At 43.3% G+C, this 144,179-nt stretch overlaps 1 protein-coding gene and 1 pseudogene across 2 annotated transcripts; both read right to left on the bottom strand.

The window, feature by feature from the left end:
• Positions 1–61,521: 61,521 nt before the first annotated feature.
• Positions 61,522–124,965, bottom strand: LOC144505254 (fibroblast growth factor 18-like). Of its 2 annotated transcripts, none has more exons than XM_078231292.1 (5): positions 124,187–124,965; positions 123,972–124,008; positions 120,471–120,648; positions 71,286–71,392; positions 61,522–62,428 (listed from the first exon to the last, which is right to left on the bottom strand). In XM_078231292.1, the coding sequence occupies exons 1-5, from the start codon at positions 124,216–124,218 to the stop codon at positions 62,162–62,164; spliced, it is 621 nt and encodes a 206-aa protein (XP_078087418.1). In that variant the 5' UTR covers positions 124,219–124,965; the 3' UTR covers positions 61,522–62,161. The 2 variants fall into 2 exon arrangements, with proteins under 2 accessions (XP_078087418.1, XP_078087419.1); XM_078231293.1 differs by having other exon boundaries at positions 124,642–124,929.
• Positions 83,329–84,053, bottom strand: LOC144505532 (small nuclear ribonucleoprotein-associated protein N pseudogene; annotated as a pseudogene).
• Positions 124,966–144,179: the final 19,214 nt, after the last annotated feature.

Raw genomic sequence — 144,179 nt, 5'->3', positions numbered from 1 at the left:
TAATGATTTGGATGAGAATATAGGAGGCATGGTTAGTAAGTTTGCAGATGACACCAAGATTGGTGGCATAGTGAACAGTGAAGAAGGTTATCTCGGATTGCAACAGGATCTTGATCAATTGGGCCAGTGGGCTGACCGAATGGCAGATGGAGTTTAATTTAGATAAATGCGAGGTGATGCATTTTGGTAGAATGAACAAGGGCAGGACTTATTCAGTTAATGTAGGGCATTGGGGAGAGTTACAGAACAAAGAGATGTAGGGGTACAGGTTCATAGCTCCTTGAAAGTGGAGTCACAGGTGGACAGAGCGGTGAAGAAGGCATTCGGCATGCTTGGTTTCATTGGTCAGAACATTGAATACGGGAGTTGGGACGTCTTGTTGAAGTTGTACAAGACATTGGTAAGGCCATGCTTGGAATACTGTGTGCAGTTCTGGTCACCCTATATAGAAATTATATTATTAAACTAGAAAGAGTGCAGAAGAGATTTACTAGGGTGCTACCAGGACTTGATGGTTTGAGTTATAAGGTGAGGCTGGATAGACTGGGACTTTTTTCTCTGGAGCATAGAAGGCTGAAGGGTGATCTTATAGAGGTCTCTAAAATAATGAGGGGCATAGACAAGGTAGATAGTCAATATCTTTTCCCAAAGGTAGGGGAGTCTAAAACTAGAGGGCATAGGTTTAAGGCGAGAAGGGAGAGATACAGAAAGGTCCAGAGGGGCAATTGTTTCACACAGAGGGTGCTGAGTGTCTGGAACAAGCTGCCAGAGGTAGTAGTAGAGGCAGGTACAACTTTGTCTTTTAAAAAGCATTTAGACAGTTACATGGGTAAGATGGGCATAGAAGGATATGGGCCAAATGCGGGCAATTGGGACTAGCTTAGGGGTTTTTAAAAAAAGTGGCATGGACAATTTGGACTGAAGGGCCTGTCTCCATGCTGTAAACCTCTATGACTCTATCCTCAATGATGGAGGAGCCAAGAACATCAGCGCAAAAGATAAGGCTGAATTATTCGCAACAATCTTCAGCCAGAAGTGCCGAGTGGATGATACATCTCAGCCTCCTCTGGAGGTCCCCACCATCACAGTCTTCAGCCAATTCAATTCACTCCACGTGATATCAAGAAATGGCTGAAGGCACTGGATACTGCAAAGGCTATGGACCCTGACAATATTCCGGTGATAATACTGAAGACTTGTGCTCCAGAATTTGCCGTGCCCCTAGCCAAACTCTTCCAGTACAGGTTCAACACTGGCATCTATCTGACAATGTGGAAAATTGCCCAGGTATGTCCCATACACAAGAAACAGAATAGATCCAACCCAGCCAATTGCCATGGATGGAAGGGGTCAACAATAGTGTTGTGTGGTGGGATGAAAATGTTGACAATGGATTGGAACACTATGGTTATAAGAGCAAGTCAGAGGCAGAGAGTAACTCATCTACTGACTTCCCTAAGTCTCACCACCATCTACAAGACAAAGTCAGGAATACCCTCCACTTGCCTGGATGAGTGCAGCTCCAACAACACTCAAGAAGCTCAGCACTATCCAGGACAAAGCAGTCCGCTTGATTGGCATCCCTTCTACAAAAATTCACTCTCTCTACCAGTAACACACAGTGGCAGTCGTGCACCATCTACAAGATTACTTCAGCAATTTCTCAAGTCACCATTGACATTACCTTTCAAACCCCTGACCTCTACCACCTAGAAAGATAAGATCAGCAGATACCCGGGAACACCACCACCTGGAAGTTCTCCGTCAAGTCACACCATCCTGATTTGAAATATATTCCTATTCCTTCACTGTCGCTGAGTCAAAATCCTGGAATTCCATTCCTATCAGCACTGTGGGTATACCTACACCACATGGAATGCAGCAGTTCAAGAAGGTGACGCATCACCAACTTCTCAAGGGCAATGAGGAATGGACAATAAATACTGGTCGAGGCAGAGGCATGGGATGTATTTATTGCATGAATGACTAAATAAACTACACATGTCCAGGCACTGGTGAGGGTCTTTGACTATCATCCCCTCCTCCCCAGCGTAGCTGACATAATAATTACCGGTCCCCCAGCTACTCGGTCTGAGGTCAGCTAACTTAGCCGAAGTCAGAAATTGAACCTGGGGCAAGATAGTCAGTGTAGATCAAATGTAAACTTACCCCATTAAGAGCTAAAATGTGAGCCAACTCCTGCTTCTGTGTACGATACAAATCACTAAAAAAATTGAGCAGGAGTCACCTAAGGAAAGAGTAACTGGAGATATCCCTGGGAAACTGTTTCCCACTTGACCTGAACAGAGTTGTTTTCAAGACTTGGATCAAACGAAGCTTGTGGCTTTTTATTTACATATCTCTGCAGGATTTTGTTTGCTGAAATAACTGACAAAACCATGTAATTCCAACCCCCCTCCTTCTAAAAAACACTCTGATCTTTTCCTTTGGCTACTTATAGAGTTTGTGCAATCCAATCCTCAGTGCAATGTTTACACTGTGTGGGTAATGGATCCAGCCTCAGTGGTTAACAGTCCAGAATTCTTCTGTGTCTGCCTTTTTGCAGACTGTTTTTCAAAAATGCTAATATTTTACTTTGACTGTTTCTTGAGGCTGGAATTCTGAGAAATATGAGCTTGATTTGCTCTGATGTGTCACCCCATTCAATTTGTATAATGCTTGGTGAGAAAGGTGATTTCTGATGGAAAGATGAGTATAACTATGATGGGTATAACTATGATGGATATAACTATGATGAGTGTCACTACGATGAGTGTCACTTTGATGAGTATAAATATGATGGGTATAATTTTGATGAGTGTCACTATGATGGGCATAACTATTATGAGCATAACTATGATGAGTATAACTATGATGGGCGTGTCTATGAGTGTCACTATGATGGATATAGCTACCATGCACGTAACTATGATGAGTGTCACTATGATGAGTGTCAATATGATGAGTGTCACTATGATGGGCATAACTATGATGGATATAACTATTATGAGTATAACTATCATGGGTATAACTATCATGGGTATAACTATCATGGGTATAACTATGATGGCGAAAACTATGATGGGTCTCACTGTAATGGGTAGAAGTATGATGAGTATAACTACAATGAGTATAACTGCGATGGATATAACTATGATTGGTAAAACTACGAGGACTGCTACTATGATGAGTATAACTGTGATGGGTATAAATCTGATGGGTACAACTATGAAGAGTGTCACTAACATGAGTATAATGATGATGAGTATAAGAATAATGAGTATAACTATGATGGGTATAACTATGATGGGTAGAATTATGATGAGTATAACTACGATGGGTAGAATTATGATGAGTATATCTACGATGGGTAGAATTATGATGAGTATAACTACGATGGGTAGAATTATGATGAGTATAACTATGATGAGTATAACTGTGATGGATATAACTATGATTGGTAAAACTACAAGGAGTGCCACTATTATGAGTATAACTGTAATGGGTATAAATATGATGGGTACAACTATGAAGAATGTCACTAACATGAGTATAATGATAATGAGTATAAGAATGATAAGTATAACAATGATGGGTGTAACAATGATGAATGTCACTGATGAATATAATTATAATGAGTATATTGGAGGGTGGCTCATGTTGTTCCGTTGTTTAAAAAAGGTTCGAAAAGAAATCCGGGTAATTATAGGCCAGTAAGTTTGACGTCGGTGGTGGGCAAATTATTGGAAGGTGTGATAAGGGATAGGATCTACAAATATTTGGATAGACAGGGACTTATTAGGGAGAGTCAACATGGCTTTGTGCGTGGTAGGTCATGTTTGACCAATCTATTAGAGTTTTTCGAGGAGGTTACCAGGAAAGTGGATGAAGGGAAGGCGGTGGATGTTGTCTACCTGGATTTCAGCAAGGCCTTTGACAAGGTCCCTCATGGGAGGTTAGTTAGGAAGGTTCAGTCGCTGGGTATATATGGGGAGGTAGTAAATTGGATAAGACACTGGCTCAATGGAAGAAGCCAGAGTGTGGTTGTGGAGAATTGCTTCTCTGAGTGGAGGCCTGTGACTAGTGGTGTGCCGCAGGGATCGGTGTTGGGTCCATTGTTGTTTGTCATCTATATCAATGATCTGGATGATAATGTGGTCAATTGGATCAGCAAGTTTGCTGATGATACAAAGATTGGAGGTGTAGTGGACAGTGGGGAAGGTTTTCAAAGCTTGCAGAGGGATTTGGACCAACTAGAAAAATGGGCTGAAAAATGGCAAATGGAATTTAACACAGACAAGTGTGAGATATTGCACTTTGGAAGGACAAACCAAAGTAGAACGTACAGGGTAAATGGTAGGACTCTGAAGAGTGCAGTTGAACAGAGGGATCTGGGAATACAGATACAGAATTCCCTAAAAGTGACGTCACGGGTGGATAGGGTCGTAAAGAGTGCCTTTGGTACATCGGCCTTTATAAATCGGAGTATCGAGTATAAAAGTTGGAGTGTTATGGTAAGGTTATATAAGGCATTGGTGAGGCCGAATTTGGAGTATTGTGTACAGTTTTGGTCACCTAGTTACAGGAAGGATGTTAATAAGGTTGAAAGAGTGCAGAGAAGGTTCACAAGGATGTTGCCGGGACTTGAGAAGCTGAGTTACAGAGAGAGATTGAATAGGTTGGGACTTTATTCCCTGGAGCGTAGAAGATTGAGGGGAGATTTGATAGAGGTGTATAAGATTTTGATGGGTATAGATAGAGTGAATGCAAGCAGGCTTTTTCCGCTGAGGATAGGGGAGAAAAAAACCAGAGGGCATGGGTTAAGGGTGAAAGGAGAAAAGTTTAAAGGGAATATTAGGGGGGGCTTCTTCACGCAGAGAGTGGTGGGAGTGTGGAATGAGCTGCCGGATAAAGTGGTAAATGCGGGGTCACTTTTAACATTTAAGAAAAACTTGGACGGGTTCATGGATGATAGGGGTGTGGAGGGATATGGTCCAAGTGCAGGTCAGTGGGACTAGGCAAAAAATGGTTCGGCACAGACAAGAGGGGCCAAAGGGCCTGTTTCTGAGCTGTAATTTTCTATGGTTCTATGGTTCTAACTATGATGAGTGTTACAATGATGGGTATAACTACGATGAATGTCACTATGATGAATGTCACTATGATGAATATAACTATGATGGGTATAACTACAATGGGTACTACTATGATCAGTTGTCACTATGATGAGTATAATTATGATGAGTATAACTGTGATGGATATATCTATGATGGTTATAACTATTATGAGTATAACTATGATGAGTGTCACTATGATGAATATCACTTTGATGGGTATAACTATCATGGGTAGAACTATGAGGAGTTTAACTATGATGAGTATAACTATGATGGGTATATCTATGATGGGTATAAATATAATGGGTATAACAATGAGTGTCACTATGATGGGTATTACTATGATGAGTATAAGTATGATGAGTATTACTGCGATGTGTATAACTATGAATGTCACTATGATAGGTATATATATATATCTGATGAGTATCACTATGATGAGTGTAACTTGATGGGCATACGTATCATGAGTATAACCATGATATTTCTAACAATATCAGTATAACTATGATGAGTGTCACGAAGATGAATGTAACTATGTTGAATATAACTATGATGAATATAAATATGATGGATATAACAATGATGAGTGTCACTATGATGAGTGTCACTATGATGGGTATATCTATGATGAGTATAACTATAATGAATATAACTGTGAAGGGTATATCTATGATGGATATAACTATGATGGGTATAACTATAATGGGTATAACTATGAAGAGTAGAATAATTATGAGTATAACTATGGTGAGTATAACTATGATGGCGATAACTATGATGGGTCTCACTAAAATGGGTAGAACAATTATGAATATAACTATGATGAGTATAACTATGATGGGTACAACTATGAAGTAATGATGATGAGTACATGAATGATGATGAGTTCAAGAATGCTGAGTATAATTATGATGGGTATGACTATGTATGATGAATGTCACTATGATGGGTATAACTATGATGGGTATAAATATGATGAGTGTCACTATGATGGATATAGCTATGGTGAGTACAAATATGATGGCTATAGCTATGATGAGTGTAACTATGATCATTGTCACTATGATGAGTATAATTATGATGAGTATAATTATGATGGGTATAACTATGATGAGTGTCACTATGATGAGTGTCACTATGATGGGCATAAATATGATGGGCGTAACTATTATGTTTGTCACTATGGTGGTATAACTATGATGGATATAGCTATGTTGGATGTTATTCTGATGGGTATAACTATGATGAGTGTCACTATGATGGGTATAAATATGATGGGTGTAACTATCATGTGTGTCATTATGATGGGTATAACTATGATGGATATAGCTATGATGGGTGTTATTCTGATGGGTATAACTATAATGGGTATAACTATGAATGTCACTATGATGGGTATATATATATATGTATGATGAGTGTCACTATGATGAGTGTATCTTGATGAGTGTCACTATGATGGGTCTATCTATGATGAATGTCACTATGATGAGTATCATGATGATGAGTATAACAACGATGAGTATAACTATGATGGGTATAATTATGAGTGCCACTATGATGATTATAACTATGATGAGAATAACGATGATGATTATAACTATGATGAGCATAACAATGATGAGTATAACGATGATGAGTATAACTATGATGAATATAACTATGATGACTGACACTATGATCTGTGTCACTATGATGGGTATAATTATGATGAGTGTCACTATGATGGGTTTAACTATGATGGGTGTCACTATGATGAGTGACACACTAGCGGCACGGTACTATGATAATGACACACTAGGGCGGCACGGTAGCGCAGTGGTTAGCACTGCTGCTTCACAGCTCCAGGGTCCCGGGTTCGATTCCCGGCTCGCATCACTGTCTGTGTGGAGTTTGCACGTTCTCCTCGTGTCTGCGTGGGTTTCCTCCGGGTGCTCTGGTTTCCTCCCACAGTCCAAAGATGTGCGGGTTAGGTTGATTGGCCAGGTTAAAAATTGCCCCTTAGAATCCTAAAATGCGTAGGTTAGAGGGATTAGCGGGTAAAATATGTGGGGGTAGGGCCTGGGTGGGATTGTGGTCGGTGCAGACTCGATGGGCCGAATGGCCTCCTTCTGCACTGGAGGGATTCTATGATTCTATGATTCTATGATGAGTGGCACTATGACAGGTATAACTATTATGAGTTTCACTATGTTGAGTGTCGCCACGATGGTTTTAAATAAAATGAGTGTTACTATGATGGGTATAACTCTGATGAGTGTCATTATGATGAGTGTCACTCTGATGGGTTTAACTGTGATGGGTGTCACTATGCTGAGTGTCACTATGACAGGTATAACTATTATGAGTGTCACTATGTTGAGTGTCGGTATGATGGTTTTAAATAAAATGAGTGTTACTATGATGGCTATAACTCTGATGAGTGTCATTATGATGAGTGTCACTATGATGGGTATAAATATGATGGGTATAACTATGATGGAAAAAACTATGATGAGTGTCACTCTGATGTGTATAACTATGATGGGTATATGATGGATATATCTATGATGGGTATGACTGTGATGAGTGTAACTTTGATGATTTTAGCTATGATGAGCATAACTACGATGGATATAACTATGATGAGTGTCACTATGATGAGTGACACTATCATGAGTGTCACAATGATAGGTATAACTGTGATGAGTGTCACTATGGTGAATGTCACTATAATGGATATAACTATTATGAATATAACTATGATGAGTGTTACTATGATGAGTATAATTATGATGAGTGTCATTATGATGAGCATTACTATGATCAATGTCAGTTTGATGAGTATAATTATGATGGGTATAACTATTTTGGGTATAACTGTGATGGCTATAACTATGATGGGTACAACTATGAAGTAATGATGATGAGTACATGAATGATGGTGAGTATAAGAATGATGAGTATAACTATGATGGATATGACTATGATGAATGTCACTATGATGGATATAATTATGATGAGTATAAAAATGATGGCTATAGCTATGATGAGTATAATTATGATCATTGTCATTATGATGAGTATAATTATGATGAGTGTAACAATGATGAGTGTCACAATGGTCAGTATAACTATGATGATTGTCACAATGATGTGTATAACTATGACGAGTGTCACTATGATGAGTGTCACTATGATGGGTATAAATATGATGTATAACTATTTTGAGTGTCACTATGATGGGTATAACTATGATGGTTATAACTATGATGGGTGTTATTATGATGGATATAACTATGAATGTCACTATGATGGGTATATATATATATGTATGATGAGTGTCACTATGATGACTGTACCTTGATGAGTGTCACTATGATGGGTCTATCTATGATGAATGTCACTATGATGAGTATAACTATGATGTATAACTATGATGTGTATAACTATGATGAGTATAACTATGATGTATAACTGTGATGGGTATACCTATGATGGGTATAACTATGATGAGTATAACTATGAGAGTGTCACTATGATAGGCATAACTATGATGAGTTTAACTATGATGGATATAACTATAGGGGTCTAACTATGGTGAGTATAATGATGATGGGTCTAACTATGATGAGGGTAACTATGATGAGTGTCATGATGGTCAGTATAACTATGATGATTGTCACTATGATGAGTATAATCATGATGGGTATATGGGTATAACTATGATGAGTGTCACTATGATGGGTATAAATATGCTGGGTGTAACTATCATGTGTGTCATTATGATGGGTGTAACTATGATGGTTATAGCTATGATGGGTGTTATTATGATGGATTTAACTATGATGGGTATAACTATGAGTGTCACTATGATGGGTATATATATATATATGTATGATGAGTGTCACTATGGTGAGTGTACCTTGATGCGTGTCACTATGATGGGTCTATCTATGATGAATGTTACTATGATGAGTATAAGAACATAAGAACATAAGAAATAGGAGCAGGAGTAGGCCATCTAGCCCCTCGAGCCTGTCCCGCCATTCAATAAGATCATGGCTGATCTGACGTGGATCAGTACCACTTACCCGCCTGATCCCCATAACCCTTAATTCCCTTACCGATCAGGAATCCATCCATCCGCGCTTTAAACATATTCAGCGAGGTAGCCTCCACCACCTCAGTGGGCAGAGAATTCCAGAGATTCACCACCCTCTGGGAGAAGAAGTTCCTCCTCAACTCTGTCTTAAACCGACCCCCCTTTATTTTGAGGCTGTGTCCTCTAGTTTTAACTTCCTTACTAAGTGGAAAGAATCTCTCCGCCTCCACCCTATCCAGCCACCGCATTATCTTATAAGTCTCCATAAGATCCCCCTATAACTATGATGTATAACTGTGAAGGGTATATCTATGATGGGTATAACTATGAGAGTGTCACCATGATGGGTATAACTATGATGAGTATAACTATGATGAGTATAACGATGATGAGTATAACTATGGTCAGTATAACTATGTTGACTGACACTATGTTCAGTGTCACTATGATGGGTATAATTATGATGAGTGCCACTATGTTGAGTGTCACAATGATGATTTTAAATAAAATGAGTATTACTATGATGGATATAACTCTGATGAGTGTCATTATGATGGGTATAAATATGATGGGTATAACTATGATGGAAAAAACTATGATGAGTGTCACTCTGATGGGTATAACTATGATGGGTATATGATGGATATTTCTATGATGGGTATGACCGTGATGACTATAACTATAATGAGTGTAACTATGATGGGTATTCTACGATGAGTGTCACTATGATGAGTGTAACTATGATGGATATAACTGATGAGTGAAACTATGATGAGTGACACTATGATGAGTGTCACTATGATGGGCATATCTATGGTGACTGTCACTATGATGAGTGTTACTATAAAGGATATAACTATTATGAATATAACTGTGATGAGTGTCACTATGATGAGTGAAGCTATGATGATTCTAACTATCATGGATATAACTATGATGAGTGTCACTACGAGTGTCACTATGATGGGCAAAACAATGCTATGGTGAGTGTCACTGTAATGGATTAAACTACTATGAGTATAACTATGATGAGTGTCACTATGATGAGTATAATTATGATGAATGTCATTATGATGGGCATAATTATGATGAATGTCAGTTTGATGAGTATAATTATGACAGGTATAACTATGATGGGTAGCACTATGATGAGTATAACTATGATGAGTACAACTATGATGAGTATAATGATGATGTATATAACTATGATGAATGCCATTATGATGAGTAAAACTATGATGAGTATAACTATGATGAATGTAACTAGCATAGGTATAACTACGATGAATGCCATTATTATGAGTAAAACTATGATGAGTATAACTATGATTGGTACAACTATGAGGAGTGTAACTATGATGGGTATAATTATGAGTGCCATTATGATGAGTATAACGATGATGGATTTAACTATGATGAGTATAACGATGATGGGTTTAACTATGATGTGTCTAACTATGATGAGTGTCGCTATGATGGTTATAAATAAGTTGTGTTACTATGATGGGTATTCTATGATGAGTGTCACTATGAAGAGTGTCACTATGATGGTTAAAAATAAGACGAGTGTCACTATGATGGTATAATTATGATGAGTGTAACGATGATGAGAATAACAATGATGAGTGTCACTATGATGAGTATGATATGATGGATATAACTATCATAGGTATAACTATGATGAGTATAACTATGATGGGTATATCTATGATGGGTATAACTATGATGAGTATAACTATGATGAGTATAACTGTGATGGGTATATCTATGATGGGTATAACTATGATGAGTATAACTATGATGAGCATAACCGTGATGGGTATAACTATGATGAGTGTCACTATGATGAGTATCACGATGATGAGTATAACAACGATGAGTATAACTATGATGGGTATAATTATGAGTGCCACTATGATGATTATAACTATGATGAGAATAACGATGATGATTATAACTATGATGAGCATAACAACGATGAGTATAACTATGGTGAGTATAACTATGATGAGAGTCACTATGATGAGTGTCTCTATGATGGGTTTAACTATGATGAGTGACCCTATGATGAGTGTTACTCTGATGGGTATATCTATGATGGGTAGAAGTACGATGAGAATAACTATGATGAGTATAACTGTGATGGGTATATCTATGATAGGTATAACTATGACGGGTATAACTACGATGAGTATAAATATGATGGATATAATTATGATGAACAAAGAACAAAGAAAATTACAGCACAGGAACAGGCCCTTCGACCCTCCAAGCCTGCACCGACCATGCTGCCCGACTGAACTAAAATCCCCTACTCTTCCGGGGACCATATCCCTCCATTCCCATCCTATTCATGTATTGTCAAGTCGCTATCGTATCTGCTTCCACTATCTTCCCCAGCAGCGGTTTCCAGGCACCCACCACCCTCTGGGTAAAAAACTTGCCTCATACATCTCCTTTAAATCTTGCCCCTCACACCGTAAACCTATGCCCCTGAGTACTTGACTCTTCCACCCTGGGAAAAAGCTTCTGACTATCTACTCTGTACATGCCCCTCATAATCTTGTAGACTTCTATCAGGTCGCCCCTCAACCTCCATCCTTCCAGTGAGAACAAACCAAGTTTCTCCAACCTCTCCTCATAGCTAATGCCCTCCATACCAGGCAACATCCTGGTAAATCTTTTCTGTACCCTCTCCAAAGTATGCACATCCTTCTGGTAGTGTGGCGACCAGAACTGAATACCATATTCCAAGTGCGGCCTAACTAAGGTTCTATAAAGCTGCAACATGACTTGCCAATTTTTAAACTCAATGCCCCGGGCAATGAAGGCAAGCATGCCGTATGCCTTCTTTAAGATACAAACTTATCTTAAAGACTTGATTAGCTGTAAGTATTCGCATTCCAACCATTATTCATGTAAATTGAGTCTGTGTCTTTATATGCCCTGTTTGTGAACAGAATTCCCACTCACCTGAAGAAGGGGCTTGGAGCTTCGAAAGCTTGTGTGGCTTTTGCTACTAAATAAACCTGTTGGACTTTAACCTGGTGTTGTTAAACTTCTTACTGTGTTTACCCCAGTCCAACGCCGGCATCTCCACTTCTATGACCGAGCCAGTTCTGTATCCACCTTACCAGCTCACCTCTGATCCCATGTGACTTCACTTTCTGCACCAGTCTGCCATGAGGGACCTTGTCAAAGGCCTTACTGAAGTTCATGTAGACAACATCCACTGCCCGACCCTCATCAATCATCTTCATCACTTCCTCGAAAAACTCGATCAAGGTAGTTAGACACGAATTCCCCTTCACAAAACCATTAGTATAACCATGATGATTGTCACTATGATGGGTAGATGAGTATAACAGTGATGAGTATCACTATGATGAATATTACTATGATGCGTATAATGATGATGAGTATGACGATGATGAGTATAATGATGATGAGTTTAACTATGGTGAGTATAAATATGATGGGTATAACTGTGATGGATATATCTATGATGGTTTTGACTGTGATGAGTATAACTATGATGAGTGTCACTACGTTTAGTGTCACTATGATGAGTGTCAGGATGATGGGTATAAGTATGATGAGTGACACTATGATGAGTATCACTATGATGGGCACATCTATGATGAGTGTCACTATGATTAGTGTCTCTATAATGGATATAACTATTATGAATATAACTATGATGAGTGTCACTCTGATGGGCATAACTATGATGAGTGTAACTATGATGAATGTCACTATGATGGGTATAACTATGATGAGTATAACTATGATGAATATAACTATGATACGCATAACTAATTGTGTATAACTATGATGAGTGACACTATGATGGGTATAACTATGATGGGTGTCACTATGATGAGTGTCGCTATGTTGAGTGTCACTATGATGGGTTTAACTAGGTATAACAATGATGAGTGTCATGATGATGAGTGTCGCTCTGATGGTTATAAATAAGTGTCACTATGATGGGTGAAACTATGATGAGCATTACTGTGATGAGTGTCACTATGATGATTGTCACTATGATGAGTGTCACTATGATAGGTATAAATATGATGGGTATAATTATGATGAGTGTCACTGTGATGGATATATCCATGATGGGTATAACGATGATGGGTATAACGATGAGGACTGCAAATATGATGAGTGTCACTATGACAAGTGTCACTATGATGGGTGAAACTATGATGAGCATTACTGTGATGAGTGTCACTATGATGATTGTCACTATGATGAGTGTCACTATGATGGGTATAAATATGATGGGTATAATTATGATGAGTGTCACTGTGATGGATATATCCATGATGGGTATAACGATGATGGGTATAACGATGAGGACTGCAAATATGATGAGTGTCACTATGACAAGTGTCACTATGATGGATATAATTATTATGAGTATAGCTGTGATGAGTATAACTATGGGTATAACTATGATGGGTATAACTTTGATGAGCAAAACTATGATGAGTGTCACTATGATGAGTATAACTATGATGAGTGTCACTACGGTGAGTATAACTTCGATGAGTGTAAATATGATGGGTATAATTATGATGGGTATAATTGTGATGTGTATAACTTCGATGAGTGTAACTATGGTGAGTATAACTATGATGAGTATAACAATGATGAGTATAACTATGATGAGTGTCACTATGATGAGTGTAACTATGATGAGTGTTACTAAAATGAGTATAACGATGATGAGTATAACTATGGTGAGTATAAACTATGATGGGTATATCTAAGATGAGTGTCACTATGATGAGCATAACTATGATGAGTGTTAATATGATGAGTATAACAACGATGATTATAACTATGGTGAGTATAACTATGATGGGTATAACAATAATGAGTATAACAATGATGAGTATAACTCTGAAGAGTGTCACTATGAAGAGTGTAACTACGATGAGTATCACTATGATGGGCATAACTTTGATAAGTATAACTATGGTGAGTGTAACTATGATGAGTGTCACTGTGATCAGTGTAACTCTGATGACTACAACTCTGAAGAGTGTCACTATGAAGAGTGTAACTACGATGAGTATCACTATGATGGGTATAACTATGATGGGTATAACTATGGTGAGTGTAACTATGATGAGTGTCACTATGATGGTGAGAACTATAATATAACTATGATGACTATGACAATGATGAGTATAACTATGATGATTGTCACTATGATGAGTGTTAATATGATGAGTATAACAACAATGAGTTTAACAATGAGTATAACTATGATTAGTGTCACTAAAATGAGTGTTACTATGATGAGTACAATGGTGATACAACTATGATGAGTGTCACTGTGATGAGTATAACTATTATGAGTATAACAACGATGAGTATAATATGCTGAATATAACTATGATGGGTACAACTGTGGTGAGTATAACTATGATGGGTGTAAATATGATGAGTATAACAATGATGGGTATAACTATGATGAGTATAACTGTGATGAGCATAACTTTGATGAGTGTAACTATGAGTATAACCATGATGGGTATAACTATGATAAGTATAACTATTATGGGTATAACTAGGATGAGTGTCACTATGAGGAGTGTCACTATGACTAGTGTAACTATGATGAGTGTAACATTAATGGATATAACTATTTTGGGTATAACTATTTTGGGTATAACTGTGATGTGTGTAACTATGATGAGAACAACTATGATGAGCATAACTATGATGAGTGTTAATATGATGAGTATAACAATGGTGAGTATAACTATGGTGAGTATAACTATGATGAGTGTCACTATGATGAGTGTAAATATGATGAGTGTTGCTATGATGAGTGTAACTGTGATGAGTATAACTATGATGAGTATGATTATGATGGGTATAACTATGAGTGTAACTATGATGTGTATAACTATGATGAGTATAACTATACTGAATATAACTATGATGAGCATAACTATAATGAGTGTCACTTTGATGAGTATAACTATGGTGAGTATAACTATTATGGGTATAACTATGATGAGTATTACTGTGATCAGTGTAACTATGATGAGTGATAATATGATGAGGATAACAATGTGAGTATAACCATGGTGAGTATAACTATGATGAGTGTCACTATGATGAGTGTAAATATGATGTGTGTTACTATAATGAGTATAACTATGATCAGCATAACTATGATGAGTATAACTACGATGAATGTAAATATGATGGATATAACTATGATGAGTATAACTGTGATGTGTGTCACTTTGATGAGTGTAACTATGATGAATATAACTATGCTCAATATAACTATGATGAGTATAACTATGATGAGTGTCACTATGACTAGTGTAACTATGATGAGTGTAACTATGATGGATAAAGCTATGTTGGGTATAACTATGATGGGTATAACTATGATGGGTATAACTGTGATGCGTGTACCAATGATGAGCATAACTATGATGGGTGTTAATATGATGAGTATAACAACAATGAGTATAACTCAACTATGATGAGTTATTATACTTTGATGAGTATAACTATGATGAGTGTAACTATGATGAGTGATAATATGATGAGTATAACAACGGTGAGTATAACCATGGTGAGTATAACTATGATGAGTGTCACTATGATGAGTGTAAATATGATGAGTGTTACTATGATGAGTTTAACAAGCTGATTGTTACTATGGTGAGTATAACTATTATGCGTATAACTATGATGAGTATACCAACAGTGAATATAACTATGGTGAGTATAACTATGATGCATGTCACTATAATGAGTGTAAATATGATAAGTGTTACTATGATGAGTATAATTGTGATGAGTATAACTATGATGAGTATAACTATGATAAGTATAACTGTGATGAGTTTAACATGATGAGTGTATTTACGATGTTTGTCACTATGATGAGTATAACTATGATAGGTATAATTATGATGGGTATAATTATGATGGGTATAACTATGATGAGTGTAACTATGATGAGTGTAACTATGATGAGTGTAACTATGATTAGTATAACTATGATGAGTGATAATATGATGAGTATAACAACATGAGTATAACTATGGTGAATATAACTATGATGAGTGTCACTATGATGAGTGTAAGTATGATGAGTATATGATGTATACTCATGGGGGATGGCTGGTGGAAAGGAAATTCCTCTTATTGGGAGAGCCTGACTGCAATGGAAGGGGTTTTGGAGAGTTTTGCTATGGCATTGGTGTGGACAGGGCCCTCAAGTTTTCAGGATCGTTTGCGTAGCCTTGTGTCGTTTTAATTGGGGTCGGGTGGCTAAGGGGCTGTTTGGTTGTTGTGTGTAAGATTCCATGGGGTATGCCTGTTGGGAGAGCTAGATCGGGGAAGGGGCTGGGGGGCGAGGGGTCTTTTGGCAATGATGTTGATGGATGGGCCGGGGTTTGGAGGGGTTCTTTTTAAGAGGTAGTGGGTTGGGTTCGGGTCCATGAAGTGTTTTAAGGGGCTGGTCATGGGGAGGGCTTTGTATGTCCATCCGTGTTGGCTTATTTTGAGCTCTGAGGGATGGGAAAACACTTTTATCTTGTGGTGTTAAGGGGGGGTTTGGACCCCCACTGTGGGGTCAGTGGTTTAATGTGTAGATCATATTTCGTTTGTTTTGCTTTGGATTCTTTTCCTTGTTTTGTCAGCATTCTTGTCATTTTCATTTTGGTTTTGGACTGTTGAGGGCTGTTTAGATATGTCCTCGATCTAGGGTTTGATAGAGAGGGTATGTGTCCCGCTTTCCTCTTGCTCCACCGTTTCTCCTTTTGGTTCTTATTCAGTTCCCTTTGCTCTTTATGGTCCCTTGCCATCAGTTTAGTGACTGCTGTACTCTCCTCATGTCAAATCAAATCAAATCAAATGATCATCATAACTATGATGGGTATAACTATAATGAGTATAAATAAAAGTAAAGTTAAAATAAAGTTGATTTATTAGTCACAAGTAAGGCTTACATTAACACTGCAATTAAGTTACTGTGAAATTCCCCCAGTCGCCACACTCCGGCACCTGTTCGGGTCAATGCACCTAACCAACACGTCTTTCAGACTGTGGGAGGAAACTGGAGGACACCCACGTAGATAGGGGGAGAAAGTGCAAACTCCACACAGACAGTGACCCAAGCCGGGAATCAAACCCGGGTCCCTGGCGCTGTGAGGCAGCAGTGCTAACCACTGTGCCAACGTGCCGCCCTATGATGGGCATAACTATGATGAGTATAACTATGAAGAGTATTGCCGACCTCCATATTGCTGGCCAGCAATCAGGAAGCTGGCAGTGCAGGGTCACTGCACATGCACTGATCTCCACGCTGATAGATCGGTGCATGTGCAGTGGCCCACTCATCGCTATGCTGCCAGCTTCTTCAGAAATAGGCCCCACCCACGGATTTCCAGACGGAATCACGCTGAAGCACTCTGCAGTGCTCAGATTGTCGGGGCAGTTTAGCATGGCTAATTAACCTAACCTGCACATCTTTGGACCGTGAGAGGAAACTGGAGCATCCGGAGGAAACCCACACAGACACAGGGAGAACATGTAAACTCCACACAGACAGCAACCAAGGCTGGAATTGACAGATCGGCTCTGAAAATCATGCGGAAAAAACCAGCGGGAGTTACTCCCGTTTTCACGCGAATTGGGAACTTAGAATTTTTTTGGGAGAATCCCGGTCCTGGAATTTCAGACCGAACTCTCACTGTTGTTTGCCTCTCTTTGCTTATTTAATGTGCTCCTTAAACCCAACGAGTTTGATTAGCACATTTCTCTTCACCCGACTTGGGTTCAAAGCTGGTTGACAATGCTGCTGTGAAACACCTTATTAACTTTGTTAAAGACCCTATACAAATGAAGCTTTTGTTGTATTGCATCAATTGAAATGATACTGGACAGTATGTTAACGAAGGCCAGTTGTAGTACTGCACCAATGGCACCAGGGCTGGTGTTTGGAGAATGGGGTTTTCACAAGGGAACTGTGAAAGACCAAGAGAGAAAGAAAGTCCAGGGACAAGAGAAACTACAATTAGACAATATATACCATTTCCTGAATATCATCATGATGGATATAGTGTTGTATAGCAAAATACTTTCACTTTCAAGAATACACAAAGCTCCTCATCCAGGCAAAGCATTAGGGAGTGGCACAGTGGTTAGCACAGTTGCCTCGCAGCGCCAGGGACCTGGGTTCAATTCCAGCCTTGGGTGCTGTCTGGGTGGAGTTTGCATGTTCTCCCTTTGTCTGCATGGGTTTCCTCCGGGTGCTCCGGTTTCCTCCCACTGTCCAAAGATGTGCAGGTTAGGTTGGTTAGTCATGCTAAACTGCCCCTTAGTGTCCCAAGATATATAGGTCAGGGGGATTAGTGGGGTAGATACATGGGGTTCGGGGTAAATGGGGTATGAGTCGGTGCATACTCAATGGGTCGAATGGCTTCCTTCTGCACAGGAGAGATTGTATGAAACATTTAGTCCACACCACTCCCAGAGCAGCTACAGCACAGGGTTAGATGTAACCCTGTTACACCTACACTGTCCCCATCAAACACTCCCAGGGCAAGTACAGCAGGGGGTTAGATACAGAGTAAAGCTCCCTCTGCACTGCCCCCATCAAACACTCCCAGGCATACAGCACAGGGTTAGATTCAGAGTAAATCTCCCTCTACACTGTCCCCATCAAACACAGTAAGAGTTTTAACAACACCAGGTTAAAGTCCAACAGGTTTATTTGGTAGCAAATACCATAAGCTTTCGGAGCGCTGCTCCTTCGTCACGGTATTTGCTACCAAATAAACCTGTTGGACTTTAACCTGGTGTTGTTAAAACTCTTACTGTGTTCACCCTAGTCCAACGCCGGCATCTCCACATCATGCCCATCAAACACTGCCAGGCCTGGTTCAATGTAGGTTAGATGTAGAGCAATGCTTTTTCCAAATTATCCATAAAATATTCAAGGGGAAGTATGAATTAGATATACTGCTTCTTCAGATATTCTATGACTAGGTATAGCATGGTTATGGTACAGAGCAAAGCTCCCTCTAGAGTTTTACAACAAATACTCCAAGGACCAGTACAGCACAGTTTGGAGAGGGAGAGGAACCTCACTATGCACTGTCACATAAAGCACTCTCAGGCCAAGTGCATTCTACGAATTGATACTGGACAAAGTTCTCTCTATACCATTATGTTTAAACTTCTGGTGAGTATGGCAGAGTTAGATAGAGTGAAGTTCTTTCTACACATTTGCACCAAGCACTCCCAGGTCTGCTGCAGCATTCTTTAGATACTGCAAATGCTTCCTCTGCACTTTTAACAACACTCCCGGGACAGGTAAAGTATAGCTAAGGTACAGAATAAATCTCCCTCTACACTGTCCCCATCAAACACTCCCAGGAATGATACAGCACAGGGATAGATACAAAGTAAAACTCCCTGTAAACTGCGTCTTCATCACTTTCAGGAGAATCCTGTCCATATAGTAAATTTGCCTCTATACTGACACTTCAACCTCCAGGCAGAGCAGTTCATACCTCAATTGCACCTCTACTCTGTCCCCTTTCTATAGCACCTTTCCATGCGAGCACAGGAAATGTAACACCTGCCTTTTTGCCTCCTCTTTTCTCACTGTCCAGGGCCCCAGACTCTCCTACCAGTTTGTATTCCTTTCAACTTAGTCCATTGTATTCGCTGTTCACTATGTAGCTTTTACATTGTGAAGGTCATTAGCAGATTGAGTGACGACTTTACAGAACACTTCCATTCGGTCTGCAAGATTGACCCCCAATCTTCTAATGTCCTGTCATTTCAATCCACCACCAGCTCTCACACTGACATCGCCGTCCTTGGCCTGTCCAGTGTTCCAGTGAAGCTCTTAATATATTTTATGTTTAATGGGGACTGCTTTAAGATGCAGTGTTTTGTTACAAGCAGTTGGTTTGACTGGTAGGGATACAGAAAGGACCCCTGCAGTGTTTTCTTTAAATTAAAGTAATGGAAGGTGAGTTAGGTATACAGGATTGTGTGATCATGTGATACTAGAAGTGGGAGGAGCTAGGTTTGTAACAACGAGAAAAACAGCTTGCTGTTTAGTTGCTGACTGGAACTGTATAAAGAAGAGTTCTGCTCTCTTTCTCCACAGTTTCTCCCTCTGCAAAACCTCTCTGAAGGCTTCAAGACTGTTCATCAATTTAAAGCAAGTATACCTGGGTTTGCTGACTGTATTTAAAGTGTGCTTTAAGTATATTATGGAAATATTGCTTAATTGGAATTGAAATAATGATAAGTTAGAAATTGGAGTTAGAATCATAGAATCCCTAAAGTGCAGAAGGAGATCATTTGTCCCATTGAGTCTGCACTGACAACAATCTCACCCAGACCCTATCACCGTAACACCACACATTTACCCTGCGAATCCCCCTGCTAAGGGTCAATTTAGCATGGCCAATCCACCTAACGCGCACATCTTTGGACTGTGGGAGGAAACCGCAGCACCGGAGGAAACCCACGCAGACACGGGGAGAATATGCAAACTCCACACAGACAGTCACCTGAGGCCAGAGTCGAATCCAGGTCCCTGTTGTTATAAAGCAGCAGTGCTAACACTGTGCCACCTGCCACTCTAGTTGCTTCTTTTCATGTTTAAATATTGTTCAACTGTTAAAAGTTAAACTGCTTCATTTTGTTTGGATTATACTTAAACTGTGTTATGAATAAAGCTTGCTTTGATAAAAGATCCTTAATTTGTGAGTGGAATGAAGCATTCTTTCATCACACTTATGCCAAAATAAAAAAAATTGTTGGGGTCTCGTCTGGCTTCACAATATACCTGGAGTTCTGATCTGGCACCCCTACAACCACCAGCTGTGTCAAAGGTGATGAAGTCTTTTTTTGTTATTTTTAAACAGTGACCCTCGTTCTAGATTCTCCCACAAGAGGAAGTATTTCTCCACATCCAAGCTGCCAAAACCCCTCAGGGATCTTATATGTTTCAATCAAGTCGCCTCTTAATTTTTAAATCTCCAACAGATACAGCCTAACCTGTCCAACCATTCCTCATAAGGCAACTTGCCCATTCCTGGTATTAATCCAGTAAATCTTCTCTGAACGGATTCCAACACATTTACATCCTTCCTTAAATAAAGAAGCCAATATTGTACACAGTGGTCCATATGGTTTCGGTGTTGGGACCCCTGTTGTTTGTGTTATATATTAACCATTTGGACATGAACATGGGGGGCATGATTGGAAAATTTGCAGATGACACAAAGATTGGCAGAGTAGCGGACAGTGTAGAGGATAACGATAATCGACAAAATAATATTGATGGGTTGGTGGAATGGTCGGTAAAGTGGCCGATGGAGTTTAACATAGAGAAGTGTGAGCTAATGCATTTAGGGAGGGCAAACAGTTGTAGGGAATACATAATAAATGAGAATATACTGAGTGATAGATGAAGTGAGAGATCTTGGTGTACAAGTACACAGGTCCATAAAGGTTGCAAAGAGTACACAAGGTTGCAAAGAAGGCATATGGAATGCTCTCCTTCATTGGCAGAGGTATAGGATATAAAAGTAAGGATATAATGTTGTGATTGTATCAAACATTGATGGGGCCACAACTAGAGTATCGTGTGTAGTTCTGGTCACCATGTTACAGGAAGGACGTAATTGCTCTGGACAGAGTGCAGAAGAAGTTTACAAGAACATTGCCAGGGCTAGAAAAGTATAGTTACGAGGTAAGTTTGGGTAGATTGGTGATATTTTCCTTGGAAAAAGAAGGCTGAGGGGTGAATTGATTGAGGTGCTCAGAATTCTGAGGGGAAAAGATACAGTGGACAGAATAAAATTGTTTCCCTTGACATAAAATCTCCTTAAATGTGTCACTGCAACTCTGTTTAACCTGTTTCCCAGCTCACCTTAGCCAGCTCTGCCTTCATACCCTCATAAATTTAAACCACTAGTCATTTCTTCCTTTCAAACTGAAAATGAAATTCTATCATGTTATGGTCACTATTACCTAGAGGCTCTTTTACCAAGAAGTTATCGGTTAATCCTGTCTCATTGCACAATACCAGATCTAGTATGACATGTTCCCTGGTAGCTCTAGAATGCACTGCTCTAGTAAATTATCCCAAAAACACTACAAACTCATCACTCAGGCTACATCTGTCAATTGGATTTTCCCAATCTACAGGTAGATTAGAGTCATCCATGATTATTGTGGTACCTTTCTTTTATGCTCCGTTTATTTCCTCCTGTATTCTCTGTCTTTCAGTGTTACTATAGTTAGAGGGCCTATAAAGTACTCCATATGTGACTTCTTACATTTACAATTTCTTATTTCCATCCAAGCTGATTCTACACCTTGGGCTTTCAAGCTAAGGTTAGCTCTCAGCACTTAATTAATGCCATCCTCAATTAGCAGAGCCACCCCACCATCTTTTCCTAGCTTCCTGTCACTCTGATATATCAATCACCCTTCAACATTCAGTTCCCAGCCTGGTCACCTTTCAACCTTGTCTCTGTAATGCCTAATACCAGTTAAGGGCAGCAGGGTGGCACAGTGGTTAGCACTGCTGCCTCACAGCACCAGGGACCCGGGTTCAACTCTGGCCTTGGGTGAGTGTGCAGAGTCTGCACGTTCTTCACATGTCTGCGTGGGTTTCCTCCGGGTGCTTTGGTTTCCTCCCACGGTCCAAAGGTATGCGGGTTAGGTTAATTGGCCATGCTAAATTTCCCCTTAGTATCAGGGAGATTAGCAGAGTAAGAGGGGTTATGGGGATCGAGCCTGGGTGGGATTGTTGTCGGTGCAGGCTCGATGGGTTGAATGACCTCCTTCTGCACAGTAGGGATTTTGTGATTCTATGATGATATTTATTTCTATCTGTTTTAGTAATTCATCCATTTTGTTACAAATACTGTGTGCATTCAGATTATTGGGCCTTAAACTCTGTTTTTTCACAATGCTTGCAATCTCCATCGTCATCTGCTGCTGCACTCTTATATTTGTCTGTTTTGTGCTTTCCTGTTACTCTGTTAATCTTGACCTAAATTGCTGTACTGCTCTATAAATTTGTTACTTCCCTTTCTATTATTGTATTTCCTCTCACGTGGTCCCTTCCCCCTGCTATTTTGTTTAAAGTGCTCTTTGATGCACTACAGGAACTCAGCAAGGTTCCTTAGACAACACTTTCCAAACCCCGACCACTACCATCTGAAAAGACAAGAGCAGCAGGTACCTGGGACACATTACTACCTGGATGTTCCCCTCCAAGCCATTCAATATCCTGACTTGGAAATATATCACCATTCCTTCACTGTCACTGGGTCAAAATCCTGGAACTTCCTTCCTATCAGCACTGTGGGTGTACCTACACCACAGGGAATGAAGAAGTTTGAGAAGGCAACTCACCACCACCAAGGGCAATTTGGGATGGGCAATAGATGCTGGTCTTGCCCATGAAACCCATGATTGAATTTCTAAGAAAAACAGAATTATACAGAAAATACCACACAGAAACAGGCTATTCAGCCTGACAGATCTGTGCCTGTGTTTATAGCCCACACAAGCCTCCTCTCACCTCACTTCACCTGTGTGAATGTCCTGGAATCCCTTTATCACTCATGTACCTGTCTCGATTTACCCTTAAATTCAAAGAACAAAAAACAAAGAACAATACAGCCCAGGAACAGGCCCTTCGGCCCTCCAAGCCTGCACCAATCATGTGCCCAACTAGACCATTCGTTTGTATCCCTCTATTCCCAGTCTGTTCATGTGGCTATCTAGATCAGTCTTAAACGATCCCAGCGTGTCCGCCTCAATCACCTTGCTTGGCAGTGCATTCCAGGCCCCCACCACCCTCTGTGTAAAATACGTCCCCCTGACATCTGTGTTGAACCTTGCCCCCCTCACCTTGAACCTGTGACCCCTTGTGTTCATCACCTCCGACCTGGGAAAAAGCTTCCCACTGTTCACCCTATCTATGCCCTTCATAATTTTATACACCTCTATTAGGTCGCCCCTCATCCTCCGTCTTTCCAGGGAGAACAACCCTAGTTTACCCAATCTCTCCTCATAGCTAAGACCCTCCATACCAGGCAACATCCTGGTAAACCTTTTCTGTACTCTCTCCAAAGCCTCCACGTCCTTCTGGTAGTGTGGTGACCAGAACTGGACGCAGTATTCCAAATGTGGCCTAACCAACGTTCTATACAGCCGCAACATCATATGCCAACTTTTATATTCTATGCCCCGTCCAATAAAGGCAAGCATGCCATATGCCTTCTTGACTACCCTCTCCACCTGTGCTGCCACCTTTAAGGATCTGTGGACTTGTACATCCAGGTCCCTCTGTGTGTCTATACTCCTGATGGTTCTGCCATTTATTGTATAGCTCCCCCTTACATTAGATCTACCGAAATGCATCACTTCGCATTTATCTGGATTAAATTCCATCTGCCATTTCTCCGCCCAATGTTCCAGCCTATCTATATCCTGCTGTATTCTCTGACAATATTCATCACTTTCCGCAACTCCAGCAATCTTCGTGTCATCCGCAAACTTACTGATCACACCAGCTACATCTTCCTCCAAATCATTTATATATATCATAAACAGCAGAGGTCCCAGTACAGAGCCCTGCGGAACACCACTAGTCACAGACCTCCAACCGGAAAAAGACCCCTCCACTGCTACCCTCTGTCTTCTATGGCTAAGCTAGTTCTCCACCCATCTAGCTAGCTCACCTTTTATCCCGTGAGATTTAACTTTTTGCACCAGCCTGCCATGAGGGACCTTGTCAAACGCTTTACTAAAATCCATATAGATGACATCCATGGCCCTTCCCTCATCAATCGTTTTTGTCACCTCCTCAAAAAACTCAACCAAATTTGTGACGCATGACCTCTCTCGTACAAAACCATGCTGTCTATCGCTAATGAGATTATTCAGTTCTAAATGCGCATATATTCTATCTCTAAGAATCTTCTCCAACAATTTCCCTACCATGGATGTCAAGCTCACCGGCCTATAATTACCCGGGTTATCCTTGTTACCCTTCTTAAATAACGGGACCACATTTGCTATCCTCCAATCCTCTGGGACCTCACCTGTGTCCAGTGAAGAGTCAAAGATTTCTGTTAGAGGCACAGCAATTTCATCTCTTGCCTCCCTGAGGAGTCTAGGATAGATGCCATCCGGCCCTGGGGATTTGTCTGTCTTAATCTTTCCTAAAAAACCTAACACTTCCTCCCTTGTTATTGAGATTTTTTCTAACGGGTCAACACATCTCTCTGAGACACTACCAGTCAACATGTCCCTCTACTTTGTGAATACTGATGCAAAGTATTCGTTTAGGATCTCACCTACTTCCTTTGGTTCTAAGCATAATTCCCCTCCTTTGTCCCTGAGAAGTCCGATTCTTTCCCTAACAACCCTCTTGTTCCTAACGTATGTATAAAATGCCTTAGGATTCTCCTTAATCCTGTCTGCCAAGGACATTTCGTGACCCCTTTTTGCCCTTCTAACTCCCTGTTTGAGTTCTTTTCTACTTTCTCTGTATTCCTCCAGTGCTCCATCTGTTTTTAGCTGCCTGGACCTCATGTATGCCTTTTTTTTCTTTTTGATTAGACCCACTGGTTATCCACGGCTCTCGAATCCTACCTTTCCTATCCTTCCTCTTTACAGGCACATGCCTGTCCTGCAGTCCTATCAACTGCTCCTTAAAAGACTCCCAGATGTGCCAGATGCCAGATGTGGATTTACCCTCGAACAGCCTCTCCCAATCAACAGCCACCAAATTCATTGATTCTATTTGCCTCAACCACTCTGTTCCACTTTTTAAAATCATTTTGGATAAATAAGTTTCTCCTTAATTCCTCATTAGACTTATTCGTGACTATTTCATATTTATCGCTTTGGTCTTCACCATGAGTGGAAGCATCTTCTTTACAAATATTTATTTTGATTTTATTTGATTTGATTTATTATTGTCACATGTATTAGTATACAATGGAAAGTATTGTTTCTTGTACACTTTACAGACAAAGCATACAGTTCATAGAGAAGGAAAGGAGAGAGTGCAGAATGTAGTGTTACAGTCATAGCTAGGGTGTAGAGAAAGATCAACTTAATGCGAGATAGGTCCATTCAAAAGTCTGGTGGCAGCAGGGATGAAGCTGTTCTTGAGTCGGTTGGTATGTGACCTCAAACAATTAGTTCATAATGTTCCAATACGCTGGACAGAGTTGCTGCAGAATCTACACTCCTGTGACCAGTTTTGTTGTAGAGGTTTATGCATGAGGTATTACAAAATTTTAGAGGTCTTGGGGGCAATGGGCCTACATGAACTGAATGGAATGGTGTCCGTGATATTCCCTGCTCTTCAAACAGTGCCATTAGCTTGTTAGCACCTCATGTGAAAGATGACAATTCCTCTCAACCACACGGACGTTTACCCACTGAGGTCCTTGAGTGGGTCTTGAACCCACAACCCTTGACTCAGAGGCAAAAGCGCTGCCAAAAGAGCTAAGTCAATGTAGAGCTAAGTCAATGTCTTCAAGTGGAGAATTCAGCAACAAAAATAGATTCTGGATGACTCAACGTATGAATGCACTCAGCCAGGATGAAACAGAACCGGATAATCCCAGGTTCCATTCCTGTCTGTGTGGTTTCGTCTTTTGCTCTAGTCTGGCGCTAACATTCCCCAAATGGTTAAATGAATCAGATTTGTCATCCTTATGAATTTAAATCAAACATCATCTTAATGTCTGGATGAACAGCTGCTCTGCTGTCAAACATTGCAGAAAGGGGTCTAGTTGAAAAGTATTACATACATTTGATCTCAAATAGAGCTGACAGCTCTGAACTGCTGCCAAGGGAGGTCAAAGAAAGGGGTTCTGTCTTCTGTGAATGGGCTTTTCCACCTCACTTGGCTATTGGGCTAAGGCCTCCCTCTGCTTCGAAGCAAGAATTCAGTCTGTCCTCCACCCAATGTAAAGAGCAGCCAACACAAAGAAGAATTTCCCTGGAATTATGCAGTTCCTCTAACAGATGCACTGAGGAGCTGATTGGTACTTTGTGCAAGAAATGTACAGGATGAGAATTCCCACCTCAGCTGCCCTAAGAATAAAATTCTATCAAAGGACATTCAGCACATTCTTGCCACCGGCCAGGAATTTACTCCATTATGGACTCTATCCTGATCAAGTTCCAAAGAAAAATTCCACATTTTTCCTCTTCTGAAAATAAGACAGGGAAACTAAGTCTACAGCTTTGAGCTACCACCTTTGACCGGCTCACCTTCTTTGATATCACAATCTTAGGGGCCCCAAAGCTCTGTGATGATCACATTCCATACAACCTCCCAATCAGTTCAAATCCCTATAAATTCACCCATCTCCTGAAGGCATGAAGTATTGACAGTTCTTCTCAAATTCTGTTCCACACATTTGTTAAGGGTGAAAATTCTTCCCAATATCAACTCCTGGGAATAGGAACAAAGAACAATACAGCACAGGAACAGGCCCTTCGGCCCTCCAAGCCCGCGCCGCTCCCGGTCCAAACTAGACCATTCTTTTGTATCCCTCCATTCCCACTCCGTTCATATGGCTATCGAGATAAGTTTTAAACGTTCCCAGTGTCTCCGCCTCCACCACCTTGCCCGGCAGCGCATTCCAGGCCCCCACCACCCTCTGTGTAAAATACGTCCTTCTGATATCCGTGTTAAACCTCCCCCCCCCTCACCTTGAACCTATGACCCCTCGTGAACGTCACCACCGATCTGGGAAAAAGCTTCCCACCGTTCACCCTATCTATGCCTTCCATAATTTTATACACCTCTATTAGGTCACCCCTCATCCTCCATCTTTCCAGTGAGAACAACCCCAGTTTACCCAATCTCTCCTCATAACTAAGCCCTTCCATACCAGGCAACATCCTGGTAAACCTCCTCTGCACTCTCTCTAAAGCCTCCACGTCCTTCCGGTACTGTGGCGACCAGAACTGGGCGCAGTATTCCAAATGCGGCCGAACCAACGTTCTATACAACTGCAACATCAGACCCCAACTTTTATACTCTATGCCCCGTCCTATAAAGGCAAGTATGCCATATGCCTTATTCACTACCTTCTCCACCTGTGACGTCACCTTCAAGGATCTGGGACTTGCACACCCAGGTCCCTCTGCATCTCTACACCCTTTATGGTTCTGCCATTTATCATATAGCTCCCCCTGACATTAGTTCTACCAAAATGCATCACTTTGCATTAATCTGGATTGAACTCCATCTGCCATTTCTTTGCCCAAATTTCCAGCCTATCTATATCCTTCTGTAGCCTCTGACAATGTTCCTCACTATCTGCAAGTCCAGCCATTTTCGTGTCGTCCGCAAACTTACTGATCACCCCAGTTACACCTTCTTCCAGATCATTTATATAAATCACAAACAGCAGAGGTCCCAATACAGAGCCCTGCGGAACACCGCTAGTCACAGGCATCCAGCCGGAAAAAGACCCTTCCACTACCACCCTCTGTCTTCTGTGACAAGCCAGTTCTCCACCCATCTAGCCACCTCCCCCTTTATCCCATGAGATCCAACCTTTTGCACCAACCTACCATGAGGGACTTTGTCAAACACTTTACTAAAGTCCATCTAGACGACATCCACGGCCCTTCCCTCGTCAACCATTCTAGTCACGTCTTCGAAAAACTCCACCAGGTTAGTGAGGCATGACCTCCCTCTCACAAAACCATGCTGGAGGCCATTTAGCCCCTCGAGTCTGTTCCCCTATTCAATGAGTTGACCTGTATCTTAAATTGGTTCCATAACTTTTTAAATCTACCAATCACAGTTTTAGTTTTCAGTTGACCCTAAATCTCAAAGCCCTGAGTTTTGGTGTAGTGAGTTCCAGAATCCAGATGTGTGAAGGTGTGCTTCCAGACGTCACCCCAAATGCTTCAGCTCAAACCTTAAACTTAGGTCGCCATTGTTCTTGACTCCCCACTTGAGGGAATTGTTTCTCCTCATTAACCCAATCAGAACTTTAAATCATTTTAAAAAGGTCACCTCTTAATCTACTATATTCAAAGCAAGATAAGCCTCACCAACGCAACCTGCATTAGTGGTTTGGTTAATTTATACTTCTTTCCTTTGATAGTGAGCCCACTACCAATGAGGGAAGGGGTATGATTGGTGATTCTATCCAAATAGCTTTTGGAACCTCCAAAACCAATGGGATTGGAGGATGAGCTGGGGTGGTGGTTCTGTGTGGATGATTAGCCAGAAGCTTTATGATTGCATTGTACCATCTATTAAGTTCCAACATGCTACTAGCGAGACCCTTAGAATTAGCTCTTTCCTATAAACTATCTTTACTGTAAGCCTCTTTACTGTGTGCAGTGCCGGACTTACAACAAGGTGTTGAAGCATGAGAAAACCCCAGAAAAGACTTACCAAGACTTTATTACAATTGAGGATATATAACAATCAGGAATGATTGATGGGGCAGGGGATCTTTCCAAGAACAATCCCAAAGAGGAGACTCGATAGATGCCTTCAAATTTATGAATGGTTTTGATGGGATGGAGGTGGAGAAACTCTACCTGTCTCAGAGGCTTGGTGAGGTGAGAAATGTGACTTGGACTTTGAAGGTCAAATTATGAATAAATTAAGCTTAAACCTGATTAATATTCCCTTGAATGGAAGAAGAGGCTCAAGGAGCTGAATGGTCTATTGCTGTTCATAAAATGTATAAATTTCTGCATTCTTCAGTTCATAAGCAGAGAATACTTGAGTGGTGTATCGGAGGAGGTGGCTGGGCACTGGTTATGGCTTACAAGAGAAGGAAGGACAAAAGGAAGGAGGGACAACGCGAGAGGACTGACACAAGATGTAAATATCCATCACCTATTGTATAGCCATCCCCTATATCAAACATCCTGCTTTAAATCTACACAATAATACAGCAGGTAAGGTTTAAAAAAACACAAGGTCTATAGAATAACAGGTACCTGGTGATACGCTATAAATAGTTTGGATGAAAAATGTCCACAGGGAGTCTGAAAGGTCTCAGCTGTAGCCTGTCATCTCTGTGGTAAGGTGGTGATGGCTGAGTGGCTAATGTTGTCATGGCAACACCTGCTCCCAAGTGGTGAGGCTGCAGCTGGGCCTAGTCTGAATTGGAAGCCTGTGCTTATATTTTGGGCAATGTTTGGGCATGAAAGATAGCAGTTGCCAGGTGAAAAATAAAACAGAACATTTCGGCTTCTTACTGCTTATTGAACTGTCCTAGCTTGTAGGCGACAGCCAGAGGGCAGACATGTAGACTTATTGAAAAGGGGACTAGCATCACCAAGCAAAAGAACAAGGGTTCTTCCACAAGCAATATAAAACAGTCACACATTGCCTCTATATTTTGTCACAGATTTGTAAAAACTATATTGGTAAACTTATGAACTTCTTCACAAAGCAATGAATAGATTCCATTCAAATTGCAAACAATAAAACCTGTGTTTCTATGTCAGGCCCTTGTCAGACCCCTCGAGAACCTCACTTCATACATAGCAGGTTAGTTTGAAGTGCAGTGGAAATAGATTCAATGATCATTTTCAAATTAGAATTGAATAATTAATTGAAGGAGAAATATCTGCAGGACCACAAGGAGGGAGCAATAGACTGGAAGGAATGCCCTTTCAAAAAAGGCATGGTGGGCCGAATGCTTCCTTTGTATAGTACAGTACCATGATTCTATCTCATGATTCTATAAGAACATATTATTGTTATAGAAAAGACACGGTGGCACAATGTTAGCATTGCTGCCTCTCAGCGCCAGGGGCCCAGGTTTGATTCCGGCTTGGGTCACTGTCTGCGCGGAGTCTGCACATTCCCCCTGTGCCTGCGTAGGTTTCCTCCGGTTTCCTCCCACAGTCCGAAAGACGTGCTGGTTAGGTCATGCTAATTGGCCATGCTAAATTCTTCTTCAGTGTACCCGAACAGGTACCAGAGTGTGGCGAGTAGAGGATTTTCACAATAACTTCATTGCAGTGTTAATGTAAGCCTACTTGTGATACTAATAAATCAATCATGATGTTTAATCATATTTCAGGACTGACAGGATGGTAAGAAATTGTTCTTGCTTCCCTCTTACTGCTCACAATATCTGAACCCTTTATAATCATCCTAGATGGTCCATTATGCTCCCAGTTTATGAGCTTTTTGTGAAAGTGGTCATGTTTCCCCCCACACCAATCAGAACAAAAATACTTCTCTGGGCCTCTCCAAAAAGCTGACACGAGGTGCAAAAAGTTTTCCAAATAGGAATGAAAGCACTAGTAACAGAAGTTATCCAAGGTAATGGAATTAGCAGCAGTATTAGGAGAGAAATATGTGATTGAAAAGGGTACCTTACATCTGAAAGACTTCACTTACCATGCCAATGATCCCAGAGTGTAAGTGCATGATGTGTGAATGCCAGTTACAGGTCAACTGTTAAATCAAATCTTCAGGGAGTCCAACACTAGGGGGCCATCAACATAAGACAATCACTAAAAAATCCAACGAGAAATCCAGAAAAAACTTCTTCATTCAGCGAGGGAAGAATGTGGAGCATGCAATCACAAGGCATGGTTGAGGTTTATCATATAGATACATTTAAGGGGAGAGGCCGGTATGGAGTTGAATAACCTGGTTCCATGACGTCAATTCAACGTAAAGTGGTAATAAATCTGGGAGTGGGCTAAATCTGGTTGAAACCTGTCCTCCTTTCTCAAGTGGATGTTGAAGATATGGAACAGTTAGAGTTTGGCCCGATGTCCTGATCTAATTTTATCCCCAGATCAACATGGCTGCTATATTACAGAAAGTACTTAACTAGCTGTGAAATACTTTGGAACACCCTGAGTTTGTGAAATTCTAGTTAGATATTCTATCTGGCTGGAATAACATGTGTACATCATTGTCCTGCACATCACCTTCTTTCCCAGATGACCATTCAGGATCAGGGATACTGCTGGATGTGCTGTGACCTCTCAGCATCACTGAGGCCAGTTGATAGCATCACAATTCTGTACGCAGCACAGACTGAGAGTCAAACCTGGGGCCTGCTCCGCTAGAGAGGAGTCTGCATTGATCTAATACCTCTTCAGGGGTGCCCCCAAATTCCTCTGCAGTGTAGTCACTGTGAGAATGCAATGTAGATCCTGCAGCTAATGTGTCTACAGCAAGATTCCATAAGGCATGTTGAGTTGAGTAAGCGATTGGTTTTGATGGTGTTGGATGAGGGATAAATGTTGGCCACTGAGAAGATAGGTATAATTTTGATGTGCATAATTTGGATGGGATCTTTTACATCCAACGCATCTCATTTCAAAGATCTGACTGCCCAGCCCTTCCTTAGCGCTGTACAGAAGTGTCAGCTTAGGTAAGGTGTTCTAACCTGGAGTGGAGCTTCTGACTCAGAGTGCCAGGGACCCGGGTTCAATTCTGGCCTCGGGTCAGTGTCTGTGTGTGTTTGCACATTCTCCCTGTATCGGTGTGCGTTCCCTCCGGGTGCTCCAGTTTCCTCCTACAGTCTGAAGATATGCAGGTTAGGTGAATTGGCCATACTAAATTGCCCCCTAGCGTCAGGGGAATTAGCAGGGTAAATATGTGGGATAGGAACTGGATGGGATTGTTGTCGATGTAGACTCGATGTGCCGAGTGGCCTCTTTCTGCACTATAAGGATTCTATGATTGTGTGATAAACCGCCAGTCAAGAAGTCTGCTACTACACCAGGCTAAAGGGTAAAAGGGTCCTCATAATAAAGACCAAGTGAATGAAGAATGGACTTGTGTAAACATATCCCGAAGGAGGATTCAGCTTGATAAGTGGGATTGATGGAAGGGAATCCCACAGTCTTCTGGACAACCTTTTTTGGGCCATTGAGAAATCCAACGATTGCTTCACCACATAGAAAGATCCCAGGTAATTAGCGGTGTCGACCATCTCGAAATTGATGATCAGTCTGACAGGCATTATTGTAGAGTCCTGGTAGAAAAATCATCGGGTCATTAGAAAGCATTGTGTTAGCTCCTTATTTTCCCGAAACACATTTGTTCATTACCTTAGGAAGGATGTCAAGGCCTTAGTGAGGGTGCACAGATTTGCGAGAAGAGTACCAGAGGAGTGATATTTCAGTGATGTGGAGAGATTGGAGAAGCTGAGTTCATTCTCCTTAGAGCACTGAAAGGTTAAGAGGAAATTCAATCAATGTTCAAAAACCCAAAAGGGTTCTGATAGAGTAAATAAGGAGAAATAAGGGCGGCATGGTAGCACAGTGGTTAGCACTGCTGCTTCACAGCCCCAGGGACCTGGGTTCGATTCCCAGCTCGGGTCACTGTCTGTGTGGAGTTTGCACATTCTCCTCGTGTCTGCGTGGGTTTCCTCCGGGTGCTCCGGTTTCCTCCCACAGCCCAAAGATGTGCGGGTTAGGTTGATTGGCCATGCTAAAATTGCCCCTTAGTGTCCTGAGATGTGTAGGTTCGAGGGATTAGCGGGTAAAATGTGTAGGGATATGGGGGTCGGGCCTGGGTGGGATTGTGGTCGGTGCAGACTCGATGGGCCGAATGGCCTCTTCCTGCACTGTAGGGTTTCTATGATTCTAAACTGTTTCAAGGTCAGAAGAGTCAGTAACCAGAGGACATGGATTGTTAAAAGAACCAGAGGACAGAATCAGGAGAATTGATTTTATTGAGTGAGTTGGTGTGATGAGGACTGCACTGTCTGAGAAGCTGCTGGAAGTAATTTCTGGAAATGTTTTGTAGAGTTGGAGGCTGGTCCACTGAATTAAAGGTCAAGAGTAAATCCCAATTGGCCAGTCTGGAAGCTTATAACCATAGAAACATAGAAACCCTACAGTACAGAAAGAAGCCATTCGGCCCATCGAGTCTGCACCGACCACAACCCCACCCAGGCCCTACCCCCATATCCCTACAGATTTAACAGTCTTTAGGAAGTTAATTATCTAAGGTCGGGGTGTCTGCACCATGAAGCAAGATTCCCGCCTCCAAGAGGTGCCAGTCAATTAGATGACCATCGGCTCTCCAGTCGCAGCACTGCCGCTGAGAGTGGTGGCCACTGCTGGAACTGCAGGTAACCCACTAATGAGGAACTGCAATAGAGGCTGGATAATGAAGCCACAGGGCTTACATCGCCGGGGCCAGTCGGGCAGGCTCCACTGAGGGGGTTTTGGCAATTAAGAAGCCAGGGGAGGGGTTAAGAGGTGGGGTGGGGGGGAATTGTCATTTCTGTTGTGGGGGGGGGGGGGGGTGGAGGTGGGGGGGTGCCTCCAATGGACACACAGCCTTTCCAGCTGTCATGGGCACTCCCTTTGCTAGTAAAACCTCAGCAGTGGCAGGAAGAGGTCCTTAAGTGGCCATAAAATGGACATTTAAGAGCATCAATTGGCCTGAGGATGGGCAAGTTGCCTGCCATTGGTACAAAATAGAGGCTGGTAGGTGGCGGGTATGGTGTCCTCCCCTGTCATCCGCCTACCCTCCAGCTCCTTGTGGGCCAATTTCCGGCCAATTGAAACTTTCAAATAGGAATTGGATAAATTCTTGGACGGAGAAGTTTGCAGGGCTTTAGAGAAAGGGCAGAAAACCCATAGGGATAATTGGATAATTGAGCTGACATGGGCATAATGGGGCAAAAGGCTCCTTTCTGTATTGTTTCTTTATTCTATTAGACATAAGAATATTGGAAACGGAACAAGAGACTATTTGAATGGACTATTTGAATGAGGTGAGAGGTCATATGACAAAATCTCCAGGAATACCTCTAATTGGAGTTGGTAACCTCAGTGATAATCAAATGGATAATTGCATTACTTGGCATGGGAAGAACTAATACAGTAAGAAGTTTAACAACACCAGGTTAAAGTCCAACAGGTTTATTTGGTAGCAAAAGCCACACAAGCTTTCGGAGCCCCAAGCCCCTTCTCAGGTGAGTGGGAATTCTGTTCACAAACAGGGCATATAAAGACACAAACTCAATTTACATGAATAATGGTTGCAATGCGAATACTTACAGCTAATCAAGTCTTTAAGATATAAACAAGCTCCGAAAGCTTGTGTGGCTTTTGCTACCAAAGAAACGTGTTGGACTTTACCCTGGTGTTGTTAAACTTCTTACTGTGTTTACCCCAGTCCAACGCTGGCACCTCCACATCAAGAACTAATACAAGCAGTTTATGAGGTCAGTAGTTGGAAAAGCAGTTATCAATACTAACAGCGTTTAATTTGCAACCCCTTTTTGGACTTGGAATTATTTGGGTTATAATGAACTGGGTGATTTATCACATGATCAGAAATCAAGAGCCATCATTCACAACCTTTCCTTGTGAGAGTTTTCGAGAACCTGTGATGAGATTCTCCAACTGACATTTCAGTTATATTTCTCAGCTAGTAACAAGTTGTTGCAATGGCCATTCACCTCTGGAATTTGGGTTCAGACAAGGTCTCTACAGCATTGATGGCTGTATGTTGTTTCCAGACTTCACTACTTTCTCAGGAGGCTAAGAAAATTCAGCATGTCCACAACGACTTTCATCAATTTTTACAGATGCACTGGATGTATCACAGCTTGGTACGGCACCTGCTCTGACCAAGACCACAAGAAACTTCAAAGGGTTGTGAACAAAGCCCAGTCCACCATACAAACCAGCCTCCTATCCATTGATTCCTTCTACATTTCCCGCTGCCTTGGAAAAGCAGCCATCATAATCAAGGACCCCACGCACCCCAGACATACTCTATTCCGCCTTCTTCCATCAGGATAAAGATACAGAAGTCTTGAGATCACGTACCAACTGACATCCGAAAGACATACTGGTTAGGTGCATTGGCCATGCTAAATTCTCCCTCAGTGTACCGAACAGGCGCCAGAGTGTGGCAACTAGGGGATTTTCTCAGTAACTTCACTGCAGTGTTAATGTACGCCTGCTTGTGATACTAATAAATAAACTTAAACTTAAAAACAGCTTCTTCCCTGCTGCCATCAGACTTTTGAACGGACATACCTTATATTCTCTACAACCTAGCTATGACTGTAACACTATATTGTGCATCCTTTCCTTTCCTTCTCCCCTATGTACTCTATGAACGGTATGTTTTGTCTGTATAGCATGCAAGAAATAATACTTTTCACAGTATCCTGATATATGTGACATTAATAAATCAAATCAAATCAACTCTTGGATTTTTTCTTGACCAGTTTTCCATCTTCTACTCTCTCGAAGCTAAAACTCTGCTCCCCAATATCCTAACTTGCACTAAATCTCATTCAACCATTACTCCTGTGGTCACTGGCCCTCATCAGCATCCAGTCCAATGCCTCAAATTCAACATTCTCAGCCTTGTGTGTGCATACCTCTCCCTGGCCTTGCCTCTCCCTATCTCTCTGGGTTTCTGCCTTCCTCTGATTCTGGCCTCTTGCATAGCCGAATTTCCCCTTGCACTTCATGGCCTGTGCTGCTGAGGCCCTTAGCTTTGCAATTCCCTCCCCAAACCTCTTCTCTTCATTCCTTCATTCCTGCTCTCCTCTTCATTCCTTTAAGAAACTCCTTAAGGATGTCTCTTTGACCAAGCTTTTGGTCACCTGCCCTAATATTGCCTATGTAATTCATTTCAGATGTTGTCTGATAATGCTCCTTGGGATGTTATGCTGTGCTAAACGTTCATTGGGAGATGGTGGCCTAGTGGTAATGTCACTAGCGTAATCGACAGGCCCAGCTAGCACTCTGGGGACACGGGTTCAAATCCCACCATGGCAACTGTGGAATTTCTATTCAATTAATAAATCTGGAATTAAAAGCTAGTCTCAGTGGTGGTGACCATGAAACTATCATTGATTATTGTAAAAGCCCATCTGGTTCAGCAATTTCCTTTAAGGAAGGAAATCTGCCATCCTTACCTGGTTTGTCCTATATGTTACCCCAGGCTCACAGTGATGTGGTTGACTCTGAAATGGTTGAGCAAGCCATTCGGTTCAAGGACAATTAAGGATAGGCAACAAATGCTGGTCTTGCCAGCAATGCTCACATCCCATGAAGAAATAAAGAAAAATATATAATGCAAGTTGTTGGGCTTTGAATGGCTTCTCTCTCAATTTAGCTGGGCAGCTAAGATGCTGTATATGAAATGTATTTGGACAGGTTTCATCCTGTTAGAGTTACCTAGCTGAGTTGGCACGAGGGGAGCAGGTGAGTCACTTTGAGCAGACAATCCTGAGATGTGTTCTCCAAAGTGACGGCTGAAGGCAGCACCCTCAATGTTTGTTTGTGTTTCGAGTCAGCTTGTTCCGAGGAAGAGGTCTGACTTTCCCGGTTTTCAAACCGTTCCCCCGCCGAACTGCGCCCAAACAGGAGCTAGTATTCCGGCGTCTACCCACATCCCGGTGTTTGCTGAAGAAGGTCAGTGCAGAGCTGCAGGTCAGGTGTCAGTGATGGTTCAATGGCACCACTGTTGCCTCTGAGTCAGAGAGTTATGAGTTCAATTCCCACTCCAGAGACTGGAGCCTGTAGTCCAGGCTGGCTCGTCAGTGCAGTATTGAAGGGCTTCATTGTCAGGGAGGGCTTTTGGGTGAGACATTAAATGAGGGCTCTCTCAAACAGATGTAAAAGGTTCCATGGTAACTATACAATAATAGAGGGAAGTTCTCCCAGTGTTGTGACAATATTTATCCTCAATGAATAGGCAAATATTCATTCTCTACATGAACACTTTCCACCCCAATTTGTTACAGCCTATTAAGATAACCTGCTGATTTATTCACCTTCATTTATTTGTCCAGCTTCCCCTAAATGCTCGTACTCCAACATCTCCATCTTTAGTGAGTTTCACATCCTCCCATTCTCAACAACACAACATGTACCTTTAACAGTAAGATAAAAGCAAAATACTGTGGGTGCTGGAATCTGAAGCAAAACAGAAAATGCTGGAAAACCTCAGCAGGTCTGACAGCATCTGTGGAGAGGGAAGAGAGTTAACGGGGGGAATTTTATCATTTTGAGTCTAAGTGCCGGATCTGGGCGTCAAATAGATCCGCGCCTGGAATCCTCTTTCCAGCGTGCCCGTACGCGTTTTGCCGGCTCCGGCCCGATCCGCGCTGTGGGCGGGGCTTAGCGCTGGCGGACCGATCGAGCTCTGAACTGCGCATGCGCAGTTCGAAAAAATCTGATAGCGCGCCCGGGTGCGAAAAAAAAGCAGAAAGTGCAGAGGGCGGCTCTCTGACGTTCATCCTCTCGGGGGTGGGGGGCGGCGGGGGGGGGGGGGGGGGGAGGGAAGGGAGGGGGTGTGACGTCTCATCCCCTGGGGAGGGGTGGGAGTGAAGGGGGTGTGACTGATCATCCCCTGGTGGGGTGGGAGGGGAGGGGGTGTGACGTCTCATCCTCTGGGGGGGGGGGGGGGGTGTGACGTCTCATCCTCTGGTCGGGGGGGGTTCCGCTGCCTGTCTGTGGCCGATCCCTCTGGCACCATCACTGGGGACACTACCAGCCACAGATTACTCTTCCCTGCAGGTGCGAGAGAGTGGGAGGGATGGCTGTGGCTGGTAGTGTCCCAGTGATGGTGCCAGGAGGGATCAGCCACAGACAGGCAGCAGAACCCCCCCGACCAGAGGATGAGACGTCACACCCCCCCCCCCCCCACCAGAGGATGACCGGTCACACCCCCTCTCCTCCCCCCCTCCCCCCCCCACCCCCCCCCCACCCCCCCCCCCAGAGGATGATCGGTCACACCCCCTCCCCTCCCAAACCCCCCAGAGGATGAGACATCACACCCCCACTCCTCCCCCCCCCGCCCCCCCAGGGGATGATCGGTCACACCCCCTCCCCTCCCACCCCACCCCCAGGGGATGATACGTCACACCCCCTCCCCTCCCCCCCCCTCCCCAAGGGGATGATATGTCACACGCCCTCTCCCGCCCCCCCCCCCCCCCCCTCCAGGGGATGAGACGTCATACCCCCTCTCCTCCTCCCACCCCCTTCCCGCCCCGACCACAGGATGACCTGGGTCAGTGAGCCGTTGCAGTCTCTGACCCCGCTCTTCGGAGGCTGCAGCGGCGACTTCAGACTTTTATTTTGCAGGTCGGTAACAGCGCGGATGCGGACGGGCCAGAAGACGGTAAAGTGGGATTTGGTGGTCGAGTTGGGCTCATTAAGTCAATTTAAATGCATGCAAATGCATTTAAATTGTCGGGCCGCCCAATTCGGGCGCGCGCCGGAACCGCGCCCGAATCTGGTGTCGGTAAAGGCGCGATCTGCTTGGATTCGGGTGCAGATCGCGTTAAAGGCCCGACGCCCAACTTGACCAAGATTTCGTGCCCGAAAACGGGCGCGAAGATTTGGTAAAATAAGGTCCCAATGTTTCGAGCCTGGATGACTCTTCTTCAGAGCTGAAGCCAATTGGGCAGGGAGTGAGGTGTTGGGTGTGATGGAGGAGTGGACCAGGATATCCCGGAGAGAACAGTCCCTGCAGATTGCTGATGGGGAGTGAGGGGAAGATGTGTTTGGTAGTGGCATCATGCTGGAGTTGGCGGAAATGGTGGAGGATGATCCTTTGAGTGCAGAGGCTGGTGGGATGAAAAGTGAGGATAAGGGGAACAGTTTTTATTGGAAGGGCGGCACGGTAGCACAGTGGTTAGCACTGCTGCTTCACAGCTTCAGGGACCTGGGTTCGATTCCCGGCTTGGGTCACTGTCTGTGTGGAGTTTGCACGTTCTTCTCGTGTCTGCGTGGGTTTCCTCCGGGTGCTCCGATTTCCTCACACAGTTCAAAGATGTGCGGGTTAGGTTGATTGGCCATGCTAAAAATTGCCCTTAGTGTCCTGGGATGCGTAGGTTAGAGGGATTAGTCGGTAAATATGTAGGGGTATGGGGGTAGGGCCTGGGTGGGAATGTGGTCGGTGCAGACTCGATGGGCCGAATGGCCTCTTTCTGTGCTGTAGGGTTTCTAAGATTCTAAGATATCCTGGTTCTGGAAGAGGGTCAAGAAGGGGTGAGAGCAATGTCGTGGGACATGGGTTGGACACAGTGAGAACCCTGTCAACCACGGTGGATGGGATGAAGGAAGAAGGAAGACATTTCAGCAGTATCATTTTGGAAAGTGGCATCATGGGAACAGATGTGAAGGAGGTAAAGGAACTGAGGGAATAAGATGGAGCCCTTACAGGATGTGGGGTATGAAGAGCTGTAGTCAAGCTGGCTGTGGGAGTCAGTGGCTTGTAATGGTTACCTGTGGACAACACCAGAAATGGAGACAGAGAGGTCAAGGAATGGAAATGTCGGAGATGGATCATGTGAAGGTGATAGAGGGGTGGAAATTGTAAGTGAAATTGATACATTTTTCCGGCTCCAAATGAGAACATGAAGCGGCACTGAAATAGTTGTCAATGTTGCGGAGGGGGCCGGAATAGGAATGGAACAAGGGACATTCCACATAACCCATAAAGAGACAGATATAACTAGGACCTGTGTAGGTACCCATAGCCACAGCTTTTATTTGAAGGAAGTGAGACGCGTTAAAGGGGAAATTGTTGAGTGAGAGAACAAGTTCAGCCAGTTGGAGGAGAATGGTGGTGGATGGGGATTGTTCAGGCCTGAGAGCTCTCCGCTTCTTCCTCAACTATGTTCAACCCATCTCCCGCGCCATTGTTCTCACCCCTTCTTCCCAGAACCATGATAGGGTCCCCCTTGTCTTCACCCCCTTCCCACGGCACTTTCCCATGCAATCGCAGAAGGTGCAACACCTGCCCCTTTACCTCCTCCCTGCTCACCATCCCAGGGTCCAAACACATTTTTCAGGTCTTTAATCTGGTCTATTGTGTTCGCTGCTCCCAATGCCGTCTACTCTACATCAGAGAGACTAAATGCAGACTGGGTGACCACTTTGCAGAACACCTTTGGTCTGTCCGCAAGCATGACCCAGACCTATTTTCAGAATACTTTAGCTGCCATCTTCATACTCAATCTTTCATTTGCCCTATATGAACATTTTTTAAATTGATTATATTTCAAAGCTTGGCCTTTTCCATTTGAGTGTCTGTGAAGATCCTTGACTACTTGGGCAGCCTGATGCCATCAGTCCAGCTCCACCCTGGGAATCCCCAGTAAAGAACATTGTAATCAGTGAGAGAGGAGACATTACTGCATCTCTCAGCGAGACTTACTTCAGACTCAGGGGAAAGCTTTTTCACCTCAGCACTGACCAAAAACTCAAGGACATTGTGTTTTGGCATGGTGTCACTGAGGAGCAGTATGTAGATGAGAAATGGCGGGGGGGAGGGGAGGGGGGGGGTTCAAGGGTATCACCAGAGGTCACGGTGTTGGAATAGGAAGCCTAGTCATTTATTCTCTGAGTAAGGATGGTTCTCTTGAATTCTTTATTGGGTTTATTAATGACTATCTTATATTATGGCCTCATTGTGATCGCACTTGACAGTGGAAACATACACCGGAGTTCTCTGGCCTCCCTGTGGCGTTTTTCTCAACTGTGGGAGGTGGGGCACCATTGACTGGTGGCAAGATCTTCTGGTCCTGCCGCTGTTAATGGGACTTCCCATTGATTCCACATCATAGTGCCGGGAAACCCGCGGCAGAAGTGCACCATTGGCAGGAACAGAAGATCCCGCTGGCTTCCTACAACTTCAAGTGTTTTACAGCCAATTAGATTTTATTTTAAGCAGTCGATCGATATACAGAAAGGTCCAATAAACAGCTATGAGAAAATGACCAGCTTGTTTCTCAGTGATGTTCGTTTGTAGGTTAAATATTGGCTGGGGCACTCCCTGTTTTCTCCCACAGGAACTCCCTGTTTTCATTCTAATACCGCCATGATATCTTTTACATCCACCCTAGGGGGCCAGCTGGGTCTTAGTTTATTATCCAACCTGGAAGCTGTAACTCTGACAATGCAATGCTCCCTCAGTACTGCACTGGACTGTCAGCCAGGTTATGTGCTCAAGTCTCTGGAGTGGGACTGAAAACACAGGCATCTGACTCAGATGCGAAATCGCTACCGCTGAGCCAAGGGTGACACCTGTGTGTACCACAAGGTCAAGGGGAAAAAGCGTGACCTGTGACTCAGTCTACTCTTGAATCAAAGCCAACACCATTCCTGTCCTCCTCCGCAAAACTAAATAAGATGTTGGGAAGACACGAGAGTAAATAGATTCTCTCTTTTAGCTCATGCTCATGGCTCACACGTGTGGTCAAAGAGGAGTTAGTCAGAATTTCTTTTTAAAATATTTGTTCTTGGGATGTGGGCATCCGAAAGGTTTATTTACAACACCCACTCAACTGGTAGCTTCATGGTTCTGGAACTGACTGAGCAACCTAGAGATTGTGAGATCAAACAACTTAAATTCAATGAAACTGCTTCTCTGAAGATTGGCTGTGTAAAATGACCAATGTAGTTACATTTTAAAAATCAACCAAGTTCACTAATGTCCATCGGGAGAGAAGCTGCCATCTCGAACCATCTTTTCACACATGTGATGTTTCTCAGATTGTCATGTTTTGGGACTGTCTCTTCAATTTAGGATCAAATGAAAAGGTCATATGACCTGTTCTGATGTCTGTCTGGCAACAAGTCTGGGTGACATGGCTGTTAAAGACGAAAGAGAGGCCAGGCTTGTTTTACTGGAAAGAAGGTGCAAGCTGAAGACAACGGCAGCCATATCTAGGTTTACAATGGATAAACTTAGTCTCCAAAACACCAGGAAAGTGGTGAGAATGTTGAGTTGTAAAGAATGATGCTTTAAACTTACCATTTACTTCCAAGATCATAAAATCATCGAATCCCTACAGTACAGAAGGAGGCCATTTGGTCCATCGAACCTGCACTGACAACAATCCCACCCAGGTCCTATCCCCGGATGTTCACATATTTACCTTACTAACCCCCCTGACACTAAGAGTCAATTTAGCATGGCCTAATCAACATAAACCGCACATCTTGTGACTGCAGGAGGAAACTGAAACGGCTTGGTTGACTGTCTGTGTGGAGTTTGCACATTCTCCCCGTGTCTGTGTGGGTTTCCTCCGGGTGCTCCAGTTTCCTCCCACAATCCGAAAGATGTGCGGGTTAGGTGGATTGGTCATGCTAAATTGTCCCTTAGTGTCAGGAGAACTAGCTAGGATAAATGCATGGGGTTATAGGGACAGGGCCTGGGTGGGATTGTGGTCGGTGCAGACTTAATGGGCTGAATGGCCTCCTTCTGCACTGTAGGATTCTATGATTCTATGAAGCACCCGGAGGAAACAGAGGGAGACAGTCACCCAAGACTGGAATTGAACCCCAGTCCCTAGCACTGTGAGGCAGCAGTGCTAACCATTGTGCCACTCTGCCTCCCATAATGAAATGGGATGAAAGGGAGTTGAGTTCTAAAGGATAGTTGATCAGTATTTCTACCTGAATGCAAGGCCCATGTGATTCACATTGCCATAGAGATGGACTTTCAGAAGGGAAAGGCTTTTAAGATATCTCTGAAAACTTAGAGGCACAAGCAGTCTGCCTGTATCTGGGGGAGAGAGAGCACACTTAGAGGCTCCTAGTCCCTACGGTTCTCCACAAAAATATGCCGAGCGAAGCTTACTCTTGATTGAAAAGACAAAATTTATGAGGATATGAAATGCAACTGAAATATTCACTTAGTTTGCGCTAGGGGGAGAATCACCAGGAAAAAAATCTCATCATGAAAGCCAGTTCTGGGTTGGAAGTTACCAAGCTGGGGAAGAAAAAGCATGGAATTAAACCCTTGGAACCTAAAATCACATTAGACTGGGCCTGGTGAAATTGAATGAGTATTTGAGGGATAGTGTAGAGTCTACCTGTGAAAAGGACTGTTCAGCGGTGTTAAAAGTAAAAGGAAAATATTTGATCTGTTTTTTTACAAAATCAGTTACCTACAACAATAATGTTTCGTCAAAAGTACTTTTAATCTGTTACAGTAAAAATCTTAAAATGTGAAATATTGTCATTTCATTCGTTCATCTATCAACTTGAAGTTTGAATTGCTCTTTTTAAAGCTATCAGTGTCAAACAAGATCATAACAGTCTGATCTATATTTGGGTCCGGTCCCAAGCTACGCAATTGACTCTTGATGTGACTCCTAATAAACTAGGGATGGCCAATAACTTACCTTGTCACATCTATAAACCATTTAAAAATTAAAATGGTCACAGCCTTGGCTATTCATTTTAGTCATAGACACTGAGTGGGCCAATGTCGCAGGGCTGTTGTATTATAGGATTGATCTCTTGAGATTCCAAGGGATCTTGGAGCATAAAACCCTGTTTGTTCCTGTGTGCAATATTTAAAATAGAGATGCTGATTTATTCAATTGGATCTTATGGAATGCTGCATTGCTCGGAGAGATTGTATCAACATCCAACTGAACTGGAGAGATTTGTGTGCAAGCTGTTTTGCATATCACGTCCAGAGTCTCCTTCCTAGAACATGATGACATATTTTCGAAGTCACCTTTGTAAACTTGATGCATGCAGGAAAATATAGTGACATATTCAGTGATGGAGCCACTTCTTCCAGTTATTTCGATATAAAATACTGCAGCATGGGGTGACAGGATCTTGGTTTGCATCTGCGCATTTACCATTGTCACCCTCCTCTCAGCTCTGTGACGAGGAAGGTGTGTCAAATGTGAGGTAGACAATTCCCTACATCATGGAAATACATTTAGAAGAGTTGCTCCTTCTATTGACTGGTTACTCGGCAACAGAGGGAGACGTCCAAAAGGAGGTCAACTCATAAGTGCCTGCAATGGGTTTGATGCATTGGGGAGGGAAACCACAGAGAAACTAAATTCTGAACATAAGCAAGTATGGAATGAAGCAGGTCTGTTGATCCAGCAAGCCTATTCTTTTCAAAGGGTAAAGCTGCTCTCAATAGATTCAACACTATCCAAATAGAACCTATTGAATTAATACTTTGCCAACACTTCTTGCTCCAAGACTAAATCAAGCGAAACTCCAGAAAGCTAATTTAACGTACCTAGCCAGATGCTAGTGAGAGTAGAAACAGAAAGATTAGGCAGATGAATGTGTGGCTTGAGAGCTAGTGCAGGGAGCAGGGATTTAGATTTGTGGATCATTGGGATCTCTCTGGGGCAGGGGTGACATGTTCAAAAGGGACGGGTTACATCTGAACTGGAAGGGGACTAATATCACGGTGTGGAGATTTGCTAGAGCCACTTCCTTATTTCCTAAGAGGTCAAGTTTTGCCCCTTCTCTAGTCGGGCAGTAGGAAGACAGAAGAGAAGGTCGAGGACAGCACAGAAGTTAAAGAGGACATGTTAAATAGTAAAGACAGTGTCAGTAATCCTAGTACGTGACAGGTCAGGCAAAAGCAGGACAGAGAGCAAGGGAAGTCTAGATTAAACTGCATTTATTTCAATGCAACAGGCCTGACGGGCAAGGCAGATGAACTCAGGGCATGGATGGTTATGTGGGACTGGGATATTGCAGCTATTACTGAAACATGGCTAAGGGAGGGACAGGACTGGCAGCTCAAAGTTCCAGGGTACAGATGCTACAGGAAAGATAGAACAGGAAGTAAGAGAGGAGGGGGATTGCATTTTTGACTGGGGAGTACATCAGGGCAGTGCTGAGAGGGGATATTTCTGAGGGATCACCCACTCAGTCTATATGGGTAGAACTGAGAAATAAGAAGGGGAGATCACTTTGATAGGATTGTACTATAGGCCCCCAAATAGTCAAATAGGGAAATTGAGGAGCAAATATGTAAGGAGATTACAGATAGCTCCAAGAAAAATAGGGCGGTAATAGTAGGGGACTTTAACTTTCCCAACATTGACTGGGACAGCCATAGTATTAGGGGATTGGATGGAGAGAAATTTGTTGAGTGTGTTCAGGAAGAATTTCTCATTCAGTATGTGGATGGCCCGACTGGAGAGGGGACAAAACTTGACCTCTTAGGAAATAAGGAAGGGCTGGTGACAGAAGTATTAGTGAGGGATCACTTTAGGATCAATGACCATAATTCCGTTAGTTTTATATAGCTATGGAGAATGATAGGTCTGGCCCAAAGTTAAAATTCTAAATTGGGGCAAGGCCAATTTTAATGGTATTTGACAGGAACTTTCAAAAGTTGATTCGGGGAAAAGGATATCTGGTAAGTGGGAGGCAAAAGGATATCTGGTAAGTGGGAGGCTTTCAAAAGTGTGTTAATCAGGGTTCAGGGTAAGTGCATTCATTTTAGAGTGAAGTGCAAGGCTGGTAGAAATAGGGAACTTGGATGACTCGGGATATTGAGGCCCTGGTCAAGAAGAAGAAGGAGGCATATGACATGCATGGGCAGCTGGGATCAAGTGGATCCCTTGAAGAGTACAGAGAGTGTCAGAGTAGAGTTAATAGAGAAATCAGGAGGGCAAAAAAGGGACACAAGAAAAAGGGTAGTTTAAGGATCCACAAGGTCACTTATGTGCAGATCCACTAGAGAGGGTGAGATCCTAAATGAATATTTCTCATCAGTATTTACTGTTGAGAAAGGCATGGATGTTAGGGAACTTGGTGAAATAAATAGTGATGTCTTGAGGAGTATACATATTACAGAGAAGGAGATGCTGGAAGTCTTAAAACACATCAAGGTAGATAAATCCCCGGGACCTGATGAAGTGTATCCCAGGACTTGTGGAAGGCTAGGGAGGAAATTGTGGGTCCACTAGCAGAGATATTTGAATCATCAACAACCACAGGTGAGGTGCCTGAAGATTGGAGGGTGGCAAATGTTGCGCCTTTGTTTAAGAAGCGCTGCAGGGAAAAGCCTGTGAACTACAGGCCGGTGAGCCTAACATCTGTGGTGGGTAAGTTATTAGAAGGTATTCTGAGAGACAGGATCTACAGACATTTAGAGAGGCAAGGGCTGATTAGGGACAGTCAGGATGGCTTTGTGAGTGGAAAATCATGTCTCACAAATTTGATTGAGTTTTTTGAAGGGGTAACCAAGAAGGTAGATGAGGGCAGTGCCGTTGCTGTTGTCTACATGGACTTTAGCATGGCCTTTGACAAGGTACCACATGGTAGGTTGTTGCATAAGGTTAAATCTCACGGGATCCAGGGTGAGGTAGCCAACTGGGTACAAAATTGGCTTGATGAGAGAATGATGTGGAGATGCCGGCGTTGGACTGGGGTAAACACAGTAAGAAGTTTAACAACACCAGGTTAAAGTCCAACAGGTTTATTGGGTAGCAAAAGCCACACAAGCTTTCGGAGCTCTAAGCCCCTTCTTCAGGTGAGTGGGAATTCTGTTCACAAACAGAGCTTATAAAGACACAGACTCAATTTACATGAATAATGGTTGGAATGCGAATACTTACAACTAATCAAGTCTTTAAGAAACAAAACAATGTGAGTGGAGAGAGCATCAAGACAGGCTAAAAAGATGTGTATTGTCTCCAGACAAGACAGCCAGTGAAACTCTGCAGGTCCATGCAACTGTGGGAGTTACAAATAGTGTGACATGAACCCAATATCCCGGTTGAGGCCGTCCTCGTCTGTGCGGTTTCCGCACACACGAGGACGGCCTCAACCGGGATATTGGGTTCATGTCACACTATTTGTAACTCCCACAGTTGCATGGACCTGCAGAGTTTCACTGGCTGTCTTGTCTGGAGACAATACACATCTTTTTAGCCTGTCTTGATGCTCTCTCCACTCACATTGTTTTGTTTCTTAAAGACTTGATTAGTTGTAAGTATTCGCATTCCAACCATTATTCATGTAAATTGAGTTTGTGTCTTTATATGCTCTGTTTGTGAACAGAATTCCCACTCACCTGAAGAAGGGGCTTAGAGCTCCGAAAGCTTGTGTGGCTTTTGCTACCAAATAAACCTGTTGGACTTTAACCTGGTGTTGTTAAACTTCTTACTTTGATGAGAGAAGACAGAGGGTGGTTGCAGAGGGTTGTTTTTCAAACTGGGGGCCTGTGACCAGTGGTGTGCCTCAGGGATCAGTGCTGGATCCACTGTTATTTGTCATTTATATTAATAATTTGGTTGAGAATTTAGGAGACATGGTTATTAAGTTTGCAGATGATACCGAGAAGAGTGGCATAGTGGACAGTGAAGAATGGTATCTAGGATTGCAACAGGATCTTGATCAATTGGACTAGTGGGCTGATGAATGGCAGGTGGAGTTTAATTTAGATACATGCGAAGTGATGCATTTTGGGAGATCAAACCAGGGCAGGACTTACTCAGTTAATAGTAGGGCATTGGGGAGAGTTATAGAGCAAAGAGATCTAGTGGTATAGGTTCATAGTGCCTTGAAAGTGGAGTCACAGGTGGACAGAGTGGTGAAGAAGGCATTCAGCACGCTTGGTTTCATTTGTCAGAACATCAAATACAGGAGTTAGGACGCCTTGTTGAAATTGTACAAGACATTGGTAAGGCCACACTTGGAATACTGTGTACAGTTCTGGTCACCCTACTATGAAAAGAATATTATTAAACTAGAATGAGTGCAGAAAAGATTTACTAGGATACTACTGGGACTTGATGGTTTGTGTTATAAGGAGAGGCTGGATAGACTGGGATTTTTTTTCCTGCAGCGTAGGAGGCTGATGGGTGATCTTATAGCGATCTATAAAATAATGAGGGGCATAGATGAGGTAGATAGTCAACATGCTTTCCCAAAAGTAGGGGAGTCTAAAACTAGAGGGCATTGGTTTAAGGTGAGAGGGGAGAAATATAAAAGGATCCAGAGGGGCAATATTTTCACACAGAGGGTGGTGAGTGTCAGGGACGAACTGCCAGAGGCAATAGTAGAGGCAGATACAATTTTGTCTTTTAAAAAGCATTTTGACAGTTACATGGTTAAGATTGGTATAGTGAGATATGGGCCAAATGCGGGCAATTGGGACTAGCTTAATGGTAAAAACTGGGCGGCATGGACAAGTTGGGCTGAAGGGCCTGTTTCCATGCTGTAAACTTCTATGACTCTATGACTCTCAGATTACACCTAGCACTTCAAACCAGCTCCTTCCATTTGCACGAACTTTGATTCACTCTCAGCAGGCTCAGGACAATCAAGTTCCACTTGCTACTTGATCATCAGGTCTTGGGGATTTTGCACTCACTTTGGACGGAAGATTTACTTCTCTAAAGGGCATTAGTGAACCAGACGGGTTTTCACAACAATCCAGTGGCTTCCCACTCAGTATCATATAAACTAGATAGCTTTTTATTGATGAATTGAATTCAAATTCCATCAGCTGACATGGTGGGATTTGAACTCATTGCTCCAGATCATTAGTCCTGGTCTGGATTACTAGTGCAATAACACTACCACAATGTTACTGTCCCACAGTGGGGGAACTCAACAATGGCAATGGGGCGATGGTTAAATTCCCTCTTGTTGGATATAGTAATCGCCTGGTATTTGTGTGTATTGCCACATTTCAGCCCAAACGGGAATGTTTTCTTGCTGCATGTGGGTACAGACTGCTTTAGTAACTGTTTCTATCTTGCCCCATGAGTGGTGTGATATTAAGCAGCCCCAATCACAGTGCAGGCTGCTTTCATTCACCTTTAACCAACAAGATATGTTTACTCGAATCCCTCTTCACCTCCTGTCCCTATCTTCCACATTTCCTTCTTTATCCTACTTCCCTTAAATACAGCATTCCTGACCTCCTCCACCATTCCGTACAGGAATAAGATCCACATTCCAACACTCTGATCTGATGGTTATCTATGGTAATGTCCTCTCCAGTAAAACATTCCGGCCTTCTCAATCATAGGATCCTACAGTGCAGAAGGAGACCATTTGGTCCATCGAGTCTGCACAAACCACAATCCCACCCGAGCTCTATCCCCATAACCCCATGCATTTACCCTAGCTGGTCCCCCTGACACTAAGGGGCAATTTAGCATGGCCCATCCACCTAACCCGCACATTTTGGACTGTGGGAGGAAACCGGAGCATCCAGAGGAAACCCACGCAGACACTGGGAGAACATGCAAACTCCGCACAGACAGTGATCCAAGCCGGGAATCGAACCTGGGTCCCCAGTGCTGTGAGGCAGCAGTGCTAACCTCCGTGTCACTGTGCCTCATGAGCCCTTCTCTGTGCTCTTCCTTGCTCAGCCATTGTGATTTATGCATTACCTACCTCAAACTGATTATGGAACTCTCAGAGGAATGGGTGACCGCCTCTGCCACCACCCCCCCCCCCCCCCCCCACCACCCCACCCCCTCCCCCCACCCCATTCCACCATCCCTCCCAATGCTGCTGAGCGGTTTTGGATCTGTGGCTTGTTCCTTTGAGAAACAGAGAGGGGATAAATACTTTTGAAAAGACCTGGATAAAGGTTTTTAAATTTATGAAGGGATTCAGTGCAATCATGTAGGGACGATGGAGATCATTTTCCAGCCGTGTGCATCCCAAGACTGGAAATTCCTGCCCAATGTCAATGGACCTTTAAATGGTCCGCCGAATTTTCTGTCCTGCCCGTTACAATTCCCGTGGCATATGGGACCAGAAAATCGTGCCCCAAAACTCAAGGCCATGGATAAGGAGAGTCTTCTTTCCCAAAGATTGGTAGGAATGTGGGATTTGCATCCACATTTCTGGGTGTATTGATAGGGAAGCTCGATTGCTGGACAAGATTTGCTGGATATGTGGAAGGAGGTTCCTGAGGGATATAAGCACTAGTATAAAACATTTGAGCCAAATGGCCTGTTTCTGTGCAGTACATACTATGTAAAACACAAGATGCACATAAACTGGACTGATGACTTTCCCAACTACAAGCTCACAGCAAGCATCAGTCTATTCCATGCCTCCAGCAGAATGCCCCCTGTGCAATTTGAGTAAACATTACTCTGTCTCCTCTCTCGATGTACAAATTAAAACAGTATTGATTTGCTGACTCTTTTCAGGCACCAGGACTGACTGGGATCTCTCCTGACCAGATCACAGCTGCCGAGTTTTATAGAGCACACGCCATGTAGCAGTTAACTCGTTTCTCTTTCTATCCCAAATTATATATATCCTTCTGGGAGAATATGGGAAGGAAGTCAAGCTGAAAGTGTGGATTAAAATATTGTAATAAAACAAAAATAACAATCTGCACGGGCTCTCCTGTTAAAGAATGTTGATGTCCCGTCTGGGGAGGAGCTGGAAAGACAATCACTCTTTAGTTTCCACAACGGTTTATACTGCATATTAATCCTCCAACTTCTTTTATTATTGGGTTGTGTCTGTCACAACTGAATTACATCATCTTGTTGAAGAATCTCCAAACTGAACTACTGAAAAATTCTCACACAGAGATTGTGTTTGTCTTCCCATTTTGAGGTGCAGGAGTGGACTGGTTCCCCTGTAAGGGCATAGGATTCTCATTGGGATATGAATGGCATCAATAACACAACATTATTGAATCATCCACACAAGATCTCTGTAAATCTCCCAATTACCCATTTATCTGTCATCTCTGTGCTCACTAAACTACATTGGCTCCCAGTCGCCAGTGTTTCTAATTTAAAGTTCTCTTACTTGTGGTGAGATTTTAAGGAGTATTGTAAAGGAAGAGAACTTTATGCAGAAGTAGAGAGGTTTACTAAGAGAATTGCAGAGTTTAGGACATAGACAGCTGAAGGTACAGCCACCAGTGGTGGAAATCATGGATATGCAAGGGGCTAGCATTCGAGCAGTGCCGAGATCCCAGATCATAGGGATGGAGATACAGAGGTGTTTGAAACTTGTTATGATGGTGGAGAAAAAACTCTAGAATTATGCACAGAAATATTGGGCTTTAAAAAAGACCTGATTTTATATTTTAAAATGGACACCGACCCGAAGATGGCGCGAGCCATTGACAGGATTGACTGCAGGGTGTTTCTCTAAGAGACAATGGAATCCCTCCCTGTGTTTCCAGACAAGGTAATTCTAAAATCATCCAAAAACAGGTTACCATCTCTGGTTAAAAACAAAGGTAGTCATGATGTGGAGATGCCGGCGTTGGACTGGGGTGAACACATTAAGAGTTTTAACAACACCAGGTTAAAGTCCAACAGGTTTATTTGGTAGCAAATACCATTAGCTTTCGGAGCGCTGCTCCTTTGTCAGATGGAGTGGAAATCTGCTCTCAAACAGGGCACAGAGACACAAAATCAAGTTACAGAATACTGATTAGAATGCGAATCTCTACAGCCAACCAGGTCTTAAAGATACAGACAATGTGAGTGGAGGGAGCATTAAGCACAGGTTAAAGAGATGTGTATTGTCTCCAGACAGGACAGCCAGTGAGATTCTGCAAGTCCAGAAGGCAAGCTGTGGGGGTTACTGATAGTGTGACATAAACCCAACATCCCGGTTTAGGCCATCCTCATGTGTGCGGAACCTGGCTATCAGTTTCTGCTCAGCGACTCTGCACTGTCGTGTGTCGTGAAGGCCGTTAGGCGGCCGTTAGGTATATATATATATATATACATATCATACGCATAGAAAGAGGCCATTTGGTCTTTAGTTCCTTTGCTTGCTCTTTTTATCCTAATCCTACTTTTTAACCAATGGCTCTTTAAACTTTCCCCTTCAAAAATGCAACAATTTTTGCAAGTTACTCTTAAATCAGCTTTGATTGTCCTTTCAGGCAATGCATTCCAAGTGCTAACAGCTGGCTGTGTAAAACAAAATCTTCTCACCTCTGGTCCTTTTCTCCAGTAAGTGTAACTCAATGGCTGGGATTCTCCTGGCCTGCTCGAGCAGCAAAGCAGGCCAGGAGAAACGAATTACAAGTCTCCCAAGCTCTTTTTTTAGCGCAATCAGCAATTGTCACATGGAAATGGCATTGAAATTGAGATTTCCATATGATTGGCAGACCCGGGACAGTATTCTCCGGGGCCACTAGCATCTCCCCCCTTTCCTGGGAGTGGTTCTCACCAGCAGGGTTTACAACTGCTCTCCATTAATGGGGAACAGGTGTCCTCACCTGCTGGTGAGGACAGAGCCATTGAGGCCTCCCCAGGAGGTTAGGGGCAAGGGGGGTGCCTCTTGGGCAGTGCCATGTTGGCACCTTGGCACTGCCCACTGGGCACTGGGTAATGCCAAGGGTGGGGAAGACTGGGGGGGCAGGGCCTTTTGGGGGGGGGGCAATTGGTGGAGTGGACCCACTGCCACTCTGCACTAGGATTGGGTTGGGAGAAGGAGGGAAGAGCACAATCGGGTCTGGCCATGGGGGTGGGAGGGAGGATGTGTTGGTGCTGGCCACTGGGGGAGTGGGGGCTGGTTCAGGGCAGACCCAGTGGGGGTGCTGTAGGCCAGTAATCGGGGGGGGGGGGTCGAGAAAGCCAGCAATGAGGGGGGGTTGTCAGGAGGCCAGTGATCAGGGGGGTCAGTGATGGGTGGGCTAGTGCGCATGTGCCGATCTCCGCACTGACAGATCAGTGCATGTGCAGTGACCCGCTCAGCACTATGTTGCCAGCGGGATGAGGTCCCGCCCCCTCCCCACTTTTCAGAGTGAATCTCAATGAGGCACTCTGCTTTGCTCAGAGTGTAGGAGATTCGTAAGTACGCCCAAAAAACGGGCAGGAACTACTCCCGTTTTCCCACCTGTTGGGCATTTAGTTTTGTTTTGGGAAAATCTTGGATATGTCTTCTGTTTACTGTTACTCTGACCCTGGAAACAGTTCTCATTATTTATTCCATTAAAACCCTTCATGATTTAAGGAGAACAGGCCCAGCTTCTCCAGTCTCTGCACTTCACTGAAATCTCTCATTCATGTTACAATTCTAGTCAATCTTATCTGGGGGCTCTGAGACCTTTATATCATTAAGGTGATGCCCAGAATTGGACACATTAATGCAGCTGGGATTATCCAGTGATTTATAACGTTTTAACACACATTGCTTGCTTTTGTACTCCATGACTTTGTTTCTATTGCCAAAGATCCCATGTGTTATTTCTTAACAGACTTCTCAATTTTATCCCACCTCCTTCAAAGAATTATGTAGGTGCAGCCTCAAAGCTCTCTGTTCTTGCAACTCCTTTCAAACTTCACTCTCAGTTCATATGTCCCTCTGGACACTGGAAATAACACAGTGTATCTCCCTCTCTTCTGGGAATAACACTACATGCTGCCCTCTATTCTGGGAATAGCATTGTATACTCCCCTCTATTTTGAGAATGTCACTGTATACCCTCCTCTGGACACTGTGAACACATCATGACTACCATCGACGCCACAAACTGCCGGCTCCAAGTGGAGAGGATCTCCAAGAGGTGTCTGTGCCCTGTTTGAGAACAGAGACCACTCCATCTGACGAAGGAGCATTGCTCCGAAAGCTTATGGTATTTGCTACCAAATAAACCTGTTGGACTTTAACCTGGTGTTGTGAGACTTCTTACTGCACTGTGAATAACACAGTGTACTTCCCTCTCTCCTGGGAATAACACTGCATGCATACCCAACTCCGGCCACTAGGAATGAAACTGTATTCCTCCCTCTCCTGTGGGAATGACACTGTATAAGTTCCTCTATTTTGTGGGGGAAGGGGGTGAGGTGGGGGGGGGGGGGGGGGGGGAATGCTGGTTACTTAACGGAAAATCCTACAAGTCATTGCAGTCTATCCTCATGGATTGATTTCACCCACACACCCTCCAGCCCCAGCACCTGCTTGCCAATGGTTAAATTCTGACAGGTTCAAAACATTCCAGGATTACTGGAGGTTTGTTCACAAAAACTCCACACACCTCAAAGAGCACGCAACTGCCAAAGGATTTGCTGGATGTGAATGAGATCAAATAAATGGGAGGTTTAAACAGATTGACCAATATAAACCAAGGTTTCTGACTCGGTTCCAGGGTCTTTGGCATTCAGGCCCAGGCTGCTAAACAGGTGCCAGGGGAATTCGTAAACATCCCTTTCCAGGATCCGGCAGGATTGGAAAGACAGCCAGGTCCTGAGGCAGGCGAAGTAACCCATTTCTGAAGGTGATGCAGGATGACTTGTGAGGAGGTACAGGGGGTTTTTTGGGGGGGTGGAATTAGAGGAATGTCCAGGGAATCACTCCAATCCTGACCAAAAAAAGGTAAGTTCCCCCAAAATGCCAGACACCAGCTTCCCTGTCAGGATTCGAACAAGGGCAGTTTTGCACCCACTGTGTGCAATGTGTTGCAAATTGGTTTATCCAGGAGATAAGGAGAAATTTAACATTATTTCAATAAAAAGTACAGATTATTCTTTCTAGTTCAGCTATTTTCCATATTGTCTGGTTCTAGATAGTTGGTAGCACAGAAAGTGGTTGCATCATCTGGTGGCTTTGAGAAAGTAGTCAAACAGGTGAAAGAGAGCAGGGTCTGATGGGGTAAACACAGTAAGAAGTCTCACAACACCAGTCCAACCCCAGTCCAACGCCCGCATCTCCACATCATGACTACCATCTGATGGGGTAACCAGGGGTGACAACATGCGTGGGGGGAATAGTAATACCTCTCACAGCAATTACCACGTTATTTAAACTTGTAAACAAAATACAATGTGCAACCTTTTTCCTCTCCGAAGAAACAACTCAGTCCTAGATCAGCACTCTGGCAATGTCCCCAAAGGAGATTAGGACAAACTCTTGTCTGTAAATGTAAGGAAGTGAGAGGTCAAGGCCCCAACTCAATTAAATGGCTGACCAACTACCCCAAGGAGCTGATACTGAGCAATAGAGCTCGGCAAAAACTGAGACAAGTGGGGAGAATCTATCCTCGAGTTGAACTCTTGGGGTTTGGAACTGAACATGAAACCTCAGGCTGCTGGCTATACACTCTTTAAATATCCATAACACCCAGAGGCTCAGAACTGCAAGCGAGGGCCCTGTCCATACACAGCTGAATGCTTTGAAATACGAGACCAAATTCATTTTTTTATTTTATTCTTCATTCACAGGATGTGGGTATCACTGGCTAGTCAGAATCTATTGCCCTATGCTAATTGCCCTTGAGAAGATGGTAATAGAGTCATAGAGGTTTACAGTATGGAAACAGGCCCTTCAGCCCAACTTGTCCATGCAGCCCAGTTTTTGCCACTAAGCTAGTCCCAATTGCCCGCATTTGGCCCATATCCCCCTATACCCATCTTACCCATGTAACTGTCTAAATGCTTTTTAAAAGACAAAGTTGTACCCGCCTCTACTACTGCCTCTGGCAGCTTGTTCCAGGCACTCACCACCCTGAGTGAAAAAAATTGCCCCTCTGGACTCTTCTGTATCTCTCCCCTCTCACCTTAAACCTATTCCCTCTAGTTTTAGACTCCCCTACCTTTGGGAAAAGATGTTGACTATCTACCTTATCTATGGTGCTGAGTTGCCGCCACACCCACAGTGCTGCTATGGAGGGAGTTCCAAGATTTTGATCCAGCAACAGTGAAGGAACGGCAACATAATTCCAAGTCAGGATGGCGTGCAGCTTGGAGGGAAAGTTTCTCATGTACCTGCTGCTTGTGTCCTTCTAGACGGTAAAGATCGTGGGTTTGGAAGGTGCTACCTAAAGAGCCTTGGTGAGTCCTTGCAGTATATCTTGTAGATGGCAAACATGGTTGCTACTGTTCATCGGTGATGGAGGGAGTGAATATTTTTGCAAGGGGTACCAATCAAGTGGGTTGATTTTCCCGAATGGTGTTGAGCTTCCTGAGCACTGTTGGAGCCACACCTATCCAGGCAAGTGGAGAACATTCCATTACACTCCTGACTTGTGCCTTGTAAATGGTGGACGGGTTTTGGGGGACCAGGAGGTGAGTTACTCGCTGCAAGATTCTGAACCTTTGACCTGCTGTTGTAGCCACAGTATTTATATGGCTAGTCCAGTTCAGTTTCTGGTCAATGATAACCCCAGGATGTTGATAGTGAAAGATTCAGCAATGGTAAAGCCATTGGATATCCAGGGGAGATGGTTAGATTCCCTCTTATTGGAGATGGCCATTGCCTGCACTTCTATGGAATGAATGTTACTTGCCATTTATCAGCCCAAACCTGGATATTGTCCAAGTCTTGCTGCATATGGACATTAACTGCTTCAGCATCTGAGGAGTCCTGAATGGTTCCGAATATTGTGCAATCATGGCACGGCGTGGTGTGACGTACCCAATCTTTATGTCCTCTGCTATTATAGAAGGAATGCACAGGAGATGGAGTGCCACCATGCAGCTCGCTCTAGGTTGTGGTGAAACAGGGTCTGGAATGAAAGCTGGTGGGTGAGTTGTCTGTGGTCTCTATGGGTTTCTCTCAGGGTGCTCAGAATGAGGGCACTAGCTCCTCCCAGTGGCCGTTGCATCTGACGACAACGCAATGACTGAGGAGTGCCCAGCCAAGGGATGTATCGTCCAACTTTCACCAACTACAGGACTACTGCCAAGGTCATTATGGCCACCAGGATAGTGGGGTCAGCAGCTGCCTCCAGTGTCGCTGGCAATCAGGGTGAGGTGGATGTGGTTGCAGGGTACACACCAAGTCACAGCACCAGCAAGGCAAGTTGAAGGCACCTTAAGCACAACAGGGACGTGTCATGGGTGATATTATTACATTATTTGTGTTCATTATGTTGAAATTGGTGTTTCATTTGGTAACACTGTATATTCTTTGTTGGTTCATTTACAATAACATAAACATTGACTTTGCATCAATGGGCTGTGTTGGTTTGATGGTTGCAATAATCCAGATGCAGCACAAACTGTATTGTGGTGTATTGTGGTGTTTTGGGTTGGCTTAGCATATCCAAATAGTTTGTAAAGGAGACAGTGCCGTTGTCTCAAGCGAGCATTAATGTATTGGATTCCTAGGTGAATGTTGTGCAGGATCAAAGCTTCCCTGGTATCTCTGCCTCCCTCAGTGTTCCTGTTGTCTGCCTTCATGTTCTCACCTTGCTCTTCCTAAGGCCCATCACTGAAGTCATCACCCTGGCCTGTGGAGCTGCCACACTTTCCTTGTCTTCCATTGGGTCCTCCCTGGCCAGAGCCAGGTTATGCAGGGTGCAGAATGCCATGACTATGAGGGAGATATAGTCCAGAGGTATTGCAATGCTTTCCCAGATCGATCCAGGCATCTGATGGTCCTCTCCACAATAGCTTTGTGGAGATATGACCCTTGTTATACCCCTCTTCCACCTGTGCTCTTGGGTGCCAGGGTGGGGTCATGAGACACCTTTTGACGGATTGCACTTGTCACCCAGGAGCCATCCATCCAATCATGCAGGAGCGAGGAACAGCCTTGGTATCTGTGAGTGCCGCAAGATTTAAATACCATGTGAGCTGCCAGGGTAATGGGCACAGTGCGGGAGAATCTATGTCCTGCGGTTGCAGACGATCTGCACATTCACTGAGTGGAAACCCTGTCAGCTCATAAAGGATCTCAGCTCACCTGTTGGTGCCTTGATACCACGAGTGCAATCTGTTCCACCCTGGATTCAGGGGAACCCAGCCATCACCATGAACCTCATGCTCTCTCTGCCTGGCTGGCCCTGTCTGATAATGGATAAATGTGCAGACATGTTCTGGAAGATTGTGTCAGTGATAAGCTTGACACAACTGTGTGCAGCTGATTGAGGCACCCTGCACAGATCCCCCACTGAGTCCTAGTAAGAACTAGTGGAGTAGAAGCTGAGAACCGCTGTGACTTTTAAAGCCATTGCGGTGACTGCCTACACAGTTGGAAATGCTTTTTGACCCAATCATCTGGCATATTGCTTTCACTGTGTCCCTGAACAGGTGGAGCCTCCTTCAACATTGGATCTTGAACATTTGGAGATAGTTGGAGCGTTGCCTGGAGAGTCTAGCTGCAGGGTATCTTCTGTCAATGAACCTACTTTGATCTCCCAGCTGGCTTTGCACCAAGTGAACCTCTGCCTCTCCTCTCAAGGTCTCTCCCTGGGATGCTTCCCTCACTCACCTCAGCTCCTCTCCCTCTTGCACCTCTCTACCTCTTCAGAGGAGTCCCTAGCAGCTGAGTATACTAGCCCCATTAGATGAGATGTAGAAGGACCTGTGCCTTGCAAATAAAGATGCACTGTGCTACAATCCTCAAGCAAAGCTTCCAGGGAAGATAAGATCCTCACATACAGCTAGGCAGGCTTGAAACGCTACAGAAATCAATGAAAATCTGGCATAACTCTGCATTTACACAGCAACAAAATCATAATGAGACTGAATGTGCTTCCAAGGCGGGGCCTTATATTCTGCCTTTGGATGAGAAGTTGATTAAAATGCATTGGCCACTCTCTCATTTTGCCTGTGCAATGGGCAAAGAATCGCTTGGGCAATGTAAAGTCATCTTCTATTAGCTCCTCACTGACCTTAATTGGACCTTTAATTGCCAGCAAGGTAGGTGTCCATCTCAGTAATAGTGACCATGAAACTACATCGATGAAAACACATCTGGTTCCCTTTAGGGAAGGAAATCTGCCATCCTTACCTGGTCTGGCCTATATACTACTCCTGATCAGAACAGGGTTGACTCTTAGATGACCTCTGAAATGACCTAGTAAACCATTCAGTTCAAGGGCAATTCAGAATGTCTACATCCCATGAGAGAATTTAAAAAATCTCGAGATTTTCACTCGGGAGAGGGATGGCATCTGTAACTAGGGAATTGAGTTTGGAGCAGAGAACATAAACAATCAGTTCTCCCAGTAAAAAAATGGAAGAAAATTTGTGTCCAGTTGGTATTGGATGTCGGGTAAGCAGTGTGATAATTTAGCAACTGTAGGAGTTGAGATGTGGTGGTGCTATAGAACCAGGTGTGAAAACTAACACTGATTTTTCAGATGTCGTTATGGGGCAGCATGTAATTTTCATTTGCCAGTCATACTGGGTGTTTTGATTAGGATGGTTTGTGAGTTGGAAGGGAACTTGGAGGTGATAGTGTTCCCGTGCCTGCTGCTGTTGTGCTTTGAAGGTTATGGATTTGGGAGGTGTTGTCGAAGGAGTCTTGGAGGCTTGTTGCAATGCAGCGTGTAGATGGTACACTCTGCTGCCACTGTGTGCCAGTGATGGAGGGAATGGATATGTCAAGTGACAGATGGACAACCAATCAAATTGGCTGCTTTGTCAATGGCTGTGTTTATTGGCTTACCACATGATCATTTCTGTTTCACTGAGGTTATTCTGCACTATACAATCTTTGATTCATTTATTGCTAATTTAAGTTTATGACTTCTGGACCTAGTTTTATAATTGAATTTAAAGTTTCTATTTTAATTTGTAGTTTTAATCCAGTGCGGTTCCTCCATTCCAGAACGTGTAATTTGAACTCCTGCAGTCATACCTTTATGTGCTTTCCTTTGTCCGTTAGTTGGAGTATAGTTCGGGTGCAATTCTCTTCATTCACTTCCTTCGACTGCTGACTCAGAAAGTTGTGCAACTGCTCTCGAGACTTGAACACGCAATCTAGACTGACACTCCAATGAGGTGTTGCTGAATCCACAAGTTCTTCAGTCTGAGATTATACATCTCTGAATGCTCAGAATGTTAAAATTGGGCAAAATTTAGAGGACAAAACACTTCCTCACTAAAGGATTTTGGAACTCTGTAACTGTTTCTGATGGGCCAGTATTTTCAGGACATTAAAGAAACCTTTCTAAATCTGAATCATCCCACTGAATTTCAATGACAGGAAGTAGGATCATTAAGGTTCAAAGTGCTGACATGTTCAATTTTAACCAAACAAGCTACTTAAAATAGAAAGGCTAGGAAAATAAGAGGCATTTTTACAGCATCTATCACAACTCCAGGATGTTCTAAACAGCTTCACAGCCAAGGCGGCATAGTGATATTGTCACAGGACTTGTAATCCAGATACCCAAGGCAATGGTCTGGGAACCCAGGTTTGAATCCCTCACTAAAATTTGAATTCAATGAATATCTGGAATTAAAAGTCTAATGATGACCATGATACCATTGTTGATTGTCGTAAAACCCATCTGGTTCATTAATGTCCTTTAGGGAAGGAAATCTGATTTTAAATGGGCCAGCATGGGCAATTAGGGATGGGCAATAAGATAGGGCAGTGTAATCTGTTTAACTGATGTGTTTTGAGGGACAAATGCTGGTCAGGATACTGGGGAGAACTCCAAAGCAACAACAAGCCAAGAATCTGAAGATTATCTTGCAGTTTAAGAGGACACATTTAAGAAAATGTCACCACTCCACCATTTTCTGAAATCCAAGAGACAACTCCATCGCGGTTCATATTAAAGATAAAACAAAGCAGAATATTTGGAAGACTCAGAGCAATGTTTTCAATATGCTCTTGCATTTAATCACTGAGGCAGTATAGTTTGCTTCAAGGGATCTGTATTATACATAGAGATGAAATAAATATTTGCTCATAACATAGCTTTAACTGAAAAAGAATGTCTCTCTTTGATGTGTAGCAGCAATCTGTAGCACTGTCCAGAACAGTGGACAGTCATATTTTGGAAAAAATAATAGTTTAGTTGCCTTGAGAAGCGCTTGAGATCCAAGAAGGGTTTCCATTCATTGTATTTCCATATTGCAGAAGACCAATAGGCAACAGCCCAGCTCCAGACAGGTCAGACTTGTATATCCATCAACTTGCTCGATATATTTTTCTTTTCCTCTCAAAAAACTACCTGTGAAGACGGGCTGCCAGTTCCATTAGTTATATATTTTTATTTCTGTCTTCTCTCTAGTTTTGTTTTGTTCCAACGGTTCAAATTGACAGCTTTCCTTTAAATAAGACAGGTTGATTACATTAAAAGGGTTGGAACAAATAGGTACAACTCTTCCCTTCCCCAGCACCCCCAACCTGTCATACAATATACAAAAATAGATCTTCCTTCTGTTTCTTATTTTATTAATAATAATGATGCAAAAATAATGTTCTGGGACAGTTCATTGTCTGTGAGGTCCTTTAACTGGAAGTCAATGGTCGTATTCGTTTAGTCCTCTTGTTGACTGTGGTGAATTTAAATGGTGCCTGCGTCTCCCCCTGGATCTTAGGGTATCTTTTCATGAAATGTACTTCTTGTTGGTTTTGTTGAGTTTTAGGTCCTTTCCTTGGCCTCCCCTTTTTGGTGAAACCTACGTACCAGCCCATATATTTTGCAGACATCAGGGCAGTGTAGTTGTTCTCCAGAACTATCTCAATGAAGACACACTCCTTGCTTCTGTCGCTGATCTGGAAGCATAAAAGGAAAATGTTGGCAGTTAGTGTTCTGCACCAGGGGTTGTTTCACTTTCTCCCTCCCACCGCTCCCTTCCCCAGCCCTCATTCTCTGCTTCATGATGTTCAGACCTGATTCAAAATGCTCAGCAAGGTGTGAGGACAGAGCCAACACAGCCACTACCCAGCAATAAACAATAAAAGAGTCCATTAATCTGAGCCTGTAACCCTCCACTCTATCATCCGACAGCAGGGCAAAGGCAAGCTATAGTCCACTGCATGTTTCATCTGTCTTTGTAGTGCCTTGAGTCTCCCACTGTTTAAGTCTCTTTCTGTGGTGGCCACGTGATAATGTGTAGGAGGCCATCATGCAGGGATGGAATGGAGAGGCACTTACTCTTGTTATATCACATTAGTTTGAGACATCACTACGTTAGGCCGCTGTACCCTCTTGGCTAGGGGCCTGGCAAGTACAGGAGCACGAGTCTTCAGTAATATTGCCAAAATATTGTCAGAGCCCATAATCTTTGTGGTATTAAATGCCTTTGGATGTTTCTTGATACTGAATGGAGTGAATCAAATTGGCTGAAGACTGACATCTAAGACGCTGGGGTCCTCTGAAGAAGTCTGAGATGGATCATCCACTCGACACTTCTGGCTGAAGATCATTGCAAATGCTTCAGCCTTATCTTTTGCACTGATGTACTGGACTCCCCCATCATTGAGAATGGGGATATTTGTGGAGCCTCCAGTGAGTTGTTTAATTGCTCACCACCATTCACAGCTGGGTGTGGCAGGACTGCAGAGATTGGATCTGATCCATTGGTTGTGGGATCGCTTAACTCTATCTATTACGTGCTGCTTGTGCTGTTTGGCATACAAGTAGACATGTTTTGTAGCTTCACCACGTTGACATCTCATTTTTAGGTATGCCTGGTGCTGTTCCTGGCATGTCATCCTGCACTCTCCATGGAACCAGGGTGGATCCCCTGGCTTGGTGGTGTTGGCAGAGTGGGGGATAATCCAGGCCATGTGGTTGAGTACAATTCTGCTGCTGCTGATGGCCCACAATGCCTCAGGGATGCCCAGTCTTGAGTTGCTAGATTTGTTCGAAATCTATCATTCTATGATTCTATCCCATTTAGCACGGTGGTAGTGCCCCACAATACGATGGAGGTTATTCATAGAATCATAGAATCCCTACAGTGCAGAAGGAGGCCATTTGGCCCATTGAATCGCCACCGACCACAATCCCACCCAGGCCCCATTTCTGCAATCCCTAATTTTTACCCTGTTAATCCCCCTGACACTAGGGTTAATTTATCATGGCCAAAAAAACCTAACCTGCACATCTTTGGAGTGTGGGAGGAAACCAGAGCGCCTGGAGGAAACCCACGCAGACACGGGGAGAATGTGCAAACTCCACACAGACAATGACCCAAGGCCAGAATTGAACCCGAGTCGCTGGCGCTGTGAGGCAGTAGTGCTAACCACCTGTTATTCTCAATGTGAAGGCAGGACTTTGTCTCCACAAGGACTGTGCGGTGATCACTCTTACTAATACTGTCATGGACAGATACATCCATGCAGGCAGGTTGGTGAGGATGAGGTCAAATATGTTTTTCCCTCTTGTTGGTTCCCTCACTACCTGCCACAGTCCCAGTCTAGCAGCTATGTCCTTTGGGACATGGCCAGCTCGGTCTATGGTGATATTACCGAGCCACTCTTGGTGATGGATATTGAAATCCCCTATTTAGAGTACATTCTATGCCCTTGCCACCCTCAGTGCTTCCTCTAAGTGGTGTTCAACATGGAGGAGTACTGAATCGTCAGCGAGGGGGAGCGGTGCGTTATAATCAGCAGGAGATTTCCTTGCCCATGCTTGATCTGAAGCCATGAGAATTCATGGGGTCCAGAGTCGATGTTCAGGACTCCCAGGGCAACTCCCTCCCGACTGTTTACCACTGTGCCGCCAACTCTGCTGAGTCTGTCCTGCTGGTGGGACAGGACAATGATGACAATGGTGTCTGGAACATTATCAGTGAGTTATGATTTGGTAAGTGTGACTATATCAGACCATTGCTTGACTAGTCTGTGAGACAGCTCTCCTAATTTTGACAGAAGCTCCCAGAGGTTAGTAAGGAGGATTTTGCAGAGTCACGAGGGTTTGCCGTTGTCATTCCTGGTAGCTAGGTTGCTGCCTGGTGGTCTGTCTGCGTTCGTTCATTTTAGACTTTGTAGCGATTGATAGAACTGAGTGGTTTGCTAGGCCATTTCAGAGGGCAGTTAAGAGTCAACCACATTGCCGTGGGTCTGGAGTCACATATAGGCCAGACCAAGTAAGGATGGCAGATTTCCTTCCCTAAAGGACATTAGTGAACCCGATGGGTATTTATAACAATCAATAAAAGTTTCATGGTCACCATTAATGCGATCAGTTTTTAATTCTAGATTTATTGATTGATTTTAAATTTCACCAGCTGCTGTGTTGGGATTTAAACCCATGTCCTTCAGAGCATTAGCCTGGGTCTATGGATGTCGAGTCCATTGATATTACCACTACACCACTGGTTTCCAAAATTTTAAAAAAACATTACTTTCCATGAAGAGTCCATGGAGTCATCAAACCTGTTTTGCTGTCTAGTTAGATCATATCAGACCCAATGGTGTCAGATTCTATTCAGTTGGTCACACTCTTATATCTGTGTCAGGAGTTTGTTGGTTCAAGTCCCACTTCAGGATTTGTGCATGAAAATGCAAGGCGAAACTCCAATGCTATACTGAATGATTGCTGTCTTCAGGATGAGATTCTGCAGCAAGGCCCTGTCTGCCCTCCTAAGGTAATGTGAAAATTCCATGGCATTATTCAAGACGAGCAGGGGAGGTGACCTGACCAATACTGATCTTGCAAACAATTTCTCAAAAATAGAAGGTGGGGTTTTCCGGCTGCACTCGCCCCAAGATTGGAAAATTTCACCCGAGGTCAATGGGCCTTGGCATGGTCCGTGTCCCACCCGCTACAATTCCCGTGGTGGAAGGGACAGGAAAATTTGACCCAGAGTGTTTGGTTACTACCACATCCCTGTTTGAGGAAGTGTGTTGTACACAAATTGTAGAACATAGAACAGTACAGCACAGAACAGGCCCTTCGGCCCACGATGTTGTGCCGAGCTTTATCTGAAACCAAGATCAAGCTATCCCACTCCCTATCATCCTGGTGTGCTCCATGTGCCTATCCAATAACCGCTTAAATGTTCCTAAAGTGTCTGACTCCACTATCACAGCAGGCAGTCCATTCCACACCCCAACCACTCTCTGAGTAAAGAACCTACCTCTGATATCCTTCCTGTATCTCCCACCACGAACCCTATAGTTATGCCCCCTTGTAATAGCTCCATCCACCCGAGGAAATAGTCTTTGAACGTTCACTCTATCTATCCCCTTCATCATTTTATAAACCTCTATTAAGTCTCCCCTCAGCCTCCTCCGCTCCAGAGAGAACAGCCCTAGCTCCCTCAACCTTTCCTCATAAGACCTACCCTCCAAACCAGGCAGCATCCTGGTAAATCTCCTCTGCACTCTTTCCAGTGCTTCCACATCCTTCTTATAGTGAGGTGACCAGAACTGCACACAATATTCCAAATGTGGTCTCACCAAGGTCCTGTACAGTTGCAGCATAACCCTACGGCTCTTAAACTCCAACCCCCTGTTAATAAAAGCTACCACACTATAGGCCTTCTTCACAGCTCTATCCACTTGAGTGGCAACCTTTAGAGATCTGTGGATATGGACCCCAAGATCTCTCTGTTCCTCCACAGTCTTCAGAACCCTACCTTTGACCCTGTAATCCACATTCAAATTTGTCCTACCAAAATGAATCACCTCACATTTATCAGGGTTAAACTCCATTTGCCATTTTTCAGCCCAGCTTTGCATCCTATCAATGTCTCTTTGCAGCCTACAACAGCCCTCCACCTCATCCACTACTCCACCAATCTTGGTGTCATCAGCAAATTTACTGATCCACCCTTCAGCCCCCTCCTCTAAGTCATTAATAAAAATCACAAAGAGCAGAGGACCAAGCACTGATCCCTGCGGCACTCCACTAGCAACCTGCCTCCAGTCCGAAAATTTTCCATCCACCACCACCCTCTGTCTTCGATCAGATAGTAAGAAGTCTCACAACACCAGGTTAAAGTCCAACAGGTTTATTTGGTAGCAAATACCATAAGCTTTCGGAGCACAGCTCCTTCGCCAGATGGAGTGGATATCTGTTCTCAAACAGTGCAAACAGACACAGAAATCAAATTACAGAATACTGATTAGAATGCAAATCTCTACAGCCAGCCAGGTCTTAAATGTACAGACAATGTGGGTGTACAGACATAACTGCAAATTTGCACTATAACTGCAAATATCAGGCAGATGATTCCTCCTCACCCTCACCCCGGACCCTCCCGCAAAAGGCCCCCATCTCCCGGTAGCACAGTGGTTAGCACTGCTGCTTCACAGCTCCAGAGTCCAGGGTTCGATTCCCGGCTCGGGTCACTGTCTGTGTGGAGTTTGCACATTCTCCTTGTGTCTGCGTGGGTTTCCTCCGGGTGCTCCGGTTTCCTCCCACAGTCCAAAGATGTGCGGGTTAGGTTGATTGGCCAGGTTAAAAATTGCCCCTTAGAGTCCTGAGATGCGTAGGTTAGTGGGATTAGTGGGTAAATATGTGAGGGTAGGGCCTGGGTGGGATTGTGGTCGGTGCAGACTCGATGGGCCGAATGGCCTCCTTCCGCACTGTAGGGATTCTATGATCTATGATTCTATGATCTATGATCTCCTCTGGACTCCGATGGCTGTGTGACACCTCCCTCTCTCTCCCCTGTCCCCAATCATTGAAGCACTGATCCAACCCCTTCTCCCCCCTCCCCTTCTACCCCCCCCAATCCCCCACCCCCACATCCCCCACTCCCCTCCCCCCCCCGCCCCCACATGTTTTGGCATCAGTTTCCACCTCACAACTCACCATCCTAGATACTGACACGTCGGTGGATCCAGTTAGTGGTGAGGCTTCTGGATCACTCTCTGGTGAGCACAACACATCTGATAATATACATTGGGTGGAGGAAGGAACATCCTAGACCTCTGGCATGCGGGGTCTGCCGGAGGCGAGGAGTCAGTTGGCCCCGGCCTACATGCTGAGCCTCTGAGATCACTTCTCCCTCAGCTGCTGGAGATGCAGCAACAGAGCCAGGGAATGCAGGAGGGGCTGACGGCCACACTGGACCAATTGTAAGGCTGCTGGGAGGAGTCCCAAAGCTTTCAGGCGGACCAGCTATTGTCTTGCCTGCTTCCAAGGCCAACACTGCAAGGATGGCGTCTGGAGTGGAAAGCCTGCGAAACACTTCCAGGCGTAGTCCATCCACTATAATTTTACCTACCAAGTCCCAGATCTTAATGCTTGGATTAGTGGCAGCACAAAGCCAATACATTTTGGGGCTAAAGCACAAGGGGATTCTCAACTCAAGTGGCCATCGCAGAGGACCCGACCACCATGGGTAGGACACAGGTGGTCCTCCAGGACTGGCAGGGCCAGGTGAGGCCAGAGCTTCTGGATCTCATTGCAGAGGCACCGCTGTTCCATGGAGTGACCCAGGGGCCCACAGGAATCCCAAGGGAGGAGGAAGGGCTCGAGCCCATGACAGGGCCTTCCAGCCAGGAAACTGTGGCTGCACCTTCTGACTCCCCCCTTTCTGACACCGGGACATTTCAGGGGCAGCGGGATGAAGAGGGTGTCATGGAAACATCCCAGACACCTGGAAGCTGGCCGGAGTCCTCAAGGTCCAGAGCCTCCAGAGGACGCCCGGCGTGCGCATCAAGGCAATGGGCGAGGTCGGCAGCTGGCCCCCTCCACCTCCAATGTTCATTCTGGGGAGTCACTGAGACATAGTGATAGGCCACATAAGGTTGGGAAGTTGTAGTTGCACTGAGATGTCACGGGTGAAGGGCCCACAATTCTTCCTCCAACTCCTCCTCCTCAGCTCCAGCAGCAACCAAAAGAACAGCAAGATCGATCGGTTGCATCGCAAAAGCCATCTCGTCACTCTGAATGGGAGGGGGGAGGGGTTGGAGATGCAGAGGCTCCCCAAAATCTCAGCTCCCCCCCCCAATTCCCCCAGCCACATGCTCCCCAAAATTACAGTTTCCCCTCCCCCCAATTCCCCCAGCCACATGATCCCCAAAATCACAGCTCCTTGAAAAGTTGAGAGGCTGCAGCAGTGCAATTTGCAAGGGCTTTATGCTTATCGTTCAGCTGGAAGTGTGCTGAGTGCACTAGGACCCAGCAGCACCACAAGACCCGAGGTCAATGCTGAGACCAGGGTCCGTGCTGCAAGTCGGACATCAGACACCCTGCTGAGCAACTGCCCCCCCCCCCCCATTCCCCCACACATTCGCAGAGCCGCCACCGACCCGATAAACAAAATGGCTGCAACTAAAGTGAGTAGCAGAGAGCCGTCGGACGCTATGCACTTATCTCGTCACTAACCCTCACTGATGGAGCGCCCGAATCAGACTTTAATGGAGCATGTTTGTTTTGCGCCGATTCCGGATTGGCGAACGCGGTGGCAACAGCTGGAGCTGTAACAGCCTAGAAGGCCTATAGTGTGTTAGCTTTTATTAACAGGGGGTTGGAGTTTAAGAGCCGTGGGGTTATGCTGCAACTGTACAGGACCTTGGTGAGACCACATTTGGAATGTTGTGTGCACTTCTGGTCACCTCACTATAAGAAGGATGTGGAAGCATTGGAGGGAGTGCAAAGGAGGTTTACCAGGATGCTGACTGGTTTGGAGGGTAGATCTTATGAGGAAAGGTTGAGGGAGCTAGGGCTTTTCTCTTTAGAGCGCAGGAGGGTGAGAGGCGACTTAATAGAGGTTTATAAGATGATGAGGGGGATAGATAGAGTGGACGTTCAGAGACTATTTCCTCGGGTGAATGTAGCTGTTACTAGGGGGCATAACTATAAGGTTCGTGGTGAAAGATATAGGAGGGATGTACGAGGTAGGTTCTTTACTCAGAGTGGTTGGGGTGTGGAATGGACTGCCTGCTGTGATAGTGGAGTCAGACACTTTAGGAACATTTAAGCGGTTATTGGATAGGCACATGGAGCACACCAGGATGATAGGGAGTGGGATAGCTTGACCTTAGTTTCGGAAAAGGTTCGGCACAACATCGTGGGCCGAAGGGCCTGTTCTGTGCTGTACTGTTCTATGTTCTATGTTCTAAAGAGGGAAGTGCTGGTAAAGTTTGGTGTCCAGCCCATTAAGTCAATTTAATGACGGCCATTTAAATGCAAATGCATTTAAATGACCGTCGGCCCATCTTGGGCACGGTCCCAATTGCATCCATTTTCGGGCCTTGGTAAAGGGGGAACTGGCACGGAGACGGGCGCGGATCATGCTACTCGCCTCATGCCCGACTTTACCAAGTTTTCGCACCCGAACACAGGAGCAACTAGATGGTAAAATCGGGCCCCCGGAGTTACAAAGCAGAGACCCAGAGTTACAGAGCAGAGACCCGGAGTTACAGAGCAGAGACCCAGAGTTACAGAGCAGAGACCCGGAGTTACAGAGCAGAGACCCGGAGTTACAGAGCAGAGACCCGGAGTTACAGAACAGAGACCCGGAGTTACAGAGCAGAGACCCGGAGTTACAGAGCAGAGACCCGGTGTTACAGAGCAGAGACCCGGAGTTACAGAACAGAGACCCGGAGTTACAGAACAGAGACCCGGAGTTACAGAGCAGAGACCCAGAGTTACAGAACAGAGACCCAGAGTTACAGAGCAGAGACCCGGTGTTACAGAACAGAGACCCAGAGTTACAGAGCAGAGACCCGGAGTTATAGAGCAGAGACCCGGAGTTACAGAGCAGAGACCCGGAGTTACAGAGCAGAGACCCGGAGTTACAGAGCAGAGACCCGGAGTTACAGAGCAGAGACCCGGAGTTACAGAGCAGAGACCCGGAGTTACAGAGCAGAGACCCGGAGTTACAGAGCAGAGACCCGGAGTTACAGAGCAGAGACCCGGAGTTACAGAGCAGAGACCCGGAGTTACAGAGCAGAGACCCGGAGTTACAGAGCAGAGACCCGGAGTTACAGAGCAGAGACCCAGAGTTACAGAGCAGAGACCCAGAGTTACAGAGCAGAGACCCGGAGTTATTGAGCAGAGACCCGGAGTTATTGAGCAGAGACCCGGAGTTATTGAGCAGAGACTCGGAGTTACAGAGCAGAGACCCGGAGTTACAGAGCAGAGACCCGGAGTTACAGAGCAGAGACCCGGAGTTGTAGAGCAGAGACCTGGAGTTACAGAGCAGAGACCCGGAGTTGTAGAGCAGACTTATCGAGCAAAGAGAGTAATAGGGCTAGAGATCTAGAATCCCAGGAAGGTGATCCCAAGACCCATAACCATCTAAATTAGAGCAACATCATCTGAGCTAAGATGATCTTTATAAAATGTAAACTATCTATTGAATGATTTTTACTTCAATTCCTTTTGTGAGGTAAAATAATGGAAATGGATCCACTATCACACTTTGATCCAACTTCCAAATTGTTAATTTCAATCTGAGTAGATCTTTCAACCAGTGTTCCTTACTTTGGGAGCTCTTTTGTGCATATGAAGCATAATAATAGCACATAAAGGGATGGGGGTGGAGGTTATTATAACATTTCGATCTAGACTTAGTTCAACAGGAATACCTATTTTGTTGTGAGATTTAGTTCATTTAGCTCAAACTCAGAGGATAATTGTGGTAGAAGTGGGGTGTTATTGGACAGATCAGAGTGGAATTCAAAGGGAGGCCACTCAAGATGCAAAGACCACACTTACCTTGCCCACAAGCTTTCCTTTCCTGTTCATGCAGAGGTAATGATCTGTCTCCTTCCCCTTGATCCTGACTTGGCTGCCAAACGTGTCTGTTTCCACTAAGAGCTGGGCTTGGAAAGTAAGAAGAGAGAAACGTTAAGACAGCTGAAATTTCACAACAGATTGATAAATCTTCAGCTGTTACTACAGAAGCCCTGAGACAGCAGGCTCGGCTGATAAAACAGTCATCCAAATATTGTAATCATCAAGATGGCAATGTTAAATGCTATGTGTGGGTTCCTCTACAGTGTCTCCATCAAACACTTCCAGGACAGGTACAGCACAGGGTTAGATACAAAGTAAAGTTCCCTTTACACTGTTGCATTGTACATGACCTCACATTGGAGAGGCAGTGGTATTTTCACTCGACTAGTAATCCAGAGACCCAGGGTAACCCACGGTAGATGGTGAAATTTGAAAATAAAAATCTGGAATTAGAAGTCTAATGTTTACCATTGTCGATTGTTGTTCAAAACCCATCTTTAGGGAAGGAAATCTACCATCCTTACCTGGTCTGGTCTACATGTGATTCCAGACCCATAGTAATGTGGTTGACTCTTAGCTGCCCTCTGAAATTACCTAGCAAGGCAATCAGGGATGGACAATGAATGCTGGCCCAGCCAATGACACCCACATCCCATGAAGGAACCTTTTAAAATGTCGATGGAGCTTCGACCCTTTACTTGAAGCTAAGAAAGCCCACCAACGCTGCTACTATCTCAGAAGGCTAAGGAACTTCGGCATATCCACCACAGCTTTCACCAATTTTCACAGATGCACCATAAAAAGCATTCTTTCCAGGTGTATCACAACTTGGTATGGCTCCTGCTCTGCCCAAGACCGCAAGAAACTACAAAGGGCTGTGAACGTAGCTCAGTCCATCAGGTAAACCAGCCTCCCATCCATTGACTCCGTTTACAGTTGCTGCTGCCGAGGAAAAGCAGCCAGCATAATCAAGCACCCCACGCACCCCGGACATACTCTCTTCCATCTTCTTCCATTGGGAAAAAAATACAAAAGTCTGAAAACACATACCAACAGACTCAAAAACAGCTTATTCCCTTCAGACTTTTGAATGGTCCTATCATATATTAAGCTCATCTTTCTCTTCACCCTATCTGTAACACTATATTCTGCACCCTCTCCTTTCCTTCTCCCTTATGTACTCTCTGAACGGTATGCTTTGTCTGTACAATAAACAATACTTTTCACTGTATCCCAATATGTGTAACAATAATAAATCAAATCAAATCAAATGGGAAGAGTTACTTCTGAAACACAGACATCCCTCAGTCTGGTAGGCACAAAAATCATAATAGGATTCATAAATGGCTAATCAGACAGGTCATGAGAGGCATTGAAAGGAAATCAACATTTGGACAGAGGTAACAGTGGATGTCTGATATTTCATCATGCAGCCTATTACTGATGCACATTTACTCAGTGCATGCTGCATTGATCCTGCAAAGGTCAACAAACTGACAGCTTCCTCCGCTGTCTGTCTTTGCTGTGTCTTTCTGTCATTGTCATTCCCTGTGTCTCTTTTTCCTCTTTTTCTCTTCCTGTCCTCACACCCTGCCTAGCTGTGGGATTTATCAATGAGGTTTCTTGCTTTCCCTGACCAGGCACACAGCTATATGAGAAGGGTTTGGCAGCACTTGCTCCAGTGATGCTCTCTCCCTGTTAACCCCACGCTCTGCAGTAGCTCTTTGCTTTTTCTCACTGTTGAGTGAGAGTTCTCCATGTGTACCAGAGATCATCACCTCCCATGGGAAGCTCCCACTAAATGCAGAATAGGTTCGCTTGGTTACGAGTTGGGTATGTACCAAAATTATCAAAGTAATTTTACATAGCACCTCATCACTATCCCCAAGGAATTCCGCCAGTGATATTTGCTCCTGGCTGCTGGTCAGACTCGTCATTTGACCTGCTGAGTATTTCATTCAGCTGAATGCCAGGTGGGAAATTCAACTGAAAGATATGAATGCTGTTGTTCACTTAGCAACTCTCCTGCATCATTGGCCTTGCAGGATTCATCAACCATTTTCCATTTCACTTGCTGCCTTCCCATAAATATCCAGGCTACTCTATCAGTGCACAACAGTAGTATACAACTAAATCCACAAGCACACTGTATCCATGCACAACTATACCTGCAGACTCACTGTACTGGGTGGCATGGTGGCACAGTGGTTAGCACTGCTGCCTCACAGCACCAAGGATCAAGGTTCAATTCCGGCCTCGGGTCATTGTCTGTGCGGAGTTTGCACTTTCTCCCTGTGTCTGCGTGGGTTTCCTCCGGGTGCTCTGGTTTCCTCCCACAGTAAGAAGTTTAACAACACCAGGTTAAAGTCCAACAGGTTTATTTGGTAGCAAAGTGTGGCTTCTGCTACCAAATAAACCTGTTGGACTTTAACCTGGTGTTGTTAAACTTCTTACTGTGTTTACCCCAGTCCAATGCCGGCATCTCCACATCATTCCTCCTACAGTCCAAAGATGTGCGGGTTAAGTTGATTGGCCATGCTAAATTGACCTTAGTGTCAGGGGGATTAACAGTGTAAATATGTAGGGTTATGAGAATAGGGCCTGGGTGGGATTGTGGTTGGTGCAGACTCCTTCTGCACTGTAGAGATTCTATGATTCTATGAACTACACCCAGAGTCGTTCACAACTACACTCACAGACTCACTGTACTGTTCACAAACCCACTCAGACACTCATTGTTTCCATGCACAACTACACCCATAGAGTGACTACCCGTGCACAACTACAACCGCAGACACACTGCATCCGGGCTCAAATATACCCGCAAACTCACTGTAACCATGCATCAATAGACCAGCATATTCCTTGCATACACAAATATATCAGAAGGTATGTACTACATTTGAGCTTGTCAAACTTCCAAAAAATTAAACTCCTGGATGCTGTTGTTAGAAACCCTATCATAGACACTTTGAAAAACTTTGAACATTTCATTTATGATTTATAAAATATTGAGATTGAATAAAAGTCTTTGGTATTGTCAGTGTACCTGGGGGTGGGAGGTCACATGATAAAATTTCCGTGAATTGAGTTACAAACCTAAGTTCAACTAAACCAGCAGTCTCTCTATATTCATGTACATGTATATCAGTAGTCTCTCTGTATCGATGTACGTGTGTACCAGAGTCTCACTGTATTGATGTACGTGTATATCAGCAGTCACACTGTACCAATGTATGTGTACACCAGCAGTCTCAGTGTATCGATGTGCATGTATATCAGCAGTCTCACGGTATCGATGTACATGTACACCAGCAGTCTCACGGTATCGATGTACATGTACACCAGCAGTCACACTGTATCAATGCATGTGTCTACCAGCAATCTCACTGTATCAATGTACGTGTATACCAGCAGGCTCAGTATATCGATGTACGTGTCACTGCCAGTTCACAATCAGCTTCGCCGTATCAATGTTTTATATACTAGCAGACTCACTGGCCTGAATTTTCATAATGATGAGAAGGGTCTCCAGTGTCGGCAGGGACCCATTTCAAGAGGTCCTGTCTCTGAACCCAGCACCCACTATTTTCACCAGGGGGTAAGGAAGCAGGTTGTACTTTGCTCATCCATGGTTCACAGAGGTAACTGCACATATTAAAATGAAACTGCCTTCAAACATATCCATCTTTTGCGAGTAGGATGTCAAAAAACATCACTTATGGGATTTACACTTCCCAGGAGAAGGTATAAACTTACCAGAGTTCTTTGGAGCAGAAGGATACCCTTTTGGATAGGTCCAGGGACAACTTTGGGAGAGGTGCAATGCCGTTTAGGAGAGATCAGCTACCCTTTCAGAGAGGTCAAATGCCTTTGGGATTATTAAATGTACCTTGAATGTGTGTGAACTGTGGTTAAACTCACTGGAATTGTAAAGCAGTCAAGAGATTCAAATCTCATTGGATCTTTACATTTATTGGAACTGTCAAGTTGTCAAGGCATTTAAGTATTCTGCCCTCTAAATTTAAAAAAATTGCCATTTTAAAAAATAATCAGTTGTTATTTCACTGTGTCTATTGACGGAAGGCTGTGGACTATTGTTATAGGATTGTGCTGCATGATTGATCTCACAACCTATCATTGTCACAATGGGATGTCTGTCAGTTGACAACTAGATTGGCAGCTCCAAGTTATTACCACTTCAAGTATTTGAAATGGGGCCATGAATATAAATATTTGCTTTTATAAGGGATCAAGCACTGAAATGAAATGTTTGTTTTATAAAGGATTAAGTCGTTGAAGGAATTTAAATGTAATGATTTTTAAAATTTAAAACAAAACACTAATTCATTAAGTCTGCAACAGACATTTAAAACTTTATTTTATTTAACCTCAACATGAGCCCTGTGGTCTACCCATGATGGAGGGTATATGAGCAAAGGATGGTAGATGGGAGGAATGGGTTGACATGAGTTGACACTAAATTGGTATTGGCGCTATAAAGGGTTATGGATTATGCATAGAGGGACATAGGTTGGCATGGAGGGTATGAGGAGCCATGGAGGTGGGTAGGAAGCATGAAATAGCATGTGTTGTCACCACCCTATTTAACTGCCTTTCCACCTTTAAAGATCTATGGACAAACACGCCAAGGTCCCTTTGTTCTTTGGAACTTCCCGGTGTCAGACCTTTCATAGTATACTTCCTTGTCAAATAAGTCTCTTAATGTTATCTAATGTAATCTTAATAAGTCTCCCATGTGAGACTTTATCGAAGGCTTTGCTGAAATCCATGTAAACTACATCAACTGCACTAACCTCTCCTTCAGAATCTTCTCCAGTAGTTTCCCAACCACAGACGTGAGACTCACTGGTCTGTAGTTCCCTGGCTTGTCTCTACAACCTTTTTTAAATAGTGGGACCACATTAGTTGTTCCCCAGTCCTTTGGCACCTCCCTGGTGGCCATGGAAGAATTAAAAATTTGGGTCAGAGCCCCTGCAATTTCGTTGCTTGCCTCCCATAACAGCCTGGGACACAATTCATCCGGACCTGGAGATTTGTCCACTTTTAAGCCTGCCAATATCTCCAATACTTTGTCACTCCCTATGATAATTTTCTCAAGAGCCTCATAGTCTCTCTCCCCAAGTTCCATAGCTACCTCCTCATTCTCATGGGCGAAGACAGATGTGAAAAGGATACTCAAGGGTATATAATCCACATCTTGGTTATACAGATTACACCGTGATCCATCACATCTAAATCTGTTATCTACATCACTATTAGAGATATCTGTTATATATTTAAATGGTTGCATCTGTGCTTTAAGAGTTGGTCACATAATTTGGTGGCGATGTCATTGGGGTGTTTCACAGGCTCCTGCCTTAATTTAATTTTCTACTCTGTACAGTCAACAGTTCCTTTAATAAACCTGTTGTTGTTATTTTGAATCCACATGTGTAAACCACATCTTTTTCCTTTTGTGTAAAACCCACAACCCCTAACATAGTTAGGACATTACAATATCACATATTAGGGCCCGATTTTACCATTTTCATTCTAAGTGCCGAATCTGGGCGTAGTACAGATCCGACTTAGAAATCTGCTTTCAGACGCCCCCATACGCTCTCAGCCATCTCCAGTCCGATTCACGCTGTTAGCGGGGCTAAGCGCTGCCAGAATGATCGGAGCTCGGAACTGCGCATGCGCAGTTAAAAAAAACGATGTTGTGCCGAGCTTTATCTGAAACCAAGATCAAGCTATCCCACTCCCTATCATCCTGGTGTACTCCATGTGCCTATCCAATAACCGCTTAAATGTTCCTAAAGTGTCTGACTCCACTATCACTGCAGGCAATCCATTCCACACCCCAACCACTCTCTGAGTAAAGAACCTACCTCGGACATCCTTCCTATATCTCCCACCAGGAACCCCATAGTTATGCCCCCTTGTAATAGCTCCATCCACCCAAGGAAATAGTCTTTGAACGTTCACTCTATCTATCCCCTTCATCATTTTATAAACCTCTATTCATACAACAAAGAACATTACAGCGCAGTACAGGTCCTTCAGCCCTCGATGTTGCGCCGACCAGTGGAACCAATATAAAGTCCCTCTAATCTACACTATTCCAATATCATCCATATGTTTATCCAATAACCATTTGAATGCTCTTAATGTTGACGAGTCCACCACTGCTGCAGGCAGGGCATTCCACGCCCTTACTACTCTCTGAGTAAAGAACCTACCTCTAACATCTGTCCTATATCTCTCACCCCTCAATTTAAAGCTATGTCCCCTCGTGCTAGCTATCACCATCCGAGGAAAAAGGCTCTCACTATCCACCCTATCTAATCCTCTGATCATCTTGTATGCCTCTATTAAGTCACCTCTTAACCTTCTTCTCTCTAACGAAAACAACCTCAATCCCTCAGCCTTTCCTCATGAGACCTTCCCACCATACCAGGCAACATCCTGGTAAATCTCCTCTGCACCCTTTCCAATGCTTCCACATCCTTCCTATAATGCGGTGACCAGAACTGTACAGAATACTCCAAGTGCAGCCGCACCAGAGTTTTGTACAGCTGCAACATGACCTCCTGGCTCTGAAACTCAATCCCTCTACCAATAAAAGCTAACACTCCGTACGCCTTCTTAACAACCCTATCAACCTGGGTGCCAACTTTCAGGGATCTATGCACATGGACACCGAGATCTCTCTGCTCATCCACACTACCATGTATCTTACCATTAGCCCAGTACTCCGTAATCCTATTACTCCTTCCAAAGTGAATCACCTCACATTTTTCCGCATTGAACTCCATTTGCCACCTCTCAGCCCAGCTCTGCAGCTTATCTATGTCCCTCTGTAACCTGCAACATCCTTCTGCACTGTCCACAACACCACCGACTTTAGTGTCATCCGCAAATTTATTAACCCATCCTTCTACGCCCTCATCCAGGTCATTTATAAAAATGACAAACAGCAGTGGCCCCAAAACAGATCCTTACGGTACACCACTAGTAACTGAACTCCAGGATGAACATTTCCCATCAACCACCACCCTCTGTCTTCTTACAGCTAGCCAATTCCTGATCCAAACCGCAAAATCACCCTCAATCCCATGCCTCCATATCTTCTGCAATAGCCTACCATGGGGAACCTTATCAAACGCTTTACTGAAATCCATATACACCACATCAACTGCTTTACCCTCATCCACCTCTTTGGTCACCTTCTCAAATAACTCAATAAGGTTTGTGAAGCACGACCTACCCTTCACAAAACCGTGTTGACTATCCCTAATCAAATTATTCCTTTCTAGATTATTATAAATCCTATCTCTTATAATCCTTTCCAAAACTTTGCCCACAACAGAAGTAAGGCTCACTGGTCTATAATTACCAGGGTTGTCTCTGCTCACCTTCTTGAACAAGGGGACAACATTTGCTATCTTCCAGTCTTCTGGCACTATTCCTGTAGACAATGACGACATAAAGATCAAAGCCAAAGGCTCTGCAATCTCCTCCCTAGCCTCCCAGAGAATCCTGGGATAAATCCCATCCGGCCCAGGGGACTTATCTATTTTCACACTTTCCAGAATTGCTAACACCTCCTCCTTATTAACCTCAATCCCGTCTAGTCCAATAGCCTGTATCTCAGTATTCTCTTCGACAACATTGTCTTTTTCCTGCGTGAATACTGACGAAAAATATTCATTTAGCGCCTCTCCTATCTCTTCAGGCTCCACGCACAACTTCCCACTACTGTCCTTGACTGGCCCTAATCTTACCCTAGTCATTCTTTTACTCCTGACATACCTATAGAAAGCTTTCGGGTTTTCCTTGATCCTACCTGCCAAAGACTTCTCATGTCCCCTCCTGGCTCTTCTTAACTCTCTCTTTAGGTCCTTCCTGGCTAACTTGTAACTCTCAAGCGCCCTAACTGAGCCTTCACGTCTCATCTTTACATAAGTCTCCTTCTTCCTCTTCACAAGAGATTCAACTTCTTTAGTAAACCACGGTTACCTCACTCGACCACTTCCTCCCTGCCTGACAGGTACATACTTATCAAGGACACCCAGTAGCTGTTCCTTGAACAAGCTCCACATTTCAATTGTGTAGTTTCCTTCCCCAACCTATGCATCCTAAATCTCATCTAATCGCATCATAATTTCCTTTCACCCAGCTATAACTCTTGCCCTTCGGTACAAAGAACAAAGAACAAAGAAAAAAGAACATGCCTATTCCTTTCCATCGCTAAAGTAAACGTAACCGAATTGTGGTCACTATCACCAAAGTGCTCCCCTACCTCCAAATCTAACACCTGGTCTGGTTCATTACCCAGTACCAAATCCAATGTGGCCTCGTCTCTTGTTGGCCTATCTACATACTGTGTCAGGAAACCCTCCTGTACACATTGGACAAAAACTGACCCATCTAAAGTACTCGAACTATAGCTTTTCCAGTCAATATTTGCAAAGTTAAAGTCCCCCATAACAACTACCCTGTTACTTTTGCTCCTATCCAGAATCATCTTTGCAATCCTCTCCTCTACATCTCTGGAACTTTTCGGAGGCCTACAGAAAACTCCCAACAGGGTGACCTCTCCTTTCCTGTTTCTAACCTCAGCCCATACTACCTCAGTAGACGAGTCCTCATCAAACGTCCTTTCTGCCACCGTAATACTGTCCTTGACTAACAATGCAACACCTCCACCTCTTTTATCACCTTCCCTGCACTTACTGAAACATCTAAACCCCGGAACCTGCAACAACCATTCCTGTCCCTGCTCTATCCATGTCTCCGAAATGGCCACAACATCGAAATCCCAGGTACCAACCCATGCTGCAAGTTCACACACCTTATTCCGGATGCTCAAACCACCTTCCTGCCTGCCGGTACACTCCTGTGACGCTGAAACTTTATCCATGACCTCACTACTCTCAACCTCCTGAACACTGGATCTACAATTCAGGTTCCCATCCCCCTGCTGAATTAGTTTAAACCCTCCCGAAGAGCATTAACAAATTCCCCCCCCCCAGGATATTGGTACCCCTCTGGTTCAGGAGTAGACCATCCTGTTTGTAGAGGTCCCATCTACCCCAGAATGAGCCCCAAATGTCCAGGTATCTGAAAACCTCCCTCCTGCACCATCCCTGTAGCCACGTGTTCAACTGCTCTCTCTCCCTATTCCTCTCCTCCCTATCACGTCGCACGTGTAACAAACCAGAGATAACAACTCTGTTTGTTCTAGCCCTAAGCTTCCACCCTAACTCCCTGAATTTCTGCCTTACATCCCCATCCCTTTTCCTACCTATGTCTTGGGTGCCTTTGTGAACCACGACTTGGGGCTGGTCCCCCTCCCCCTTAAGGATCCCAAAAACACGATCCGTGACACGATGGACCCTGGCACCTGGGAGGCAACACACCAGCCGCAAGTCCCTCTCGTTCCCACAGAATCTCCTATCTATCCCCCTAACTATGGAGTCCCCAATAACTAATGTTCTACTCCTCTCCCTCCTTCCCTTCTCAGCAACAAGGACAGACCCTGTCCCAGAGACCTGTACCCCATGGCTGGGGTCATATCATAGTCAAGAACATGGAGATGTTTCACATATCATACATAGTCAATTTGATAAATTGTACTCAAATATATCAGTCATGGCTCTGTTATATAGATTACATTGCGATATATCACATTATATAGATAACACTGGGATATATCACTCAGTACTAAAAATGCAAGGGGATATAACACTCGCTGAAATACAGACTGCAATGGGGGCGGCACGGTAGCACAGTGGTTAGCACTGCTGCTTCACAGCTCCAGGGACCTGGGTTCGATTCCCAGCTTGGATCACTGTCTGTGTGGAGTTTGCACATTCTCCTCGTGTCTGCGTGGGTTTCCTCCGGGTGCTCCGGTTTCCTCACACAGTCCAAAGATGTGCGGGTTAGGTTGATTGGTCATGCTAAAAATTGCCCTTAGTGTCCTGAGATGTGTAGGTTAGAGGGATTAGTGGGTAAATATATAGGGATATGGGGGTAGGGCCTGGGTGGGATTGTGGTCGGTGCAGACTCGATGGGCAGAATGGCCTCTTTCTGTACTGTAGGGTTTCTATGATTTCTATGACCTATCACTGAAAGATCTGTTATATAGATTTTACCAGGATATATGAACACATTGATTACATTTGGGTATCTAACTCACAATGTTATATTGTTTACATGGGACATATCACACAGAGATTTAATATAGACATTACAATGGAATCTCTCTCACAGCTTTATATACACATTTAATTTGAATAAAGAAAATCCTGCTTTATCATAAAGATTACATTAAATTCAGTTACCAAAAAATAAATAGGATTACATGTAATATGCAGCATTGTTGCCAAACTAATCCATGTTGGTGTTTATGCTTCATAGAATCATAGAATGGTTACAACACAAGAGGCCATTTGGTCCACCAAATCTGTGCTGGCCTTCTGAAGGAGCAATTTACTGCAAATATTTCCTTTTCAGATATTGATCCAATTCTCTGGTGAAAGCCTCAGTTGACCCTAATCCACCCCCCACCAGACAGTGCATTCCAGATCCTAACCACCTGCTGTATGAATAAGATTCTCATCATGTTGCCATCACTTATTTACCAATCACTCTCCGTTTGGCCCATCTGGTTCTCGATCCTTCCACCAATGGGAACACTTTCCCCCAATCTACTCCTTCCAGATCTCTTCATGATTTTGAATATCTCTGTCACGCCTCCTCTCAAACTTCTATTCTCCGAGAACATTCCCAACTTCTTTCTATGTAACTGAAGTTCCTCATTCCTGGAGCCATTCTGGTGAACCTTTTCTGCACTCTCACTAATGCCTTCACATCTTTCCTAAACTCTGGTGTCCACACAAGACACCATACTCCAGCTGAGGCCCAATTAGTGTTTTATAATGTGGATTCCAGAACTGCACTATAACTGTGACCTAAACAAAGTTTTATGGGGAGGTGATGGCCTAGTGGTATTATCGCTAGGCTATTAATCCAGAAACTCAGCTAATGTTCTGGGGACCCATATTTGAATCCCACCATGGCAGATGGTGGAATTTGAATTCAGTAAAATAATATTTGGAATTAAGAATCTACTAGAACCATAGAACCCCTACAGTGCAGAAAGAGGCCATTCGGCCCATCGAGTCTGCACCGACAACAATCCCACCCAGGCCCTATTCCCATATCCCTACATATTTACCTGCTAATCCCTCTAACCCTCATATTTACTCGCTAATCCCTCAAATCTACGCTTCCTGGGACACTAAGGGGCAATTTAGCTTGGCCAATCAACCTAACCCGCACATCTTTGGACTGTGGGAGGAAACCGGAGCACCCGGAGGAAACCCACGCAGACACAGGGAGAATGTGCAAACTCCGCACAGACAGTGACCCGAGCCGGGAATCGAACCCAGGTCCCTGGAGCTGTGAATCAGCAGTGCTAACCACTATGCTACCGTGCCGCCCTACTGATGACCATGAAACCATTGTCGATCGTCCGAAAACCCCATCCAGTTCACTAATGCCCTTTAGGGAAGGAAATCTGCCGTCTTTACCTGGTCTGGCCCACATGTGACTCTCGAGCCACAGCAATGTGCTGGACTCTCAACTGCCCTCAGGAAACTAGCGATGGGCAATAAATGCTGGCCAGCCAGCGATGCCCATGTCCCATGAATTAATTGAAATTTATTTTTTTTCCAGCCTACCCTGCCTGCTCTTAAACTCTATGCTTGGCTCATTAAGCCTCCTTGACCACGTTATCCATCTGTCCTGCTAATTTAAGGGACTGTTGTACATGCACACCAAGGTCCCTGTGATCCTCAGTGCTTCCCAGGGTTCTCCCGTTCATCATGTATTCCCTTATCTTGTTTGTCCTGCCCAAGTGGATAATCTCACACTTAACTGGATTGAATTCAATTGCACAGAATCCCTACAGTGTAGAAGGAGACCATTTAGCCAATCGAGCTTTGCAGCCAAACATGCCACATACTTCATCAGCCCCAACATCTTGGTTAGATTTATTTTCATGGCCTTGGTGGTCGCATGCCAGGTGGTGGAGGACCTCGCATTCCTGGTGGTGGGGGTCGTATTCCTGGTGGCATTTCTTTGGTGCTTTGCGATAAGGAGGCATTCCCATTGGTGGACCCATAGGTGGTTCATTTCAGGAGGAGGACCCATCATACCTGGAGAGATGCCCCTCATTCCATCCATGATGGGCCTCCAAGGCCTGGCGGATATTGTTGAGGTGCTGCTGCAATACTGGGTATGACTGCAACTGCTGCAACAGTTTCATGTGCCTAAGGTGTCGTCATTTGCTGAGATGGTCACCCCCTCCTTGGACAGGACCTGATATCCCAGCTGGAGCCTGCAGCATTGGTGCTCCAGCAGGAACACCACAGCCTGCTGATTGGCCAATATCAGGACCTCCAGCTGCACCAGCAAGAGTTGCACGAGCCATTCCAGTGGGAGGAGGTCCTTCCACAATCATGGAAACCATGGTCTCACCTCAAAGCAAGACCATTCCAGGAACACGTTTCTCCTCTCACTTGGGCTGCTTGGAGTTTTTTGGCATGATTTTCCTGAATTCATCGCAGTAACAGAGGATGAGCTTCATGCATTTGTTCAAAATTTTGAAGGCTCCAATGAAGGTGCGGCCCTCCTGAAGGATGTATCTCATCTGTAGCCGATATGCTGAAGCATCTTGTGAATCATTGCTATCAATGAATCATTACTGTCAATGCATTATAGCTGTGAAATAATTGCTGGCAAGGAATCATTGCTGTGAATGAATATGAATTATTGCACTCTATGAATAATAGCTGTAAATGAATCTTAGCTGTCAATGAAACAGAACTGTTAATAAATCAGTGATGTCACTGAATTATTGCTGTCAATGTGAAATAGCCATGAAACAATTGTTATTAGTGAATCATTGCTCTCACTGAATCATTCATGTCAATGAACAATTGTTATCTGAGATTCATTGCTATAAATGAATCATAGCTGTCAATGATCTACTGTGAACGAATCATAGCTTTTAATGAAACTTTGCTGTCATTGAATTGCAGTCAGTAAATCATTCCTGTCAATGAATCATTCCTGTCAATGAATCATTCCTGTCAATGAATCATTCCTGTCAATGAGTCTTTGCTGTCAATCAATATAAATCATTGCTTTCGATTAATTATTGCTGTCAATTAATCATGGCTGTAATCAAGTCATTGCTCTCATTGAAGCAAACCTGTCAATGAATAATTGTTGTAAATGATTCTTTGCTTCCAATAACTCATAGCTATCAATGAATCATTGCTCTAAATGAATCATTCCTATCTAAGAATCATTGCGATTAATTAATCATTGCCATCAATGAATCATTACGGTGAATGAATCATTACTGTCAACAAATCATAACTGTCATATAATCATTGATATCAATGAGTTACTGCTGTCAATAAATTATTGCTCTCAATGTATCACTGCTGTTAATAAATCATATCTGTCAATGAATTATCAACAAATCATTGTTGTCAATTAATCATTGCTGTCAATGAATTGCTGTCAATTAACCATTTCTATAAATGAATCTTTGATTCAATGAATCATTGCTGATTGTGAATCAATGCTGTCAATTAAGTGCTCTCACTCTGAAGAGGAGTCATAGGGACTCGTAATGTTAACTCTGTTTTCTCTCTCCGCAGGTTCTGCCAGGCCTGCTGAGTTCATTCATCAGTTTCTGATTTGTTTAATTGTCTTAACATATATGTCAAATAAGAGCTTATTTTTCTATTAATAGAATATGTGATGGTTGCTGACATTATTAATTATAAATACTTAGAATCAATAGCGTAGAAACAGGCTTTCCAGACCAACTGATCTATGATGGTGTATATGCTTCACATGTACCTTGTCTCACCCTTCTTCATCTAACTGTCAGCAAAACCTTCTATTCCTTTCTCCTTTATGTGGTTATCAGCTTTCCCTTAAATAGCTCTGTGAAGTCACCTCAAAGCCCTTACGGCATTCAGTTGAACATTCTAAAATTCTGTAGCAAAATAGCTTCCTCTTGAATTTCCTATCAGATTTATTAGAACAAAGAACAAAGAAAAGTGCAGCACAAGAACAGGCCCTTCGGCCCTCCAAGCCTGTGCCGATCATGATGCCTGAACTAAAAAAAGACTTTCTGCCCTTACTCAGTCCATACCGCTGTATTTCTTCCCTATTCATGTATCCATCCAGATGCCTTTTGAATATTGCTAATGTGCCTACTTCCACCATCTTCTCTAGCAGCGCATTCCAGGCACCCACCACTCTCTGAAAAATGTCTCCCACACATCTCCCTTAAACTTTCCCAGTCTGGGAAAAAGCCTCTGACTATCTGCCTCTCATAATTTTGTAGACCTTTATCAGGTCTCCCTTCAGCCTCTGTCTTAACAGTGAAAACAATCCCAGTTTATTCAACCTCTCCTCATAGCTAACACCATCGAGACCAGGCAACATCCTGGCGACCTTTTCCTGATTCACAGCACTGGTATCATCCTTGCAAATCACTTTGCACTGTATTTCCTGTATCTTTAAGAATAGAGACCCTAATTGTGCGCGGTTTTCTGTGTGGTCCACCCAAAATTCTACACAAGTTTCAAAAATATGTCTAGAAATAAATTAAAACTGTTAATGGCCTTGCTAACCTCTGTTGTTAGTTTTGTGCATTTCTACCCCTAGATCCTTAAGACCCTTTAATCAGTTTAAACTTTTACATTCAAAGAATAAATATGCAGCCTCTATATTCTTCCTGCCAAAATACACTCCATCTCATACATCTATATTCTAATTCTCTTCCCAATTATATGGGTACTCTGCAAGGTATTAATGTCTTGCCATAATATGCCACGGTTTTCCTCAATACTGAATATACATTCAAATTTAGCATTGTGTGCAAAGTTTCAATTGTATTTTTGATTACCAACTCCAAATCATTCAATAAATGGTTTTAAAGTTTATTGATCAGTATCACAAGTAGGCTTACATTAACACTGCAATGAAGTTACTATGAAAATCCCCTAGTCGCCACACTCTGGTGCCTGTTTGGGTGCACTGAGGGAGAATTTAATGTGGCCAATGCACCTAACCAGCACGTCTTTTGGATCATGGGAGAAAACCGGAGCACCCGGAGGAAACCCATTCAAACATGGGGAGAACATGCAGATTACACACAGACGGTGACCAAAGCCAGGAATCAAAGCTGGGTCCCTGGCACTGTGAAGCAGCAGGGCTAACCACTGTGCCATCCTGCTGCCCTAATGGTGAATACAGTGGATCCAGCACCAATTTTTGTGGATCAGTGGCCCGAATTTTATCATCCCGCCCACCACGGGAATTGAAGCAGGCGAGGGGCGGAATATGGAAAGGTCCGTTGACCTCAGATGGGATTTTACGGCTTTGGGACGAGCGAGGCTGTAAAATCCTACCCAGTGTTTCCAACATTTTCCCAATCTGAGTAGTTATTCTGAAACCTTACTTTCTGTTTTCTGTTTCTTAGCCAGTTTGCTATCCACTCTGCCACTTGTCCCTTGACTCCACATATCCTGACCTTAGTCATGTCTCTATAATGTGGCACCTTATTAAAGGCTCACTAAAAATTCAAATGTGTAACACTGAAAATACAAATAATCTGTGTGGAAAAGCCAAATATATCGCGTTACGGTACAAACATGGACATGTCGCTTAAGGTCACAAGAAAGGATTGAATGATGAAAGCATGTCTGATCACTTGATCCTCTTTCTTGCAGAATGCTATCTCTAGTGTTGAAACACAGTCATGGATGAATTGTGCCCTTTTGTTTGTAATGGACAACTTCCTGCTGTAACCACAAAGGGGACCAGCACTTAGAATTATTCAGGTGTTGCAGCAGAGGAATAAACCATAATACCAGGAAAAAACAGATAGCAAGATATGGAGAAAACGTCTTTCTTAGAGGCGACTGTGCAGATTGAAAAATGAGATTGTATTTCAGGATGTACTAGAACATAGCTGCAAATTAGAACAGGATCTATACCAAACACATGAAGCAAACTAATGATCTGTAACTGCTGAATGAAGCTCAGTGATCGACCAACTTTTTCTGCAGTTGAGCTTTCACTGATGGACCTTACCTACAAATGAATCCTAGTTGTTGATTAACTTTATTTGCTGATGAACATTAACTAATGATGGTCCCAAACAGATCTACGATGCGCATTAACGGTCACTGAACATTAGTTGCCGGGGATCTTAATTGTCATTGATTCTTCAAGGCAAGTACTGTTAGCTGTCAATGTATTTTAGGTACCGATAAATTTTAAATGCTAAAGAACTATATAACTTCTAATCTTCACTGTTGATTAATCTTAGATGCCAATTGTCTTTATTTTCTGATACACCTACATTAAATCTTAATCAAGCTGCTGATGAAATTTATCTGACGAACTTTAATGGCTGATAAACCTGAGTGGCCAAAGAAACTCAGAGGCTAATAAATCAAAGAGGTCAATGAATGTGGATAAATGTTAAAAGCTGATGAAACCTTCTATGGTTCTATGATGAAATTTAGTTGCCGGTGGACATTTTAAACTGACTATAAACCTGAGTTTATAGCATGAACCTGAATGAACCTTAGAGACTCATGTACCTGAGATTCCTTGAATCCCAGCTGTGATAATATTATTTGCTAATGAAACTTAGTTGCTGCTCTATCTTACATTCTATTAGCAGCAGCTACCTGGACAATTCTTGGTGAGGTTTTATATTTTTGGCTATATTGTTATCACGTGCATCAACTATTCTGCTACTTTCATGCTTTTTGATTAACTAAGTCAGCTATAGGGAGTTTTGTGTCTCTAACAAAGAATTAATTCTTAAAGCTAAACTGGTGTGAGCCTAAGGTATGATTCCACTCTCCATGGCTAGTGGATCACAGTCTAGATGACTGGGCTGATGAATGGCAGATGGAGTTTAATTTAGATAAATGCGAGGCGATGTACTTTGGTAGATCGAATCAGGGCAAGACTTACTCAGTTAATGGTAGAGTGTTGGGGAGAGTTATAAAAACAAAGAGATCCAGGGGTACAGGATAAAAGCTCCTTGAAAGTGGAGTCACAGGTGGACAGAGCGGTGAAGAAGGCATTCAGCACGCTTGGTTTCATTAGTCAGAACATTGAATACAGGAGTTGGTACGTCTTGTTGAAGTTGTACAAGACATTGGTAAGGCCACACTTGGAATTCTGTATACATTTCTGGTCACCCTATTATAGAAAGAATATTATTAAACTAGAATAAGTGCAGAAAAGATTTACTAAAATGCTACCGGGACTTTATGGTTTGAGTTATGAGAGGCTGGATAGACTGGGACTTTTTTCTCTGGAGCATAGGAGATTTAGGGGTGATCTTATAGAGGTCTATAAGATAATGAGGGGCATAGACAAGGTAGATAGTCAACATCTATTCCCGAAGGTAGGGGAGTCTAAAACTAGAGGACATAGGGCGGCACGGTAGCACAGTGGTTAACACTGCTGCTTCACAGCTCCATGACCTGGGTTCGATTCCCGGCTTGGGTCACTGTCTGTGTGGAGTTTGCACATTCTCCTCGTGTCTGCGTGGGTTTCCTCCGGGTGCTCCGGTTTCCTCCCACAGTCCAAAGATATGTGGGTTAGGTTGATTGGCCATGCTAAAATTGCCCCTTAGTGTCCTGAGATGCGTAGGTTAGAGGGATTAGTGGGTGGATATGGGGTAGGGCCTGGGTGGGATTGTGGTCGGTGCAGACTCGATGGGCCAAATGGCCTCTTTCTGCACTGTAGGGTTTTCTATGATTCTATGATTTCTATGATTCATAGGTTTAAGGTGAGAGGGAAGAGATACAAAAGTGTCCAGAGGGGCAATGTTTTCACACAGAGGGTGGTGAGTGTCTGGAACGAACTGCCAGAGATAGTAGTAGAGGCGGGTACAATTTTGTCTTTTAAAAGGCATTTAGGCAAGATGGGTATAGAGGATATGGGCCAAACGTGGGCAATTGGGAATAGCTGAATGGTAAAAACTGGGCGGCATGGACAAGGTGGGCTGAAGGACCTCCATGACTCTATGACTGGAGATAGCAGCCATTAGGGACATTATTGAGGTAGAGGTTCTCAAGTACTGACCCTATCATTACAAGCAAGGAATACTAGACATGCATCAGTAATATATATTACATTAAGTTATACCACACTTAGCTCTGATAAATAGATTATGCTGGGATATATCACAGAGTTATGTTAAATAGATAATAGATATATGGTGGGTGAGCATCTTGGGGATAGCGATCATAATTCTATCTCCTTCACGATAGCATTGGAAAGAGATAGGATCAGGCAGGCTAGGAAAGTGTTTCTCTGGAGTAAAGGGAAATACAGTGTCATCAGGGAGGAAATTAGACGGGTAAATTGGAAGGAGGCATTCTTGGGGAAAAGTACCGAAGGAAAGTGGAGGATTTTCAAGGAATGTTTGTCTGGAGCTCTGCATGACAACGTTCCGATGAGACAGGGGGGTGTTGGTAGGGTACGGGAACCGTGGTGCACGAAGGTTGTGATGAACCTGGTGAATAAGAAAAGAGAGGCGTACAGAAGGTTCAGAGAGCTAGGAGGTGTTAAGGATTTAGAGGAGTATACGGGATGTAGGAAGGAGCTTAAGAAGGAAATTAGGAGAGCGAGAAGGGGTCATGAGAAGGCCTTGGCGGGTAAGATTAAGGAGAATCCCAAGGCTTTCTACAAATATGTCAAGAGTAAAAGGATGAGATGTGAAGGCATAGGACCCTTAAAAGGTGAAGGGGGAAAAGTTTGTGCGGAACCGTTAGAAATGGCGGAGCTGCTTAATGAATACTTTACCTCGGTATTCACGGTGGAAAGGGATCTGGGTGGTTGTACTGCTGGTTTGCGGTGGACAGAAAGGATCGAGCATGTGGACATAAAGAAAGAGGATGTGTTGGAACTATTGAATGGCATCAAGGTTGGTAAGTCGCCGGGACCGGATGGGATGTACCCCAGGTTACTGTGGGAGACGAGGGAGGAGATTGCGGAGCCTTTGGCGATGATCTTTGCATCGTCGATGGAGACGGGAGAGGTTCCGGAGGATTGGAGGATTGCAGATGTGGTCCCTATATTCAAGAAAGGGAACAGGGACAGCCCGGGAAATTACCGACCGGTGAGTCTAACCTCAGTGGTTGGTAAGTTGATGGAGAGGATCCTGAGAGACAGGATTTATGATCATCTAGAGAAGTTTAGTATGATCAAAAGTAGTCAGCACGGCTTTGTCAAGGGCAGGTCGTGCCTTACGAGCCTGGTTGAGTTCTTTGAAAATGTGACCAAACACATTGACGAAGGAAGAGCGGTGGATGTGGTCTATATGGACTTCAGCAAGGCGTTCGATAAGGTCCCCCATGCAAGACTTCTTGAGAAAGTGAGAGGGCATGGGATCCAAGGGGCTGTTGCCTTGTGGATCCAGAACTGGCTTGCCTGCAGAAGGCAGAGAGTGGCTGTGGAGGGGTCTTTCTCTGCATGGAGGTCAGTGACCAGTGGAGTGCCCCAGGGATCTGTTCTGGGACCCTTGCTGTTTGTCATTTTCATAAATGACCTGGATGAGGAAGTGGAGGGATGGGTTGGTAAGTTTGCTGACGACACCAAGGTAGGTGGTGTTGTGGATAGTTTGGAGGGATGTCAGAAGTTGCAGCGAGACATAGATAGAATGCAAGACTGGGCGGAGAAGTGGCAGATGGACTTCAACCCGGATAAGTGTGTGGTGATCCATTTTGGCAGATCCAATGGGATGAAGCAGCAGTATAATATGAAGGGTACCATTCTTAGCAGTGTAGAGGATCAGAAGGACCTTGGGGTCCGGGTCCATAGGACTCTTAAATCGGCCTCGCAGGTGGAGGATGCGGTCAAGAAGGCGTACGGCGTACTGGCCTTCATTAATCGAGGGATTGAGTTTAGGAGTCGGGAGATAATGCTGCAGCTTTATAGGACCCTGGTTAGACCCCACTTGGAGTACTGCGCGCAGTTCTGGTCACCTCATTACAGGAAAGATGTTGAAGCCATTGAAAGGGTGCAGAGGAGATTTACAAGGATGTTGCCTGGATTGGGGGGCATGCCTTATGAGGATAGGTTGAGGGAGCTTGGTCTCTTCTCCCTGGAGAGACGAAGGATGAGAGGTGACCTGATAGAGGTTTACAAGATGTTGAGAGGTCTGGATAGGGTAGACTCTCAGAGGCTATTTCCAAGGGCTGAAATGGTTGCTACGAGAGGACACAGGTTTAAGGTGCTGGGGGGTAGATACAGAGGAGATGTCAGGGGTAAGTTTTTCACTCAGAGGGTGGTGGGTGAGTGGAATCGGCTGACGTCGGTGGTGGTGGAGGCAAACTCGTTGGGGTCTTTTAAGAGACTTCTGGATGAGTACATGGGATTTAATGGGATTGAGGGCTATAGATAGGCCTAGAGGTGGGGATGTGATCGGCGCAACTTGTGGGCCGAAGGGCCTGTTTGTGCTGTGGCTTTCTATGTTCTATGTTCTATATATCACTAACAGTTCTGTTAAACAGATCGGGATATGCCACGCAGTCCAGTTCTATTGAGACATATGGTGGCATATTACAATCACTGGACTTAATTGTCCAGAGACTTGGGCTAATGCTGTGAGAACATAGGTTTAAATCCCATTACAACAACTAGTAGAATTTAAATTTAATTGTTTAAAATCTGGAATTGAAAGTTAGTCTCAGTACTAGTGACTGTCATTATGACTGATTGTTGTAAAAACCCGTCTGGTTCACTAATATCCTTTAGGGAAGGAAATCGGCCATTCTTACCTGATCTGGCCTACATGTGACTCCAGACCGACAGCAATATGGTTGACTCTTAAACTGCCATTTGAAATAGCCTAGCAAACCATTCAAAGGCAATTAGGGATGGGCAAGAAAAAGTTAGTTTTGCCAGCCATGCCAACAGCCATGAAAGAGTAGAGGAAAAAAAGTCACTAACAACTTGTTATCCAGAATGATATCAATAGTGTGGTTCAGTGGGCAGAGAAGTGGCAAGTGGAATTCAATCTGGAAAAGGGTGAGATAGTGCGTTTTGGGAGGCTAAACAAAGCAAGGATGGGAAAATATTGAGAGGGGTCGAGGAAGTCAGAGACTTTCAAGTGATTGTCCACAGGTCCTTGAAGGTGGAAGGACAAGTGGACAAGCTGGTCCAGAAAGCACATGGGATGTTTTCCATTATTGGGTGAGGTATTGAATACAAAAGCAGAGATGTAATGATGGATCTGTACAAAATGCTGGTTAGGTCACAGCTAGAATTTTGTATACAATTCTGGTCACCACATTGCAGGATGGACATAATTGATCTGGAGAGAATGCAGAGGAGATTTACAAGAATGTTTCCAGGCTTGAAAATTGTAGCTATGCAAAGAGATTGCATGGGCTAGGGTTGTTTTGCTTAGAATTGAGGAGGTTAAGGGGTGACCTAATTGAGGTGTACAAAATTATCAGACAGAGTAGACAGGAAAGACTTATTTCCCCCCTAGCTGAGGCGATAATTACCAGTGGGCATAGATTTAAGGTGATTGGTAGAAAGATTAGAGGGAACACGAGAAAAAACGTTTTCACCCAGAGGGTGGTGGAATTCACTATCTAAGTTGCTGGTTGAGGCTGAAATGCTCAACTCATTTAAAAGCTACCTGGATCTGCATCTGAACTGCTGTAATCTGCAAGGCTAGGGATCAGGAAAATGGGATTAAAATGAATTACTAGTTTTTTGGTTGGCACATACATGATGGGCTGAATGGTCTCAAAAAAAAGATGGTTATTCGGCCCTTCGAGCCTGCTCCACGATGGCTGATCATCAAATTCAGCACCCTGATCCCGCCTTCCCCCCATATCCCTTCACTAAACTTCCTCAATAGCAAGAACATCCTTCCTCAGATAAGGATACCAAAACTGCACACAATATGCCAGGTGTGGCCTCACCAACGCCTTATATAATTGCAGTAAAACATCCCTCTTCCGATACGCAAATCCTCCCGCTATGAAGGCCAACATACCATTAGCCTGCTGTATCTACATGCTTACTTTCAGTGACTGATGCATGAGGACACCAAGTTCTCACTGAGTATCCACCTCTTTCAATTGACATCCGTTCAAATAATAACCTGCCTTCATATTTTTGCTACCAAAGTCGATAGCCTCACATTTATCCACATTATACTGCATCCACCATGCATATGCCCACTCACTCAGCCTGTCTAAATCTTGAAGCATCTCTGCATCATCCTCACAGCTCACTTTGTGACCCAACTTCGTATCATCTGCAAATTTGGAGAAAATACATTAATAGGAATGTATTTTCCTATTAATTAATATATAATTTGGATAGTTGGGGTCCTAGCACAGATCCCTGCAATACCCCACTAGTCACTGCCTGCCAATTGGAAAAAGACCCATTTATGCCAACCCTTTGCTTCCTGTCTGTTAACCAGCCTTCTATCCATCTCAAAACACTACCCACATTCCCATGCGCTTTAACTTTAAATAGTAATCTGCTATGTGAGACCTTGTCGAAAGTTTTTTGAAAGTCTAAATAAACCACATCCATTGGTTCCCTCTGGTCAATTCTTCAAAGAATTACAGCAGATTTGTCAAGCATGATTTCCCTTTTGTAAATCCATGTTGACTTTGTCTGATTATACCACTGCTTTCCAAATGCTATGCGATGAAATCCTTGATTTTGGACTCCAGCAACTTCCCTCCTACCGCGTTTGGCTCACTGGTCTACAGATCCCTCTTTTCACTCTTATTCCCTTTTTGAGTAGTGGGCTTACATTAGCTACCCTCCAATCTGTATGAAACATTCCAGAGTTGAAAGAATTTTAGAAAATCACCACCAATAGATCCACTATTTCTAGGACCATATCCTTACGTACTCTGGGATAAAGATGATCAGATCCTGGAGATTTATTTGCCTTCAATTACATTAATTTCCCCAAAAGCATTTCTCTCCTAATACTGATTTCCCTTCAGCTCCTGTTATAGTTCAGGTAAGAAACTCCCAAGTGTTTTATGGAGCCTGCCTGGATCATAAATTTTGCATCATGAATTTGACTAGAATAAGCATGATAGAACAAAGAACAAAGAACAGTACAGCACAGGAAACAGGCCCTTCGGCCCTCCAAGCCTGTGCCGCTCCTAGGTCCAACTAGACCAATCGTTTGTATCCCTCCATTCCCAGGCTGCTCATGTGACTATCCAGGTAAGTCTTAAACGATGTCAGCGTGCCTGCCTCCACCACCCTACTTGGCAGCGCATTCCAGGCCCCCACCACCCTCTGTGTAAAAAACATCCCTCTAATATCTGAGTTATACTTCGCCCCTCTCACCTTGAGCCCGTGACCCCTCGTGAACGTCACTTCTGATCTGGGAAAAAGCTTCCCACCGTTCACCCCATCTATCCCCTTCATAATCTTGTACACCTCTATTAGATCTTCCCTCATTCTCTGTCTTTCACTTCAGGCTTCTCTTCAGCTTGATGTCCCTTCTAAAACTAAAACTCAAACTGCAGCTCCAAACTGAAAATAAAAAAACTCCTATCACCTGACTTGCCAACCAGTTTTTTTCCTAACAATGCAGAGTCATAAACATCCCAGTAAAAATAAACAAACCCCGTTTAAGCAGCAATAAAAGGACATCTCCAGTCAAATTGGTGCCATAATGACATCAGCTAAAGCCGTGGGTTGAGAAACACTGACTGTGAGAGCTGCAGAAATCATGATTTTTAAAAAACTCTTAAAGGTACACTAACATCACACTCCTCACTAAAACTTGTTTTTCTCAGAACTTCCAGTCCATTATTCATGCCTTCCTTTGTGAAGACAGAAGCAAAGTATGAATTTAGTTCCTCAGCCATTTCATAGAATCCATAGAATCGCAACAGTGCAGAAGGACCTGCACCAACAACAATACCACCCAGGCCCTATCCCCATAAGCCCAAGCATTTACCCTGCTTGTCACCCTGACACTAAAGGATAATTTAGCATGGCCAATCAACCTAACCTGCATATCTTTAGACTGTGGGAGGAAACCGGAGTACCTGGAAGAAACCCATGCAGACATGGGGAGAATGTGCAAACTTCACACAGACAGTCACCAGAGGCCGGAATTGAACCTGGGTCCCTAGCGCTGTGAGGCAACAGTGCTAACTACTGTGCCACAGTACTGCCCCATTTCTTTGCTACCGGTTATACACCCCCCCATTTCTGACTGTTTCTGGCGCTGTGAGGCAGCAATGCTAACCAGATCAGATGGATTACATCACTCACAATTATGTTGTGCCGTTAATGTTTGGATACATTACTCTCAGTTTTGCAATATGGATTTGGTCAACACACAGTTCTACTATATTGAAAATAGTAAAACGTATTACTCTCGATCATGCTTCAAATAATTAATTGAGAAACCTTACAGTTCATGATATAGATTATATTGGCTTTATCACTGTTATGTGTCAGGGCAGAAGCTGCAAAGAAGCTTTATAGATACTGCCTGAACCATAAGCTTTTTACATTGAATTTGGCTAGGATGAGCTTGATCTGTTTCACTTAAAGTATGATTCAACAACCCACTGGGAAGCTTTTATCAAAAAGTTTATTTAAGAATATAGTTAACAGGTAGTAAGAAAATTGGCAAGAACTTTTAACAATTACAAACAAAGAAACAAAAAGAAAACAACCACATTAATGTATTAACCCTTAACTGAATATTAAAGGTGTCCCAACAAACCCAAATCTTTCATAGACAAAACCCGTTTCACAGGCTTAATACAGCAGAGGTTAAATCTCACTGACTGGAATTGAGTCTTTTCGAAGGCTGCACTTTCTTTCTGGAAGGCAAAACGTTGCCTTGAGATAACCAGCAGAATTTCCAAATAGAACTGGGAAACAGAGACTTCAGCTTCTTTCTTGCTTGATGCCCCTGCTAAAAACTAAAAACTAAACTGCAGTGTCAGAACTCTCAAAACTGAAACCTCAAACTCACTGGAAGAAAAACTGTCCAAAAACACATGACCTTTTCTCCAAACAATGCAGGATCATAAAACTAATCCCAGAGTAAACACAAACAGCCCCATTTAAACTATTTAAGAAGGAATAAAAAGACTCATCGTAGTCAAGCCGGCAACAATGACATCACTGAAACTGTGAGCTGCAAAAAAAACTTTCTTAAAAGGACACCAACATCACAAACACACACTTTTTATTGTGTAGATTACATTGGGTATATCATTCACAGTCCAGTATATAGATGACACTGTGGTATATCATTCACATGTCTCTTATATACAATAGTACCCTTTGAATCTAACTGCTGATGAATCCAAGCTGCCAATGAAACTTAGCGTGATGAATCTTACATGCGGATGAATGTAAGAGGCTGATGGACATTAGATTCAAATGCGCTTTAGATGCCATTGAAAAATAGATGCTAATGAATCTAAGCTGCCAGGAATCTAAGGTACAAATGAATCTGTAGCTGCCTGCTTGGCAGACAATTGATCAGTTGTTAGTGACATTATACCTATTGGCTATTTTGCTGCTGCGTATGTACACTATTATAGACCTGACATTTGATGCATGAAGTCACATGTTGTGATAATTCTGTACACGAACCAATCTGATGCTAAATAATCAATGAATGTTTTAAATTAATTATTGGGGCCATGTACTGTATTTAAGCCTATAGCATGATTTAATTCCCCTAACTAGTGAATCACAACCTGGTTAATCTAGAGATAACAGTCAGTGCAAATATTAGAGACATAGGTTCTGAAATTCCCATCTCATCTGATATGTTAAGACTGGGATATCTTACACATAGTCTTGTTATTTAGGTATCTCACAGTTATGTTTATAGTTTATAATGGAGCATATCACTCACAATTTTGTTATATAGCTTACATTTCAAGAAATCACACAATGCTATGCTATATAGATCACACTGTGATATATCATTCACAATTTTGTTACATAGATTAAAGAACCTCATGGTTCTATTATATGTTTTATACTGGGATATATCACTCAGTTCCGATTTATAGGTTATCCTGGGAGATGTCTTACACAGCTTTGTTATATATATATTACACTGTGATATCTAGTTCAGTTCTTTGATATGTACTACTCTGGGATTTGTTACAAAGATTACATTAACAACAACAATTTGCCTTTGTACAGTATCTTTAACATAGTAAACCATCCAAAGGTGCTTCACTGAAACTTACTCAAACAAGATTTGATAGAGCCATGTAATGGTATTAGGACAGTTAATTAAAACTTGGTCAAATTTTAATAAGGCAAATTTTAAGAAACTTCTACAAGGAGGAAAGAGAGTTAGAGAGGTGAGAAGTCTTGGAGAAGAATCCAGAGCTTTGGTCCTTGGCAACAACTATTAGAGTGATTAAAATCAAGGATGAGCTTGAGGTCGGCATCTCTTCCAAATCTGTTCATGGTATACGGGTGTGACAGGCCAGGTCAACATTTACTGCCCATTCACAACTGCTCTTGAGAAGATGATAGGGAGCCACTTCTTGTGCCGCTGCAGTCTGTATAGTGTAAGTAAACTCACTGTGCTGTTACGTAAGGAGTTCCAGGATTTTGGCCCAGTAATGAAGGAAGGAGCCGGTTCCGAGACAGGATGATGCATGACCTGCAGGGGTACTTGCAGGTGGTTCCGCCCTTGTCTTTCTAGATGGAAGCGATTGCAGGTTTGGAAGGTACCGTCGAAGGAGCCTTGTCAAGTAGATGCATTGCATCTTATAGATGGTACATATTGCGGCTGGTGGAGGACAGAATGAATGTTTGAGGTTGTGACTGGGTGCCAATCAAGCCGGCTGTTTTGTTCTGGTTGGTGTTGAGCTTCTTGAGTGTTGTTGGAGCTGCACCCACCCTGGCAAGTGGAGAGTATTCCATCACACTCCTGACTTGTCTCTTGTAAATGGTGGTAGTTCTTTGTGGAATCAGAAAGTGAATTGCTTGTCATACACACCCTCTGATCTGCACTTGAAGTCCCAGTATTTATATGATTCGTCCAGTTAGGGTTCAGGTTAATGGTGACCCTCAGAATATTTTGTCAGTGTGTTAAAAGTCAAATGGAGGTGGTTGGATTATAAAATGGAGCAGGTAAGCAGTGGTCCAATGCAAGAGTTTGAAAGTAGGGATGAGAATTTTAAATTTAAGATGTTGTCAGACGTGGAGCCAAAATATATCAGTAAGCAAGGGACTTGGTATAAATTAGCATGTGGTTTTGGAGGGCTTCATGTTAATGTAGGATGGAAGAAGAGAGATGGCAGGAGAATATTAGAATAGTCAAATCCAGAGTTAATAAAGGCATGGAAGAGGTTTTCAGCATTACATTTGGATAATTCACTCAAACCTCTGTTACTTTGTTTTATGTGGATATTTTACTTGGGACACTGTTTTATAGACTAAACTCTGATTTATCACACCACTTTGTTTATGTAAATTAGTCTGAGCTATATAATAGTTCTGCTACATATACCACACTGCATGAGGCACACTGGGCCAATGATCTGTAGCTGCTGATGAACTTCAGTACTGAAGAAATTAGTTCCCAATGAATCAGAGCTGCTGGTAGCTCCTGGTGAACCTCAGCTGTGGATGGACCTTAAACATTTGGTAAACCTCAGTTCCAAAGAACCTGAGTTTCTCATGAATCTTATCTGCTGAGGATGGACCTCAGTTCCTGATGAACATTAGTTGTCCATTAACTTGTTATCCTGATGAATCTTAACTGCTGATTAATCTTAGAGGTGATGAACCATAGTTGCTGATGAACTTTAGAAGCTGATGACTTTTATCTGCCAATGAGCCTTATCTCCAGATCGACCATAGATCCTGATGAATCTTGGCTCTGGATGGACCTTGGTTCCTGATAGTTACCGATGAAACTTAGTTCTTGATGAACCTTAGCTTTTTAAAATATTTTTTCATTGGATGTGAATGTCACTGGCAAGACTGCCAATTATTACCTTTTCCAACTGTCCTTGAGACATTGGTGTGTGCCCTATGCTGGAATGCTCCAGTTCATGTGGTGTAGGTACACCCACACTGCTGCCAAGATTTCAACATGGTGACAGCGAAGTAAGTTGGTATATTTCCAAGTCAGGATGGTATATGACTTGGAGCGCACCTTAACAGCCAGTGAAACTTAGTTCCAGGTGAACCTTAGATGCCGATGAAGTTGAGCTCCTGATGCACCTTATTTGTTCGTGAATTTTAGTTCCTGATGCACTTTTGCAGCCGATGAACCTTAGTCCCTGCTGAACTTTAGATGCTGATGAACCTTAGACGGTGATGTTTATTAGATACCGATGCATCTTAATTGCCGATGACTCTTAGTTGCCGATGGATCTTTGTGCTGTATTAATAAAGCAACAAGGGAAATGGCCATATTAGATTTAGTGATGAGTAATGAGCTTGGATTAGTAACTGATCAAGCACAATATTGCAGCTATGTCAGTAAAGGTGAACAGGCAATAGAAACAATGCGGGGAGAATTGGGGAATAGAAACGCATGCAAAACTTGATGCCTACAGACCACTTGCCAGCAGGTTAAAGTAGTGAATCATAGAATGGTTAAAGTGCAAAAGGGATATATTCAGCCTGTCATGTCCATTCTGGCACTCACCTACTCCCATTATACAGTCTTTCTCCTGTAGCCCTGTAATTCATTTCCTTTAAGAAAATTATCCAATTCAATTTTGAATGCTATGATTGAATCTGCCTCCACCATACTGTCAGAAGATCCTAAACCATTCAATGTGTAAAAACGTTTTTCTCATGACTCCATTTCTACTTTTGCCAATCACCTTAAATCTTTGCCCTCTGATTCTCAATCTTCCATAAATGGGCAGGCAAGAGCTAGATGAAATTTAATGTCGAGAAATGTGAAGTGATTCATTTTGGTAGGAAGTTTGAGACAAGACAATATGAAATAAAGAGTACAATTCTAAAGGGGGCACAGAAGCAATGGACCTAGAGTGATCTACGCACAAAGGTGGCAGGATGAGTTGAAAATGTGGTCAATACAGTATGCGATTTTGGGCTTTATAGGAGCACAGAGTACGAAAGTAAGGAAGTTATGATAGATCTGTATTCAGCACCAACTGGAGCATTGTGTGCAGTTCTGGGCACCACATTCTAGGAAGCATGTGAAGGGTTTACAGTGGAAACAGGAAACATTCACAAGGATAGCTCCAAGAATGAGGGACTTCAGTTACATGGATAGACTTGAAAATCTAGAACTCTTCTAGTTGGAGAAGAGAAGATTTGATAGATGTGAGGAAGGTAATGAAAGGTCTGGACAGACTAGATATGGAGCTCCGGTCCTCCCCACCTACCCCCTGACACCAAGATCACCTCCCTTTCCCACATAAAAGCCTATAAACTAGGAAAATATAGCATCTTAATCCAATATTTGTTGTGGGGAGGTTAATACTATCCATTATTAGGGACAGAGTTACTTACAATCATCACCTGAAGGGAAAGACCCAATATGAATTTGTTATGAGTAAGTCATGTCTAATGGACCCTGTTGAATTTTTATAAATTGATTTAAAATTCTAATCCCTTGCTTTCAATTCTCTCCATGGCTTTGCCCCTCCCTCTCTCTGTCATCTCCTCAAGCTTCACAACTCTTGAGTACCTGCACTCATCTAATTCTTCAGAATTACTCAAACGTTGGTGAGTAGTCTGCTGCCTAATCCCCAATTCTCCAGACACAAACCTCTACAACTTTCTATCTTCTAATATTGTCCAATTTGTCTGTGCCCATTTTTCCTTTATAATATTCCTGTGAAGCACCTTGGGATGTTTTATTACTTAAAGGTGCCAAATAAATATAAAAGTTATTGTTGTAATAAAACAGAAAATGCTGGATAAACTCAGCAGGTCTGGCAGCATCTGTTGGGAGAGTAATAGAGTTAACATTTTGAATCCATGTGATTCCTCTTCAGAGCTCTGAGGGCTCTGGTTCTGAAGAAGAGTCATCCAGACATGAAAGGTTAACTCTGTTTCTCTCCCAACAGATGCTGTCAGACCTGCTCGCCAGAATTCCACCACCCCATGAATCGGAGCGGGTGAGGGGCAGATAATGGGAAGGTCCGTTGACCTCGGGAGGGATATTCCGGTCTCGGGTCGAGCGAGGCCATAAAACCCCACCCGCTGAGTTTATCCATCATTTTCTGTTTTTATTTTGGATATTCAGTGTCTGCCATATTTTGCTTTTAAGTTATTGTTGGTATTGCTTGTGCAAGTAAATAACATATGTTAAAAACTTAACAAAAATCATTAAAAAGGATAAAACATTATGCATGTTGTCTATATGAACTTCCAAAAGGCATTATTTAAGCTGCTATTTAAGACATCACTGACAAAAATGAGAGCTTATGGAGATAACTCATTGATATAGGTAAGGGAGCTAGGGGTTGGAGAATAGGGATACTGGATTTATGCTAAGATCAGCAAGATATGAGCGCGCGGTGGAAAAGTAAATACTTTCAGTGAGCAGAAAGTTGCAAAGGGACATTGGTGAAGTTAACTTTAGAACTATAGCAAGCGTGGGGAAATGTAAGGTTATCTATGTTGGACCTAAGAAAAAAAGATTGGAATATTTTCTCTATGATAAGAAATTAGGAACTGCAGATGATCAGAGGGATTTCAGGTTGCAAGTCCAGAAGTTGCTTAAAGCTGCTGAACAGGTAAAACTAGTAAGAAGTCTCATAACACCAGGTTAAAGTCCAACAGGTTGGACTTCAACCTGGTGTTGTGTGACTTCTTACTGCCGAACGCCGCCAACGTTGGGCTTCTTACCCCAGCCCAACGCCGCCATCTCCACATCATGAATAGGTAAAACAACAGATTAAAAAGTTGAATAGAATGTTAGCTTTATTTCAAGAGGGCTGGATTACAAAGAGGAGCAATTTATGTATGTTACATCTGTACAAGGCTCTGGCGAGAGCTCACATACAGCAATAGATTCAGTTCTGGGCATCAAATCTCAGGAACAATATATTAGCAGTACAGGAGGAGGTGAGTACAGATTCACAAGAATCAGTAGCTGCAGGAGTTAAATTATGAGGACATTACATAGATGAGGCTTGCATTCCCTTGAGTATTGAAGCTTAAAGGTTCTAATTGAGATCTTTAGGGTGACTAAAGGAGGTGCTAGGGCAGAAAGTGAGAAGTTATTTCTTGCTTGGGAAGCAGAGAGGAAGATGATGTCCTTTTAAAATTAGAGCTAGATTTTCAGTAGTGGTATCAGCAAGTACTTCTTCACACAAAGGGTCATGGAAATATACATCTCTCTTATCCAAAACTGTCAGGCTGAGCATGGGAGATGAGGGCAATTGAAAAGTTCAGAAGTCAGATTGATTTGTTTTTAGGCAAAGCCATTAAGCTTTATGGAAGAAAGACAGGCAGAGGTAAGATACAGATCAACCAGCATCTAATTGAATGGTACTTCAGGCTCGAGGTAATGAATAGTCTATTCATGACCTATGCTCCTATGTTAGTGTCTGATGAACCTTAGCAGCTGAAGTACCTTAGTTGCTGATGAATCTTAGCTTCCAATAAACGTCAGTGATTGATGAAGGTTAGATGCCAATGAACCTTAGCTCCTGATGAATATTAGTTCCTGGTGAATCTTAGCTCCCATTCAGGAATAGCAGCCGATGAATACTAGATGCTGATGCAGATCAGCTTTGACGAACCTGATCAACCGATGCACTTAGCTGCAAATGAGCCTTAGCTGCCGGTAAATCTGAGCTGCAAATGAACACTAGTTGCTGAAGAGCCTTAGCTCCTCATGAACATTAGCAGCAGATGAACTTTGGCTGCCAATGAATGCTAAATGCACAATTTTTTTGGCCACATTGCTGCTGAACTGTTCTGTTACATGCCTACATGCTGTTGAATGAAGTGAGATTCCAGCAGTAATTCGATGCTAAATAAACAATCAATTCCTTAAAGTAATCCATCTTTTCTTGAGATTTAACGTGCTCTGAACTCTCAGCAAAGATTTATCCTGGTGTCACAGTTTGAGAAGGATGCATCATCTGTGGCTACATGAGGATGTGAAGGGTAATTCCAAACTGTACAAATTTGCAATGATTAGTGGTAGGTCAGATGATCAAACGGATTTTAAGAAGCAGCAAACAATGACGAAAAAAGAAATAGAGGGAGAAATAATAGAGGGAGTGTGAAAGAAAGCTAGAATATAAAAACAGATAGGAGTTTCTTGGAGTATTTAAATAGGAAAAGAATAACTAAATAGAGAGAGACTCAGGGAAGTTAATAACAAGATACTGGGAAATAGCAGAACTGGTGAGCAGGTATTTTGTGTCTTTCTTCACTTAGATTTAGATCTGATTTTACCTTTGGGGTCCGCCCACAGTCAGCACAGCTAGAAATGGATATAAACCCACTCCTGGTTGAGATTGCTTTATTAATGTGATGGTACACTGGTGGCCAATTAAGGTCTGCCCAGCTTGAATCACATCTGCCGTTTGGGTCCCCCGTACGCAGGAGTGGGAATGTGTTGGGAACCAGGTCCACTGGGGATCCAGCGATGGGGGTTTTAAAAACAGAAGAGCTCCCTGAAAGCTGCCAGGAGTTGTGAAGGAGGCTGAGGGAGTTGTCTGGAAGGATCTGAATAACTCTCCCTGTTGTGCAGTCATGGCCTCAGCTCCTGGTGCTCATGGAAGGCGGAAGTGCATGTTGGTTGGGTACCCTGCCACCTGTTTCTCAGATGAGTGCCTGGGTGTCCTGCTGTAGAAGATCAGTAAGAGTTTTAACAACACCAGGTTAAAGTCCAACAGGTTTATTTGGTAGCAAATGCCATTAGCTTTCGGAGCACTGCTCCTTCGTCAGATGGAGTGGAGCAGCGCTCCGAAAGGAAATGGCATTTGCTACCAAATAAGCCCGTTGGACTTTAACCTGGTGTTGTTAAAACTCTTACTGTGTTTATCCCAGTCCAACACCGGCATCTCCACATCATGACTACCGTAGAAGATCAGTGACAGAGACCAAATTTACATGCCCAAGAACAGCAAGAGAAGGTTGCTCTACTTGACCAAATAGTCCAGCGCAGAGGTCACTGACAAGGTCAGTGGGTACACTGTGCTGTGCTGCATGTGACTTCAGTGCTGCAAAAGGTTCAATGATCATCTGAGGTCAATAAGAGTTAGTGCAGAGGCGGCATGGACCTGTGCGGAGAAGTGTAGTCAAGTGTCCATTGTATGGTACGTTCTGGGGTCTAAGGGTGTGTATGATCCCAGTTGGTTTTATAACTGGACGGGAAGATTCCAGAATGGAACCCTGCTCTAAAGACTGTAACTTTTACTTTTTAAAAAAATGGAGGAACAGAGTTACAGGACCACTAATTTGTTTCAACAAGAAAAATAGCACTTATTAAAAATGAATGGTTGCATTATGTTACAATATTCTCTTACTCCCCCTTTAGCTTAAAAAATACACACAGATTTTAAGATTAACTTGGATTACAAAGTGCATCTTAAACTACAATAGTCTCAGTAACACAAAGACCCTTTAAGCACACAGATTGGCTGTGGTCAAATACACACTCCGCTCTGAACCAAGTTAAGGTCTGTGGATTTCTTCTCAGAATCCCCCCAGATGATGGTCATATGAAAGTTTCCAAACTCCACTTCAAACAAAACACACTTTAAAATCTTCTTTTGCAACGACGCTTTCCATCAATGGTTTATATTCTGAAATCCAGTCGCGGTTTTCCAAATGATTCTTTTAAACAAAGCTTCCATTCCACTTTTAACAACAAATCCAGTATCCAGGGTTTACAACTTCCCCTTCAGGATTTTTTTGTCTTAACTGCTGTACAAACTCTTCATTTTAACTTTCACTCGCTTTAACTTGCGATTTCCAAACTCTATCAAAAATGGCATCAAACTTTTGATTTACCACTAAAATCTGTTTTCCCATTTTAGCCTGGGTTACTACTCTTTCATTCACAGCACTTTGCCTGTTTCTCCCCTTGAATTCTCCTGAACAATACCTTGGTCTCTGTTCTCTTAACTTCAGTTATTCTAATGTCTCAATTCCCTGGTTATGTGGTTACCTGGTTCTTTGGGAAATCTGCCTCTTTGCAACTCCTTTGTCCTGTCCAGCTTCTCCTGGCAAAGTTGAGAGATGTTCACTCCCCAGTGTCCTGTCTGCAACTGCAAACAAATTCAGCTAAACTAAGAACATAAAACCTTCCGGGAGACAGTGCACGAATGAGGCTTTCTACTTTACCCTGTCAGAAGAGAAGTCATAACACTGCAGAGCACCAAGGAATCAGTGGAGGAGTATCAAATCAGTTAAGCCCCATGAAGCATGATGCACTTGGGCTAGAGTTCCACTGATCAGCTTGCTCTTCTTGTCATGATGAGGTGGGGGGGGGGGGTCACAGATGAAGGTTAAAGTGCAGGTCACAGGTGCGTGTGCAATGGGGACTGAAAACATTACAGGCTCCTCACATCAGAAACTTAACTGTTGCAGTCAGATTTCCCATTGAAGTTCCAATGCAGATGACAACAAGCAGCAGGTGTCCATTATCTCCTCAGCCGGTCTTGTGTGCACAGTGACTATGATGGTTGAATTTACTGACCATTCACCTTCCTTCCACAGTTGTGCCATCTAAGGAGCTACCAGCGACTGCGAGGGCCCCCCAGTTAAGCTCAGGGGAAGACATCACACCTGCACAAGCAGAACCAGGCACCAGCACAGATGCTCACAGATGCTCGTGGGATACTGCTCATTGTCTCTGTCAGCTTCTCTCAGGACACTCTGGATGAGGGCACCTGTTCCTCTGTCATCTGATGATGCTGCAATGACTGAGGAGTGCCCAGGCATATGGCTGAATGTATCCTCCCAGGCAGAACTTGATCACCAAATAGTTTGAATCAGCCTCACTTCCCTCAGCTTCCATTGGGTTCCCCCTGGCCACAGCAGGGTGCAGAATGGCACAACTATGAGGGAGATACACTCCACAGGTACTGCAATGCCTTCCCAGATGTATCCAGGCCTCTAATCATCCTCTCCACCAACATTTGTGTGGAGATATGACTCCTGTTGGATCTCTCCTCAGCCTTAGTTCTTGGAGTGGAGTCATGAGCTGCCTTTTCGAGGGATTGCCCTTGTCACCCAGGAACCATCCATCCATCCAATCATGCAGGAGCCAGGAACAGCCTTGGTACTTGTGAGTGCTGCAAGATGTAAGTATCATGTGAGCTGCCAGGGTAAAGGGCACAGATCAAGAGGATCTGTGTCCTGTGGTCATAGACGATCAAAACATTCACTGAGTGGAAACCCTTTCTGTTTATGAAATCTCCAGGCTCACCTGCCGGTGCCTTTATGGCCACTTTAGTGTAATCTATTACACCCTGGATGTAGGGGAACCCAGACTCGTGCTTTCTACACCTGGCAGGCCACGTCTGTCTGGTCGTGGATGAATGTGTGGATGTATTTGAAGATGGAGTGTCTGCCCACACAGATTTCCAGACCTATCACATGAATTATTGTGGTCACTTTGTCACTGTGAGGAGAAGCCTCCTGCGTCACTGGACCTCGGATGTTTGGGGCTAGTTGGGTAATGGTAGTTCTGTGAAGCTTCCCGCCTCAACCTCCTTGCTGGCCTTGCACCAACAGGGCCCGGGTTTCTCATCTTCAAGGTTTCTCCCTGGGTCATAGCCCATGATCACCTGGCTTTCTCTCCCTCCTGCCCCTCTTCTTCTTTGGAGGAGTTCCACCAGCAGGATTCACTATCCCCACTATCGACCATCAAATTCTGGCCTTAGAAAACACTACCCTGAGGAAGTCCTTCAGTGATGTCCTGCAGCTGAGATGCTTGCATGACTACCAATTGGTAAACGAAGCCACATGATGTGAGATCTGTGTATGCAGGGAAATCTAACACGAAACAAAGATTTGAAGCTTCACATTACTTGAATTATTAATGTGAATTAGAGTCTTTGATCATAAGTCATGAGTCAACTCTCCCTGGCTAGTGAAGCATATATAGACATAATGGCCAATAGGAATGTACTCGAGGTAGAGGTTCTCAAATCTCAACTTTATCTGTCATGAGAAGATAGATCACACACAGTCCTATTATGTAGATTCACCCGGAATAAATCACTTAAAGTTTGTTATCAAGTCTTGCATGTTAAATATCACTCACTGTTCTGTTATGTAGAATGTGCTAGAAAATAGAGTCACAGTTCTTTCTTTACAATATGTGGGTTAGATCACTCAATGTTCTTTCATATGGAATACACCACTTTCAGTTCTGTAATATCAGATGTACTGATACTGGGATTCAGCACCGATACTTTGTGTTATATACATTAGTGGCTGATGACTCTAAGAGGCCAATGAGCCAAAGATGCTAATGAAATTTATCTGCTGACAATCTGCAGCCAGCTGCTTGAAGGAGAATAAATTGATTGTTGGTGACCTTAAAGATTTTGGCGATAATGCTGTGATGTACATAGACTTGTAAAATATATCTGCTATTTGATGAACTAAGCCATCTTATGTCAGATTACTGTATGTGGCGTATTTCTTCAAGCTAATTATTAGTATGGCTTATGAACCTAAGCCAAAGGCAAAGCTAATTTTCCGTTGCAAGTGAATCACAGTCTAGTTCATCAGGGTTGGAGGCACATGTGATATCCTTGAAATAGAGCTTCTCAAATCCCAGCAATATCAATCATGCCAAGAAAATACTGATTGCTCATAAACTATAAAGATTATGGCTGGGTATAATACATAGCAGTGTTGTTTAAATTAGACCAAAATATATAGTCATGGCTCTGTTACAGGCGAACAAGGAGTAGGAGTAGGCCATTCAATCCCTCAAGCCTACTCTGCCATTTAATAGGATCATGGCTAATCTGATAATAGCCTCAAATCTACATCCTGTCTACCCCCGATAACCTATCATCCCTTGCCTACCAAGAATCTATCCACCTCTGCCTTAAAAATATTCAGTCATTGCTTGCACCACATTTTCAGGAAGAGAGTTTCAAAGACTCACCACCCACTGAAAGAAAAAACTTTGACTAATTTCAGTTTTAAATGAGCAACCCCTTATTTTTAAACAGTGACCCCCGCCCCAGTTCTAGATTCTTCCACAAGAGGGAACATCCTCTCCACATCCAGCCTGTCAATACCCCTCAGAATTTTATATGTTTTGTTCAAGTCACTTCTTATTCTTCTAAACTCCAGCAATTACAAGCCTGGGATAGATCACTCACAGTTCTCATTGTATATATTACAGTGCGATATATTACTCAAAACTCTATTGTATAGATTGCACTGGGATATATCACTCACAACTCTGTTCTATAGGTTACATGGGGATATATCACTCAGTTCTGTTCTATAGTTTACATTGAGATCTATCACTCAATTCTGTTCCATATATTACACAGGGGTATATCACTCATTTCTGTTCTATAAGTTACACCAGGATATATCACTCAGTTCTGTCATACAGATTACACTGGGATATATCACTCCATTTGGTTTGATAGATTAGACTGGAATATATCACACACAGTTCTGCTGTAGAGATTAAACTGGGAAATATTACTCAGTTCCTTATGGGTTATATTGGTTACATCATAATGTATTCAACAATGTTATATTGATTATACATGGATATCATTAACTGCTATTTTTATTCGGTATATATATCACTCTCAGTTCTGTTATATAGCTCGTAGCAGGAAATATCACAAAATGTTTTGGCATATAGATCACGCCGGTGGGATTTTCCTATCCCATTGCAGTGAACGAACATTTGGCTGGGTGCCAAATTTTCCAACCTCGCTGCAGTGGGAGCGTGATGTGAATGGCTGGTAAGATGGCGCCCTGAGATTTACCAGTCATGCTGCTGTTATATGAATTCCAGTCCGCTTTATCCTACATATTTCTGTTATATAGATCACACTGCAGTGTATCACAACATTGTTACAATGTTTGCAGAGGGATAATTTGTTCAAAATTCTGATATATAGGTTGCATGTAATACTGTGATATAGATTAAACCGTACTTTGTCACATTGGAATGTATTACTCATAGTTTGGTTGCATAGATTATTCTGGGATATGCCATCCATGCTTTATAGTTTGCACTATATTGCATTCAGTTCTGCCATGTAGATGTTACTCTTCTCTCTTATATAAATTAAACCAGCATTTATTTATTCAGATCAAAGCAAAATACTAGAGATGCAAGACATCTGAAATAAAAACAGAAAATGCTGGATAGTGGGCTTTCTTATCTATAGCGTCGGTGTGGAGAGACCAGGACAGGTTGTTGGTGATCTGGACACCTAGAAACTTGAAGCTCTTGACCATTTCATCCCCCGTTGATGCAGACAGGGGCATGTCCTCCACTACACTTCCTGAATTCGATGACTCTCTCCTTCGTTTTGTTGACATTGAGGCAGAGATTATTGTCTTCGCACCAGTTCACCAGATTCTCTCTTTCCTGTACTCTGTCTCATCATTGTTTGAGATCTGACCCACTACGGTGGTGTCATCAGCAAACCTGAAAATGAAGTTGGAGCGGAATTTGGCCACACAGTCATAGGTGTATAAGGAGTATAGTAGGTGGCTGAGGACACAGCCTTGCGGGGCACCAGCATTGAGGATGATCGTGATGGAGGTCTCGTTGCCTATCCTCTGTTGGTTAGAAGGTCTAGCATCCAGTCACAGAGGGAGGAGCTGAGCCCTAGGAGTTTGGAGATGGGTTTTGTAAGAATAATGGTGTTGAAGGCTGAGCTGTAGTCAATAAATAGGAGTCATAGAAATCATAGAAATCATAGAAACCCTACAGTGCAGAAGGAGGCCATTCGGCCCATCGAGTCTGCACTGACCACAATCCCACCCAGGCCCTACCCCCACACGTCTGACGTAAGTGTCTTTGTTATCCAGGTGTTGCAGGGTTGAGTGTAGGGCCAGGGAGATGGCATCTGCTGTGGACCTGTTACGGTGGTAGGTGAAGTGTAGAGGATCCAGGCAATCTGGGAGGCCGGGGTTGATCTGTGCCATGATTAACCTTTCAAAGCACTTCATAATGATGGATGTCAGAGCCACCGGACGGTAGTCATAAAGGCACACGGCTGCTCCAACAGTATGAAATCCATCACATTTCTCCTTCTTTAACTCTGAAGAAGAATCTTACGGGCTCGAAATGTTAACTCTTACTTCAGAGTTAACAAGGGGAAAATGTGATGGATTTCATACTGTTGGATCCATTATATTTCTCCCTCTCTTTATCTCTGAAGAAGTGACATATAGGACTTGAAATGTTATCTGTTTCTCTTTGTACAGATGCCAGATCTGCTGAGTTTATCCAGCATTTTCTGTTTTTATTCATTATTCAGAGTTCTTTAGAGTTCATTATTTAGAGTTAAGATTCAGGATGGCACCAGAGCTTTTTGCGAGCTGTCTCCAGCATATCTTTTACTCTCGTTCTATGCTTTTAAAACTGTACTCTTAACTCTTTTAAACTCTCTAATAATGTTACCATATATTAAGTTGATTGTCCTCTATACCCTAGCTGTGACTGTATCACTATATTCTGCACCCTCTCCTTTCTTTCTCCCCTATGTACTCTATGAACGGTATGCTATGTCTGGATAGTACTTTTCACTGTATCTCAATACATGTGACAATAATAAATCAAATTCTATTATGTATTTTACATTATGATCACACCCAGTTCTGTTATCTAACTTATACAGGGTATTTCACTCAAAGTTTTGTCATACAGATTGACAAAAATGTAAATTCTCTGTATCCTATTGTATAGATTACAGTAGGATCAGACGGAGTACAGGAAAGAGTTCGAGAATCTGATGAACTGGTGCAACTACAATAATCTCTCCCTCAATGTCAACAAAACGAAGGAGATAGTCATCAACTTCAGGAAGCATAGTGGAGGACATGCCCCCGTCTACATCAATGGGAATGGTCGACAGCTTCAGGTTTTTAAGTGTCCAGATCATCAACAACCTGTCCTGGTCCCTCCATGTGGACAGTATAGTTAAGAAAGCCCACCAATGCCTCTACTTTCTCAGAAGACAAAGGAAATTTGGCATGTCCGCTATGACTCTCACCAACATTTACAGATGCACCATAGAAAGCATTCTTTCTGGTTGTATCACAGCTTGGGATGGTTCCTGTTCTGCCCAAGGCTGTAAGAAACTGCAAAAGGTCGTGAACAAAGCCCAGTCCATCACTCAAACCAGTCTCCCATCCATTGACTCTGTCTACACTTCCCGCTGCCTCAAAAAAATAGCCAGCATAAGTAAGGACACCACGCACCCCAGACATACTATCTTCCACCTTCTTCCATCGGGAAAAAGATACAAAAGTCTGAGGATACGTACCAACCGACTCAAGAACAGCTTCTTCCCTGCTGCCATCAGACTTTTGAATGGACCTGCCTCACATTAAGTCGATCTTTCTCTACACCCTAGCTGTGACAGTAACATGACATTCTGCATTCTCTCCTTTCCTTCTCTATGTACAGAATGCTTTGTCTGTATAGCGTGCAAGAAACAATACTTTTCACTGTATACTAATACATGTGACAATAATAAATCAAATCAATCAGTAAAGGTCGGTCTCAGTTTCACACTGATTCTATACAATGGTATCACAAACAGTTGAGCCATAAAGAATATAAAGCGTATCATAATTGGGTTGTCTAAATTACATTGTGAGTTCTCACATACATAGATTACATAGGGATCTATCACTCATAATTCTCACATAGAGAGTTAACTTTGATACATCACAAACAGATCTACTATATAAATTATGCTCTGTTATTGAAATTAAACTGGGATATATCACATGCAGCTCTGTATATGATTACATCAAACATAATTCTGTTCTATAGATAACACATATATCAACGTTCACTTATTCAGATTACATGATAATATTTAGTGTAGAATTTTGTTATATAGATTGCAATAAATATCTCATAGATATCCTATTCATAGTTCTGTACAACACGTTGGGACATGTCACAACCAAATGTCTAATATAATTCACACGGAACATTGCATGCTACTCTGTTCTATAGAGTACGCTGGGATTAGTCACACAAAATTACATTATATTATATATTAAGCAGGAATGTATCACTTCAAGGTCTATCATATAGATTACACTGCAATATTACACACATTTGTGTTATGTAGATTACATTGAGATACATTGCACATATTTCTGCAATACAGATTATACTATAATGTCTCAGTCACAGTTTATTGTGTCGATTATACTGGGGTATATCACACCCATTCTGCAAAATTGGTTAGAACACAATTTGTCTAAAATAGATCTGTAATAGCAATTATATCTGACACAGTTCCATTATACAGATTAGACTTAAAGTTCACTATGTTGATTATTCTGGGATTTATCATTTACAGATTTGTTATACAGGTTACACCAGGCTATATTATGCAGCAAATTATAATGGAATATATCACACTCTGCACTGTTATATATACTATACTAGGATGTCTCACTCAGTCTGATATACAAATATATATTTAAAACGTTTCACTGTGATATCTCACTCAGTCTGATACACACATATATGTATCACACCGTCTTCTGTTATGTAGATTACACTATTTAGATTACTCAGAATTATGCATAATGTATAAGCAACATTCTGGGGTCATCGCTGACAAGAAAATTAACTACATCAGTCATATAAATGGCTACAATAGCAGCTCAGAGGTTAGGAGTTCTGTGGCTAGTAACTCACCTCCTGACTCCCCACAGCCAGCCCACAAGGTACAAGTCAGGAATGTGATTAAATACTCTCCACTTACCTGGATCCATGCAGCTTTTAACAAAACTCAAGACGTTCTTCACTATCCAGGACAAAGCAGCCCACCAGATTAGAACCCCATTCACCACCTAAAACATTATCTCCCTTTACTACCAGCACACAGTGGTAGCAGTGTCTACCGTCTACAAGAGGCACTGCAACAACTCCCCAAGCCTCCTTTGACAGCACCTCCCAAACCTGTAATCTTCACTGACAGCACCTCCTAAACCTGTAATCTTCACCAACTAGAATAACAAGAGCAGCAGATGCAAAAGAATACCACCAAATGCAAGCTTCCCTCCAACTCACATGCCATCCTGACCTGGAACTAAGTTGCCTTCCTTAACTCTTGCTGGGTCAAAAATGTGGAACGGCCTCCCTAGCAGTATTGTGGCTATTGCTTCACCAAATGGACTGCAGCGATTCAAAGAGGGGGCTTACCACTACATTCTCACAGGCAATTAGGGATGAGTAATAAATGCCAGTCTCACTAGTGGCATTCACATCCCATGAACAGACTAAAAAGCTACACAGGAATATATCACCCACATTTTTGTTCTATAGATTATCACATTCTATTATGTAGATGTGTGGAGACAGTTCTGTAATATCAGTTACCATGGGCTATATAAAAGATATTGCACAGATTACAAAATGGTAAATCATAAACAATTTATATATATATAAAACATTGTACTATATCACTCCCAGTTGTGTTTAATAGATTACACTGTTCTAATCTGTTATATTGTGATATATCACACACAGTTCTATTGGAACATTGACAGTTTGTTATATAGATTATACCAAGATATCTCATTCTCAGTTTTGTTGCTTGGATTAAGCTGCCTTATCTCAGACACAGATCTCTTACAGACCTTATACTACGATATCTCACTTTCCATTTTGTAAGGTATATTACACTGCAATATCTCACGCACATGTATTTTAGAATCATAGAATCCCTACAGTGCAGAAGGAGGCCATTCGGCCCATCGAGTCTGCACCAATCACAATCCCACCCAGGCCCTATCCCCGTAGCCCCATGCATTTACCCTGCTAATCCCCCTGACACTAAGGGGCAATTTACCATGGCCAATCAACCTAACCCACACATCTTTGGACGTTATGATTTTATGCAGATTACACTGAAATACATCACACATATAGCTTTGAAACACAGATGACTTTACTGAGATAACACCTTGGCAGAGGCTACAAGAGCCAGTGAATGTGTGTAGTAAAGTCACTAACAGCCAGCATGTCAGGTACAGGTATGGGTCATTTAATTACCTCACCTTTAAAAGGTTATTGCAACTGGAGTAGGAGGAGATTTTCCCCAACCAGCTGAGCATAAAGGACAAAGCTCAAGAGAAATGAAGGAAGCTGACAGGAATAGTTTTCTAGGAATTGTTTTATCCAATGTGCTGTGTAGTTTTGTTGTGTTCTGTTCATTATAAGAAGTATTTGAACTTTGGATGGTATGAGGACTACTGGGGAATGAAGGCTCCAGAATTGTGGGACCATGTAACAACAGATTACACTGGAAGGTATCACCCACAGTTCTACCTTATAGATCACACTGAAATATATTACATAGGGTCCGTTTAGATAGATTACACATGGATGTGTCAAACACAGTTTTGTTGTGTGGATTACATTGGTGTAAGTCACACACTTAACTATAATGTAGATTATACTGGGACACACAGCTTTGTGCAATAGAACAGGATATCTACAGACAACTCTGTTACATGGATTTCACAACGATATAGAACTCACAGTTTTGATATACTATATGACTCAAATTTGCACTGGAATGTATCACTCACAGCTCTGTTATACCAATTTTTATAGAGTCATAGAGGTTTACAGCATGGAAACAGGCCCTTACATAAGAACATAAGAACATAAGAAATAGGAGCAGGAGTAGGCAATCGAGCCCCTCAAGCCTGCCCCGCCATTCAATAAGATCATGGCTGATCTGAAGTGGATCAGTTCCACTTACCCGCCTGATCCCTATAACCCCTAATTCCCTTACCGATCAGGAATCCATCTATCCGTGATTTAAACATATTCAACGAGGTAGCCTCCACCACTTCAGTGGGCAGAGAATTCCAGAGATTCACCACCCTCTGAGAGAAGAAGTTCCTCCTCAACTCTGTCCTAAACTGACCCCCCTTTATTTTGAGGCTGTGCCCTCTAGTTCTAGTTTCCTTTCTAAGTGGAAAGAATCTCTCCATCTCTACCCTATCCAGCCCCATCATTATCTTGTAGGTCTCTATAAGATCCCCCCTCAGCCTTCTAAATTCCAACGAGTACAAACCCAATCTGCTCAGTCTCTCCTCATAATCAACACCCCTCATCTCTGGTATCAACCTGGTGAACCTTCTCTGCACTCCCTCCAAGGCCAATATATCCTTCCGCAAATAAGGGGACCAATACTGCACACAGTATTCCAGCTGCGGCCTCACCAATGCCCTGTACAGATGCAACAAGACATCTCTGCTTTTATATTCTATCCTCCTTGTGATATAGGCCAACATCCCATTTGCCTTCTTGATCACCTGTTGCCCCTGCAGACTGGGTTTTTGCGTCTCATGCACAAGGACCCCCAGGTCCCTCTGCACAGCAGCATGTTGTAATTTCTTTCCATTTAGATAAGAATCCAATTTGCTATTATTTCTTTCAAAGAAATTGGGCCCTTCAGCCCAACTTGTCCATGCGCCCCTTTTTTTAAACCACTAAACTAGTCCCAATTGCCCGCATTTGACCCAAATCTCTCTATACCCATCTTACACATGTAGCTGTCTAAATGCTTGTTAAAAGACAAAATTGTACCTGCCTCTACTACTACCTCTGCAGCTTGTTCCAGACACTCACCATCCTCTGTGAGAAAAAATTGCCCCTCGGGACCTTTTTGTATCTCTCCCCTCTCACCTTAAATCTATGCCCTCTAGTTTTAGACTCCTCTACCTTTGGGAAAAAATGTTGACTATCTAGCTGATCTAAGCCCTTCATTATTTTATAGATCGCTATAAGATCATCCCTTAGCCTCCTACTCTCCAGGGAAAAAAGTCTAAGTCTATCCAGCCTCTCCCTATAGCTCAAACCATCAAGTCCCAGTGGCTTCCTAGTAAATCTTTTCTGCACTCTTTCTAGTTTAGTAAAATCCTTTCTATAATAGGGTGACCAGAACTGTACACAGGATTTCAAGTGTGGCCTTACCAACATCTTGTACAACTTCAACAAGACATCCCAACTCCTGTATTCAATGTTCTGACCAATGAAACCAAGCATGCCAAATGCCTTCTTCACCACTCTGTCCACTTGTGACTCCATTTTCAAGGAGTTATGAACCTGTACCCCTAGATCTCTTTGTTCTATAACCCTCCCTAACACCCTTTCATTAACTGACTGAGTCCTGCCCTGATTCGATCGACCAAAATGAGCAATCTCAGTTTGCCACCTCCCATTGTCAAATAACTTTAACATTTACTCATGCAAGGAGACTGAACAATGTCATGAGTTATTGGACATTGTTTTACCCTAGCTTTATGCTGGCCTTTAGTAAGGTGGGGGGATGGATCAAAACCTTGCACTCTGTGGAGGCAAAAGCAAGGGTTAAAACCCCGAGACAAAGTGTGGAGTTAAAATCCAGCCTGGCAAGTTTGGTATAATCCATTGGATCCAATCAGGGAATGTGGATGCACGTACTATAAGGATGGAATGCACTGAGAATGATAAGATGGCCAAGATGTTTCCAATGAAAGGCAGTTAGACTGAGCAAAGCAAATTGTCTCAGTGCCCTAAGATTAGATGAGGGATAGAAAGTCCAACAGGATTGGACAGGACGGTACGGTGGCATAGTGGTTAGCACCGCTGCCCCACAGCGCTAGGAACCCGGGTTTGATTCCAGCGTCGGGTCACTGTCAGTGTGGAGTTTGCACATTCTCCCCGTGTCTCCCCGGGTGCTACGGTTTCCTCCCACGCTCCAAAGATGTGCAGGTTAGGTTGATTGGCCATGCTAAATTGTGTCAGGGATAAGCAGGGTAAATGTGGGGTTATGGGGATAGGGCCTGGGTGGGATTGTTGTCGGTGTAGGCTCAGTGGGCCGAATGGCCTCCTGCAGAGATCCTATGGGTCTATGATTGGAGCGTAGAATTGCTTTCTGGTGACCCCTACTGGAAAGTGTAAACATTTGCTCGGGTATCATCTGAGGACACCATCCAGCTTGACTATGATCCTCTTATGAATGCATAAGTGCACTAGTGAGGAATGACTAATTGGTTGTGGAGCAGGAAGGAGCTGGAAAAGTGGGATGGAGAAACAGTATAGCAGAAACGCAAACAAGGATCAACACCTTTAGAAGAAGAGAAAGGCAAGGGATAGACAAAAAAAAAAGAGGGAGAGAAGAAAATCAAGACAAAAGGTAAACAACAGAATGCTGATGCTGCTTACCATGGATAAATACAGCTACGCCCTTGTCAAGACTGAAAAGCATCAGTGTTACACAAGATAGCATTTTTGCTATCACACTCCTGCATCAATATCTAGTCATGAGAGTTTAACTGGAGCTCCAGCCTCCTTGAGGTCATGCAAAGAAAATCAATAACCACTCTGTGCTGCTGACAATCAAGTCATTTCAAACTAAAACAGGCAATTACTGGATGTTTTAAACATCTAACACAAGAATTTGGGAACGTCCTTAATTTAGGACAAGCATTGGAAATAAAACTGAGTAGGGGGGAAAAGCCTTTTTCGAATATTCTTATTGTAAGTCTTTGATTGAAGAAAAAATCCTGAGCCTCCCATTCAAACCCAGTGATCAATCTAATTGATCGGATTTATACTTGTTGTGAATTATTCAAGCAACAAGGAGACTCAGAAGGTTACTGCTTAGCAAATTCCTCCCTGCCCATTTAATCTATAAAATTATCAGCCCATGGTGAAATCTGAAAGTTCATCCACCTCACTGATGAATGAGCTTCTCATTGCAAATTTACTCTCTTTCCTCTCTCTGCGGATTTGCGCTGAGGTGTTACTAGCATTTACCCTGCAACCTCTTCTCCGAGTGGCATTTTCCATGCATGAGCCCAAACAATGAATGTCAGCCAGATATTCAATACAGGGACACATCAGTGTATACCAGATGTTGAGATCTACAGTTCAGAAAAGGTTTGAGCCTAGATCTCAGCTAAGGCAGGTGCCCTCTGCTGGCAAACAGCAACACTGGTACCATTACTGGATGCAGTACCCCAGATCTATAAAAATAACTTAAAAGTAAGGTCCCCTTTCCTGCTCTTCTTTAAACGACCTCTGCTGAATTGTGATTGGAGCACATGTTGGCTCAAAGAAGGCTATAGGAAACCATAGGAAATCTTCCCCAACTATATCAAGGTTAACCTGACAGAGGAGTGGACAAACAAATGCATACTCCTATTAAAATTTCTCAAAGCCGCCCTTGCAACCCACCACCACCACCCCCTCCACCTCCCAAATTACTCAAATTCGTATGTTAACTGCAGTCAAGCTTACTCAGTTTTTTTTTTTAACTGGTCGGTGCAACATCGTGGGCCGAAGGGCCTGTTCTGCGCTGTAATGTTCTATGTTCTATGTTCTATGTTCTACTCCAGGTATTGGTGTTCTCTGAGTCTAAAGGCTGCAAATTTAAGACTTTCGCTAAGAGCTTGGTACAGAAATTCCACTGCATTTTGAGGTAGTGTTCATCATTGGAAGCTGTCTTTTGTTATGAGATATCAAACCATCTGCCTATTCAGATGGATGGTAAGGTCCTACGAAACTATTTGAAGTGGGACAAAGGAGTTCTGCCTAGTATCCAGGCTGACATCCATGCAAATAGAAATGCTCGAGAACTTCAAGTTTTTAGATCCCAACAACCTGTCCTGGTCCCTCCGTGCCGATGCTATAGGTAAGAAAGCCCACCAATGTCTCTACTTTTTCAGAAGACTAAGGAAATTTGCCATGTCTGCTACGACTCTCACCAACCTTTATAGATGCACTATAGAAAGCATTCTTTCTGGTTGCATCACAGCTTGATACGGCCAAGACCACAAAAAACTACAAAGGGTCATAAATGAAGCCAAGTCCATCACTCAAACTAACCTCCCACCCATTGACACTGTGTACACTTCCTGCTGCCTTGGGAAAGCAGCCACCATAATTAAGGACACCACGCACCCCAGGCATATTCTCTTCCATCTTCTTCCTTCGGGAAAAAGATACAAAAGTCTGAGGGCACATATCAACAGGGAACAGCTTCTTCCCTGCTGCCATCAGACTTTTGAATGGTCCTACCTCACATTAAGTTGATCTTTCTCTACACCCTAGCTACGACTGTAACACTACATTCTGTACTCTCTCCTTTCCTTCTCTATGTATGGTATACTTTGTCTGTATAGCGCGCAAGAAACAATACTTTTCACTGTATACTAATATACATGTGATGATAATCAAATCAAATCAATGTCACAGAAAGCAGATGAATTTGACATTTATCCCCCTTTCTGTTTGTGGAAATTTGCTCTGTGCCAATTGGCTGCCATGTTTGTTTACACAGCGACAGTGTTAGAAACTTCACTGTTTTTGAAACACACTAAATAATTTGGGGGGTGGGGGGAATTCATACATTTTGCTATAAAAACACAAGTTCTCTCATTGCTCTTTAAAAATTGTTTAATGATGTAAGCTATTCACAAACAAAGCATTGTCTTATTTCAGTTCGGCCCACCAACTGTCCTACCTTCCCCAAAGGCCCAAATGAGATCCATCCTCCCATTTCCCAAACCAATCACTCTTCACACATGTAAACTGGGAGGATAAATGCTGGGAATCAACTGTTTCCCTCTCAAGGGATAGTGAGACAATTTGAGAAAACAGGGCAGGTGAAAAATCACAGATTATTTTAATGTCACTTGATCATGCCTGCAAGTGACATTACATTCACGACTTGCCAACCATATTTATGTATTTTTATTTGAGCACCAGGAGAGGCCTCAGTTACACAGCTGGCACCTGAGAATCTCACACCTGCCGTTTATGCAGCTTCAGCCAGCTCTGAACTGCTTCTATCAGCTAGTTCTTACCATACTTGTTCCCATCTTCGCCTTTGGCACTGATCTTTCTCCCCAGGACCTGCAGGTGTTTGCCACTGGTGCGGCTGTACAACTGGTACAGGCGCACATACTTGCGGCTTGTATCGTCCCTCAGCCTGGTGTGGTTCTCCACATGAGGCCTGAAATCTGTGTTCTCCTCCATCGAGGCCTGCAAAAGAGAAAAAGAGAGTGACATTCAAAGCAAAAATAAATAAGATGTTGTCTATTCTACCCTCTATAAATTGTGGTCATTGAAGCCTTGGTCGGAATTTTACCACCGTGCCCGCAAAGAGAATCAGAGCGGCCGAGAGGTGGGCAATGGAACGGTCCGTTGACTTCAGGTGGGATATTCCGGTTTCGGAGTGAGCGAGGCCATAAAACCCCGCCCTGCGTGTACTCACACAAAGTATTACTCATCGACCATCCCTCTATGCATTGACCTACTTTGACTCCCAGCTAAGCACTACCTCAATTTTAAAATTCTCATCCTTGTTTTCAAATATTTTCATGACCTCATCCCTCTCTAACTCTGTAATGTCCTTCAGTCCCATAAGCTTCTAAGATACCTGTACTCATCAAATTCTGCCCAACGAGCATACAAATTAGGAGCAGAATTTGGTCTTTTAGTAAGACCATGGCTGCTCTGGTTGTGTATCAAATTCCCATCGTGTTTTGAATTGCCTCTTGAACATCTCTCATTTTAATTGCTCCGGCATTGCTGCCTGTGTCTTAATCTCCTTGCCTTAAACTCTGGAGTTCCTTCCTTAATCTTCTCTATCTCTCCTTCTTCCTTTAAGATTCTTTATAAAACCTACTTATTTGACTAAACCTTTGACCATATATTTTATTATTGCCTTATGTGGCTTGGTGTCAAATTTTGCTTTATCATGTTCCTGTGAACCAGCCTGGGACACTTTATTACATTTGAGGTGTATATATAAACATAAGTTGTTGTGTGTAACGTTCCACTGTTGCTGTGGCTCAGTTGGCAGCACTTTCTGCTCAGGTTTGGAAGGGCGTATGTTCAAGGCCCACTCCAGAAAAAACGATTCAGTGCAGTATTGTGGGGTGTTGCACAGCCAAAGATGAAATCTTTCGGATGAGATGTTAAACTGAGGCTCCATCTGCTTTCTCAGGTGCGTATTAAAAAAATTCCACAGAACTATTTGAAGAACAGGTAATTTCTCCTGATGTCCTGGCCATTTATTACCCCTCATCACTAAAACACATTCCCTGGTCACTACCACATCCTTATTTTATGACTTCACTTTACAGCACTTTTACACACTTTATAGCCAATGAAGTACTTTGGGATGTGGCATGACTTACACTGTAGGAAACACAGCAGCCAATGTGTGCTTGGCATGCTCCTATAAACAGCAATGTGCCAATGAGCAGATAAACTGTTCTTTTTAAGTGTTGATTGAGGGATAGCTGTTGGCTAGCACATCAGGGTGAAAGTGCCCTGCTCTTCTTTTCATGGTGTAACTAGGAACTTTTACTTTGCCTAACATGGCAGTCTAGATTAGGTTTAACATTCTATCTGAAAGGCAACACCTCCTACGTTGCAGATGTCAGCTCAGTGCTACACTGGATTATCTGCATGGAGTACTTACTACAAGTCTATGGATTATGACATGACCCATAACATGGACAGTACAGTGACACAGTGGTTAGCACTGCTGCCTCACAGCGTCAAGAACCCGGGTTCGATTCCCAGCTTGGGTCACTGTCTGTGTGGTGTTTGCACATTTTCCCCATGTCTGCGTGGGTTTCCTCCAGGTGCTCTGGTTTCCTCCCACAGTCCAAAGATTACAAGTTAAAAGTTTATTTATTCGTGTCACAAGTAGGCTTACAGATTGGCCATGCTAAATTGCCCCTTAGTATCAGGAGGTCTAGCTAGGGTAAATGCATGGGGTTATGTGGATTGGGCCTGGGTGGGATTGTGGCCAGTGCAGACTCGATGGGCTGAATGGCCTCCTTCTGCATTATAGGATTCTATGAGCCACAACCTTCCCACTCAGAGGGTAGAGTGCTACCAACTGAGGCACAAGCTAATGATGTTCCAATCTACGTTGAGGGCTAGCACTAGAAAAGCATCTTTTGATGTTTGACACTATGAGAATGGTAAGACTTGTAAATACTGTAAATATCCTGTTTGTAGTACTATTCAGTCATCTGTTTAACATTAAATAAAACTATCTGCTGGATTTTAGTTTGTTACGGCATACATTCTTCCAGCTTACAACATCTAATTTTGCCTGTAGTTTGTGGATTCAAACTCCATTCCTGGGACCGCAACATAAAACCTTTCCTAATGCTTCAGTGCAATATTAAGGGAATATTACGCACACTATTTTGGATGAGTGTTTAAACTTATCCAAGTTTAGGTACTTGGTACAGGTAGATGTAACAATCTATTTGACACTACTGGAAGAAGAGCAAAGAAGTTTTGACACGGCCAATATTCTTTTTAATTTCTACTCCATTCTTAAAGTCACAAAGCAAATGGACAGGACAAGCCTTTAATCTGTCTCCTTGCTTGCTCCAAAAACTAATTCAAATTGAATCCAATCCACGGTCCCCACAAGAGAGACAAACAAGATCCAAGCTGACAAGAAGAAGCATCATTGCACCTGATCCTGGGCTTGATCTAATGCTTGATCCTAGCCAAAAGGCTGAGAAGCGAACATGGCCAATATTTATCCCTCTAACAACATCACTAAAATCCAGATGATCTGTCACTGTCGCTTGTATAAACCTAAGTCTTTATTTTCAGGGAGCTTCATTGTTGCAACAATCTCTTTGGCATCCGGTGAGCAAATTGGGCCCATTGATCTCACAGGGGCAGGTGCAGAGTTGGCTCAGCTTGTGGCGGATTGTTGCCGTCTCAGGCTGCAACGATTCTCAGAGCATTCATTGACTTTAATTTTAAATGTTGCATCTTTTTTTCAATTGTTATCTTAACTTTGATCTCTCAGTAGCAGAATGGACCCATGGTTTGCCCTACCCCCTTCCCCTCCCCCACCCACTTAGTACCAAGGAATTAGGAGTGACTCTCCCAGGGTATGGCGGAGCAAGGCGTTCCTGATCTATCAACTGTTCCGAGCTGAGAATCAAGCGTGCACATCTGGAATTATCCCAGTTATATATATTCACTCAGACTGCTGCTTTTGTTTGGTTTGGGGGGTCGCATTAGTTTCACAACACCGATTCAATTATTGCACATCGTTTAAAAATGAGCAGACCAAGGTACCAAACCAGCAAGAGACATTCCCCTTTAAAGATACTGCATTAGTATAATGAAAACGAATAACATTTGCACCTTAAAATAATTGCAATTACGTTAAGTGTGCGGCCCAATTGCAGAATCGCACTGGACTTATTTTCTCATATTCTGGGAGAGAAATCGAATTTTAAACATGCTCCTGTCCTGTCAAATCTAAAATCTAAAACCAGCAGTCAGTAGCTTTAATAATATCTCATACTTACCTCAATTCCAAAGCACAGTAGCAACACGTGTAAACATCTGAATGGGAGAAAATAACAGAAAAAAATAAGTGTTTCACGCTGCCAGATACTCATTTGCTGCAAATTTAATTTAATTCCGCCTTAAAAGAAGATCCCCTTGTTCAATAAATTATAAGTATACTAATAAAATCATAAATTAAAACAGTAACTCGGTCAGAAAGTTGCAAGATGCTTACAGGCAAATGAACGTTGAACAGGCCGGATTCATAGCTGTGGATGTTCAAAGGGTATAAATAAAAAAAATCTGATAACGATTGCAAGAGGAGAGAAAAAAAAGGGGAACAGAAATAAATTAAAAGCGGTCAATCCGTCCGACTGCTGTTCGGTGCCACCTCATGGATTGGACTGTGGGGGAATCAGTCTCCCTTCTGGGACTTGGTGCTGATGCAAAAAGGCAGGAGATATGCGAGAGGGTGCCTCAAGCTCCTCGCAGCGGCATCAACCAACCTTGTCTGCAGCGCCAGGAGGTGGAAAGTAGTCGGTTCCTCAAGCTCATTTAATCAGCAGCCTCCCTCGATCAATTCCATCCAGGGACCCACCCTTCAACAAAACAGCCGCTGCCTTGCAGAATACATCTCTTGCACTTGAAATAATCCCTGGATAAAAAGGTGCAACCCAGGCGAATACTTGCTCTGACGGTCTTTTATTTCCTTCTCGAGAGGGCTAACGTTTATCCCTTGATCCGAGCTTCGACCCTTTCTCTCTGTCTCTCTCTCTCTCTCTCTCCGGTCTCTCTGCCTTCTGATTAATTCACCATGTGTCCTTGTGGGACCGAGAGAAGGCACACACATACACACACACACAGCAAGGTAGAGAAAGAGGTGTGACAGGCTTCCCACCACACCAATCCGGAGCATGCCAATTCCACATCAAAGGGAAGTGCCTGGAATTGCATGGAGTTGTACAGCCCGGTGTCACTGACACCCTTGCCTTATGCGCCCTGCCGGATCAGATCAACCCCATCTCTCTCTCAACATTACCCCCTACAGCATCGAGCAGGGATCCCGCAATCTCAGGGCAGCAGCGACTGAACAGCAGCAGAGACTCACAAGGACAACATGATAGATTTATATATATTTTTTAAAAGGCGAGGACGTTCTCGCTAAGGGAGTAACACACGGAAATGAAATACTCATTCCAAGAATTATAGAGATCCTGCTAGGTGCTCCTATGTTGCCCACAAGAGCTGACACTGGCCTCTCCTGAGTATGACATCAGTACTAACCCATCAGATCTCACTCCACCGTTTTTTCTTTTTTTGGGAAGTACAGATTTTTTTCTAATATGGACTATGCTTGTTTTTCCTCTTTCCAGTGAGGTGTTTGAAGTATTTGAGTTACTGTGTTGAGCAACACAGCAATAAATAAAGTAAAGGGGAGGGAGGGAGAATAATAATCAAAATAGACCGTGAATTAGAGTCAGAAAGAGACACAAACACGCACACAACATTCATAAATAAAACAAGAAGGATAAACAGGAAGAGAGAAAGACAGATATATATGTATATATCAAATAAATAGGAAAACAGAGTAAGAGTAACTGCTAAATATTGCTAGGAGCACAGACAGGCGGAGCCAGACAGACCGAGAAGAGCACTAAGTAGGGAGGGGAGACGGGGAAAGGCGCAGAGAGACAGTACTAAATACACAGGGAGTGGCAACAGACCGAAACAGATTCACAGAGTGAAAAGCAGCGTGAGAGGATAGAGAGGTGTGTGGGGGGAGGGCGAGACACGCAAGAAGAAAGTAGGCAGGAGAGTCGGATAGACGGTCAGACAGAGACAGAGAGGGGAAGTCAGAATAATAAATAGAGCAGGGAGAAGAATGAGGCAGACAGGAAGAAGGACGGAGAAAGATAAAGAGACAGAAAAAGGCTGTGAAACTTAGAGGGCTGTGAGAACTGCAAAGATGTTGGGGGTCAGAGGGTATCAGATTTGTTACCTGGAGACTGAAAGTGTCAGAAATTTAGTGAATATATAGTCCTGCAAGGAAATTGCATCCTGACAATTTCAGCTCAGTGCCTCAAACCCTCAGAATAATCAATTCAAAATTAGTTTAAAACCACTTGATGCCTACAAATAATTAATTTTTGGAAATGAAATGAACAAATAATTGATACATTTCCAAATAAGTTTCCAGCAGTAGGAACTACATAATAGAAACCCCACAATGCAGAAGGCCATTTGGCCCATCGAGCCTGCACTGACAACAATCTCACCCAGGCCCTATCCTCCTAACCCCACATATTTACCTCGCTAATCCCACTAACACTAAGGGGCAACCAACCTAACCCGCACATTTTTGGAGTGTGGGAGGAAATCAGCGCACTCAGAGTAAACCCACAGAGACATGGGGAGAATGTGGAAACTCCATACAGTCACCCAAGGCAAGAATTGAACCCAGGTTCCTGGTGCTGCGATACTGCAGTACTAACCATTGTGCCACCATGCCACCCAATACTGGAAGCTTAATTTCATATTCATTCTTTAAACATACCAGGAATGTTTTAAGTTTGAGGCTTAAGGATAGAGTTCTCACTCATTTATCCCAGTGATATCAGTGCAATCCAATTGGAATTGACCAAATCAGTCCACAAGATTGGGGACATTTAAACATTAGTGTGTTAAGCCAAAAGCCATTTCTGCTCATGCTTTGTGTAATCTTTTAAACTAATTGAACTTTCAATCCACCTGAATCTGCAGACGGCAAGGTGGCACAGTGGTTAGTACTGCTGCCTTACAACACCAGGGACCCAGGTTCAATTCTGGTCTCAGGCGACTGTCTGTGTGGAGTTTGCACATTCTCCCAATGTCTGTGTGGGTTTCCTCTAGGTGCTCTGGTTTCCACCCACAGACCAAAGATGTGTGGGTTAGGTGGATTGGCCATGTTAAATTGACCCTTAATAGGGGGACTAATAAATTGACCCTTAAATTGACCCTGAGGGGGACTAGCAGGATAAATACGTGGGGTTATAGGGATAGAGCCTGGGTGGGATTGTAGTTGGTGCAGACTTGATATGCTGAATGGCCTCCTACTATACCGTAGGGATTCTATGATTAAATTCTCCCTGACTGTCAGGGGGATTAGCCCTGGTCACAACACAAGTCAGAATTGCAACTGAAATTCTATTCTCAGGTGCACAGCACAGTGTATTTTAAGAGCATATCAAAAGTTCTTATTTTACTAAGAAATTAACCAATGTACAGACATGAAATTAATAAATGGTTTACTGAAGTTTTTAAAGCATTTTCAGTGATTTAAAGGCAGGTTACCCATGGTTCAGGGATTTGACAATGTTACAAAAAATGCACACTTTTGCGGTAAATCTATTTTTATCTGCATTAACAATACTGCATCAGGTTACCATTCTCAAATGTATCAAATAACACTTTTTAAGGAAAAGAAATATAAACGATTACATTCTGTTCCATTGATTAATAGTGCTGGTCCATGGAAGATATGTTTGTGATTATAGAAATGAATTTCAGCAGAAAGGTGAGCCATTATCTAACCAGCTCAGTTCAAACACACGCAGGCCTCAATTTCCTAAATACACCCAAAGCAGAAAATCTACATTTAAAAATGCATAAATTCCACTATCCTTACTGTTATTTGAGGCTATGGGAACACAGATAGAGCAGAAGGCCATTCAGCCCCTTGAACCTATGCCAACATTCAATGAGATTGTGACTGATTTGTGACCTGACATCACCTATCTGCCTTGGAACATTGTTTGAAGTGCCTGGCAAAACAAAGACAGTTTAATTTGTTATTTTATTCACTATCTCTAATCTCTTCTTGGGATCTGTTCTGAGTCACAATTATTAATCCTCTCATACCAGGCCAACCCGTACCATTCAAGTTATAACTGGGTCCCTATATCCCAGTATAACACGGGCGGCACGGTGGCACAATGGTTAGCACTGCTGCCTCACAGCGCCAGGGAACCGGGTTCAATTCCCGGCTTGGGTCACTGTCTGTATGGAGTTTGCACGTTCTCCCCGTGTCTGTGTGGGTTTCCTCCGGGTGCTCCTATTTCCTCCCACAGTCTGAAACACATACTGGTTAGGTGCATTGGCCATGCTAATTTCTCCCTCAGTGTACCCGAACAGGCGCCGGAGTGTGGCAACTAGGAGATTTTCACAGTAATTTCATTGCAGTGTTAATGTTAGCCAACTTGTGACACTAATAAATTAACTTTTAAGCCTAAGCTTCAAAAACAAATTCACCCCCAAGCAATTGGAGGAAGCAGATTTATCTTGAGAAAAGATTAGGAAATTTTGTTGAATTCAAGTTTTCGTAATTGGATTAATTCTAGAACTAAAGTATTCTGGGAAAAAATAAACTTCCATGAGCTGGTTCAATATCAGAATAATTCAAGTTTTACAAATAAAATGAGTGCCAAATCAACACTTTGTATTGGTGTGACTATGCATGTGCCTTTGTGAGTGGCAGTACTGTGTGTATATCTGTGTGTATGTGTGTGTGTCTGTGCATATGTGTGTATGTGTGTGTGTGTGTATGTGTAGATATGTGTGTGTGTGTTTGTGTGTGTGTGTGCGTATGTGTGTATGTATACATATGTTCATGTATGTGTATTATCTGCCACCAGTAGGTTTCCCAATGGAAAGATGTGAGATATTGGCCCTGAATATAAGGCCATTAACAATAATAATCTGCCCCTCTCAGTATCAGGCTCATCCCTGCCCAACAAACAGCAATGAGATAATTGAATCTGTTAAAGTGGCATTGACATAAAATTAAATATTGGTGTGGTCCCATTGTATTGGAGTGTCAGTCAGGAGTTGGTATTAAACTCATGACTGTCTCAATCCAAAGATGTGTAGGTCAGGTGGATTGGCCACGGTAAATGCACAGGGTTATAGGGTTAGGGTGGGGGTGTTGGGTAAGATGCTCTTTCGGAGAGAGAGTCGATGTAGTCTCGATGGGCCAAATGACCTCCTTCGGTACTGTAGGGATTCTATGGCTCCCAGATGCGAGAGAGCTAGCACTAGGCCAGGATACATAAGTATATTAGCTGGGGTTTAACACCAATCTCAAATAATCCGACCCACCCAATAATGCTAGAATCCTTGATAAATGATAGCTAATTGAAATCACCTAATCAGACATGTGTGAAAGACCCTCCCCCAAGCTGCCAAAACAAGAGATTAATTCTGATTTCATATGTTCAGCAATACTAGAAGCACCTGCAGTGAACATCAAACACAACTCTGACAAAAAAAAGATTTGAACGTTAAAAGCCTGATTGAAGCATATTGGAGAATATCGAATCACTGCTTGAAGGAGTGATCAAATCAAGAAGTAAAGAGGCAAGTCACCAGTAGCTAATTTGTGAATGTCAGTATGAATTCAAAGAGCAACTTTCATTTTCCATAACAAAAATATGTCTCATGTTTTGAACCCACAGTTTAATATATAAAAGTTTGATGTTTATGTTTTCGATTCAATTTTTCAAAGGAAAAACAGAATGACAGAGTATTGTTTAAATATTAATGTACAAAGAGACCTGGGTGTCCTTGTACACCAGTCACTGAAAGCAAACATGCAGGTGCAATGAGCAGTTCGAAAGGCAAATAATAAGTTGTCCTTCATTGCAAGAGGTAGATAAATCCCCGGGACCTGATGAAATGTATCCCAGGAGATTGTGGGAGGCTAGGGAGGAAATTGCGGGTCCCCTAGCCGAGATATTTGAATCATCAATAATCACGGGTGAGATGCCTGAAAATTCGAGGGTGGCAAATGTTGTGCCTTTGTTTAAAAAGAGCTGCAGGGAAAAGCCTGGGAACTACAGGCCAGTGAGCCTCATGTCTGTGGTGGCTAAGTTGTTGGAAGGTATTTTGAGAGACAGGATCTACAGGCATTTAGATTCACAAGGACTAATTAGGGACAGTCAGCATGGCTTTGTGAGTGGAAAATCATGTCTCACAAATTTGAGTTTTTTGAAGGGGTAACAAAGAAGGTAGATGAGGGCAGTGCAGTTGATGTTGTCTACATGGACTTTAGCAAGGCCTTTGACAAGGTACCGCATGGTAGGCTGTTGCATTAGGTTAAATCTCACAGGATCCAGAGTGAGGTATCTAAATGGATACAAAATTGGCTTCTTGACAGAGTTAGTTGACAGGTGCTTGTAGAGGGTTGTTTTTCAAACTGGAGGCCTGTGACCAGCGGTGTGCCTCAGGGATCAGTGCTGGGTCCACTGTTATTTGTCATTTATATTAATGATTTGGATGAGAATATGGGAGACATGGTTAGTAAGTTTGCAGGTGACACCAAGATTGGTGCCATAGTGGACAGTGAAGAAAGTTATCTCTGATTGCAACGGGATCTTGATCAATTGGGCCAATGGGCTGACGAATGGCAGGTGGAGTTTAATTTAGATAAATGTGAGGTAGATTGAACCAGGGCAGGACTTACTTAGTTAATGGTAGGGTGTTGGGGAGAGTTACAGAACAAAGAGATCGAGGGGTAAATGTTCATAGCTCCTTGAAAGTGGAGTTACAGGTGGACAGAGCGGTGAAGAAGGCATTCAGGATGCTTGGTTTCATTGGTCAGGACATTGAATACAGGAGTTAGGACATCTTGTTGAAGTTGTCCAAGACATTGGTAAGGCCACACTTGGAATACTGTGTACTGTTCTGGACACCCTATTATAGAAAGGATATTATTAAACTAGAAAGAGTGCAGAAAAGATTTACTAGGATGCTACCAGGACTTGACGGTTTGAGTTATAAGGAGAGGCTGTATAGACTGGGACTTCTTTCTCTGGAGCGTAGGAGGCTGAGGGCTGACCTTATAGAGGTCTATAAAATAATGAGGGGCACAGATCAGCGAGATAGTCAATATCTTTTTCCAAAGGTAGGGGAGTCTAAAACTAGAGGGCATAGGTTTAAGGTGAGAGGGGAGAGATACAAAAGTGTCCAGAAGGGCAATTTTTTCACACAGAGAATGGTGAGTGTCTGGAACAAGCTGCCAGAGGTAGTAGTAGAGGGGGGTACAATTTTATCTTTTAAAAAGCATTTAGATAGTTACATGGGTATGATGGGTATAGAGGGATATGGGCCAAATGCGGGCAATTGGGACTAGCTTAGGGGTTTAAAAAAAAGTGCGGCATGGAGAAGTTGGGCTGAAGGGCCTGTTTCCATGCTGTAAATCTCTATGACTCTATGACTATGACTTGAGTATAGCAGCAAGGATGTCTTTCTGCAGCTGTACAGGGCCTTGGTGATACCACACCTTGCAATATTGTGCGCACTTTTGATCTCCTTGCCTACCTTGCCATAGAGCGAGTGCAGCAAAGGTTCACCAGACTGATTCCTGGGATGGCAGGATTGTCGTACGAGGAGAGATTGGCTCAACTAAGCCTGTATTCATTGGAATTTAGAAGAATTAGAGGGGATCTAATTGAAACTTATAAAATTTGACAGGTCTGGAGAGACTGGATGAAGTGATGATGCTTCCTCTGGCTGGGTTGGGGATCTATAACAAAGGGTCACAGTTTCAGGGTACAGGGGAGGCCAATGAGGTGAAACCTCTTCATTCAGAGGGTGAACCTGTGGAATTCTCTCTCAGAGAAGACTGTGGAGGCCAAGGCACTGAATATATTGAAGAAAGAAAAAGATTTCTAGACTCCAAAGGCTCCAGGGAGGGTGGGGAGAGTACTGGAGTGTGGCATTGAGATAGAGCATCAGCCATAACCATACTCTATGGTGGAGTATGCTCGAAGGGCTGAATGTCCCACTCCTGCTCCTATTTTCTGTGTTTCTAATTCAAGGGCAAAGTATTGAAAAAAAAAGATTACTGTTACGCTATTTTAACCTGAGGTGCAGATTCATTTGCTTTTTCACCTGTGGCAGCAAGTGATGTGTGAGTGCAGTGATCGACCTGATCTCAATCTTTCTTCCAGCTCATTACATTTTAATTCACCCTGCAGTGGATGTGCTTCATAAGGGTTTCTGCTGCCATCTGCTGGCCATCTTTCAGAATTGCAGTGAACCCCAAGCCTCTCTGCAGACTGCAATTGCCTCAAACTACAAGTGGGATTCTCCAATCTCGTCCATATTCGCCACCGCTGCCAGCAGGAATGGAGAATTTGGCACTCAGCCAAAACTCCACTCACTGCAGCGGCACTAGAGAATCCCAGCCACGGACAAGGAAAAATCGCAGCCATGGCACAGGCCTCTCATTTGAAAACACAAATCTTTCTACAATGTGCACTGAGTAATCATCGAGCAGGGATCTCCAATCCCATTCACCCACCCCCATTGCCAGCGAGAATGGAGAATTTGGTGCTTAGCCAAAACTCTATTCACTGCAGCGGCACTGGAGAATCCCAGCTGCAGCCTCCTGACTTGAAAACGTTCCATTACGCCCACTCTCTGCTTTCTGTCCATTAACCAATCCTCCATACATGCTAATATATCACCCCAATTTCATGAGCTTTTATGTTGCCTATTAGCCTTTTGGAAACTCAGGGGTTCATCTATTGCCCCCCCCCCCCACCCCACCCCGCTCCCCCTTTATCTACCCAACTAGTTATATCCTCAAAAGACCCGAATAATTAATTTGTCAAACAGGATTTCTTTCAGTAAAACTTGTTCTAATCACACGATACTTTTTTTTAACTTGTTCAACCACTTTCCCAAGTGCATTGTTAAGACTGCATTTTCACAAAGACTGATGTTAGGCTAACTGGCCTCAGTTCACTGTTTTCTCTCTCTCTCTTTTCTTGAGAAGTGGTGTAACATTTGCCAACTTCCAATTTGATTGAACTGTCCCCAAATCTAAGAAAGTTTGGGATATTATAGCTAGCTCACCAACGATCACTGCAGCTATCTTTATTCGGGTGCAGACAATATTGTCCCGGGGAATTGTTAGATTTTAGTCCCTTAAATTTTTTCTACTGATACTAATTCCCTTAATTTCATCACTTTTTAGCCCCTAGGGCAGTGGTTCCCAAAGGGTGCGGCGTGCCACACTGGTGCGGCGAGAGGATGGCAAGTGTGGCGGGAAGATTCAAGGACAATCAAAGAAACATTTAAACATGGTTTAAACAAGCATTGTTTTATACTTTCTGGATGTCCCATGATCATATTATAAAGTAGTTGTGTTCTATGTTATGAATCAAGCACTGCTCGGAGTTCTTTTTTTTGTTTTTGAATGTGTTTCTTTTCAATAAAAAATTCGGTGTGGCGCGAGCAAATTTTTATTCCGAAAGTGCGGCCCAGTGAAAAAAGTTTGGGAACCACTGCCCTAGAGTATTGTCAATTTCTGATATGAACCATATGTCTCACACTGTGAAGACAAACACAAAATATTATTTTAAAATCTCTGCCATTTCCCTGTTCCCCATAATAATTTCTCCCACCTCTGCTTCTAAGGAGCCAGTATTTACTTTGTCTACTTTTCTTTTTATATAATTAAAATCTGTTTTTATATTTCTGGCGAGTTTACTCTCATTTTATGTTTCCCTTTTTATCAACTTTTTGGTGACCTTTTACTGGTTTCCTCAGCACTCCCAATTCTTCGGCTTGCTACTTTTCTTTTACATTGTTGCAAGCCTCTTCTTTCAATGTATTACTGTCCATAACTTTCTGAATGAACCACTGAAGGATCTTTCTTGTCTGAGTTTCTGGATTTAAATGTAACACATTTTTGTTTAACATTTTGAATTGATTTTTAAAATATCTCCTACTGTTCATTTCCCATCATATCTTTTTGTCTATTATTTACATAATTAACTTTAGCCAGTTATCCACTCATACCTATGGATTTGGATTTATTTAAGAATGATTCTTGTTTGTGATTGGAGTCTGTCACTTTCAAGGTTAGTAAGGAGTCTAACAACACCAGGTTAAAGTCCAACAGGTTTATTTGGTAGCAAAAGCCACTAGCTTTCGGAGCACTGCTCCTTCGTCAGGTGAGTGGGAGATCTGCTCATAAACAGCGAACAGGGCATTTAAAGACACAAACTCAATTTACAGAATAATGAATGATGATTAGAATGCGAGTCTTTACAGCTAATCAAGTCTTAAAGGTACAGACAATGTGAGTGGAGAGAGCATTAAGCACAGGTTAAAGAGATGTGTTTTGTCTCCAGACAGGACAGCCAGTGAGACTTTGCAAGTCCAGGCAAGTTGTGGGGGTTACAGATAGTGTGACATGAACCCAAGATCCCGGTTGAGGCCGTCCTCATGTGTGCCTCACTGTTCCTCATAATAATGTCGCCTGACCATCAGTCTTTGCGCAGCGACTCTGCGCTGTCGTGTGTCATAAAGGCTGCCTTGGAGAACACTTACCCGAATATCAGAGGCCAAATTCCCGTGACCGTTGAAGTGTTCCCCAACAGGAAGAGAACAGTCTTGCCTGGTGATTGTCGAGCGGTGTTCATTCATCCATTGTCGTAGCGTCTGCATGGTTTCCCCAATGTACCATGCCTCGGGACATCCTTTCCTGCAGCGTATCAGGTAGACAACGTTGGCCGAATTGCAAGAGTATGGACCGTGTACCTGGTGGATGGTGTCCTCACGTGAGATGATGGCATCCGTGTCGATGATCCGGCACGTCTTGCAGCGGTTGCTGTGGCAGGGTTGTGTGGTGTCATGGTCACTGTTCTCCTGAAGGCTGGGTAGTTTGCTGCGGACAATGGTCTGTTTGAGGTTGTGCAGTTGTGTGAAGGCAAGAAGTGAGGGCGTGGGGATGGCCTTGGCGAGATGGTCGTCTTCATCAATGACATGTTGAAGGCTCCAGAGGAGATGTTGTAGCTTCTCCGCTCCGGGGAAGCACTGGACGACGAAGGGTACTCTGTCCACCGAGTCCTGTGTTTGTCTTCTGAGGAGGTCGGTGCGGTTTTTCGCTGTGGCGCGTCAGAACTGTCGATCGATGAGTTGAGCGCCATATCCTGTTCTTATGAGGGCATCTTTCAGCGTCTGGAGGTGTCTGTTGTGATCCTCCTCATCCGAGCAGATCCTGTGTATACGGAGGGCTTGTCCGTAGGGGATGGCTTCTTTACCGTGTTTAGGGTGGAAGCTGGAGAAGTGGAGCATTGTGAGGTTATCCGTGGACTTGCGGTACAGTGAGGTGCTGAGGTGACCGTCCTTAATGGAGATGCGTGTGTCCAAGAATGCAACCGATTCCGGAGAGTAGTCCATGGTGAGTCTGATGGTGGGATGGAACTTGTTGATGTCATCATATAGTTGTTTCAGTGATTGTTCACCATGAGTCCAAAGGAAGAAAATGTCATCGATGTATCTAGTGTATAGCATCGGTTGAAGGTCCTGTGCAGTGAAGAAGTCTTGTTCGAACCTGTGCATGAAGATGTTGGCATATTGAGGTACGAATTTGGTCCCCATGGCTGTTCCGTGTGTCTGGATGAAGAACTGGTTGTTGAAGGTGAAGACATTGTGGTCCATGATGAAGCGGATGAGTTGTAAAATTGCATCTGGAAACTGGCAGTTGTCGTCTTTGAGTACTGAGGGAGTTGCAGCAATGCCATCGTCATGGGGGATGCTGGTGTAGAGTGCCGAGACATCCATTGTGACGAGGAGCGCTCCTGGTTCAACTGCTCCATGTATGCTGAGTTTCTGTAGGAAGTCCGTAGTGTCGCGACAAAAGCTGGGGGTTCTTTGTACAATGGGTTTCAGGATGCCCTCGACATAGCCGGAGAGGTTCTCGCACAGGGTCCCATTTCCCGATACGATGGGACGGCCGGGTGTGTTTGCCTTGTGTATCTTCGGGAGGCAGCAGAGATCTCCAATGCGGGGAGTACGTGGGATGAGAGCATGGAGGGTGTTCTGAAGGTCCGGATCAAAGGTCTTGATCAGAGTGTTGAGTTGACGGGTGTTGACACCAGAGTGCATACAAAACACCCTATTGGAACTACATCATGGACTCTCACACGCAGGTAGAGAAGCCATGATAACTAGTATAGGAAAGGAATGGTGGTGGAAAGGAATGGGGAGAGACATAGCCTGGCACTGTCACCGATGCGTGACGTGCGCGCAACACAACCCTGGTAGACCCACAAAAATTAAGGTGGGACACCAGCTGAGACCAAAGGGACTCTGGGAACATCTGCAAATAGATTTCACAGGGCCACTACCACAATCCCATGGCAAAACCTATTGTCTGGTTATTCTAGACCAGTTCACCAGGTGGGTAGAAGCGTTCCCTACTACAAATTGTACTGCTACCATGGTGGCTAGGATATTGGCAGAAGAGGTATTCCCTAGATGGGGAGTACCCCTACAAATCAATTCGGACCAAGGGACACACTTCACTGGAAAGGTGGTAAAAACAGTGTGCCAATTGATGGGGATAAAACAAAAATTCCACATCCCTTACCACCCACAGAGTTCTGGAATGGTGGAACGTATCAATAGAACACTTAAGAATGCACCAGCTAAAGCCATACAAACATCGGGGAAAATGTGGACAGAGGTATTGCCCACTATATTAATGAGACTAAGGGCTACCACAAACCGGACAACCGGATTAACCCCTTATGAACTAATGACAGGACGGGCGATGCAGTTACCAGAAAGCACCAGAACAGGTGGGACCGATGTAGGTCCACTAAAAGATAAAATCAGAAGATATGATATAAGCACCCAACTAAAAAGGATGCGCAAATTGGCAAAAGACAATCAGGAAAAGAGAGATGCAGAGAGAGAGCTTGAAATGCTCCCTGACGTCCCAACAGCGGGAAGTCACGTCCTAGTAAAAACATTACCTGACAAACCAGGTTTGCAGCAAAATGGAATGGGTCATATGAAATTATAATTAGTGGAGACATCTGTGCCTGTATAGACATAAGAGGGAAAGGTGTCTGGAAACATTGGACCCAGCTGAAATTACACAAGGAAATGAGTGACTGAATTAATGAATTAACCGAATTGCTTTCCTCAACACAGGCAAAGACTGCAAGCAAGAGCAACTGGCGCGTTCAGGTTGACAGTATAACTTTTGTAAAGTGTATAAATCATAGTATTAGAATTGATATTTGCTCATTGCGGATATGTATGTAATCGAGTATGTAACTGTACTACTTTGCATTGTCGCGACTGTAAATTTGACTGGAATGGAGGATAATCTATTTTACAAAGCTCACATACATTTACACGGGAATTGAACTGTATGTTACCCGTTAGCACAATCGGTCAAAGCCCTATTTGTAGCCACCCCTCGGTGGACCCCTCATGACTTATATACAGTAGATATATCAGACGCACCCTGTAAGGGGCAAATTGGCAAACATAAAAGAGGTATACAGGGGAGATGGGTGGAACTTGTAAATCCTCCAACAGGTGGGAGGAAGAGCTTGTTCAGATACTGCAAGCTATCCGCTTTGTTTTACGGGGCAGGGATGGGGATGTGCCTATGCCTTGGTCCCCAAGAATGATTCCTGCGTGCAGACGCAGTGTGTCCGTCAACATCGTTGGGTTAATAAGGGATAGTTTACTTGCGCTTGTGATGAACAGAAATGTCTAAATATAACTGCGGGAAGACAGCTCATTTGTGGACAATGCATTGGAACTCACGTAAGTTCAGCCAAATGGACATACCCATTTGATACTTACCAGGTGGTGGGATCAAACGAGGAGTCATAAATTGAGCAATTGGCAATATAAACAAACTCATAAACAGGACACTAAATGTTACCGGGCTAAGAAGGGATATATGTTCCTCTTCAATGGTACTTACACAACAGAAACACCAAACCTCCCAAACCTTTTTGCAGTAGGAACAATAGGACCACTGACTGTTCCATGCCCTCAGAAGGGACATATTCGGAGGAGAATAGTAACCCAGGCTATCAGCAAAGACTTTTGCACTGATTGGGAAGCCCTGGGTACAATGGGATCCTCACTGGGATATGGGTTCCTTGGAGCCTTATCTCTGGGAGAGGCAGCAGGAGTGATTCGTGCAAAGAATAGGAATCATATTGTTTGTGGACTAACAGTCCTGGGAAACAGCACTTCAAAAGCACTGGAGGCTGTCAACCAAGAAATGGCTGAACTGAGACTATATGCACAACAGACACGATACGCAGTGGACTACCAGTTAGCACAACAAGGGGGAATATGTACAATCATAGGCAACAAATGCATAACCCATGTCACAGACGAATCCTATAACATTACACAAGTCATCAATAACATAAGACAACAACTTGATAACTTCAGACAGGGACCTAAGAAAGGAGGTAACTGGCTGGAATGGCTAGTGGGGGGATCCTGGGGGTCCTACTTATTACGTGGATTGGTCATACTCATTTCAATTGTAATTGTCTGTTGTCTAATTGTTGGAAGCCTTAATGTCTGTTGCAAGATAATGGTAACACGAATTGTGCCAGGAGCTAGTGTATCCATTGAGGAAGAACCTATGATGAAGATCCCTGAAGACACCAGAAGAAGCGAAGAAGGAAAGAAGAAAATTAACCTCCTCATGTGAAAATGCAACTGTTGGTCTAGGGATTATTAAATTAATAATAATCCAGACCAAAAGAGGGGAATGTAGTGGGGAAAAATCACAGAGATGGGTACCTGACACACAAAATGGTTGCCTGGCACATAAAATGGTTGCCTGAGAAAGAGACATTAAGCAGGCACTGACTTTTAGCACAGACAGCTACTTAAAATTAAAACATGCAGCACAGACAGTTATTTAAAGTTAAACATGCAGGAATCAAATACTGCAGGAAGCCAGTCAGAGCTTGAGGTACTTTAAAGATCAGGACAGACCCGGGACAATAAGGTCTGATAACAAGATTAGCCCTAGATGGGAACACAAATACATAAATGCAGCAAAACCAATCACTGTATGTATAGACCGAAACCAGCCATTGATAGAGGAAATGTATCCATTCTATGAAACAATGCGATGTTTAATGCCCATGTCTGTACCTGTCTGATTGTAACGATGTGTTAACTATCGATCACCATGATCTGTCTACTCAACTATAACGATGTGTAAAATGGCTAATGTCCGAACTATCCATTGTCTGAAAAGTATAAAAATGATCAACTGCTATTGTATTATTGAGAAGGTAGCTGCCAAGTACTGCGGAGTACCAGTGCTTTCTCCCCAAAGCTTCGTATCCGAAATAAAACTGTGTTATTGAACCTCCAGTCTGATTCCGGTGGTAATTTTCCCACAACAATCCCCAGTCGGCTCCACAACATATTACTCCAAGAAACTGTCATAAAAACATTCTACAAACCTGTCTTCTAGACCTTTCTTGCCAATTTCATTGTTCAAGTCCATATGAAAATTAGAGTTTCCCACAATTATTACATTTCCTTTGTTACAGCTCCAATAGTTTCTTGTTTAATGCTCTGTCCAACTGTAAAACTACCATTAGGAAGCCTATTAAGCTATTACCACCAGTGTTTCCTGGCTTTTGCGATTCCTAATGTCCACCCATACTGTGCTACTTCATGATCTCAGATAGCTCAAGACCAGATACCTTTTCAATAATGTCCTTATGTCATCCTTTCATATTATATTAGGGGACCCCTCCACCTTTGTGATTCTATTTGCCTTTCTGAAATCTTATATATCCTGGAATATTTATTTCCAAACCCTGATCACGCTATACCCATGTTTCTGGAATAGTTAGATCTGAATAATTTATCTCTACTTATGCCACTAGTGCATCCCCTCATCGCAGATGCTTCATAAAAAATAATCTTTAGTTGCATATTTTTACTTTTATTCCCTGCGGTTCCCTTAAATACTGAGGTAGAGTTTTTGTTAATTCTGAGATCCTCCCTGTCTCATTCTGCTGGTCTTTATCCACATCGCTGTACTCTTCTGAAGCCTCGATCTTTCTCTTTGGACTTGTACTTCGCCCTTTACCCAAATCACCCCGCACTGCCCCACTCACCCGTAAATTAATAAATTAGCATTACATTCATTAGATTAGTATCACTACAGTTTACTCCGACTGCTGAGAAAAAATATCACCACTGACATTACTATATCTATATATTAATCTTATGTTATTAAGATTAGCATTGATACTCACTTCAGTAGAAACATTAATCTCAGCGGTAAAATTCATCTTGGGAGTGATATCTCTATTAATATCACTGCTAAGTTTTAATCATATTAATATCAATGTTAAGATCTCCATTAACCACACTGCTGAGATTAATATCATGGCTGATCTTAACATTCCTATTAAGGGTATCAATATTAATAACTTTACCAATATCAAGATCACTGCTGAGACGAATATCACTGTCAATGATATTACTATTCGTAACACTATTAAAATAAGTATCACATCGGAGATTAATACCGTGGTGGTCACACCTCTGAGGAGAAGGTCTTCTGATTTGATCGGTGGCCAGAGTCAGCAGGATTTGGATGCAAGTGTGGCAGGTAAGGAGGAGCTTCGGCCCTTGGATTGTCCAACAGGTTTGAGGTTTTTTTGAAGTTGTTTGGTTGATAGAGAGGGAGCTGCAGAGTGGATGAGCTATCTGGCCATGGCACTGTGGTACAGCAAAGCCATTCAAGTGGCAAGAGTTTCTCAGAATGCAGCAGTGCCATGTGTCAATATAGTCAGAGGGATTGACACTGTTCTCTGCACCAAAGAGTATGATCCCAGGTGGTTATGATGACTGCCTTGGTGCCAGCGTTCAGGACATCGGGATTGGAGAAGGAATTGCAGTGGGAAGGGGAAGACTGAGTCACATGGTCCATGTAGGTACCGACAGCATAGGCAGGACAAAGAAAGAGATTCTGCACAGTAAATCCTGAGAACCAAGACACCAAATTAAGTACCAGAACCTCAAAGGTCATAATCTCTGGATTATTATCTCAGCCACTTGCAAACTGGCATTGGACAAATCAGATTAAGGAGATGAACGCATGCCTCAAAGATTGATGTGGGAGAAGCGGGTTCTGGATTGTCGGCACTGGCACCAATTTTGAGGAAAGTGGGATGGTTACCACTGGGACAGTCTACCCAGAATTGTGAGTGATCCTGGATTTGGTCTCACAGTGTGAGTGATCCTGGATTTGGTCTCACGGTGTGGGTGATCCTGGATTTGGTCTCACGGTGTGGGCGATCCTGGATTTTATCTCACGGTGTGGGCGATCCGGGATTTGGTCTCACAGTGTGAGTGATCCTGGATTTGGTTTCTGTGCAAGTGATCCTGGATTTGGTCGCACAGCATGTGTTGTCCTGGATTTGGGTTCAGTTGGAGTGATCCTGGATTTGGTCTCACAGTGTGAGTGATCCTGGATTTGGTCTCACAGTGCGAGTCATCCTGGATTTGGTTTCAGTGTGAGTGTTCCTGAATTTGGTTTCAGTTTGAGTTATCCTGGATTTGGTTTCAGTGTGAGTGATCCTGGATTTGGTTTCAGTTTGAGTGATCCTGGATTTGGTTTCAGTGTGAGTGATCCTGGATTTGGTTTCAGTTTGAGTGATCCTGGATTTGGTCTGACGGTGTGAGTTATCCTGGATTTGGTTTCAGTGTGAGTGATCCTGGATTTGGTTTCAGTGTGAGTGATCCTGGATTTGGTTTCAGTGTGAGTGATCCTGGATTTGGTCTGACGGTGTGAGTTATCCTGGATTTGGTTTCAGTGTGAGTGATCCTGGATTTGGTTTCAGTGTGAGTTATCCTGGATTTGGTTTCAGTGTGGGTGATCCTGGATTTGGTCTCACGGTGTGAATTATGCTGGATTTGGTTTTTATTTTAACTTTAATAGTCAGTTACCTGGGAGGTTCCCCCTCATTGTTCCACTGGAGCAAGCTGAGAGGGAGTGATTGGAGGCAGCAGTGCTGGTGAGAGATTAATTGAATTGTTTATTTATTTAATTAGTCAGCTAGTGTGTGTGTTTTTTTGGCCTTTACTTTTGCAGTAGTATCTTAAGTTTAAAGTGAAAACTGGAAGTGGGCTGCTAAGGAGTCCGGGAAGGGTTTTTTAAGCGCGTGAAGTATAAAAGGTAGGCTGCAGTATACAGCGGGCAGCGTCGGGAGCGGGCAGAGGAGTGAGTGGGAAGCAGAGTGTGAGCTATAAGGCTTTGGCTCACAGGGCTTAGGCAGAAAGGGCGAGCAGGGGTGAGTTTAATTCATTTTTGCTGTTTCTACCTGGTACTGGCAAGGTATCTAGAGGGGATGGGTGTGCAGGCAGTGCTATGTTCCTCTTGCACTATGTTTGAGGTGAGGGACGACGACAGTGTCCCTGCTGATTACACCTGTGGGAAGTGCACCCATCTGCAGCTCCTCCAAAACCGTGTTAGGGAACTGGAGCTGGAGTTGGATGAACTTAGGATCATTAGGGACGCAGAGGTGGCCATAGACAGAAGCTTTAGGAATACAGTCACTCCGAGGAATGAAAACAGATGGGTGACGCTGAGAGGGGCTGGGAGGAAGCAGTCCGTGCAGGGATCCCCGGTGATCGTTCCCCTTAGCAACAAGTATTGTTGCACGGTAGCACATGGTTAGCACTGCTGCTTCACAGCTCCAGGGTCCCGGGTTCGATTCCCGGCTCGGGTCACTGTCTGTGTGGAGTTTGCACATTCTCCTCGTGTCTGCGTGGGTTTCCTCCGGGTGCTCCGGTTTCCACCCACAGTCCAAAGATGTGCGGGTTAGGTTGATTGGCCAGGTTCAAAATTGCCCCTTAGAGTCCTGAGATGCGTAGGTTAGAGGGATTAGCGGGTAAATATGTGGGGGTAGGGATAGGGCCTGGGTGGGATTGTGGTCGGTGCAGACTCGATGGGCCGAATGGCCTCCTTCTGCACTGTAGGGTTTCTATGATTCTATGATTCTATGATATTCCACTTTGGATACGGTTGAGGGGGATGACATACCAGTGGTGAACCGCAGTGAGAGGATCTCCAGCACTGTGTCCGTCTCTGTGGCTCGGGAAGGTAAGGGGCAGAGCGGGAGGGCAATAGTTATTGGGGACCCGTTAGTTAGAGGGATAGATAGGAGGTTCTGTGGCAGCAAAAGAGACTCACGGATGGTATGTTGCCTACCGGATGCCAAGTTCCGTGACGTCTCAGACCGTGTTTTCCGGATTCTGAAGGGGGAGGGGAAACAGTCACAAGTCGTTGTACACATTGGTACCAATGACATAGGTAAGAGAAGGGACGGGGATTTAAAGCAGGAATTTCTGGAGCTGGGCTGGAAGCTGAGAGCCAAGACAAAACATGTGGTCATCTCTGGTATGTTGCCGGTGCCACGTGATAGCGAGTTGAGGAACAGGGAGAGAGTGCAGTTAAACATGTGGTTGCAGGGATGGTGTAGGAGGGAGGGTTTCAGATACGTGGATAATTGGAACACATTCTGGGGAAGGTGGGACCTGTACAAACAGGACGGGGTGCACCTGAACCAGAGGGGCACCAATATCCTAGGAGGGAAATTTGTTACGGCTCTTCAGGGGGGTTTAAACTAATTTGTCAGGGGCGTGGGAAAAGGAGTTGTAGTCCAGAAGTCAGTGAGGGTGGTGAGGTATTGGGGAAGGTATCAGGGTCAAGGGTGGGTACCGGTAGACAGGAAGGTGGGTTGAAGTGTGTCTACTTCAATGCAAGGAGCATCCGGAACAAGGTAGATGAACTTGGGGCATGGATTGGTACTTGGGACTACGATGTTGTGGCCATTACGGAGACGTGGGTAGAACAAGGACAGGAATGGTTGTTGGACGTTCCGGGGTATAGATTTTTCACTAAGTGTAGGGAAGCTGGTAAAAGAGGTGGAGGAGTGGCATTGTTAATCAAGGATAGTTTAACGGCTGCGGAAAGGCACCTCGTGGGGGATCTGCACGCTGAGGTAATATGGGCTGAGGTTAGAAATAGGAAAGGAGCGGTCACTTTGTTAGGAGTTTACTATAGGCCCCCAAATAGTAATAGAGATTTGGAGGAAGAAATTGCTAAGCAGATTATGGATATGTGTGGGGGTCACAGGGTAGTTGTCATGGGGGACTTTAACTTTCCAAATATTGATTGGAGCCTTTGTAGGTCAAATAGTTCGGATGGGGCAGTTTTTGTGCAGTGTGTGCAGAAGGGTTTCCTGACACAATATGTGGATAGGCCGACAAGAGGTGAGGCCACATTGGATTTGGTACTGGGAAATGAACCGGGCCAAGTGTTAGATTTGGTTGTGGGAGAGCACTTTGGAGATAGTGACCACAATTCG

The sequence above is a fragment of the Mustelus asterias genome, chromosome 16 (genome assembly GCF_964213995.1).
Source record: "Mustelus asterias chromosome 16, sMusAst1.hap1.1, whole genome shotgun sequence".
Lineage (NCBI taxonomy): Eukaryota > Metazoa > Chordata > Chondrichthyes > Carcharhiniformes > Triakidae > Mustelus > Mustelus asterias.
Note: the sequence above shows the minus strand (reverse complement) of the source record. Positions and strands in the feature narration are given on the sequence as shown.

Bases quoted from the DNA above. Each gene is read 5' to 3' on its own strand.
- LOC144505254 (XM_078231292.1), bottom strand. From the start codon at position 124,218: ATGAATCCGGCCTGTTCAACGTTCATTTGCCT. The intron at 71,393-120,470 runs GTAAGAACTAGC...TTACTTTCCAAG, and splicing joins CGAAGATGGGAACAAGTATG to CCCAGCTCTTAGTGGAAACA. The intron at 62,429-71,285 runs GTAAGTGTGGTC...TTATGCTTCCAG, and splicing joins AAGGAAAGCTTGTGGGCAAG to ATCAGCGACAGAAGCAAGGA.